The sequence below is a fragment of the Zonotrichia leucophrys genome, chromosome 1 (genome assembly GCF_028769735.1).
Source record: "Zonotrichia leucophrys gambelii isolate GWCS_2022_RI chromosome 1, RI_Zleu_2.0, whole genome shotgun sequence".
Taxonomy (NCBI): domain Eukaryota; kingdom Metazoa; phylum Chordata; class Aves; order Passeriformes; family Passerellidae; genus Zonotrichia; species Zonotrichia leucophrys.
The window spans coordinates 94,369,476-94,496,103 of record NC_088169.1 but is presented as its reverse complement, the minus strand read 5'-3'; the positions used below and the strand labels follow the sequence as shown (position 1 = coordinate 94,496,103).

Genomic DNA, 126,628 nt, shown 5'->3' with positions numbered 1-126,628 from the left:
TGGCAATGTTTACGAGGAAGTGCAGTTGAGTTGGAATAGCTGTTTAGGGAAAAATTGTTGGAGAAGACGTGATGCTTTATGTTTCATAGTTATTTGTTTCACAAAAATTTGTTTCACATAGTTATTTGTTTCACACAAACTCTAGTTCTTGGGATTTAATGTTTGTTTGCAGCAAAACAGGTGCACTCCTGAAACGCATTTTCATCTTTGTTTTTTTCCGAATCACATTCTCTAAGACTTCTCTGTGATGTCAGCTGAAGTGCAGTTGGTGGGGAGTTTCTGCAGATGCACACTCCTCATGCCAGCTCCGGAGTGGTAGAGACATGCCCTGTGTTATTGTGGGAAGTCACTATAAGGTGTTCTTCCAGGACAGAGTGAGAAAAAGGTCCAAATATATATTTCCTAATTGAAGTAAAAGGAGTCAAAAGGTGGAGAGGTATCCTTACCCCGTGCTGTGTTGCTCACTGAAGAAAAGGAAGCAGAAACAATGGTCCTTTATTTAGAAGGTATCAGAAATTTGTGCCTTAGACTCAAAATCTCCTCTTTTGCCATTCCTGTGTGTTTGGGCCAGTGCTCCTGGCCCACTGCAGATCCCAATCACTACATATGTGTCAGACATAGAATCTCCTGTTAAGACTCACTCACCTTTAGAGATAAAACATCAGTTCCACAGTGAATTACTTGCAAAAATCTAAGAAAAACATTTATACACTTGAGACATTCATTTTTCCAGCTGGTTGTTCCTAGGAAGTCATGATATCACATAGTGAGTCTCAGCTCTGTGCTTTCAGTTTAGAGCACAGGGTTTACTGAGAATTTTAGATTCAAGAACAACGTTTTCTGCAGCAGAGATTCCAAGTGATGGTTGGCCCCATAAATTAACTCTGGGACTGCTCCAGCATACGTCCCTGCCTCAAATAGCTGAAGTGCATGGATATTGTACATTATACTGGAATTTAATTGTAACTCCTAAAGATGATACTTAGTTTTCAAACACCATGACCTGGCTTCTCAGATTCCCCAGAAGGCTTTCTGCATAGTTCTGATTCAGTGTGTGTTCATCTACAACCAGTTCAAGCACAGCTCCTTTGCAGGATTATGGCTGCATCCATTAAAGGCTAGAGAATTCATCAAAATGAGCTGAAAGTCTAAGGAAGGACAGTGAAATGGGATCCTTGGGGACTGACCTGCATCTAAATGTTTTGGGAACTGTAGGTTAGCAAAGCAAATGTTTTCTTATCCTTGGTTAGGGCCATTATGATCCTGCCAACAGTGTAGCAGTAAATACTGCTGATGAAAGTGTGTTCTTTCAGCAGTCCAGCTTGGTTAGATTTACGTTCAGAACAAGGGATGGATCTTTCACCATTTTGATCTATGCATTTAAGCTCCTGGATGCCGCCTACCTTTTTTTTTTTTTTATGACTGGTGGACTGCTGCACAGAGAAATAGTCTAGCAAGTTGGTGGAGGAAACATAGTGGAAAAGGGGTTTTGTTCAGGAAATATATTGTCTGTTCTTGGCAGGAAAACAAAACCCCTCTTTCTGCTGTGTTGGACTGTCTAATTTCCTTTTAATTATTTGATCTGTTCATTCTTTCTAGGTAAATTTGACAGTAGCTGCAAGAAGAATGTCAATGTATTGTGTAGTCAAAAGCCTTGGAAGGACCCATACATCTCTCATCTTTTCTAAAGTCTCTTACTCTTAGTGGGGCTTTACTGTTGGCATTAGCCAGTTTTAGGGAAAATGCTGCAGCAAAACTGTAGTCATATGTGACATTAATTTATGTGCTCAAAGCTTTGGTGTGTTGGTTTGGATTTTTTTTTGCTCACTCAGCTGAGACAGAAGACTTACTAAATATTGAATTCCCAATGAAGCTTTTTATCACACAGTCCTGTCCAGATGACAGCTGAAGTAATGGAAAATTCTCTTTAATATCACAAAAGATTCTGCTCTGATTCTCACTGTCTTTTCTGTTATTCTGTTGGTTGTGCTAATGGTCACATTGTAAAAGGTTTGACATGTAAGTATTTATTTTGTGTCAATAAGAAATCATTTTACCTGCAACAGTCCCATATTGTTATGGAAATGGAAGGGTCACTGATCATTTCGCTTGTAGGCAGCTGCCTTGGTGTCACAATTATTTTATATAAAACCAAATGCCAACCTCCTGCACAGGTAAAGTAAACAGTTTAACACCTGGGAAGATGTTCTGCCACTGTTGTAAATTGCTGTCAGAGAACACCATGACTGAAGATGAGATTATCCACTGCGGGAGTGGGCTCGTGCTGCCTGTGGACATAAAATTAAGCACTGAGCTTAACGTCTGTTGTGCTGTCGTGCTCTCAGCATTCCAGCATGGCTGTGAGACAGGAGCAGAGCAAATCTGTGCCACACCAGAAAGCTCAATCAGTTCCAGATGTGCTGCATTTGCTGTATGTGCAAGATGAAATGTCAAGACAAGAGTGGCAGAACAAAAATCCTTAAAAGTTATTAAATGTTTGGAAGTAACAGCATGCTTGTAAAGCTTGGCTTATAAAGCCTGTGATAGCATGGTCTTAGCCTCACTCATAGAGCTGACAGGAGCAGTCACACAGCTGAGTGTGATGGTGGCATAAGGTAAGCCATCTGCTTGCTCAGTACAATAATGTAAAGACAGTGTGAGTCTAATTTGAGGGGTTACTGGATTAACCCTCACAGGTGCGAAATAATAGCTTATGGCAGAGCAAGGTAGTACCACATCTCTCTTGTGTCCTGAACCATTCTGAAACCAGATGCTCACAGCTCAGATGGGGACACAGGGCATGGAGAAGATGCTGCATGGACAGTGTCACTTGTCCCACGTGCTGTTGTATCTATGACTCTGCGATTCCTCCAATTTCGGTTTGGCGTGACTTTATTATCATCCATCAATGTAAAATGATGTTCACATGCTGATAAAATCAATGCAACTTTGTTAAAACACTGGATGTATGTTCTCTACTATCTTTGGTGAAAAGTTCTTTCCTGATGTCCCAGGATATATAGAAAGAAATCGTTAAGGCAGATAAGAAGAAACTTACCAAAACAAGGCTACGATCTGGCATTATCCAGAGTTTCTGGTGTAGGTGGTTTCTGGCTTCATTCACCCTGTTTACCTTCATGCTTCATCCCCTAAGCCACATCTTTCTCTGAGTAAAGTAAAACCTGTATGTTGAATGTTGTGAGACTGACTTTTTATTGTGACTGGAAACAGTTTGTCAAATATATTTGAAGAGTCTCTTTGTTTGCTGAATGAATAACAAATATTTCAATAAGTGCCTCTTGAGAATTTAAGCCAATAAATAAATATGAGTGGGTTGGGGTTTGCTCTGCCCACACTCCTTCATGGCCTGCCTGGCAGATGTTCCTACAGCAAGAATGGGAAAAAGAAATTTTCTCCTTAGGGTTGAAGGCCAAATGTAAACTGCACGTGGCGGTGCAGCATCCATTATTTTTAGACAGTCCTCCTTTACTTTCTCTTATATCTGGTATATCTGTTTGCACACCTCCAAAGCTGAAATGGTGTGAATATTCAGGGGGTAGAAGCCCTGGATGTGAGTGACTAAACCCATTTCTGTCTCAGAGCTGCTGTCTTTGCTATGCATGAACATTGGCACACAAGGACGAAGGGCCTTGCTGCTTGGGAGAGGATTTCTGCTGTCACCATTGAGACAACTGATCCAAACTGTGACACTCCTACCATAAGTTTACCAACATGAACCCACCTAGAAGGAAGCTGTGAAGTGGAGGAATTTACTGTGTACACTGCGTGAGTGCTGCAGGCTCTGTAGTGTCAGTGTGACCTGTTAGGAAAGTATCATTTTGGTGTTTAATAACCATTGCTAGAATGGCCCAAGGATGTGCTGGGATTCTGAAGATCTCAAATATCGTATGGGGAAAAGCTGAAAGAGTTGAGCTTGTTCAGCCTTGAGAAGAGATGTCTGAGAGGGGGTCTCATCCATGTCTGTAACTATCTGCAGGGAGGCTGTCAGGGGGATGGAGCCAGGCATCCAGTCACACCGTTCTTGGTGGTGCCCAGCACTGGGATGAGAAGCAATGGACAGAAACTGATGCACAGGAAGCTCCACCTGAACACAAGAAAGAACTTCTTTACTGTTCAGGTGCACAGAACAGATTGCCCAGAGGTGTTGTAGAGTCCCTCTCACAGAGGTATTCCAGAACTGTCTGGACACAGTCCCTTGCCATGTGCTCTGGGATGAACCTGCTTCAGCAGGGAAACTGGAGGAGCTGACCTACTCTGATCCCTGCCCACCTGACCCATTCTGTGATTTTGGAAATTAGGGTAAACTAGGATGTGTTGCTGATTTGTATGTGAGTTGTTCTGGCTCCCCTGAAGAATAAATGTGCTTTTTTGGGAGACTTATATCTAATGGGCTTAATTTCTACAAAGATATTGTTAAAATAAACTTTAGAGTTCCAAAATATCTGTGTAGCTTAGCAACAAAATTGAAGTGGTGAGCTTTGCTGCTGTTTTAATCCACTTTGCTTACCAGCAGGAGTAGATGCTCCACTTTTTTTCTTCTTCAAGCCAACCAAGTTCTGACCCAAAGGGCTTCACTCTACTTTCTGCTTTCCTTTGAGGAGTTGGATTAGCTTGAGTGTAAATGTTGTCTTTATGGCTTATGAGGGTGTATCAGTAGCTGACAAGTGGTTTATCAAGGGAGATCTCTGGGTGGCCTAAGAAGATTTAATGGGTGCTGCCAGATTTTGGGGAGAATGCTTTGCCTCTCTCCAGTTAAAAAAAAAAATGTAGTTGCAGATGAGAATTTAGTAAATAGAAAAGATTGAATATTCCCTATTTGTTTTATTGAATGTATTGCTACAGCTTCATAGAAAACAGCAAAATGTGCATCATAAAGGCTATTTTGGTGTATTGTTTTTAATCTGATTTGAGCCTTTGTTTTCTGCCTTGCAGTTTTCTGTTCTTTTACTTCTTTCTCTGGAAAAAGAGTTTTGCTCTTTGGTTAAGCAAAGAAAACCTAAAAAACATGTTTTACTTTTTATTTCTCTTTTGCTTTTGAGCAGGATGCTTAACTTAGAGCAGGATGCTTTGCCTCAGTTTCCTCACTATAAATGAGGCATAGGAGATTTCATTACACATATATTGGGAGATTAAACTAATATTTACCAAGCATTTTCAGCCTTCTAATCCAAGATGCCCTTGCTTGGCACTGAGGTATAGTATTTCTTCCTGTAATGCTCTTTTGGTGATACTTATGGTGTAAGTAAACAGTGAAAAGTGCCAAAGGGCAGACAGTTCAGTATAGGCTAGTAAATAACGCATTTAGTGAAAGTATCCGAGTTGTGTGCTTCGCAGAAATCTATAAGCTGTTGATTTCTGCCTTGATACTCTTTGTTGTGCGGAAAAATACTTGAAAATGTTTTAATCTTTGTCTCCTCCTTGCAGTGTGAACGTAAGGGCCTCTCCAAGTATCTAATATCTAAAGAAAGGTAATTCTACTAAAGGGACAGGAGACAATAATTACTGAATTTCCTGAATAGTAAACAGTTTGGGGTTGCATTTGGGGGTTTTTTAGGGAGCTGGTCCTTCCATTCTTTCCCCTCTCACTGCTGGTGAGTCTCTCGAGGATGTCACACCCCTGCCTGCTCGCCGCTCCCCACCTCGAAACTTAGCTGCCAGTGGAGAGAACTGGGAAGGTGCCGCAGGAGTGAGGCGGCGCTGGGGGAGCGTTTCGGGCTCCGTGTGCGGGATGGAGCCGGAGCTTCCCCGGCGTTTCGGGCTCCGTGTGCGGGATGGAGCCGGAGCTTTCCCGGCGCGGGGGGAGCCGCGGTGTTCGTGCGGGCGGGCCCGCAGTGCGCGGCCGCGGGCGCCAGGGGGCAGCGGCGGGCCGGGGGGCGCTGCGGCCGGGGCATCCAACCCAGCTCCCCGGCCCGGCCCGCTGTCCTGCGCTTCCCCATCCAGGCCGGTGTCCTGCCTTCCCCATCCCGGCCCGCTGTCCTGCGCTCCCCAGCCTCTCACAGCGCCCTGGGGTTCCCGGGCCCCTCACAGCGCCCTGCTTCCTCACGTCACGGGACCGGGAACTGCTTTTGCCTGTGTCCCGCTGCCCTGACTAGGACAAGGGAGCGGGCTCGGAGCTCCGCGGGTTCAAGGAGACTTTCAAGCTAGTCCTCCCGAGAAGGGAACCCGGCTCAGCCCGTATTGCAGGGTGGGTGCCGGAGCATCGCCGCGACGCTGCGCGGCTCTGACAGGGGCTGGGCTGTGTCTCTTTGAAAGACTCTGCGCACTCTCCGCATCCTCCCAAAGGTTAAAAGCGAGCAGGAGGCTCGTCAAAGGGCCTTTCTGAGCCCCTTAGCCTCTTCCCCCTCCCTCTGGAGCGGTGCTTGCTTACCGCACGGAATGCAGCCTCAGCCCTGAAGGCTATCCTGACATTGTATCCCGGAGGGCTCTTTCCTCAAACAGATTTTAGAGCAGAAGCAGGGGCAGTCCCTGCTCCGCTTTCGGGGTAGTGAAGCCCTGCAGGGAAAAGGAGGCTGACTCTGTCCGTGCGTTTGCCGGCGATAATTCCCCAGCGCTTTCCCTCAGGCAAGCCGTAAACTGGGGATTATTTCAGTGGCCGAGTGGTTTAAAAGGATACGTGAGGGGACTGTGCAGGGACGATCAGATCTGCTCATCGGGTGTTATTTACTAAGCGCTCCCCGCTTCCCTTAACGTGGAAAATACGAGGGCTGGCCCGAGCCATCACCTCCATAACGTGGGGAAAGAGGGAGAAGCGTGCTATCGATGCCCGGGGAAACTTTCATGATTTTGTTTTTGAGAGTCGGCAATAGGAACGACAGGGCAAAATACACCTGATGATGCTAACTGGAGAGAGGACAGAACGAGGGCACCGGCAGATAAAAACGTCTGCCCGCCGTCTTTTGTTGCAGTACGAATTCCCCACACACGACCTTTTCCTCTTTCTTTCCTTTGTTCGTTGCCCGCTACCTCTGCTGGGGCTACTTCCGAAATAAAAGCGGAGGCGTGGGGTTGGGAAAGCCATGTCTGATCCAAGCCCAGCCTCGAGCCTCTCTCAGGCTTGCAGTGCGGAGTTAAAGCTCACATTGGCCCTGCATCGCCTCGCCTCCGCAGGCTCCAAAACCCGGCGAGGCAGGAGAGTGATGGACGATAGGGGCGAGTCCGGAGCCCCTCGCATGTGCTGTGCCCCGTGGGCTCCCAGCCCGTAGGTGGGCAGAGTTACACGGCTCTGTTCCATCCGCGGGTTACGGGGAGGGCTCAAAGCAAGGCAGTGATTGTTAGGGGCAAGGCGAGCGTGGTCGGCTGAGGCAGGGAATAAGTCTGTGAGTTCCCGAGCACCCCGTCATGTATTATTGCCCACAGTTTGAGCACTTTGGGATTAGCTGAAGGCAAAACTCCAGGTTCAAGTGGAAATGCCCCCGGGCAAGCGGAGGAAGCAACAGTGGCAGGCTGCAGTGCTCGCTCTTGTCGAGCATCTCCGCGGGGAAAATTGCAGCAATTTCCATATAACGAAAACCGAGTTAGGAGGGGACAGATAATTGAAACATTTAGTGAGTGAGTTGGCGCATTTCGAGAAACGAAGCCTTGCGCGTCCGGCACCGCTCCGTGAAGGGTGCAGCGTTGGCTGCCGTGGATAAATCCCGCTGCTCATGTTCATTCTTGTCTCGGCAAAGCCTGGCGAATCCCGCCGATCCCCTAGCGTTTTCGTCGTGTGCTGAAGCCCGAGGCAGTGCCGGGGGCGGGCAGCGCATCACTCCTGCGTCTCGGAGCCCCCATGGTGCTCACCCCGAGCGGAGAGTCTCCGCTCCCATCTTCTCCCGAGGTCCAAGGGATCAGCCCCGCCGAGTATCTTTCAACCTCTTTTATTCCAGGCGACTGAGGCTCACACATCACCGATTTTCCTAGTGCCTCGCAAACTCTTACCTGGCCTTATTGTATCCCAAATAAATTTTCTAAACGAGCATTTGCCTCCCAAATACGGATGTAATCTTCACTGGCTTTCTTGTTAATGACTTCCATTGAATGCATGCGGCAAAGCTCTTTATCTTATAGTGCAATGCAGAATGAAGCTTTCTACACATATGGTTTAGTTTTTTTCCCCCCTGATTCTTGCGACCTGGGCAGCTTTCAGCCGGGAAAGGCGCACTTACACATATTTGACTCCTTGCACATTCTAATACACTGAAACGGTACGGGATGGTTTGGGGGATATGTTTGGGCAGAGAGATTGAACTAAGTCTAGGCAAATGCACTGTTAAAGCCGATTCCGAATAAGTCTATCCTTAAGACAGAGCTAAAAATGCCCTGGACATTTTTATTGCTGTTGCTGAAAATAGGCTAAACACGGAGTGATCAATTGCTATGGCAAACGGATCAGGAGTAAGAGTTGAGATCACTTGTGGCGGGGGGGGGAATATATATATATAAAGGGGAAAAAGATCTAGAATGAAGGTAGGTGTAGAGCCTTTATAGGGGAGGATGCGTGCAGAGCCGGGGGTGCTGTGAGTGTGGGTCTGGTGTGCAGCGCGTACCCTGCCGGGGTGAAGGCAGAGGGCAGGCGAGGGGGAAATTGTCTGGCAGCCTGCCCGGAGCCACCCCCAGGTGCGGCCTCCCCGGAGCCCTGGTGGAGCCGGCGGCTCCCCGCCTGGGGAGGCGTTTTTGGGAACCCCGCGGCCGACGCAAATTGGCGCCGCCGGGTCCCTGCAACCTTCCCCTCTTTCCCGGCCCCTGGAAAGCAGCCGGGCTGCCTGCGTTCCCCGTGCCGCTCCCGAAACTTATCCCAGCTTGGAGCCTGCACCCAGGGGCTCGCCTGCCTCTCACGCCGCCTGTGTCGCTGTGTCTGTGTATGTGCGTGTGTGGGAGCGTCCTCTGTGTGTGTGTGTGGAAGCGCTGGGCTGCCGTGTCCGTGCCTGCTTTCTGTTTGAAGGCATCTAGAAGTGTTGTCTCTGGTGTCCACAGGACCCGCTGGCAAGGCAGAGGGGGTGAGTATGAGCCCCTGGTTGTGACCCCTCTTTCTGCTGTGTCTGAGATGCCAGGCCGTCCAGTCTGGAGTGTGGTCTTCTTTATCTTCATCTGAGAAAGAGCAGTTTAGTCCGCGTTCTCCTTATTCCTCTGGATTTGACAAGGAAGTGTAGGTGCAGTTTTGTTTCGATCAAAGCAATGCCTGCAAAAACTGATGTGTACTTCCATCCAAACTCTCAGAACTGTGCGCCCCTTCCCAGGCTGAACTGAAACTCCTTTTCTAACTAGCAAAATCTGTTCGTGTCCCTGCTTGACAGTCTGTCCAGCTATCTGTCTGTCTATCTTCCTTTAGGGTTGACCTTTCTGGGAGAGGCAGCTCAGGTCGGATTGTCAGGTATGTGTCCAGTCCTGTCCAGTTTGATTGGCATGAGTTTGCCCTCAACCCATCCTCTCCCCCGAATTCGTTCTTTTTTGAGTAATTGGACAGGGAAAGTCTCATCACCCTTCTGAGCACCTAGGGTCACCAAACAAAACCCCAATCACAGTACTCAAAATTTTCAGAGGGTTTCTCTGAAGAAAATATACTGGTACTGATATACACGAACACACCCGTAAAAATCTTTCGAGCTGCGCCAGCGTATAAATGAGGTGTCAACTCCGATTATGTGAAAAGAGATAACACTGATCTCCTAGGCATATTTGAAATAGGTTACCAGTTTATTGTTGGTTGGTTTGTTGTTTGGGATCTTTTTCTCCTGAAATAAACATGAACTGATTTCTGAAATCGTTTTCCCCCGTGGGTTTCCCCCTATTCTGTGATGTATCTGCCATTGTAAACGGGAGATGAGCAATTTCTAAATCTGGGATCAGGGTTAGAGGACCAGAAGAGTTAATGCCGCCAGCCTAGTTCTGTTTGCAGACACACATGTTTTGGGATATGGCGATACACTGACGAAAAGGTGCTCTCCGAAAGGACGAGCCTCTCGGCGTTTAGCCGGGAAATCGTGTAGGACGGGAACTGCAGCTGCGGAGATCGGGATCCCAACCCCGAAAAGTTTGTTCTGTAGCTCTTTACAGTGATTATTTCTAGGAAGACTGAAGAGGTCAAGCTTTTATTTCAGCTCCGCACGGGTTTATTGCCGCAAGCCGCAAGGGACGGTGCTGTAAAGCTCCCCGGAGCCGGTGACACACCGGATTTTCACATTTTGTGTGGTGCCGCCGAGGTGTCTTCTCTCCAGCGAGGTTTTGGGGCTTGTGCGCCGTGACGGTCTCTCGGGAAGAGGGAAATGTTTGCTAGATTTTTTTCCAATGCCGACGTTAAAACGAAAAGGCGGCCTTTGAAGCGTCTCTTTTAAGCCGCGCCGTGCAGACCTAGAAACCAATTCGCCGGGGATCAGTCGTGAAACCTAAAGAGGGAATGGGGAGCCTGCAAACCTTTGCAGCCGCAAAAAGAATTAATCGCATAACACCGGCTAGACGGCGTCCGCCCGAGCCGTGAGTTTAAAAATCAAAAGAGGGAGTAAAAACCCGATGCGAAAACCAGAGAAGATGCACCTACAATAAAAGAGGGTCCGTAAAGCCTACCCTGCACAGGCCGGGCCGCATGCCCGGTGTCGGGGCGGAGGGGGAAGGTGTGACCCCAAGGTGTCACAACTGTCGGCGGGGCCGCGGCCGGGGTGCCCCGGGCAGGGGAGGCGGCGGGCGAGGCCGCGGCCGCCAAGCGGAGCCGGTACTCGCTCAGCTCCACGGCGGGAGCAGCAGGCACTGCGAGGGGAGGGATCGCCTGCAGACCTGCAGCCAAAGGCCCAGAGCCCCTGCCCCGGCCGTGCTCTGCTTTTTGCCTTCTGCCGACCCAGCTCGGCCTTTTTTTCCTGGTGGACTGGGGACGCCTGGCTTCTCTCGCTTTTCCGAGCAGATGGCAAAGAGCTGAGATTTCTCTTCTGCGGCTCTCTGGGTGACTCCTTCTCCCGCTTTGCTGTCTTATGCTTGTCCATTAACTTTAAAAACTTGGCGAAGGTTTCTGTTCCCGGGGCTCCAGATACATCTCCTGACACGCAAGAGTCGCAGTCGGCTTTTTCCCTTTCGCAGGAAACCGCCCTGCCAAAGGGGGTTTCTTCTCTGCTCCAAGTTCAAAGGCATAGTCATGAAGTAGTTAAGGGGGCAAAAGGGACAAACGTGGGGAAGGCACCGGGTCAGGGGCGCAGGGTCGAAGCCATTAGAGCCTCCGCCTCTGCGGCCTTGCCCTTTGTGGCCTCAGCATTTCGCTGCGGGCACCGTCCCCACGCATAGGACAGAGGGGCTTGAGGGACATCGAGTGGAGAAGGAAAATGCCCTGGTGCTTCTCTTTGCAAACCCTAAAGAGCTGGCACTGAGGGCCACCGAGCACAAAAGAGTGACCCCGGCGGAGAGCAGGGCTTGAGGAGAGCGTGGTTTTCCCACCGAGCGGTCTCTCCTTTCTCCATTTCTCCTGCCTGCTTGGCATCCGCAATCACTGGGGTACCGGGGCAGGCATATCCTACTGATACACGGAATAACAATTTCTCTGCCGCTCCCCGTACCTGCTTCTCTCCGTCCACTACCTCCCCTGTCAGCCCGAGGGTGCCTGCTGGGGAAATCTTCCCTCGCCGCTGCCCTCCGCTCCTTCCCTGCGAGTTCTTGGGTTACACTCGGCTGCTGCGTTATTCGGGGCATGTGCTGCGTTGTTAGAAACCTCTATAAAAGAATAAAGACTTCGTGGCTGCCCGCGCCTGAAACTCGTTTACCTACACATTATAACACAGCCCGCAGAGGCCGTTTAGAAGCGACGGGATTTGGGCTTGTAGAAAGACGAGTCTCCCACTATTTCTATTTGATCGAGAGAATAAAGCCGTGTAAGGTGTTTCCTGTCTACTTGAGATTTTGTGCGGCACTTTAGGCAGGTTATTTCTTTGGAAAACAGCCATGGAGCCCATTGTCTTTATCTGATGCTTGAAAGATTGGGGAGGAGAGGAAGAAGAGAAATCATTGTTAAAAAACACTTTGAAGTTGTGCAACTGTTGCTGCTCCAATTTTTTTCTCCAGTTTCCAGATGCACCAGAAATCGTTACTTTGATCTCACAAAGCAGCAATTTATATTTTTTAATTTTTTAAAAAAATTGGTTGGGTAACTCAAAGCGTAATGGCAAACATGCCGGGGATGAGGTCATCGGGCCGCGCGGGGAGGCCCGGGGGGCGGGAGCGAGCGCCGGGAGCGCAGGAATGGGGCGGCGGGGAAGGACGCGGGGCTTCCTCTGCGGACGAGCCTGGAACATCTGCTCAGAGCCAATCTTACATCCCCGCTCGTTCCCAAGGGAGAAGTGTGCCAGTGCACAAGGGGCAGACTGAGCGTGCCGTGGGAGCCTCCCTTTAACGCGCTTGCCAGGGGCTGGCGGAGGGGCGCGATGCCGCAGAGAGAGGCGCGCACACGTCGAGTTGCAAGGCGCGCAGGAGCTATTAAAAACTGCGGCTGGAGCCGCGGTGAGGGCCAGGACACGGCTTGGCAAATGGTCCCGACCCAATTTCGTCAGAGCAGGAGGGAAATCACAGAACCATTTAATATACTGAGTTGGAAGGGACCCGCAAGGATCATCGAGGTGCAATTCCTGGCCCTGCACACGGCAGCCCCATGAATCACACCATGTGCCTGAGAACATTGTCCAAACGCATCTTGAACTCTGTCAGGCTTGGTGCTCTGGGTAGACCGTTCCAGTCAGTGCCCAACCACCCTCTCGGTGAATAACTTTTTCCAACCTAAACATACCCTCTCACAGCTTCAGGCCGTTCCCTCGGGTCTTGTCACTGGTCACCACAGAGAAGAGATCAGTGTCTGCCTCTCCGGCGTATGAGGGCCCTCTGCTTTCACTGGTGCATGGCCAACCCTCTTTGAGCGTTCCTCCAAAATTAGTCGCCCCATATAAAACCAGGAGCCTCGCGTCTGTTGCGACGCTTCCAGCTCAGGGATACGATGCCTAGGCTGGAGTCACCAAAGCCAGCCCGACCCGTTGCCTGAGCCCCCCGGGGCGGCTCTCTCCCGTCTGCTCCCTCCGTGCCCGGAGAAGCCTGGACTGGCATCCCTGTCCCGGGGTCACGGCCGCCGCCGGGCCGCGGTGATGGCGGGGACAGCGCTAAGATCGGCCGGACGGAAGGAAGCAGCATCATGACAGCTGCCTCCTCGGGCCTCCCCCGCCCCGACCGAGCCACCGCCACCTGCCTGATGGCTGGGCTCCCGGGAGACACCCGGGACCCGTGCGGAGGTCACGATTTATTTTGCTAAGGAAAATCAAGTGGGAGGAAGGATAAGAGGAGTGTGTTTGTGCGGTGGACCCGAGAGACGCCGACCCCATCACTCTTCCACTGAAAACGCAGGCCCATGTTGGATCAGCGGCGTTGACTGCTGGTGATTGTCTTGCTGGGCAATCCCTGCCGCCGCTGCCTGGCTTTTCCATTCCAAAGACACCGACCCGGATCAGACTGCTGACGCTACAGACTACGCAAAGTGTGAAGTGGCTCTCTCGGGAGCCCGTTGTACCCAGTGGAGGTGTTCGCAAAGCTCCTCGGGTGCCCGCGCTGGAGAGAGCTCGGCCCGGGCTCTGCTTCTGCCGTGCCCGGCGGGTTCCCGCTGGGATTGCGCGGGGGCTGCGCCCTCCTCTCCCAGCGCGGTGGGAACGGCTCCGCAGCAGCCGCTTCCCAGCGGGATTTCGCTGCCAAGCCGCCCGGACCCACGCGAGCCCCTGGCAGCAGAAGGCTGGCCCTGATCCCGCTGCTGCCAAGGGGCGAGACGGCTCCACCGCCGGGGGCTGGCGAGCGGGCCCAGGCAGCGAGTGGGACACGTCCCGCAGGGTGGCTCCCGGCACGGGCTGGCGTGTCACCGCCCCGCTGCCCCGCGAGCGGAGGCTCCGGTGCTGCCGCCGTGCCCGCTCCGCTGCGTGGTGAGCGCTGCTCGGTGCCTCCCCCGCTGCAGGGAGGGGCGCGGGGAGAGCTGCACACGCCAGCGGGAGGCGAGGTGCCCTGGGGGACAGGAGACCTGGCAGCTGGCGGCCAGGCACACGGCCGCCCCTCTGCAGCCTGCGGGCAGGGAAATAAATCTGCGGTCCCCAGGGTAGGGGGCAGCTCCGCACTGCTAGAAGTGTCCCTCCAGTGGGAAATGGGGCCGGAGTGACTCGAGGGTGAGGTGGTGGGATCTGTCGCAACTGTCCGAACCCTTTTTTTTTAAAAGGGAAGAAATGCGGGGGGGGGAGGAAGAAGAGACAGAAATGAGATGCTGACACTGAGGAGTCGCAGGGAGACATCAACAATCGGTGCCTATAGACCACATCAAAGCACTGCAGAGCAACAATAAAATGCCTTGAAATACTTCTTAATGCAATGTTTGCATTGGGCAAGTCCACAGATGACGCCGAATTTGCCATCACAAGAGAAAAAAAGCAGCAGATGAGGTTTAACCAACATTTCTCTGAAACCCGACTATAGAGGGAAAAGAGAAGGAGGGAGAGGGAGAGATTTTTATAATCCTGAAAGGCAAGAGGAGAAACCACATCAACGCAAAGTGAGTAAAATGCGGCAGGGCAGGATTACTAAGGCACAGGGGGATCTTAACAAATAGACCAATATACCACAAAACATCTGTAAAGAAGAAAACTTCCAGTCAGGATTGCTAGGGAGGCACATTTGACTCAGAGGCTATTGCTCGGCCCTGCTATTTTAGAGGAGGCCATACTCGTTCCCCCTGGCGCTCGCGTTCCCCTGGCGATATGGGGGCACACACAACCTGAGTTTTGTCCCGACAGCTGGAGAGCTTTTCTGGGCGGGACGCCTCTCGCACGGATGGTGAAGAAGGAAAACGGGGGCGAATGTGTGTGCTGGCAAGGGGAAAGCCTCCGTGTTCCGGTCAGTCTCTACCAAACAAGCAGTCACATTCAGATGAGCGCTTAATTGCTATTGTGCTTTTGTTTTCCAAAGGCAGGACTCCTATTCCCCGAGCGCGGCTGCAGTGTGGCGCAGGCTGGCTTTGTCTGGTTGTTGCGCGGCCGCTCTCGTCATGCTGGCCCCGCCTGATGCAGCCCAAGGCCGGGAGCACCTATTTAGCCTGCTGCCACCCACGCACGAGAGAATGGCTGGATGCAGGTTGCTGAACGCCCCTCTGCCCTGCAGCGAGGCTCTCCCTCGCTGACTGCTCATTCCCGAGGAGAGGAAGCCCCGACCTGTGTTGAACTGTCAGATCCCGCTCTCAGTTTGCCTCGTTGCCTTCTCCCTTGGGCTGTCCCCTCTGAATTTGGCTCTCCCACCTCACCCTCTGGTCGACCTTGCCAGGCGAGACCCGGCATTGTCTTTCCCTAAGCCGGAGCCCGTCGCGGCTGAGCTTCCCGTGCTGTTGTCGCACAGAACCTCCCCTTGCTGCGCCCACGCTGGGCAGCCTGGGGAAGTGCTGCCGGGGCTGCCCGCCCTAGCTCCGGCTGGCCGGGGCGCTCCGCTCTTCGCTTCCCTGCTGCGGAGATGCGCCCGCGGTCCGGCCCCTGCGGACAGCACTGGCTGCTGCCCACCGTCCGCCTCAAAACATTTTTCTGCGGGAGCCTGAGGGGCGGCATTGCGGCCCTCGGGCTCCTCCTCCGAGGGTGCCACAGGCCGCTCCCTGACCCGGGGCCACTCCGTGCCCGCAGCGGCGGGGCCCGAGCCCAGCGCGGGGAGAGAGGCCTTGAGGCGGGGGAAGCTCCGCACACGCTGCCGGGCTCGCTGCTGCCTGGTCCTGCCTCCCCAGGGGATGGAGAGAGAAGATAATTTCACTTATAGAATCATGATAGAACGTGACCCCGACAGGAATGCGGCCGGCACCGAGACGGGAGCGGGGGATATCTGCAGGTTTCTGCGGCTTTGCGGGGAATTAGCGGGATGAGCCGTGGGGAGCCGAGAAAGCTGCGCTGAGGGAGGGATAAAGGTTCAGCTGGATCAGGGGGTATCCCACGGTGTAATCGCTCGTCGCCCTCCGTTCGATTGCAAGGTTTCTGTCTTCCAGGCAGGAGAAATCCCTCCGAGGTGTGGACCACAGATAACGCTGACAAAAAAAAGGGACCACAGATACCAGGAGAAGTTCCTCCCGCCTGCCCAAAATTTCGTCCTGAGAGAGCCCAGTCCCCGCCAGCTTTCTGGTTACTAGAAACTAATAAAAACAGTATTAGAAGCTAATAAAATCTCGTTTAATAATAAATCTGGGTGAATTCCGGGCGCCGAGCAAGAGCGGGAGATGTTTGAGATGCAGAAAGAGGACACCGGTCTGGGCCCAGTGGTTCATGGCCACTTTCGAGAGGCTTGGAGCCGTGTCTGGCGTGCCTGCCTCACACAGCACTTGTGTTTCACGTGGGTCAAAATGAGCCGTGTTTGAAGTTCCCGGGTTGTGCCACGAACGTATCTCGTGAGGAGGCCGGGGACCGCTCTCCTGCTTCTGCAGTGGTGCCTAGCGCTGATAGCGCTGTTTTCCATAGAGGGAGGATTACATCCGGCGGCCACAGATCTTTTGAATACTCCCATTAAAGTCTGCTTCGTTTTAGGCTCGGCCCCAAACGGGATCGTTTACAGTATAACACATCATGTATGAGGTAGGGGAGCCCAGAAACATCTCTTGGTTCAAAGAGTCGTGCCTTGAAGAGGGAAAAAAATCCCCCTATATTTATTTTTTGACCGAGCACACATTGAAATGCTGTGCGCATTCCTGCTTTCCTCCCTGGAAAAGCGAGCTTAGGATCCCCTCTCGGTAACAAGGGGCCGGTTGTCCGCCTGCAGCGCCCCGTATGAGAACTATTGTACAAGCGCAAGACCCACAGCGTTTTCTGGGAACGCCATTTCTTCGGCGTGTATGGGGCTTGGGAACAAGAGCGGGACAAGGAACAGCGTGGCTGAGTCCTGCCCGGACCGGGGCAGGTTAAAGCTCCCTTGGCTTCTCCCTCTCCTCCTCCCCGGGGGCAGCTCAGGCTGGGACGCCTGCAAAGTACCGTAGGCCCCCTGTCTCCAGATCTCTCCACTGATGGCACTCAGTCCTTTGGGTTTGGGAGTCGAAGGTTGCATTTGGGCTGGAAAAATAATCCAACAAAAAAGGAAACAAATCCCAAAACGTCACCTCCCTCGAACCATCCCAAATTATAACAACAGCAATTAACTGCGAAGAAGCAGCTCTTCAACGTGCCTCTGTGTAAAAGCTGCTTGCTACCAACCCTAAACTGATTTCTGTTACTTTTCCGATGGAAAAGTAATCAGGCTCCCTGCAGAGAACAGTCACCTTTCAGACTAAAATTTTCCTGCCGAGACTCGCGCGTGGGCTGCCCCACGCCTGATCCCGGCCCGACTTTCCCGGTGCTCCTCTTGGGGTGATAAGGGAGGCGATAACATCCCGGTCTGGGGTCACAGGAGCGCCGAGCCACGGCAGAGCTGAGCCCCTCGGCCTCCGGGAGATGCTTGGCCTGCGACCTTCTCGGGACCAGCTCTTGTGCCCTGACTCTGACAGTGGATCTGGTTTAAGTTCTTGCCCTGGAGTTTGTGTAGATACAGCCTCGCTGTGTGTGTGTATGTGAGTGTATGTGCGTGCCGGCTTTTCCTCGCTCCTCCCGAGGTCTCCTAACACTCTAGAACTCGGAAATTCCTTCAGGATGGTTTATGCATTGGGGAAAACAAAACAAAACAAAACAAAACCCAAATCAGCCAACAAACAAACAACCCCACCCAGACCTATGAACCGCTTTGAAATCTCTCTGGGTCCCGTCTCGCCGGCTAACACCCCTCCAGAGTCCACCTGCAAGCAGGGCAGGGGCAGGAGGAAGGAGGCCCCGAGGAAACCTCAGCGACCCGGTGTGGATGAGGCCGGGGGGCGCAGGGGGGCAGCGGAGTCCCGGAGCCCAGCTGCGCCTTCTCCTCGGCACCAGCACCCTGTGGGAGCGCCTTCGGCTGGCTTTGCTGCCTCTCCTCGGGGCTGTGAATGTGTGAGTGTGCAAATGAGGCTGTCAGGAAGGTGATGTGGCGGGTGGCATGGCTGATGGGACACCTCTGTTCCGCATGGTGCCAAGCGGTGCACAGGTTATTTTTTGGGGGGCAGGGGAGTGGGTGTGGTGGTCAGCCCTGCTTTCTGGTGGTCTTGCCAGCCCCTGCCCTCCTTGGAGATGCCTCCTGCCTCTCGCCAGCCGAGAGCTGCAGCCACGAGGATTCACCTGTCAGCAGAGACCTCAGCACAGGGCAGCGAGAAAATCTGCACAAGAGGGAGGAAAAATAAATATCTTATAAAGAAGCGGGGCGGCAGGAGCCGCCGGGATTGGGTCCGGGGGCCCGTGGGTGTGAAGCCGGGCGGGCGCGCCCCCAGGCTGTGCCCGGCGGCTGCGGCGCGCACGGAGCGTGGAGAGGAGCAGCCGCCCGTGTGTGTCTGCGGGTCCCACGGCAGCAGCGAGAGCTGAAAGCGGCAGAAACTGCTGCCGACAAGCAGGCAAAGCGGGTCTGTAGTCTGCACATGAAGAGAGAGATCATCTAGTGCCCCGCTTATCGTTCCGGGCTGTTCTCAAGTTTGGCTTGGTAAATACGAAATGCATGGCTTTTAATCCTGCCTGTGTTGCCCCAAGTCAGTAGCTGAGAAGGCAGAAGGGTCTCTAGCCGGGACTTTGGTCTTTGTTTGCGAGGGGAACCTGCTCTGTGTGAATTATTCACCATAATTGCCTATTTCCAAGCAGCTCCGGGGGGAGGCTCCGAAACGCAGGCAGGTCTCACTGGTGCCTGGAGAAAAGTGACGCCCGGAGCCAGTGGAAGTTCAGGGACAATTTTAAGTTCCCGATTCTCCTCCCCACCGGGAACGCTGGGGCCGGTATGGGGCTGAATAGGGGGAGAGGCCCGGGGACAAGGGACTTTTTGTTGCCTTAAGCCCAGCAAACGTGCCGATGCGTCTCTGCTCTGCCTGGTCTCCTTCTGCCGCCCCGAAAACAGGAGAGACAAAAATAATATACGCGCCGAAACAAACAGGAGAGAAGTCCTGGTAAAATGGAGGGAAAAGTAGTGGCTGTTTTTTATAGTCCAAGTGTATAATCGGATTTTTTTTTCTGTCCTGATAGAAAGCAGATAAATTTAGGAAGGGAGAGCTAAGAGAATAATTACAGGGTGAAGGTAGTTAAATTTTATTTCGAGTCCCAAAGGCAAAACCTGACATTTTATTGCAAACATCTGGAAGGCTTAAGAGACTGGCATGGTGTTTGTTTAAACACTAATAGAGATTTTTATTCTGTAAAACACAAACAAAGCCCATTTAAAAACACTTGAGACTGTAAATATTTTGCGGTGGTTCAATTCTCAAAGCCTGAGAAAACCGGGGGAAGGGGAGGGGGAACGAATCGACAGCATAATAGGGGTATAATTATGAATTAGTTAATATACGCAACAATACCGTTTGTGCAGACCATAAAAATAAATTGCAGACGTATTTTTTTCCCCCAGTCACAGTAACTGACCCCGCGCAGCACGGGAACATCACCTCGCTCGTGTTTCCAAGCGGCGACTTGTGCTTGCTTTAAACTTGCCTCTTTCTAGAGAGCCAGCCTCGAAATCCCCGATCCGTTCAAAGATAATCGGCGCTGCGTTAAAGCCCAGCAAATCGCTCGCTCAAGTTATCAGACAGCCTGGTTTTCACGTTGTTTTCGATTGCTAACTTTTTAAAAAAGAGAAATAACAATAAATCCACGGGCTAGATCTGGGGAAGCCTTCGGAAAGGTTTTTCTTGCTGTGGAGAAGGGTCTGAAAGTGGCCCGGCCCCTGCAAACAGCACATCTGGACAGCACTCCCGCCCAGCAGCCGGCTCCCCCTATTTCTCTTTTTTCTCCCCAAATATTTCCATATATAAACAAATATTTTTCAGGCTCGCTCTGCGACAACTGGAAAGCAGAAGTGAATGATTTCTTTATAAACCCCGAGGCCTGGCCCTGCGACCCTTGCTCCTGCCACTTTATTCCAGGGAGCAGTTTCCTGGATTTAATGGGAGCTACCCCTGCGAGTAAGAGTCTGGAATAAAGACCAGGCAAAGGGGCGCATTCATCTCTGGCGGCCGGGGGTCGGAGTGGGATCTGAATCCAGATTAAGGCCAGGCCTCGGGCAGGCTCGAGGTGTGCGCCGCTCGCCGCGGGGAGAAGGGACCCCGGCCCCGGAGCCGCTGGGCTGAGGGGAGCCCCGGGCCCGGTGCGGGCGGCGCGGCCGCGTTCTGCTCGGCCCGATCGATCTCAGTGCGAAGGCTCGGCCGAGTTCCCATCCCCCGGCTCGGGGAGAGGAGGGAGTTTGCTCTGGGCGAGCTTTCCCAGCGCAGGGGGCAGCGAAGGCTGCGAGGGGGCAGCTCTCTGTGCCCCCCGCCCCCCTTATCCCTCCCCTTTCCCCCGGCACATCCAGCGGGGCCGCAGGGTCGCTGCGGGGGCTGCGCTCTCTCCCCGCTCGCACGGCGGAGCGGCGGCGCCTTTGTGTTTGCCGCGTTCGCAGCGCCCGGCGCGGACGGGCACAGGGAGGGCGAGCAGTGCTAAACCTCCCGGGGGCAGGGATAGGGCCAGGGAGGAGGGAGAGGAGCAGCCGTCGGGGCCGCGAATCCATCCCTCCATCCATCCATCCCCGCGGTGCCCGGAGCGGTGTCCGGGGCCGCGGGGAGCTGCTCTCCCTTTGCCCCTGGCAAAAGGCTCTGCTCCCTGGGGTTTGACAATTAGGGGCCCTATTGGCGTGGAAAGCGCTCCGTGTCTTCTGTCGGTGCTGCAGGGGCTGTGCTCGGGTGCGGAGTGCTTGGACAGCTCAGCTCGCAGACCTCGGGTGGCACAGGAGAGAGCCCCAAGGTAAGAGACCCAAGACGGGTCGGGGCTGCTTTAAACCGTCCACCCGTAAAACCACACTCGCTGCTCTGGAAAACGTATTTCTGAGTTCTTACATCAGTTCCCAAAATTCGCTTAAATCTCCCTGCCTTTCCAGCACCATTTCTTTTCACTAAACCGCTATAAATAATCCACTGTTTTCTTGGGCTCTTTTGCTAAAATCTCCCTCCAGCTTGTTTGAAAGCCTTCCTCGGTGCCTGCATCCCAGACAAGTGTTTCCGAGGCTTTCGGAAAGAGGGAAAAGAATTGTTTTGATGGGGTTTTGGGGGGGATTTTTTTTTTTTTTTGAGACATTCCTTCGCCTGGGAAAAGACACACAGCTGGGGGACCCGCTGGAAACACGTGTGCCCTCCTCCGAGTCCCCGCTCCCGCTGTCGCCTTCCTCCAAGCCCCTGCCTCGGTCGCTCCCTTCTTGTTGCTGCTCCCCGCGGGGCCGGGAGCGGGCAGAGCAGGGTGGGGAACACACGACATCCATGCCGTGTGGCAGCGCCGCTGTGCCCGTGGAGAGCGACCTGTCAGGGAGGTGCACTGGAGGGGAGGGGAAAGGAGCCACGGGGAGGGGGATGAGGGCTGCAGGGCGGGTGATAGAGACGTACAAAACCTGCTCCTCGGCCTAGATAACAGGGTTTAGCCGGGATTTCCGAAGAAATGGCTTATTTCCCGTTTTACATCTGAAATCCGTTTCCGTGCGTGGGAACCCCGGCGGGCTGCTGTCAGTCGGCGCTTTAGGCCGGGGAGAGCGGGCTGAAGGCTCCGCCGTACCGCGCCGAGGGGGCACCAGGGATTCACTCGGAGCAAAAGGAAGTGTCTTTTCCCCCTACGCTCCCACACATACTCCTTTCACTTGTTTGCAGCCCCGTAGAAAAAAATTCGTCTATGAAAAAACCTGTCCTAAGCAGCTCTGCACCTTCGGGGAGCAGCTAAGAAGCAACGGACAAAAATAATCCCTTCCTGAAAATTTGTGTGTCTCCTTGCCCGCTTTCCCACCGCGGCTCAGTCCAGGCTAATCCCTTCTGGTTTTATTTCCAGATTTATAAATCCCTTCATATTTTATTTTGAACTTGCGTCGAATTAACCCCCCGCGGCTTTCCCCGCTGTATTTTCCGTGTACAGTGTTTCGCTTGACTTCACCTATTTTTCGGGGGTCCCACCAGCTCATGAAAGCACTCGCTTCTGTCACCTTCTCAAAAGAGGCCCTTGCTGCTTTTCACTGCGCTCCCCCCAGCGCCACGCGTGACCGAGGGGCGTGGGAGCAGCTGCGGGCCCGCCTCAGCCGGGCGGATGTCAGGGCAGAGCGAACAAGAGAGCAGAAATAAAATGCTGAATATTATCCAGGCAAGCAGCCGGGATTTGTACCTAGCGGCTTTGTTTTCGCTGTAGCTAGAGTGACAAAAAGAAGCGGGGAAGGGAAAAAATATTTTTATCTAGATAAAAAATCCCTTCCCAAAGAGAAGGCGCTCCCCACGCCCGGGTGTGTCCTGGTCTCCCTGCCAGCCCACGCCGCCCGCTCGGCCCCGCCGCTCCACGGACACGCATCGTTTTGAAGTGAAATTTCAACCCCCTCGAGACGTTGCTTCTGCTTCTGCCAAACACCGATTCCGCCGGCAAGGGCAAGTAATACATGGCATAAACGAAGTTTTAGAAACACCCCGTCACCCGGCGCCGCTGGGCGGTAAAGCACCTCTGGGGTGCTTTGCGTGGGGATTAGCCCGCAGCGGCGTTTGGGCAGCCTGGGTGCGGCGCAGAGAAGTGCGGGAGTTGTTACCTCTCTGTGTTTAGAGTTATGGGTTTCCTACTGGCTCCCTGTTCTTCAAACAGTTAATTCTCCCGGCCGGTGTTCCAGGACTCAGATGGCCAAAATTCCTCTCCCTGAAGCCCGAGTCTCCCTCCCCTCCCTATTGGGTCGCAGCTTTTGGGTCTCTCCCGAGCTCTCCCTCCTATTGGCCGGGGACATTTTTTTTCCCTTTTTTTTTTTTTTTTTTTTTTTTTCCTGACAGGCGCACGCAGCCTGCCTGACTCTTGGAGAAAAAAAAAAAAATCCCAGAAGTTTGGATCAATCAGAGAGAGACAGAAGGAAAGGGGAGAAGAAAAAAAAAAAAAAAAAAAAAAAAGAAATCCAGCCTGCTGCAGCCCCTCTGAGCAAGTGCTGGGACCTGGGCTGAGCACACCCTCCTGGCTCTGCCTGCGGAGTATCTGCAGCCTCATGTAGTGCCTTCAGGAGACTGAGGGCTGGTTCTTCTGGGGGTGCAGCTGGGGAGGGGTGGGGGGGGAGACAGAGGCGAGAGGCTCTGCCTCTGGTCCCCGAGCTGTGCGCTCCCAGCCGCTGGTCGCTCCTGTGCCCAAGGGTCTGGGCTGGGGGATAAGATGAGTGAGAGGAGAAGATCGGCGGTGGCCCTCAGCTCCCGAGCTCACGCTTTCTCGGTAGAAGCCTTGATCGGGACAAATAAAAAGAGGAAACTGCGAGACTGGGAGGACAAGGGGCTGGATTTGTCCATGGAAAGCCTCAGCCCCAATGGCCAGCTGGGGGACAATGAAGACCCGACTCAGTGCCTGGACCTCAACCCTGGTTAGTGCGACTCCTTTCTCTTCGGGATCCCCCTCCTGCCCCGCTCCCTCCCAGCTTCTAGCCCTGATTCCTGTCGGGAGCTGCCCGCCGGGCAGCGCGTCCCGGAAAACATTCGAGACTGGGAGTGCAGAAAAAAATAAGCGGGAATTTTGCGGAGATTTCTTTTTTTTTTTTTTTTCTGTTGTTGTTTTTGTGGGGTTTTTTGTTGTTTGCTTGTTTGTTTTTTTCCTTTCAGTTTACGGGAACTTTCTCTTACTCGCTGTGTCTCTTCCCCCCCACATAGCTCCGTGATCTCCCGCGAGGGACGGCGCGTCCCCTCTGCTTCCTTTTTAACCCTCTCTCCTTCCACTCCCTCCGTGCCTGCCGATCGCGATACTCCTTCCTGGGGATCTCGGGACACGCGTTTCGTTTTGCCCCAATTTCCCGAGCCCCGAGTTGGAGTTGCCGGGTGGGCCGGGGGCAAAGGAGCGGGGTGCGAGTTGCACCCCTCTCCTCGTTTCCGAGTCACCGCCGCGTACTCCCCGCGGAAACAGTGACTCCCTAAGCGGAGGTTTCGGTGTAGGAGGAGGATGTGGGCATCCGGGATCAGCGCTGCTCCGGGGCGAGGGTCGCCGGCTCTTCGGAGTGATGGAGACCCTCTGTGTGCTCCCGCAACTCGGGATCCTACTCCCGGGACCGGACCCGCTGTGTGCTCCCGCAGCTCGGGGTCCTTCTCCGGGACAGGACCCGCTGGGTTCCGGCCGGCGCGGCCTCGCTCCGCTCCCGGCACGGAGGGCACAAGCCGCGGCGGAAGCGCGGGGGGACATGGAGGGGTCCCTTCCCTCTCCGGAGGGAAACGCTCCGGGCAGGGAAAAGGAACTCGGCGGGTAAGGGGCACTGAGAGCAGTCCAGCCCCGCTTCCCAGCCTGGCTCCTCCCGGAGCCGCGCACGGAGCAGCGCCGGGCCCGCGGCCCCAGGGCCGGCGGAACGGGGTTAGGGGACAGCGAGCACAACACTTCCCTCTTGGTGTCCGTCTTTGGACTTTAAACTCTCGTTTGTTTGTTTTTGTTTGAAAGGAATCCAGTAGCTCGCAGCTCTCATTTGGCTCAAGCCAAACCCTCGGTCTGCTCCTGTCCCCCCGGCCGCTCCTCTCCGGCCTAAAGCAAGGGCTCCGCAAACGCAGCCGGGGATCCGCGGATCCCGGGGGTGAAATCGCGCCGGGCCTCGCTCCCCGAGCTGTCCCCGCGCCCTTCTCGCTGTCCCCAGTCCCCGTTCCCCAGGGCCTTAACAAGGGACGGAGGGAGCGGCCCCGCTCTCACAGCTATAGTGTGGCGAGAAAGACAATTTTAGGTGATTTCTCTTTGCTTTTAGTGGTCAGATGGGGCAAAAAGGTCAAGCGATTTCTTTGCGCAGCCCTAAGAAAAAGGGCAGAAATATCCTCCTCTCCTGCCAAGTCCATTCCGCTGCATTTGGAGCACCTTTTAAATTTCGTTTTTATTTATTTTGCGTGATGTCCCCTGAGCTATCAATTAGCATAAGCTGCCCAAAACTAAGAGTAAAAAAACCCAAACCAACAAAGCAAAAACAAAAGGAGGCGAAAAAAAGAGAAAGAATTTTAGACCGAGGTATCAAAAACATTTGCTGTAAAAAAATATTTTTTAAAGTGTTTTTGAAGGGAGCTAAAGACCATGAAGACCTCGCCCCTCTACGCCCTCAAGGAGCCGCATTTCAATTTGCTTTTAACAGCAGCAGCCTTTCTCGGTGCGGGTCCTAAGGAGAAGTAGGTAATTGCTGCCAGGGTCGTCTCTCTCAGCGGAGGGACGGGCATAAAGGAGAGGGGACAGCAGCGATCAACCAGTCAAAAAATAGGCTACGGCTTCAGAGGCTTCCCCGTTCAAAGGAATAATTACGTGATCGTAGACAAAAAAAGGCTTTCTAATAACAGAGAGTATCTGTGCATAAGTATTTTTTTCTTTTTTCCCCCCTTTTTTAACCGTTTTTCTTTTTTTAGAACAGTTTTTCATAATTTTTTAGCCTCAATGGGTTATGTTTTTATACAGTCTCAAAGTTTAATTTGCTTATTTCTCAGTGAATTCGAATTGGAAAATTGGAAAACTCTCCATGCGCCAGATTGGAGAGCGGGAGAGAATGGCTGCTGGTGCCTGAAACCTCAGAAAGTAAACGTGATGTTTTTCATAAAGCAAAGGAAATCAAGAACAGTTTGAGAAATCATTTTTAGGAGGTTGATAGACTTTAAATAAAGTCCGCGACTGTAATTTGCACAGTCACTTCATTAAACCTAATTCCTCCGCGGTGTACTTTTGCTGCTGGGTGAAAATTGATTAGCGGCTCTATAATGACCACCAAATTCCATCTTTACAAGACCTAATTAAGAACAAACTTTACACCTAACGTATTTTAAACTTGCCAAATCTCCAGCGATGTAGAAAAAAAAATTGGAAAAGGGAATTTTTATAGCGTCCCAAAAGTTCAGCGCTCAAAGCCGCTGCCCCCGAGCAGGGACGGGCTGTTCCCTCTGCTGCGGTGCTGCTGGGACGGCGGTGCTTGCGGGGAGGCCGCAAGTCGTACAGGGGCTCTGGGAAATTATGTCCTGATTTTCGTGGGATTACCTAAATCGGTCTAACCCCATTTATCCATCTTTTCGCCTAAATTGCCTCCATTTCAGCGCGGGAGGGTCTGAAAACTATTCAGTGTGGGGAGCTAAACGCGGCCACAAATAGAGTAAGGCTTTGCTCTCCTTCTCCTAGATCTTTTTCGTGCTAAGGGCGGGTATGAGGATTTCTCTCCCGAACGCGGGACACGTCCCCTGGCAGGGGTGAGGGGGAGGCGGCGGAGCGGCCCCGCTCCAGCCCCCGAGTGGGTGCGGGTCTGCGCTGGACGTGCACAAACCGCAGTGCCTGGCAGGCAGCGCTGCTCGTTTCCCCGTGTTGGCGGAATCCCTGACCCCTGACGGGCCATCTTACAGCGTACCCAAACTCTTCGGTGACGATATTGGCGAGACCGAGTCTCCCGAGAGAACTGCCCTCCCTCCCGGGCCGCATCCTCCCGGGAGAAGCGAGGTGGCAGCCTGGGAGGTGCCGGGTCGGGCTGTGGCGTGGGCAGAGGTGAGGAAAGCAAGCCGATAGATCCCCCAGGTTTGTAAGGAACATCACCCGAGCATCCGAGTTATTTATTTATGTCTCAGCCACGAATTTTGCCGCCAGAGTTAATGTGCTTTTTTTTACGAGAGTCATTTAAAAGAGGGATAAACCTGGATTTTAATCATGTGCGGGTTCAACCACGAAGTTGTGAAAAGGAATTCGGGATTACAGAGGCTCTCACCTTCTCTTTCCCACTCGGGAAAAGAGGGAGCTCCGGGCAGGGGCAGGCGGAGCTCTCCGGGGGCTCCGGGAAGCCTTTCCCTCTGCTCCGCCGCCGCTCCCGCATCCTCCGCCGGCGCTCGGCTCTGGCCGCCGACAGGCCAAAGGAGGAGGAGGAGGAGGAGGAGGGTGGCGGGACGCCCCTCCGTCCCCTTGGCAGGTTCGGTTTCAGAGGGCAGCAAAACAATGGGCTCGGATGTCTTGTGGGTATTTATAGATTTAACCTGAGCAGCGGAAAGGTCACAGGGGCCCCAGGCGTTGCCTCCCTTGATGAATATATTGTTTACCGTCCTTTAGGGCCGTGGCATTCGTCCGCCCGTCCCTTCGCCACCCCAAGGGCGCAGGGACAGACCGAGGCAGAGCCGAGCGCGCTCCTTTCCTTGTCGAAAGTTTAAGACTTTTAAAATTTTTTTTTGGAGAGCGTGGGTGGGAACATGTTTCCGTGGATGCGTTTGCCTTCACAAGAATACGGCTGCTCCTTCGGGCGGTCAGGTCTCTTCACGGCGACACGAGCACAGGCGCTTCAGAGGCAGAACAAAACGGTGCGGCGGCTAAACAGATCGACTTTTTCGGCTTTGGGACCGTCCTTTTCCTCGCGAAGAAACACACAGGCCATTTTGTAAACGAATTTTTTCTGCCAGTGCAGTCTGTGTATCACACGTCCATCCCACCGGTATTTTTGGTTGCATATATTGAAAGTGCACCTACCGGTTTAAAAACTCCAAAATCACCCAAAAACAAACAAACAACCCCCAAACAACAAATTAAACAAATGAAAGCAAGGTATTTTTGAGAGTTTAGTTATTCGTTCCTTGTGTTTATCTGAATCTACACTGGCGAACTACTGCGAGCCTCTGCAAAGACAGAAAAACACGGCGCACATTTTAAGACCCACAATGTGTTTATTACGTGTGCTTATCGGTAAGATTAAGATCCGGGAGTTTGACAAAGCCTTCAGTGGCTGACAAGAGTAAAACCGTCAGCTCTTTTAGAGCGGTGTGTTGCTTTCCTGTGTCTCCCGGGAGGTTGCATCCACGTCCATCCCAATGCCGCTCCGCCGCGGGGCTCCTGCTCCTCCTTGCCCGCGGGCAAACCCTCTCCGCCTGCGGGAGTGCGGGAGCCACACAGCCCGCCCACCCTCCGGAGAGGTAAAGAGATTTTAAGAGCAGTAGAAAATGCCATTGACCCTTCTACTTCCTTTTTAATTTTTTTTTTTTAAATACCCTCGCTTCTGAATGCTTATATTGATGAAGTGCGTTCCTCGAGCAGTGGCTGTTAAACCCGTGAAGAAGGAGTGCCTTAGTTCGGTTTCTCACTTCAGCTTTTGTTTGACTGCTCGGTGGATGGGGTTAAGATTCCAAGAGCGGGCAGAGCAATTTTTCTCGTTTCTTTCCCTAGGTAGAGCGCATTGCCATTCATCGTCCCTTGCATGTTCCTTGAGGCTCGTAGACGAGCAATGCTCTGGGGCAACGAGTTGTAAGACAAGAGAGTGTCAGCTTTGCCTTACCTTGGCACTGGGCGTTATTGATGAGAAGCCTTTCTAACGAATTTGGGTGTGACTAGGATTGTATGAATTCATTCCACCTGTTGGATCATCAGTTTGCCTCTTTAAGACGGATACAGAGCTCAGCTCCGTTGTTCCCTTGTGTACGCGATGGAAGGAAATGCAAAAATCTGCCCCTCCTAATACCTCTGTTCCCCATACCCCAGCATCAGAGCTAATACTCTCATCTTCCCCAGAGGAGACAATTGCAGGAGGCAGATGGAGTTGTCCAGATGAGAGCCAGGAGAGCTGAGCCCTGTGGGGACTCGGGAAAAGGTTGTCTTAGTCGAGTTCATACACCTCTGACCTTGGAGCCTGAGGAAACAGAGAGTGAGAAGGATTTGTTCCTGTGGTAATATGTGCCTTACTGAACTGAGGAACTCCTGCTGCTGGGTCTGTGAAACTCCTCCTGCAGAGAGGCGAATTACTCGCACTGTACTAAGAGGGCAGGTAATAGAATAATAGAGGCAAACCTTAAAGAGCAGCAGAGCGCTGGGAAAAGGGTGGTGTGTCAAGCAATTTCTCCCTTTCTTTTATATGTATTTTAAAGCTGCAGCATTTTTTACACAGGTTTATCCCATCTGCTGGTAACGGGAAAACTGCTGTTTCAAAAGATGTTTCTTGTCTTCTACAAGAACTTTGGGAGAATCCAAAAAGCTTCTGTTACAAGCAAAAGTCAAGTAATTCCTTACGAACCATCAATCACTTCTCCCTCCTCCCATTTGGGACCGAGCACTTGATATCAAATATCAGCCCAGCTAGCCTCTCCTCAGGCAGAAGTGTCCTGCTTTATCCGTATCTGTCTTTAAGGAAAACTGATGCTTTTCTCAGATGGAAAAGCTGAAAGATGCCTTCCAAGAGCACTGCGTTCAGGAAAGAGCATTTCCATTGTTTTACAGCACAGTCGGTGCCATTTGAGTCACTTCTATTCACACAGATAGCTGTTCCTTTTGTAATCCGTTGGATTCCTGATTCAATCTTTGCTTGCAGTCTTAGGTCTTCAAAGACCAACATTTCTTTTTTTTCAGAGTTTCTTTTTTCTGCCTTCTGGTCTAGATTAATAAGGTTAAAATAGTTTAAATAATGCACTAAAACCAGTCTGAGAGTACTGAAAAAAAATATCCCTGAATATATTGAGACACGATCAAATGGCATTTACATTGTCCTTTTTTGTAAAATAAGTAAAATCCATTCAGGTGTGATTTAAATCACCCCAAGTGTCCATATTGAAATCTATCGTTTACCCTGGTGATGCAAAATCAAATTCAGTGAAAGAAACTTTAATTTTCTAAACTTGACAATGTTCCAGAGATCAAAAGAGTTTCCCAGAGAGGCTGGAACATGCTAATGCCCATTGATGGAGTTTTGGGATTTTGTGCTAATTCTTAGCTCTCTGATATAATCTTAAACAGTGCAATTAGTGGGCAGTAATGGGATGGGACCTTCTGTTAAATTCCTGGCAGAAAAGGCATCGTGGGTATACAGACATGTGGGCAGTGTCTGTCAGCCTGGGAGCTGTGTGGCTCCTTTGGGAAGAGCAGCCATGGGCACATGGGTGCAGGGAAAATGCAGACAAGTGGGGTCTTCCCAGTTCTCCAGTTCCTGATCCTGATCCAGAGCAGCTCTGCATAGCAGGACCTTGAAAAATTTTGCTTCCATAGCCTTTTACTCGAACTACAGTTTCCTCAGATAGAGGGTACAGTGCAGCAATGCTGAGCCTTTTTTTCCAGAGGGAAAAACCCCCAAAGGTGCAGCTTTCTGCTGCTTATTTCCAGTATTGTTGAAAATAGGATATGATTGCAACTTTTACACCTGTGAAACATCTGCTGTCTCAAAATACAACCCCCTTGCATTTCCTGTGTTAAAAGCTGTAGTGTTCTCTGGTGAGACGTGCTAGGGAGAGATAACATCGTGCTATGGCAAAATTAAATTGAAATATCTTTGAAAGCACATTGAGAATTTTTGAAACCGAGAAGAAATGTGTGCCAATTGAAATTCTAGTAGCAATTTGCATCCTGGGGGCATCTTTTAATTGCATATTCTTCAAGGTCAGAAAACAATGAATGAGTAAATCAATCCCACAAGTGATAAAAGCACTTGTTACAGTAATATTTGCAATAATATTTCCATATACCCTTTGCCTAATTGAGCTATTGATCTGAGAGTGTTGTGAAGATGGTGAGAGGATGGTCTGAGTCAGACCCCTGTGGCTCTCCACTGTTGGCTGAGTGTGTGTGCAAGTGCAGCTGTCAGAGGGGAGGGATCACCTCACCAGTGGCTTGGGGCAGCACACGCTGATTCGCAGCAACGGAGGAAGTCTGAGGAGGATTTTCATTTTGGAGAAAAAAAAAAAAGTGAAGATGGTGAGGATTCACTTAGATTTACTTTAGTAACATCTTTTAAAAATTTTGTTTTATGGAGAATCAGGAAAACTTAGGGTTTGGCCAATCTTTAAGTATTTATTTTTGTATCATCAAACTACCTAATGATTTTAAGTTGTCCAACCATTTTAGAAATAGATCCCAAGTCTCCTTGTTTTGATTAATTAAAAAGTAGTTTTAAAATAGGTCACAGAATGAATTAACAAATAAAGAATAAGGCATTTTTATTTATATAATACTCAAACCAAGCATTTGGACACTCAAAACTGCTTCCCATTTTTTCTTTTTCTAGAAGCCAAAGGTCTTTGGCAAATTCTGCAGGATTAAATGAAATTTTAATTTCTTCTAAGCTGGATTTTATTGGTTGATTACATATATAAAATTAAAAAAGGAGTTCAGTGGCATGACAGAACTCAGTGCCTGTCATAGTGGATGGCTTCACTTCACTGCCACTGCACCTGTTCATTCTTCTCAAAGCTTTTGCTTTTTGGGAAAGAAATCTTCCAGTATTGTTAAATGGACATTTCCAACTATGTCTACATGTGTAGCTCTTGGAAAGGAGCTTGGGAAGAAATTATTGCAAACCACCTTTGAAAGAATCAATTTAGAGTTTCTAAAGAGTCCTTAACCAACTGGTTAAAAGCTGACACAAATCATATTAATAATCAGCACATTCATATGAATGCAGCCACAGCAAAAATTGTTTTAAAATCAGTGGGCCAGGGCACACAGAATAGTTATGAATGACTTACAGTTCTTTGACTTCACTCAGGGGCTGGATACACTCTTGGCTAACACTGACATTTTTCCATGACCAATGAATTAACAAACCCGAGCTTCAGCTTTTAGGAGCTTCAGGAAATAGACAACTCCCTGATCAGAAATCTCCCCCCAAACCAAGGAGAAAATTTAAGACGTTGAAGTGTCTTTGCTTTTAATAAGAGTGAAGAACTGTGCATCACAGACTTCTTAAGAAACTACTCTAGTAACAGCAATATCCCTAAGTAAGATATTGGAAGTGCTGCTTTCTTATGATGCCAGCATCAGTGTGGATGCCTATGCAGAGAAAATACGAGAGCATGTTGCAACATTTAGAAATGTAGGTTGCATATGATGTGTAGGTTAGGGAGGCTTTAAAAATAGGTTCTTCTTGATTTGCCCCTGAAATGCCTGTAGATCAGTTCTGTAAGGCTGAGTTTAGTGAGGAAGAAGGAAGCTTGGGACTAGATGGAGATTTACAGATAGAATTTTTATTTTTCGCCTAATCGCCACACTGGATTTTCCTCAATTCTGCTCTAAGGATTCTATTGAAAGGTCAATTATTAAATGCTCATAGGTGCTATTGTAAACACATTTAATGACTTTTACAAGAATCACTTTCTTTGCTGAAGAAATTATCCCGGTTCTGCCCTGTCAGCGCCCTCTTTCAGCTTTACACTTTGAGCAGAAAAAATGCAAATGAATTTTAATTGTGCTTTAGGCAGCCTGTCTCACCAGGGTGAAAAAACAGTGGAAGCAGACCTTATACCCTCTCAGACTTAATGGAAACATTCCCACCGGCTTTCTTAAAAGCGAACTTCAGCCTTCAGGTTGTGCTGGACTCTGCTGCTGCCTTAATTTGTAATTAAATGCCATGCAGGAATTGGGACTGGTAATACTAAATCTTTGGTTGATGCATCCTAGCATGAAGGCTGTGTGGAAGCAGTGCTAAAGGAGGGCCTGATTCTTTGACATGCCAAGTATCTGCACTTCATAGGATTATATGGTGCTGATTTTCAAGGGTGCAACTTCTGTGACCTTATTTTCAGTGGTGTTAAGAATGTGTAATTGCCATGGAGATCTTAAACCTCTCCCTTGATTTCTGCTCTGAGACACCCTAAACAGGCTGTGATCGCAGAAAGTAGGCTACTCCTCAGTGCAACAGCTGGGATTGAAATAATCTGGGGGGGATTCCTTTTTCTTCTTCTTCAATACCATGTCAGTCTATAGGAGTTTAATAGTTATGACAGTGAGGTTAATACCTGGGTGATCATTTTATGCTATAGCTGGATCATGTTTGCTCTTCAGATTTAGTGCAAATGCCTGATAGCATGAAAACAATCAGGTTGGATCTGCTGCAGGTTTCTGGATTGTGACTGTCTTTGCAATTTCTAAGTACTCCTGCCATTTATTTGTGTAATACAAGAATACAGTGCTCCATACATGGCAACAAGGCTGTTATTTTTACACTGAAGAGTTATTTTTTTGCTTCATAAAGCTTAATCTTTTTATGCCAGAAGATTGTAGCAAGCTATGAAAATACAGAATTCAGTCCATGGCTGTGGATGCTTAATGGTTTTTATTTTGCTCTGGAATTTAAAAGATAAATAGAAGATTTATTATCGTAGGATTTAGGGGTTTCCTGTGCCAAGCTCTTTGGAGCAAATAAAAAAAAAAGTTTTCATTTACCATCAAACAAGCCTAGCAAAGCCTCTATGTGCCTAGTGGCAAGGCAGTCACATTATTCACTCCAGGGCTTGGAGTGTTACCACATAAACTGCAACATCACAGTGCTGCTACGCAGGTCCTGCAAACGCTGCCTCATTAGAGACTCCCTGGATTATTCTGTACAGTGCAATTCTGTGTGCTCCACCACTCAGGAAATTGTGCCTGAGCTGGGGAAAGGGAGGGCAGCTGTGGAAGTGCCTAGCAATGTACTGTTACAGAAATGGACAATAATTAATAGCTTTTGTGAAAATATAGCCATAAAATGCAACTTCAGGACAAAAATGAAAAATAAACCACCTCAGTCTGCTTCTCAGAATGAAAGATTCAATAGTGAATTGGCTGGTTATTAAGGGCATTTGCTCAAGTTACGTTAAGGTGCTGAGCATCATTCATCCAGGGTAATGCTGGAATAATTGATGTAGAAGAAAATGAAAAGAGGTTGGATTGAGTACATACAGGGCACATAATAAAGTAGTCCAGTGTGGTCAGACTACCACAGAAATGCAGTTCAGCCCCAAAGGGGGATTGAAAATGTTTGGGGCATTTTTTGTCTCTGTTCTGTTGCAGTGCCAGATGCCCTGCTCCTGGTTGTGCTCTCAGACACCTGGAGCTCTGCAATGTCCAGTGGCTTCTGTAGGTGCTGGCTTGTCCTTGGGCTGAGAAACGACAGAAAAACACCAAATCAAGAATCATAGCGCTGTAGCTTGGCTGGATGAGGGCTGGGTGTCCTGAATCCTTCTGAGGGGCTTCTTGACTGGGACAAGGGAATGCACCAGGGGATGAAGAGAGCCACTGTTGTGTTCATGTTGAGTCATGGGTGTACATTATCCTCCTAGGAATGAAATGATGCTAAAATCGGGAAGAGATGAGTTAACAGCGGCAAAGGAGTAGAAAACCAGAAAACTGATAGAAAACAGAGAGGGATCTCTGTTGGGAAGGAAGAGGAGCATGAGGTGGGAAAGGGAGAGGTTCAGGGCTTCATTTCCTACCCACCAGCTGCTCTCAGCATGAGGAGAAATTAGAAACTATTTTCAGGCTTTCTCCCTGCATCTGGGTACCTTCCTGTGTTGTTTTTATTTTTTTTCCCCCAGAATAATGAATAGCATGGTTCCTATAGATGAAATACAGTATTCATAATGGTTTCTGAAGACAGCTTAGGACATTATATGAGTAAATGTAATAATTTGCTGTACTTCAGCTATGTAAGAGAGGGGAAATGGAAGACCTCTCAGTTAAGTAGAAGGTGTCATGAAAAAGAGCAGGATTTCTTCCCATGATCTTTGTTCCTCCATGGTTTAATGCAAAACATTAGGAATTTCAGGAAAAATTAAAAATAATCTCCTAGAGGAAGTAATTTCTCTTAGAGTCAGCTTCACAGGAGTTTTAGAATAATATTTAAAATCTTGTTTGCAACTTTTGCTACTTTATTCAGGTCTTTGTCCTTTTTATAATCAATAGATGTTACACATGGGGTTCAGTCTATTTTATTGTGCAGTTGCATTGGCTGAATATTATGGATTTCCATAGAATATAAACATATTCTATTTCAGTGCTTGATAGTATTAATATTTAAATTATCAACATACAGAAGTTTTTTATGTGCCAGCGAGAGTATGTTAAACATTATCGCAGTGAGTGTAGTTATTTATTCCATAGGTACACCTAGAGGCAATTTCTAATTGCTAATTAAATTACACATAGCACATTTCTGATTTTTAAGGTCATAATTAAACTAAATTTATAATAATCAAGTACTTCAGATAATTTAGTCTTCCCCCTCTATGCCAAATTTGAACTTGTTATATTGTTTATTTGTGTGTTTTTCCTTGGAGCATTGCTGGAAGGAGGAGGGACCAGCTTTTCTGCACAGCAACAGAAGTTTTTTGAAATGCCAATCTGGCTAGGACCCCTGAACTTAAATGAAGAATTATGTATAGCAGCAAAGGTTTCTTATTGCAATTATTTGCAGTTGAATGAGAATATGTGTTTGTGAACTGACCCTCAATCATTTCATTTGTGAATATTCAAAGAATTACTGAGCATTCATGAGGACGCTTGACAGTCATGAATTAAAATATAAATAATTGTGTCTCAGACAGTTGCTATTTGCTGCACCATTTACAATTATGTTTGCTGTGTAGACAAATGGGAAGAAAAAACTTATTATTATGGTCATCTAATGAAGTGTATAATATTTGTTCTGCATTTTTTCCCTGAAAAATAAGCATTTATTTTTCAGTCTTTTCCCCACCCATTTCTGCTTCCTTTTTTTTCTTTATTCCACATTCACAGTTGTATTATTTTTGACCTGTCTGAGTTGTGACTTCTCTCCCGTGAGTCAAGGTGTGTGCCCAGCTCTGTCCCCAAAGCAGGAGGAGATTCAGGGGTTCCGCTTGGCTCTCTGCACGTACCTGGGCTGGTGGCTCCTGGGGACAGCCCAGGGCTGCCCTTTGCTCACATTTCACAGCACAGCAGAGCACCAGGTCCCATCCAGGGCCTCAGCACACTGCAGTGTACAAAGAGCAATATTCTGAAGGTGTTGCTGGTCAGTCACCCCCCTTTCATGAGACAACATTCACACCAGCTCTTCACACTGTGGTTGGCTGAGTTTATTCCCGTGTACACACTAAATGTGATCTTCATTGCGTGTGCCAGAATTGCCCCTTCAGCACAGCAGGCCAAACGGTCCTAACCCTTCCCTGATATCTCTGTCATAAGGGGACTTCAACCAGGATTTGTCATTATTTTACTTGTGGTCTGAGTTTGATATAATTTAATAATAAATTCCAAAGAATGGGCAATGATATTTGAGAAGGAAATCAGATCTCAGTACAGGTAAAACCCTAAATGAAGAATGAAGAAATAATAAAAATAGAGTTTTGTGAAATAGAACAGAGGTTGTGAAGTTTTTTGGTTTATTTTTTCAGTACACAATGAATTTCAGTCGAGATATCCATTTATGAAGGGATATTTTGTGAGAAAAAACCCCAGAAATTCCTGAACTATGTTTCTTCTTTGTCTAAGATACTGTGGAAAAGCCCCTTTACTCTTATATGTCTTAACAACAAACAGGGGAATAGAAAGCAGTAATTTCTCCTTTGTGAGGGCAGAGGAATCTGAAGATTGAGGCTTAGTTTGCAGAGTTTGTAGAGCAATTAAGCATATCAGGATTCCCAGTTCAAATTGTTGGCTCAAAATGCATCCTGATTTAATAAGGAAAGAACAGGAATAAGTCAGTGATTGAGTTCCTTGAAAAAGGGATTTGCCAAACTGGAGATCTGACATTTTCCTTTTCTTCAATTACATTTTGACTACCCTGAGACACATAAAAAAGGTTGTTTTTTTATGAGGACATGACTTTCAAAAGTTATTATAAAATGTTTGTATGTTTTTCTTCAGAAGAGTCTTTAGATGCTTATTTGGGGCCAAATTCAGCAAGCAACTAAGAACTCTAGCCCATCCATTTTCTGCATTTAAACAAAAGCATAACAACGACTTATACTTTAATATAATAACTTATACTTTAATATTCCCCATTTTTGGTGAATGTAGTTCTCCCTCTCATATTTTGCTTTTGTTCTAGGATTTTTTTTAAGAACTGAGGATTTTTTTTTCAGTGAAGACATTCCTGTTACTCTTACCAACTCAGAAAAAATGACTGCTTAATAGTGGACAGAGTTTGAATCCCATTTTACTTGCAATATACTTTCTCCACATCATGTGCATGTACAAGTCTCTCCCTCTCTAGACAGACCTATAATATGTACACGTATATATTATATATAAATTAAAGTATTGTTTTATATATATATATATATAATATATTTCATGTAATACCTGTATTTTTTGTATGGCTTTTGTATAAGAATGTAGTATAATCTTTTTTCTAGGGACATTAAAACACTGCATTTAAACATTTGATATATCTTAGGTATTTTAGAAATATAATTTTTCTCCATTCCCATTTTGGACTTACTTTTTTTTATGGTAACAAGTGCTAGATACCAGTGTTACATTTGATGGCTAAAAAGAAGAGAATTTGCAAGAGAGGTTTAATGTATTTGGTAGTGAAAACTACTTTCATTTTACAATGGAATTTTCAAGCATGTTTTTGTATAGAGCAGGCAGCAAAAAAAGGCCTTGCTTTTTAATGGGAGAAGGATTGTTTTGTGCATAGATTTGTCCAGTTAAATTTGCAGCAAGTAGGTGATGTTCAGGACTTGAAGGTAGAACTGCCTGCTGTCTTGGGCGAGAATCACTCAACAAGAGCATTCCCCCTTTTCCAGCAGATATATTTGTGGCAGCATGGGTTTCCCTCCAGGCAAAAGTGGATGTGAAATCTTTTTTTAAGGAGCAATTCAAAAAATTCACAGTGTTAAACAGAAGTGCAAAAAACTCCCTTAATGAAAGACAGATTGCAAGCGTTTGCCTAAGATTATCACTCTGCTAAACTGAAGCAGAGCAGCTGAAATTCCTGCATCATTTACATCCCATGAGCAAGGCAAGAGCAAAAGCTGGAGGAAAATATTTGATAAAGTGCGAGCAAACAGCTGTGAAGAAGAAAAAGCTGCACTTTCAGTCACTGAATCTCTTGGCAAATGAAAACATTAGCTCAGTCAATGCCAAATGAAGCAAGCCCTGGGCTGTGCCAGGCCATAAGTCCTTAAAGGGACACTCTCTCCTTGGATTTAAACAAAAAGAGATCAGTTCTGATGCCTTCCAGCTTCTCCTCCTTTTAAATACTCTGTCTATGCACTTACAAGTGTATGAGAGTTTAATTTCTGTCCATGGGATCATTCCCTATCTTGTGTTTGCAAAGGTGGTTTCTGTTAGCCGGTTTCCTCCTTGCTATCTGAGGCCCTGATCCTGCCAAAATGTATTCATGTCCCTCATTGCAGTGGGTCTCCCATCCAAATCCCTCCCAGCAGGAAAGGTGAGCTCACACTTATGTGTTTGTAGGAGCAGTGCCTAATTGTAGGGGAAATGGAAACTGCACAGAGTTTTGTCTGTGGCACAAAATAAGCAATAGAGACTATGGAGTGAAGTATATTTCTTTAATACTTCAATTATAGATGTGCTAGATGTGATGTGTAACTTTAGTAAGGGACAGTCCCTTTGGAGAAGAATGTAATATTTCACCTTATAAGTATATAGTTTTAAGCAGAAATATATATATTAAAATGGCATATATTGAAATTATTTCAGTTGTGAGGTGAGGAATCAGGTTCTTTATTTTCATCCTATATTTTCATTTCAATGTGAAACTGTTAAGTCCTTTTGTTGCTTGTCATGGAACTCCAGCGGGACTTTGATTTTATTTCCCTCATGCATGATCTTGTTTTGCACATTTAGCAGTTCTGATGCTGGAATTTTAGGTAAGTCCATTCAGAAATTGCAGCACTTATTAAATTACCTTGTATGGTGTCAACAGAAGACAGAATGTTGAACAAAATTAAATTGTGACCCCTTATATGGCCTTATTCAGAAAAATAGTCTCACTGAAGTCCCTGGGAGCTGCAAAATGCTTCAGATGCAATTCAGGCATTTACTTGAACTTAAGAGCCTAAACTGCACTTGAAAATGCATGGGAGGGGAGGGAAAGTGTGCTTAAATTATTTACATGCCTTCAGAAGTATATCAAGTTTTAAACTATAGTAATGACATGCATGAGCATAATTGAAAAATGTAGCCTATCCACAACAGGCTACCTTACCTAGTGCTAGAGGTGGCTGAGATGGACTGCAAAGCTGCTGTCCTCTTACAGAGCTTGGTAAAAAATCACTGCACAAACATCTGTTAGACACAACATGGAGAGTGGGAATGATAGAACACTGAGCTGTTAGGTGGGAAATTATCTTACTTTCTTTTTTTTGGCTAACAACCAGTGGTAAAATTTGGGCAAAGGTGTTTTGCTGTTACTCAGTTTTTGGACTTCAGTTGCAGGAAAGTTATGTAGAAGAGAGGTGATTTTTATTTCTTGTTCTGACCTCTTGCATGCTGGTGCAGCTATTTTACTGAAAGCTGTTTACAGAGCACAGGCAAGAAGGCATTATTTAGATTTTGTAAAATGAAATGTGAACAAGCACATATCAGCACTTCAGGAAGATTTCATAAGCATTTTCCACCCCAAAACCCTGGTTTTACTCTTCCCCTGGGCCCTGAACTCTTGAAGACTTCTAAAGGGGATTTCTGTGAAAGAAACAAGCCTCTTGCTTGTTTCAAGCAAAAAGCAGCTGGACAAATGATTTGCATCATATTCTGATGCCACCAGAAATGTTAGTTCTTCCTGCCCTTCCTCAATGACTCTATCTGTTGTTCACCAACATTTTCAGCTCCCATACATTTCCCTGAACATCTCACAGCATCCCAGGTGCAGGCAAATGTTTTCTCCATCTGGATCCTGTCTGAGGATGTTCTCCTGGGCTCAGCACACAGAGCAAGTAGTCAAGAGAGCCTCTTCAGTGAAGGTGCTAATTTGTTTTTGATTTTCACAAAATGTGTAATACTGTAATTAATTTCACACTGCTATCCTTCTGTCAAAGCTGTTAGAACCTGACCAGTGAGTCAGTTTGGACCAGTGGGCGAGAACATTAAGGAGAAAAAGAAAATTTCCTCAACTGATGGCCTTCTGTGGGCTAAATTCCTAAGAAATACAGCTAAAATATTTGTTATGTAGACAGGCAATCTGTCTGCTTATTTTACAACCCAATGTTCAAAAGAGCTGCTTTAGGCTAGACTTATTTTATGTGCTTATGAATAGATGGTGAAAAAATAATTTTCCACAATTTCACACATTTTTTGTCATTTGTATAGCTTCATTATTCAACTTTCAGATCTGAGTGCCACTTTAGGAAACAAACCCAACTGCATAGAGTTTATGCACATGCTGTAAAGAGGTGCTGATTCTCTGTGCCCCTTTGTTCCTAACATAAGTCTTTTAAACAACATTTCCTCTCCTTTCTCAGAATACATAAAAGGAGGTAGCTAACAAAAATCAGTATATCACCATTAGCAAACAAATTATTACCTGAAGGTGTAAACAGAACATTAAACTTCAAAACTGCTGGTTTAGAGACTGCAGATTCACACAATCCATAGGGTGCTTTGTAGTGTTTGGCAACTTGGTTTAAAGGAATTTGCACTTCATTTTTCTGGATGGGGATTTGAGTTGCTGCACATTCAACTCATGTACTGAAACATTACTTTAATTCTGACTATGGAAAACTATCCAGGAGCATTTCATTGCTGTGCCTCAGCTACTGTCCCATTTCTTGGGCTCTTTTAGAAGCGCTGACAACTCAGAATGAAATGTTACCCCTTATTTGGTAAATGGTAACATTTTAAAATGATAGTTAATACACAATTAACCTTTCATATTTTTTTCAGTGGTTTGACATAAATAGTTACACTCTCTGAGTAAAGATTTGCCTGTTAGGGAACCCAGATTAAGAGCCCATTTACCACATAAGAATAATTAAAACCCCATATTAAGAGCTCAGTATAGTTGGTTGGCTCTTGTGTGGAACACTGGATATGAATTTCATCAGAATATTTATAGATACAGCATTCCTCCTTTGTATCACCATCTGGTCACCACCTCTGACTCTCTAGCTGAGCTTCAGAGTCTGTACCAATGTCAGCGGAAGCTTTAAAATCTGCCATTAAAATAGAAACAACAGCAGAGATCTGCTATTAAAATAATAGCAACAACATCCCTCTGTGGGATGCTGGGGAACACACAACTATGGACAGGCCTGATCCTGCATTCCTTTTCTGCCCTGGGAGCTCTTTTGGGGGGTGAAAATAAGAAAAGAAAGAATGCACAGGCTGAGCCCGTTTGTGTGCAGATAGATGGAAATGTGGAACTACTTTCTCCCATTGTCCTTCGAGCTGAACACTGGGGAGAGACTGGAACAATGCATGGAAATGCCATGGAGGGAATGTAAAGAGATGCTCAGCAGATGAATTCAATATAAACAGAGCTAAAACCACTGATAAAGTTAATTTATACATTTTCCAAATGACTCCCCATGTAATTGTGACTTGGCCAGCTTCTATCCATATTACAGCTAATGGCAGCTGGATTACAATTAATAGGAGCAGTGCTTATACTGGATTGTAATGGAACCAAACTTAGGGGTCATGTATAAAACACTCTGAAAACACACACAAGTAGAGCTGTGAGCAGCAAAATGATATGTAAAAATGAAAGTAGTGAATAAATGTTAGCTTTGCAGTCTGGCAAATTTTTAGTTGATTGTAAGGGAAAACCACTGAGCAGTGTAATCTGGTTTGGTCCATTAGTTGTTCTTTTATTTCAAAGAGCCTAAGTGGCCATGGTATGGTTGAGACATATTCCTTCTAATGAATTCACATCATGTTCATCAGCACAACTTCTCGGCACATTTTCATGTGCTATACTAGCAGAACTTCAGACACAATGTAATTCCTGACAAGAAAATATCATGTGGTGGCTAGAATGAAGGAAAAAGGTGATCACAGTGAGCAGTAGTATCTCTTGAGAGGCTTTACTTTTCATATTTTGATGGTGCTTTAATGAAAAAAGTAGTCTGAGATGCAACAAAATGAGCTTTTTCTAAGAGAGAGAAATGAAGGGCTTTAAAAATTACCTTTTTCAACAGAAGAATAATTTAGGACTAATGAAGTGCCTTTGGATGATTTCTTATCCAGAAAAAAGTATGTGACTACCCTTTGCATTGGATGTTAACAGTGTAAAATCAGTGGGCTGTTTTAGGTGCTTGGAGTGCGACAGGACAAAGTGCATTTCTGGTGCAACAAAACCTGTGAAGTCTCATCCTTCACTAAATAAAATTACAGTAGTTAGTCTAAATATAGAAAGAGGTTTGCTGATTTTGATGCAATAACCTGCTGAAGAGCTAGGCAGAAAAAATAATTCTGTGTTTTGAGGTGCAATCACAGGGAAGTGTATCGCTCACTGGAGGAAGCATGAGGAACACAGTCTGGAGGACTGAGACTGTTATTAAGTGTCAGCAGCATGTAATGAAGAGACTGAGCTGAATATATTAGTGAAAATGGATAACTCATCAGCAACATTGCTAAAAGTAAAGCATTCAATCTCTAAAATACTCAAGGTCTTGGTCAGCTATTGCAAGGCACACTATAGACTTGCAGTTTCATGGTGCAGGAAAAATACACACAGAATCAATTAACGAAGACTAATGCAAAATGGCAGCACAATAAACAATCAATTAATGTTTCAACAATGCTGAAGTATAGTGGGAATACAATCTTTGTACACAAATTGATTTCCTCTTATACTGTGTAGGATTTTTTGTCTTGCTTCCCTTGTGCATTCAGAGTTGGTTAAGTGAACATCAGATGAAGGTGTGAACTGCCTGTGTCTGCTGTCAGGGGGAAATGCTGCTGCATTTTGTTTTAATCTAAACTGTGTGAGTCTGCCAGCAAGACTGTGTGGAAATGAACACGAGACCAAAACAGGAGGGCAAAATAAGAGATCTCCATGAGATAAGGGAACCCAATTTATTATTTTTAATGACAGGCATATGGAAGAGACGAGTATACCACAGTAGTAACAAGAAACAGCCTGCCATTTAATAAAGGGAGAAGATAGCATTTATTTTTATGGCAGGTCAAGAGCCCAATCCACAAAACAGATGAAGTTTTGCTTTCATGAGCTCAGCAGGCCCAACCCATTCCATGCAAGCCATGACTGCAGTTGGACTGGCCTTTGAAGTTAGTTGTATCTGCCTTTGCAGTATCAGGCACATGAAGCCCTGGAACGTTACAGGAAAAAAACCTTTAAAAATTACTGTAAAGGGGAAGTAGCATAAAGGAGGGAAAAGTCAAAATCCACATTCTTGTGGGTATAAATCAGTTCCAGTGGCCTGAGTGAATTTTCCCTTTTTGATACTATGTGAGGCTGACCCAGCAAGACAGAAGTATGAGTACAGTAGCCAATTGGGCAGAACTCCAGTGAGATAAGCATTGTCTGTGTAATCTGAGATAAATTCCTTTTACTTTTTTCAATAAAGGTAAGAACTGCACAGTGCAAACCATAGAGAGGTCAGACTGGTCTGCACCTTTTCTGTGTGCCAGTCAGTAACCTACAAGTGCTTGAGGCACAGGCTCAGGGCTTGAATTTGATCTCACACATCTATAGCCTTTTGCTTCCTTGGTCTGTTGAGATATTGTAGGATTTCTCCTGGTCACTCTGGGTGTTGCAGAGAAGCAAACTGGGATGAAAAGGGTAGAGAAAATCTGCATAGAGATACCTTTTCTGCCAGGGATGTATCTGCCTGAGCAGGAAGAAATAACAGTTTATCTGGGTACATCAACCCTGCTCCTTCTTGCTTATTTCTGGCTGCTTTCAGCTACTTTCTGTTCAGTTGATTTTTCACTATCTCTTCTCCAAGTATCCAGCTTCTCCCTTTTGTTTCAGAATCTTGTTTCTTTGCTTTTCTCTAGAAAACTCACCATGCTCATTCTCTTAGACTATCTTGTCTACAGGAACATTACTGCTGATAATTCTCCCCAGATGTTGTCTGGCACATGATCGTGAGGCCAGGCCCTTGCTAAGCTATTTACCTTCCATTAAATAAATAAAAAAAACCCAAACCAAAATGAAAAACGATTTTCTGTTTAGACAACTAGAAAGCCCCAGTCCAAACAAAGCTGGAACATGCAGAAAGTACAAAACAAGATATTCAAGATTCACAAGAGCACTAACATGATACATTTCACTTAATGGAAGTATTCTAGCAAGTAACAAATGTAAAGAAAAGTAGTATGTGAATAGTGTATGTGCAATACATAAATAATCAATATTACTGATAAAAAATATAATGAATAAGAATTTGGGCTTGGTCCCTGCTGAATTCTCTCTCTTGTTCCCTATGCTGAGGTGTCTATTTATCCTTAGAATTACATGTGTTTTAGAAACTATTCCATTTTTCCTTGAGTTCATCCACATCACTTGCTCCAAAGTGCAAAAAGGTGAGATGAGAGCTTGCATATGATTATTGCTGATTGCTATTGCTGATAGAAGAGAGGACTTCTTGATTTATTATTACAAATTTTTAGTGTTTGATATCCACCTACAAAAGGTTAATCTAAATGGATGACAGCTGTCATAATGCAAGGAGAAATATTAATTGGATTGAGTGAAGAATTCTTTATTTTTAACCCAAATGGTAAAGAGAGAAAGATGAAGGGAAAGGAGTATTTTCCTACATACTCAGGGAAGGGCAAGTAAAGAAGTGGCTTTAATTTTAATTTTTTTCCTTTCTTAATCCCTTTCTATGCAGTACTCATCTCAGAAATTTTCTCCCACCATTCTCATTCTGTATTAGTCTACAAATATGGCTTTGTCCTCAAGTATAAAGCATCCTTCAGCTGAGTTTCTTATTTCAGCTGAGCTCTGTAACAATGTGCTACCCTTTCAGCCCTGTAAAATTTCCCATTGTGGGAGGCCTTAGTAGTATGGAACTGTTTGTTTTTGGCTCTGTCTATTGCCAGATGAAATTAATGACAACAGCTTTTCAAGTCTTTAAAGTGCTGTCTGGTACACACACAAGTATGTGGTGAAATGGGAAAAGAATGTGAGAGAGTATGTTCTTTTTCACAATTTCTTTTTAGCCCATCTGAGAAATCTCTGTTCTTACTTAATTTCTTAAAGTTGCTGAGGACTTGAGATATGCAGGTATTTAATTGAATCTTTAATCCACTGTAGTTTCTGTTTTTTTTTTTTTTTTTTTTTTTTTAATTTGAAAACACAGAAATCTAACACCTTCCTTTTCTCTTATCTGACAATTTTCAGTGTGGAAGATGAGCAGTATTAGGCATCCTGTGCTCAGTGCTTCCCAGAGAGTTATTGCATGTCCTGCCTCTGATCTGCCCCTCACTTGCTCAATTTTGAGAATTCTCCCTAATTTCTCATGGCCAAAATGAACAGCTGTCAGCTGTCAGCAGGGCCTCATCAACTGTCTTCCCCTTGAAGACATTCAATCCAACAATCCACAAACAGATGAGCTGTAGGACCTTTACAGGGCAGTCCTTGACATTTCTTCAAAATCATATTGTTTCTGCCATGACTATAAAGTTCTGTTGCTTAGTTATCTCTGCATCCAGAGATAAGAAGTCCAACCCACACAATTTTCAAGCTTTGAAATTTCCTGGGTTTTAATATTTTACTTATTTTATCTCTCAAAGAGAAAATACTGTTTTATTGAGCATGATCTTGATAAATGAGTCTAAGGACACTGTATTTGGTCATAAACCCATCTGTTCCTGCTGCCTTATTTGCATTCAGACTTTCTATGACAGTACTCACTTCCTCCTTTGAAGTGTGTTATCCAAGAATTCTCAGTGCATACATAAATATGTATATGTGCATGTATTTATTTTTATTTTTATTTTGTGGTTCTGTGGGAAAGAAGCCCCTAAAGGAGTTTAAAAGTTGTTGGCTTTTGGAGAGTTGAGCAATATATAAAACCTTTTGGTCTCACATCACCCAACATCTCTTCTCAGCATGTTACCATATGTCCTTTGCTGTCTCTTTTGAAGAAACTGCCATATTATCTGCTTTCAAAAGCCTGCCCACCATCTTTCCCTTACATAATACTTTGGTTTTTGCATTTTTGAGTTGGTTCTGTTTAACGGACTTGCAGGAAATCCAGTTCTCCAACCCCTGTGGGTTTATGCATATTTTAACAAAACCTTCAAGTAACTTTCTGTTTATCTCGGACTGAAAGGGATTCACCAGGACTTTTCTTCATTGATTCTTGATTTTTTTAACATGGAAAGCTTTACCAGTACCTTTGCCATTTACCCGCATCTTTCAAGCACCCTGCAGAGGTTTCTTATCCTGGTGAGTTTACTGAGCTTTTTTTAAGAAAACTCTGGTAGGAGACACATCCTGAATTTGCCTGAATTTGCATCATGTGATTGACAACAGTAAGAGCATCCCCCAAGTTAAGACCTTACCACCTCTTGAACATTACCAGCATCTAACCAGATGACTACCTTTAAAATACCTACTGACCTACAAATCCTGATCACTTTCCTCTACCAAGGGCTGGATTCATGAACTGACTACAATTTTCTCTTCTGTCCTAAACTTCATGGAAAATTCTTAAAAAAAGGGGAAGTGATATGAAAGAAGCTTGTTCCTGTGTGGAACAGTATGGAGTATGTACTCTTTCAAGTTACCATTTTAGAAGTCTTTGATCAGAATATATCTGCCATCTTCAAACACCAAGCTTTTAGGATGAAAAGGAGGTATTTGACTAATAAAACTGCCACCCCTTCTCCTGGTAGCCTGACAAGCAGTATGGTGTATATTCTCAAATTGCAGCTCAAGAAGCTTTCATTGTTGGTCTGCAAAAGAGCTTCTTGTAATTGCAAGATGTGTTATGAATTTAAAAAAATAATCAATTGCTTATAAAATGCATTGACCTAAGCTGGTCAATCTTTTAACAGTTAAAGACATAATTTGAATTGGTTCTCCTGTTCTGTTGACTTTCCAGCTGTTGCTTTTCCAACAGTAAAACTTGCAAGATTTTATTTTAGTCCTTTTAGCTGATACTTTCATAGGCAGTTCAGTGCTGCCTGTTGCAATAGCCAGTATCCCCTTTTATTAATAGAGAAGATGATAAAATTTCAGATAACTTTTCAGGCTTCATGATACCCTCACTTTATTCTCTTGCTCTGTGCTCTGTGCTATACCACTACCCTAACATTCAGTAACTTTAGCCATTCTGAATTCCTCCTGTCTTAAATAACTTACTGCCAGCCTTCTGGGTCTCCAAGGACTGCTGTGTCCTGTGTCCTTTGAAGCACAAATGCAACTTCAAGTGACCAGAAATTGCATTATAGAAGGTACTGATCATTAAAGTGGGAGCATTTGCATCAGAGGGATGCTGGGAGAGCAGGGAAGGGAGGACATCGTTATCTTAAAAATTCTGCAGGCCTGGCCAGGGGGGTTAATTACTATCATCCCTTAGAGCCTACACAAAAAGCAGCTGTTTGCCTGCCAATCTGCGTGAGTCACTCAAATCAAAAGAGGGATAAGGTTTAAAGCACTGCCTGGACCCGAGCGGCGAGGTTCAAGATGGTTCTGTTCAAGACGGTGCCGTGCATGTCGTGCACCCACTGCCAAGACAATGGTGTCCACCAGGAGTTTTATTTCTTACATATGGAGGGAGCCTCACCAGCCAGGGTAACTTGGCAGCACAGAAGTCTTTGGGTGTCCCCAGAGCTTTTGCTCTCTTTGAAAGTCAAGGCAAGGAAGGCACCCTGCCTCGCTGGAGAGATTTCTGCTGCCCAGACGGGGGAAGTGCTGCTTGTTATTAAGCCTCTTGAAGCTGGGAGCAGTTGTGAAAGCATGTTTGAAAGCAGGATATGCTCTACAATGATATCCAGGGCTCATAAGAGATTTTAAAGGGCTTTAAAGAGGAAATCAGACCTGATCAAGAGGGCTTGAAGATGGTAATTTAACAGGGGAACTCTGTATAGTCTGAGGGTGTTGCTTTCCTGTGTATTGATTTTTCTGTGATTCTGAATTGAAAAAATGCATTAGGATATTGAAACCAGAACTTCTGGAGTAAGTTTGGTTGAAATCATGAAGTGGGAGAATGTGGCAAATCTGCCCCCACAAAGCCCAGTGTAAGCTTTTCCTTAAAAAGTCACATCAAAGCCATAAACATTGCAAGATGTAAAGCATGCCAAATGTGCAAACAGAAATACCTCTCCCTGTTCTTTCCTTTTGAGCCTACAGAGGAGTGCGCAGGATAGGCCACAACAGTTAACAATCCAGGATGGAAAAGGAAATAGCAAAGAAACCGAATTCAGAACCTAATGCAAACATTAGATTACTCTCACAGGCTTTGCTGCAGATTTACTGTCACATCCATCTATTGGAGAGCTGTTTAGTGTGGAAGTGGGTGCAGATGGTACTGCTGATAATACCTCTCCTGTCAACAGAGATCCTCTGGATTCCTGCCACTGGCAGGGAAAGTGAAAGGGAATGATGGAATTCGGCATTATGGAATTTGGCCCATCTGCCCCATCTGCACTGGAGAAAAAGGAAGTTGCTTTATGCTTTACCTTTCTTTTTTTTTTTTTTTTGTTTTTTTTTTTTAGCTTTACTTCTGATTCAAATTTTCAAATTGCTTCTGCTTTTGAAGCTCAGAAGAGCTGAGTAGGGCAACTAACTGATCTCTCCTGTGATCTCTGCATCCTCTTTGCAGTGAAGCTTAGCGAGTGCTTTTGGCTTTCTAGCTTTGATAACATTTTTTTCCCAATAGTGACTTTTTTTTAATGAATACAAATATTTGTACTTTGACACCGTAGATCAACTTTTCCACTAGCAGTAGGGATGTGCTGTAAACCACAAGAAGCATAGATTGACTATCCTTCTGCTGGATAGCCATCCTAGGCCATCCTAGTGGCCTTTATAGGATTTACTTCATGTTACACTGATTAGCTATAGTGTTTTACAGTTTTCTACCAATGAATAACATTAGCAGCTTGTATTTTGTTTTACAGTGTAAAGGGTATTCACTGTTTTTGTATTTGCTGTCATATGATAGGGAAAAAACATATACTGAGCCTCTATTTATTTATTTAAATACTAAGAGGGTCACACAGAAAAGGGGTGGTGAAACTCCCTTGAAGTCATCATCAGAATCATCATTATCCAAAGACAAAGCTTTTTCCTTTTGAATGCATTAGTACAAAAGCCTTGAAGTTGAATCAACACAAGGACTAAAAGAGTTATTTCTTAGTGAGATCACCTGAGATGCCTGTAGATTTATATATCCTGGTGGCGTAAGGAATAGTCTTTGGCATAACAACATTTTTGCTTACTTTGTTGAAAATCCATGGAGACCTGTTAACCTTCTAGTTGTGATAAGGAGCAGCAGTTTAGATATATGGAGTTTAAGGACCAGAGACTCTTAGATTGCCTCATTACCTTTCCATCTACCAGAGATTGCAGTATCTTATTCAGTCAACTTATTGTTTGGCTAAAGAATATCTTCTAGAAAAGCACATAGGCTTCCTCTGAAAGATTCAGAAGTGGAATTCAGCACCACCTGCAGCAGGAGATATCCTGCTGCTAGGAACATGTGTCTTCTTTCCCTCAGAAAGGAGCTTCAGCTTCCTGTATTGGTTCTTGTCAAGCCTTCCTCCAGGAAATGAAAGAATTGTCTTATATTTCATGGTTTTACTGTAAGCATATTCCTGCATTGTAATAAACTCACCCTGTCTTCCTTTATGAATATGAAGCAGGTAGTGCTCCTTGCATCACCCTTTGAAACATATTTTTCTCAAAATCAGAAGTAATTTTGCTGTTTCTTTTCTCTATCCCATTGAACTTTTAACCATCCTTTAAAAATATATGCACAGGACCATACATAGCAGTCCAGTAGTAGTATCTCTTCCTTAAAAGCTTTGAAAACCTAGATTTAAACTACCTCAAGTCCCACTCAGTACTCCCCAGTTTAAACACAGTCACGTGTTTTTTCCAAAGCATTACACTGGAAGTTCCCATGGTGTTCTTGTCACTGTGACACCTTATCCCTTTTTAGGCACACTGCTGTTCAAAACACAAGCCTCAGTTTGTTGGTTTGGCTCCCAGTCATTGTTCCTAAATACACAACTTTGCATTTGCCTGCTTTAGCATGCCCTGTTTAACAAGATTTATGTTCCATTGAAATATACGGTATGGCTTTATTTATATCTTTATTCTTTGGCTTTTTTATGAATGGGATCCCTTCCCAACTTCTGCATTTTTCTTGCCCAGAAGAAATACCAAGACTTGTCAGCAGAGCTCCTCTGCTCATCCCATCCACTTAGCACTGACACTGTTCTAGCTCTTCAGTGTTCCCCTGCATTTCCAGCAAGCATTCAAGACCATCACAGCAGGTCAGAGATCTCTTCAGCCAAGTCTCAGAATTGTTATGCACAAGTGGCCTTGGCCTGCCAAGTTGAATGTGCTTACTCCTAGGGGGCTGATTTGAATTTATGTAGCTTCCTCCTCTGTTACTAATAAATATAAAAGTTCTTCAGCTTTCTTACATGTTGCTGTCTTACTTCTGAGACCTAGACATGAGTAATTGTTAATTTTGTATTTATATTAATGTATCTGAATGCATTGATCTTAATAATTCAGCATTCTTAGTTTTATAGGCTACAAGCAAATATTTATTGCTGGTTTCTGATGAAGAGTGTTACGCCTGTAAATCCCTGATACTTTTAGCACTTACTAATGTAGACTTTCTTGCTGGTTTTGGCTTGCCTTATTCAGATAATTTAAAACTCGGTCAAAATTGTCTCCTTTGCCTGTTGCTTCCTGCTTATTTTTTGTTCCTATGGACCCTTACTCCAAAATTGTGTTGGGACACTGAAATGGATTGTTTCGAAATACAAATACCCGCGGATTATTAATCAGCATTAAGGTCAGGCTTGAGAACACAATTTGACCCTTAAACTGTTGACCACAAAAAGTGCTAATCTTCTGCCCCCACCAAGCAAACTATTTTTATGGAAGCGATTATGTGGATGGAAGCGCTCCCACCTGCTCTCAGGAAGCCTTGGTGCGTGCTGATAGTTTGCTGTAACATTAGAATTGCAGCTGCTTCGGGCCTGGGCGTTCTCAGCCCTGTGTCATTCATGCAGACACAGGGCTTGCACTCTCTGCTCCTGTGACCTGGCTTGGTGGCTACCAGGCCACTGCTGTTGTGTTTCAGGGTGCTGCCTCCATCTTCAGTCTCTGGAGGAGATCCCGATGTTTGCTCAGTTCACAGAACAAAACATCATTTCCGTATGTTTGAATTCTTCCTCAGCCTGCTCTTCCCACCCACAACTGGGAATCAGGGTACTGCTACAATTGCATACACTTAAACTTTTGTGGGAGGGGATAACTTTAATTCCTTAGGTCAGTGTGAAAAGAAAATAACAGGGGAAAGAAAGAAATAGGGGGAACATTCACAACCAACAACCACCTGAGGGATGCATGTTAATTTCTGCTCAATACCCCTCAAAAAAAAAAAAATTGGTCATCCTAAATAATTTTTGACAAACAAGGCTCCAGAGGCTGGGAGACTGAAAAATTACGACTACTCAGTGTAGAGAGAAAACATAAATACCAACAAATGAATAGGTGACTGAAGGTGAATTTTTGTTTGTAGCAACACAAATCCAGGGAGACAAATTTAAGTGCAATATGCCTGGTGCATGTAGCAGAGATCATTAGTGAAGTGAGGGTTTCCAGGTATATCTGCTGTAAAAAGATCAATACTTGCATAATACCCAGAATAGAATTACGGTTCAAAATGTTGGCATGTGACTGTGTGAAATATCACAAATTGTGCAAGTAGTATCATACCAAAAATCATATATCCCATCATATAAATAAATAGGTAGCACCATTATTTCTAATCCTAAAACAGAAATCTCCTTCTTTTCCTGCAGGCTGGTAGGTTAGAATAAGAACTGGACATTTTGCAGAGAGATATTTCCATTCCACTCAGATTTGGCACAAATTAACACCAACTCATGTTCATTTAAGTTTTCTCTAGGCTTGTGCCATGAACTCACTGCTTTGGTGGGCAGAATCCAGCCCTACAATTCCTGTACTGTGGCATGGGAAGGCACTTCGGAAGGTGCAGCAGCATTTCCATTTTTCTAGGAGAAAGCAAGAACAGGAGAAGGAGAAAATGTGTGGTACCAGAGCTGCTCTTGCATTCTTTGGTTTGAGCTGGATATGTGTCAGGGCATATGGATATACATACATTTGCATCTGCACAGAACAGTGAAATATAGGGAAACAAGTGGATTTTCTGAGCTTTTCTCCTGAAAAAGCATTATCTAATTTACATGAAAATCCTGGGTATCTATTTTTTAGAAATTAAGTAAATGAAATCAGGTCAGCATCATCTCAATTCTCAGTAGGGATTTCCTCTTGAGTACCTTTTAGCATTTTAGAAAATCCACTTTAAATTACCAGCTTTGTTGGTTTAGTATAGTTTTCCTGAATATCTTTGTGTAGATAGTGCCTTGAAGAATTCCTGTAAAGGTAGCAATTTTAAAGCAGCATGGATATTTTTTCATCTTTGTTAAGATTGTCTCAAAAAGTAAGATTGCTCAGGGTGAAGTGAAATAATTTACCCTTTACCTAGATTGAAGAGATCATAGTAAGGTTTAGTGCTGGCTTGCTCAGTGTCATTGCTTAAATAATTATTTCTAATAGAATCTTTCTAAAGCCAAAGAAAAAGTTCTTCAAACAGACAACACCCAGGCAAGCTTCTGGTGATAAAAGAGGGGCTAATACAAGCAAGATGGGAATCTACTCTGCATGGAGCTGGAGGGAGAAGGTTAAATGAGACATTCTGCAGAGTGCGCTTGGCAATTAACTGTCCTGATAAAGGAGGCATGAAAACCACTGTACAGAAGTTTTCACAATGAAAAAAATGGTCATCAGGGAAAGAAAAATGATGTAATCATAAAAATAGTGGAAACTTGGAGGGTGGGGAGATTGAAGAGCAAAACTGCTTCTGCATAAGGGAAACATGAGGAAGGCATAGTTCAGGTCACAGTGACTTTGTAGAAATGAATTACTGAGCAAACCCAAACCTGAACTGGAAACATTTTCTGTACTAACTATAGCAGTGGATTCTGATGGCTCTAAATTGGAAGTCAGTTCTAGCTAATATGTTGCTAATTTTTTCCTCATCTGTTAAAATGTTTTTCATTTTCTGGTGTGCTGAAAATATCTCTGAATAGGACCTTACAAATATATGAACTTCTACCACAAACTGTGCAGGCGGTGGTACAAAGAATGTTGGAGAAAATTGCTTTTGGCCTGCGGGACACAGAAGACAATGAGAAGTTTCTTTAAAAAAACCCAAACCAATCTAGTTTGCATTTGGTTGTGGAGCAGAGCATAGGACCTGGTTATGGGAATCATCCCACACAGAAACCCAGCCAGCATCTCATGTTAACAGATTTGCATTGTGCAGCGAAAGATGAGCCCACATTTTCTGAGGCTTTGGTGGAGGACAAGAAGTGTTAAATGAATGGACTATCACATACTGCTCTACAAAGGGAGGACAGCTTCACTCCTTCAGCCTTCCAAGACAAAGTAAAACACTGGAATCCTTCTGTCCTCTAGAAGAGGCAAAAAATCAAAGGAGAGCCTGCCTACTGCATTAGAGCTAGGGAAAACACTGTGGCGCTGGAAAAAATAGGAAACCAGGAATTAGTAGCCAGGCTATGCAGTATGTTGCCCACATAGATTTTCAGAACACAACATGTTTTGCAGTGTTCACGGAAGACCTATAACTGGCATTTAATGGGAGCAAAAGCTATCTGGAATAACTACTGTATAGTGACTAAATATGCAGCTAAACCCAGACTTCAGTTCCTGGTCTGAGCAGCCAGGTCAAGCAGTAGGGCTGGGAGGAGTGGAGGGAAGAAAACCCTGGGAACCCCTTTGAACCTTCTCCACACAGGCTCCACAGTCTCTTTTGCTCCACACAGCATCTGAGCAGGCCCTGTGAGCAGCAATGTCTCTGTTTACTCTCCTTGCCACCTCCATCTGCATTTCCACAGGGCCCTGCGCAGTTCTGGGTCTTCTGCCTGTGGCTCCTTTGCACTGAGCAAGGCCAGTGACGATACTGGGTGGGGATCTTTGGCCACCAGTAATGAAACGTGACATTTACAATTCACCAAGTCCCTTTGCAGTCAAATTTCTCTTTCTGAAAAAATCTCATAGCATTGCTCCTTTTCTCTCATTTTCCACTCTGATTTGCTCTTTCTGTTTGGTAAATACCTCAAGCAGTGTTTTGTCAGCCTGGCTAACAGTTGCTTTCTCTGTCTTCTGTGTGCCCAAGGACTTAATCCAACACTTTGTCTTTTGCTGGTTTTCATCCAGGTGTTCTCCAGTGTTTTATGAAAGTTGAACTCCCCACCTTATATGCTCTAGCCCCCATAGTCGTGAAGCTTCTCTTTAGAGGTTGAAAATCTGAAAATAAGGGGAAAAAAACCCTCTTCAAAACGAACTTCCTCAATGAATAAATCAAGGGATACGTTTTTCAGATCTGCCTGTGGTATTTTTGGAGGAAAACCTGAAATGCCTCTGCATGTGTATTTGCTTTGCATGGTATTTTTTAGAAGTCAGAGTGTTTGCCCTAAAAAATGCAATCTCAACTGCTGTACAGGCAGAACATTGGTTAGATGTGAAATCCTATTTTATGTCTGACTGCCTTTGGATGCAGTCAGATGAACTGCAATTACAAATAATTGTATGGCCAGCACACTCTGCAGTGCTCAGAATCCAGACCTCAGTGTTTGCCTCCGAAATTCTCTCATTTCACAAAAAAAAAAAAAAAAGAAAAAAGAAAAAAAAAGAAAAATAAAATAATAGGTGAAGGTACTGTTATGAACTGCTTGCTGTAAGCTGCACCGTGTTTCTGTTCTGTCCTGGAGTCCTTAAGTGCAGCTTCCAATGACACTGCTCCAGCTGCAGGAATCTGCTCAGTGAAAGAGGAGGAGGAGAAGGAGAATGGCTGCTGGCCATTTTTGTTTTCTAACGTGCATGGATTGAAGAAAGAAGAATCCCTCATGGGATTTGATTTAGATGGTTTTGGCAGCTGTAAATTACTCACAGCATGCTGCAGAGTTTGTGCTACGAGATATTTTCAGTTCCGTTGAAATCTCATGCTAAAAAAAACCAGCCTCACAAAACTCGAACAAAAATAAGGCAGCAGGACAGAAGATTGCTGCAGATGACTTTCAGCTGGCTCATGCCTGCCTGCTCCATAGGAGGAGTTTTAAGGAGCTGGATTCAGCACTCAGGGAATCTTGAAAAAACAACCCTGAATGACACTGAAATGTTGTTTTTCACCCTTAATGGCAAAGAAAGGGCTTTTTTAAGACTTTGGATTACATTAGGTTATACTTACTCTCTGTCTTAAGATTATGTTGCACAGGTTTTTAGAGGAATTGAATTAGTACTTTCTAAAACATTGTTTTCTTCTGTGGTTGTGTCCTGACATTTAAGAGTGAATCTTGGTCAGAGAGCAAAACTGCTACTTATAAAATCCACCTCCACAAATAAACAAACAAATAAACAAAAACCTGTGCTAAAATTAAAAATCTCTTGTAATCTTTGGAGCACTGTGTGCAAATACCTCTTGCTGCTCTTAGAGGCAAGTGAGATTACTTTCCATTCAGAAAGGTGTTGCTGAAATGGAAAGAATAATGTCTTTTTCAGTGGAAGGGAACATCTTGGAACTACTCAGCTTAGGTTTCACATCCCAGGCCAGTTTGCAAGGTTAGACTTCTCCCAAAAACATTTGAGAAATTGAATGGATTTGACCTAGAGATGATGGAAGAGTGGGCAACACAAGGTGTCCTTGCTGACCCTTCAGTTTTTCGGAGCAGTTGTGCTTTGTCTGGACATCTCACACTGTAACAGGTGTGGGGTTGTATCCCAATATGTGTGGGGTTGTACAGCCTTCCCACACCATGTGGGGCCTGCAGCAGGGCACCTGCAGAACTGAGCTGTGAAAGGGAACAAGAGCTGCTCACCTTTCCTCCCATCATCTGGATTATTCCACCATCTGTTCTTCCAGATGCCCCGTATCTACGTTATTTTTCTGTTCCCTGCAACACTGCACATAGTAGAGGGGAAAATATTTCAGTAAGTGGGAATATGCAAGACATTTCAGAAAATGATATATGGACATTTTAATATTGACATTTTTGCAAATGTCAGTTTTTGGAAATGTGTAAAAAGGATTCTAATCAAAATGAAACAGAGAATTAGACATAGTTTCAGATACGAAACAATATTAATACCTGTTGGATACACTTCTATTTTCACAAAATAGCATATTCTAAAGAAAAACTGTTTCATTAGCAGGTTTTGACGAGTTTCATAGTTTTATTTTTCCATCATTTTCTCAGGTAGAGTAGAACAACAAAGAGTCAAAAAAATGCTGGTATCTTGTGTTACTCAATTAGCGCTTATGAATGTCCAGGCCCCTTGCTATCCTCCTCTTGGTGGGTCCTTAGGTGCAGATACAAATACAGACATACCCACACACGCAATCCTGAGGCTAAAGCCAGTCTGCTTTGGGTTTTCCTTAATAACCAGAGCTTGGTCCATGTGCTCTCACGTCCACCTTCCTCTCTGTGCCCTCCCAGGCAGATGGAGGGGCACTGAGGAGGAATGCTGCTGGCCCTTGCAGTGTTCTTCCCCAGGCTGAGCAAAAAGCCAAAGAAGAATTTGTATGTCAGGTAATCATCCCACGATTTCCCCCTGGGGCCAGAGCAGGACTTCTGAGGTTACTTTGGGGTTATGGTGGCTGTGCAGGGTGAGCAGGGTCATTGTGGTCCTCAAGTCCATGGCTCAGCACTGTGCTGCAGGTGCATGGATTCATTAAGATCATTTTAGCATTTGGGATCTTTCAGTCACAATCTGTGTTTTACAAAGGCTCCTAAATATCTCTGCCGCTGAGAGCCCCCATATGGTGCAAGAAGAAGGCATTTTTGAAGGGGTCATGGTTGCCCTGTATCCTGGTAAAACACCATGATTATAAGCTTCTCCTCAAGAAACTGATGTTACAGGACCATGGGACCCAGCCAAGCCTTCTGCTGGCAGCCACTCAGCCTCCTTTGATCAAGAGGCATTGGTGGATGAGGAAATGGGAAAAAACCCACGGATATAAACACAGTAAATTCTGTTGTTAATACTCATTTTATGCAAGGCATCTGGACCTGCCCTCTCTCTACTACCAGGGGAATTTTGAAGGTTGTGCAAAATGTTTTCTCCTGTTCCTCTGCTGGATTAACAGCTGCAAAAACTGGACCAGCTCAGCAGTTTTAATCCCTGGGCTCCTGTATGTACTTTCTGATTTCAGAGGCCTCTGTTGGTAGAGAAGAGAGAATTCATACCTCAGTCTGGGGCCAAATGATATAATAGTGGCTATGGGATGTCATCTGTTGTCTTGCACGTGATCTTTGCATGTTTTCCCAATCGATCCATAATTGCTTCTATCTGAGCTCCCACAGGGTGCTGTGGAAAGTCCTGACCTTGTCTGTCTGTGAGTCCATTCCAAGGTCCTCGGCAAGAGCACTCTAATTTGAGATGGAGGTGCAGGAGTGTTCTCTTTAGTGTATTACACTGCAGAGTTTGTTCTCCTTCATTTTGCTGTCTGAGCTATATCTGTCCAGAAAAAGAGCTCAATAGAGAACAATTAAAAGTCTCTAGTATCGATGGAAACAAGGAAAAATGCCATTGAAGTAGATAATGTAACTGTTGTGATTGAGGTCAGAGCTGGGATTCATTTGTACTGAATTAAAAGCACACAGAAAAATACAGTAGTGGGCTAAGATTCAGTATTAGAGGAGTGTCCCAAATTTCCTCTGTAATCCAGTATAAGTGGCTTTGTGCCCACCTGCACGTGGTTGTCTTTTTCATGCAATGTGGGCACCTCACAGAGGAATAAAAGTTATACCTGGGGAGCACTGGTGAGGTGTTCAAACTCTTTCTTATGTCAGAATAATTTCTGAATTTCATCTTGACTTGCATTTTCCATAATCTCTTTCCTCCTTATGTTTTTCTTGCAAGTTTTTATGCCTTTCTAATGTCCTTTTAACGTCTTTATGTTTATTTTGTGTTTTTACTTGCACTATGCTTTTTTAAAGCTGTGCTCCATATTTACTGCGTTTCAATCTCCTAATATTTTCTCCCACTGATTTCTTTAGCTTTTCCCTTTTCTCCTTCTCCCGTGCTTTCTCCTCCTTCTCACTGCTGTAATTTACAGAGTTTCTACCTGTTTCCTCTGAGGACATTTGAAATCAGGATGGTCTGAAGAGTTTCACGGGTGGATATGAGTCAACAGAACTTTTAGGGAAACTTACAGTCAAAGCCTTAATTTTAGTAAATAAAAAGTATTCCCTGTGACTGTAGAGGTGGCTCCTGAGTGTTTGCATTAGCTACCAAGCCACATAGGAAATTCTTGAGAATGTTTTCGGTGATTTAATTTCTCGGTTACTAAGCCTGTAAGACACTGAATTATTTTGAGTATGCGTGGGCAGATTTTATTTTTGGTTTATTTTTCCACTATTCCTTTATTTCATTAAGTCTTTGGCCTATTGTTTTTATTTTCTTTTCCTCTTTTATAAATTGTTTCTCTCCCCATAACCTCACCACATCATCTCTTTCCATCTCTGTGTCCTTCCAGGTCGTTTTCATCTTGCTTCTTGTACTCTTTTTCTCCTTGCATTGTTCTTGCTCTTATTGTCTCTAACAGATTTTATGTGCTTCTGCTGAGAGCAGAAAGCACTATGCCTCTAAAGGAACAGGTTTTTGTGATATTAAAAATTAAAACTTGGAGTGTTTGGCTTAGGAGGTCAGAAGATTACCTTTCCTGGGCCAGTAACAGAATTGAACCCGAAATTCACCTGTGTTTCTCCTATAATGTCCTCTGCTGGAAGCCCTGACTCTGGGAGCAGAGAAAGGAAACTCCCTGAGGTGCCTTTTCTTTGCTAAGCACTCAGGTAGAGTGCAGCCTTCGAGAGCAACAGTGACTGCCACTTGCCATTGCCCATGGCAAGGAAAAATGGAGGGCTGTGAAGGGACACAGGCTGGGAGAAAGGATTTGCTGAGCAGCTCCTCTTGTCTGCAGTTGCCAGTCCCCAGACACTGTTGGTGAGCCCAGCTTGTGGTGAGGGTTTTGTGTCTGAGCAGGAGGGTAGCCTGCCCAGTGGTGCCTGCTAACACATTGCTGGGGCTTTGAGACAGCAACCATGGATTAATCATGGCCTCTGGGAAGGAAGGGCTCAGGTCTGAGCGATTGTCATGAGTGTGATCCAGCTTGGTCCTCCCCAGGATGCTTTTAGCACAGCTGAGCACAGGCACAGGGAAATATTCCTGGCAGGAGGCTGAGGACATTGTATGTGAGTAGATCTGTCTGTCTTTGCTCTTGCACATGTGTAACCCTTATGTAAATCCCCATCAAAAACAACCTCGGTCTAAAATAAGTAAGAAATTGCTTGAGATCATTGAAGAAGCTGGAATAGGATAGTTTTCTGTCAGAAATACTGCATAAAATGGCTTTAAATTGTATGTGTAAAACAAAGCATTTATTGAGACATTGGAATCTGTACTAAACCAGCCTGTGCTCCCATAGAGGTTTTTGCTTTCTGATTTGTACTGTCAAGGCAATCATGCTGCCTTATGAAGTTTAAAAGCTCTGCATTCTTAGACTGTGCTGGCCTGTGTGAATGATTTGTATGAACTGTAATACACTTTTTACTCTAAAGCTGTACATTTCTGGCAGATTCTTTTAAGTGCTTCTCAAACCTTTGAAATAAAAAGCTGAGGAGCAAATAAATGGGAGGAAATCACATGCAGTAAATCACCAGGAGCGCATAGACAGGACTGAAAGAAACAAGTGTGAAATATCAATGATTCTGTAAGAGATACAATAAAATCAGAGAAAACAGTCAGGTCAGGTGCTAAGCAGCATGAAGGCTGCTTTGCTCTGCTACAGCAGCTCAGTATAGCAGTTGGGCAAACATTTTATAGCTGGAAGTACAGACACTCCAGTTCCTCAAGCTGGGTGCTGAGCCCCTCTCATTCTGAGGGTGGAAGAGCAGCACACAGTCCTTACTTACACTGACAGTCAGAGCTCATTTAGTGGGTCAGTGTGAGGGGGTGGGACAGAGGCAGTTCTCACTGGATGTGGAGTTTTGCAGTCAGAGCTCCTGTTTAGTTCTCTGCCAGCTCCCAAAGCTGCTCTGCCCAGTCCTGCTTACAGCAATAGTGGGGGAACCCCAAGTTTATCCTTGCAAATGTTCACAAATGTAACTGTTTAATGAAATTGTTTAATTATCTTCTTGTCTAATAGCCATTAGTACTGTGTGTGACATACTTAAAGGGGAAAAATTATTGTGCAGAAGTAATTGTGGCCAGAGAAGAGAGGAGTGAGAATATGTGAGAGAAATCATTATGCAGACACCAGGGTTGGTGAAGAATGGGAAGAGGTGTTACAGGTGCCAGAGCTGAGATTCAGAGGTACACAGGGGAGCAGAGACCCACTTATAGTACATGGAGAACCCCATGTCAGGGCAAGTGGAAACCTGGAAGAAGGCTGTGACCCTGCAGGAAGTTCTGGCAGGACCCATGGACCCATGGAGAGTGAAACTTATGCTGGAGCTGATTTACTGGCAGGACTTGTGACCCTGCAGGGGACCCATGCAGGAGCAGTCTGTTCCTGAAAGCCTCTGGAAAGGGACGCATGCTGCAGCAGTTCCTGAAGAACTGCAGCCTGTGGGAAGGACTCATGTTGGAGAAGTTTGTGGGGAACTGTCTTCCATGGGAGGGAGCCCATGTTAGAGCAGGGAAAGGGCTTCATCCCCAAGGAGGAGATAGAAACAACATGTGATGAAGTGACCATAACTCCCATTCCCATCTCCCTGTGCCTCTGTGTGGCGGAGAACTCTTGCTGTTGAATGAGGGGTTATGTGCAGGGTAGCAGCACAGCAGCGATGATGCAGTAAAACCAGCTGGTTGCAGGAGGCATGCACTGGTGCTTTTACCCTGTGCTGCATGCAGGGGAGATCTGTGGCCTTTCCTGGGATGAGGGAAGCTCTTTGTCACAGCCTTTGCAGGAGGAGGGGGCTGCTGTGGCTCAGGTTTCAGTGCAGGGGACAGCACGTGCCTCCTGGTTGTGCTGCGGCATGGGGCACCCCCTGCCACCTGTCCCTCCAGAGAGGAGGGACAAGCACGGCCTCTTGCTGCTTGGAACACAAGGGACCCGAGAAGAACAAGGTCTGGGGGAATGTGGTGAAGGCAGTGGGACACTTAGGTTATCCCAGCAATATCCAGCCCAGGACACTTGCCCTGTGCTCTGAGGGCTTCTCTGCACAAGAAGTTCTTACTGAATATTTTTTTGATTGGCAATCGGTGTAGGAATTCTTTATTCAAGAAAAATCACAAAGTTGTGCTTGCTGAGTAACCCTATAAGCTGACATGGAGATGCCTTCCTGGATTTAGAAATGCCACAGCTATTACACAAAGCATGTCCCATGGATGAGACCTTCCCAGTTCCTCCCACTCAGTACACAGAGGAATTGGTTATTCTCTAGCTGTGTCTTTCTTTCAAGAAAAGCACACTTGTTAGAGTAAAATTCACAACTTAGCTGTTTTTCTGTGAAATATTCAATATAATGAACTTGTGAGGGTCTTGTCCTGGTTGCAGAGAAAGACACGGAGAGGGAAGGGGATGTAATAGATGCAATGTCAGATTTGCTTTGCTGCCTTCTGGGGAAAACCCATTGCTCCTATTTTCAAGTGAGGCCAACAAATTTCATTAGTTTACCTTTCTGTAAATATCCTGACTTCTTTTAGCAGCAGAAAGGTAACTGTGGCTGCAAAAGTGGCATTTTGCAAAGATGTCTTGAAATTCAGCCAGGGAAATAGCCATTCAATTTCAGCCAGCCACTTCTATTTTCTTTTACTTTATTTGGTTTTCTTTTCCTTTTTTTAAAATCTCTATTCCTCAGTGGAACTTGCCTGCAACTGCTCTGTGCAAATGTGTGAAAGCATTTTAGTACTAGCCTCTTTACCCCTAAAGACCATAAAATTTATGTAAAAACCAGATTCTCAGGAGCCAAAAACAGAATGCCAGTCAGGATTCTGGGTGCTTTATGCAACAAAGAGTGTTTTGTTGAAGCAACCCCACATTTCCCTATTGCATTAGTGTTTTCCTCCATCACTAAATGGATGTGGGCATGAAAAGTGCTGAGATGGGTTAAGAGGTCCCTCCCTAGCTGCTGCACACAGGAGGAAATGAGGTGACCAGCTCGAGCAGATCAGCCCTGCAGCCAGCAGTACAAAGCCAGACTGACATGAGCTGTGGAACGGGAGGGAAGGGATGGTGTGGCATCCAGGACATTAGCCTCCCTCCCTCCCATTCCTTCTGCTGGGGTTTTTGTGAGAAGGTGTAATGCCCCCTGGACTGTCCTTTCTTTACAGCTTTTGCTGCCAGGAAGACAATTCCACCCAATAAACCGTCCTAATTCCCAGCCTCTTCCTTCTCCTTTGTTACCCTGTACATTTGTTGTACTTCTTTTCTTCTGTTTTAGCCTTGTCCTTTCCCTCCCTCTCTGCCTTCCATGCTGCATCTTTCTGCAGAGCAGCCCAGCTGCATCTCAGACCCTGCTGGTCTCCAGGCTGCAAGGGGTGGGTCAGGGATTCACTTTGAAGCATCTCTGTGGGGCTTCCAAACTGCACTGGGAGAGGAAATTGCTGCCTCCTCCCGCAGCCACATGGTCAAACTCAGCAGCATCAGACACAAGCCCAGGCTGCTTTTCACATCAAATTTTACCACACAAGAAGGTGACAGAAGTATGATTGAAGGGAAGGTGGGGAGAGGGGGAGGAAAGTATGCTCTTCTGAGACGATCTTTTTCTTCTCCTCTTTCTCCTCACAAGAACTGATGGATCCCTTACTAGCTCAGTGCTTCTCTTCAACCACTTCATGCTGCAGAATGGGAAGGGCTGAAAGGAAGTTTTGAGCCACAGATGGCAGCATTTCAGCAATAAGGAGGGCACGGGAGAATGCACAAGAGCATGAGAGATAATAAATTGTGATGAAATGATATGTTTAGAAACCAAATAAGGAATGTGCTATCTCTCTGCTTGCGCAATTACGCCCCATTCCCAATGAAACCCCAATGACAAACTAAACTCTGCTTTTCCTCTGTGTTGTTCTTGAAGTCAGCAGTAAATAAGATAAGTCTGCAGCAGCATCTGGGAAGGGTGTGAAGAATGATCTTTATGTCAGAAAAGTCACACACTTTTCTATTAAGACCTTTTGTGAGGAATATGCTAAATGGCAACAAATACTGATAGGACTGACAGGCACTGAATTCTTGGTCTGATGGTGTCTATGGAGGTCTTTCAATCTCTGGCCTTTAGTTTCAGTGAATTTGACTTTCCATTCTGTGCATTTTCTGCAGTAGCACATGTTCCATTTACTCTGTGCCACAGTTGTTTGTGATAGAAACCCCTAAGTGACAGAGGAGTGTCTCAGTGTGCAAGCTCTAAAGCTGGATGGCAGAGTGAGGTTGAACAGGGCTTTTTGGGAGACATCTGGAGGCTGCAAATTTGATGTGCTATCTGTTGATGTTATTTTAAACTCATATCATGAAGGCTAAAGTAGAAGTAAATGGTGATGTAAATTCTCATTTTCTACTTCAAAAATATGTGGAATATTTGCATTTTTAGTTGTAGTGGAGATTGAAAATGTTGAGAATTTTGTAGATTTCCTTTCCACATGAAAATGTTAATCCTTGTTTTCTAAATGTAGTAATTCATTAGTATCCTTTGTATTTCTTCTTCTCATTTGCAGTAAGATACAGTGAGCCATTTTTTCCACTGCCAAAAGACGAACTTTTTAGAGAAAAGATGGTTGGAAAGAACCCTCAGCAAGCTCAAAATATGCATATAATTTTCCAAGTGTAGTACATGCATTTAAAGGTTTTAAAAGAATGGGTTATGAAATAGTTTAGTTCTGCATGGTTGAAAATGTGTGGGTATTCATACACAGAAAATTACTGGCCCTGTTTTTGACATCCCTAAAGGGTGCTATCTGAGGTCACAGAAACCAGCTGCTTTCTGAGGACACCACTGCTGCTTTGACATCACTCATGGGGGAATCAGGCAAACCTGAGGCTTTTGTGACTTCAGTACTTCCAGACCATGCGCTTCCCAAAGGACATCACAGTGGGGCATCCTATTGTTTCTAAAGTGCTGAATTGAGAGTCAGGCAGGCATGAGCATTCTGAATTAAAGTATTTTTCATAAAATACCAAACTATCAGAAGGTTTTGCCAACATTCTCCTTGAATATATCTTTTATATTAGATGTGGATGAGAGAAACAAAGACAAACAGACTGGAAATTTCCAACATTCAGAAATGCTGAATTATGCAATCATCAGTTTTAGTCTTAAGCAGTGGGATGTTTTTAATTTAATAGCTATCTGGAGATGATTCTCCACTTCCTTTTATCAGTTTTATTCTGGCACAGCCTCTAACCAGAAAGTGGAAAAGTAGCCTCACAGTAGGTAAGGCACGTAGACACAGGTATCACTAAGAAATAGAAAAGTGTACATGTAAAGTTATTGTGTGCAACACCTGTGAAGTGTTTATGTCAGAGCCATTCATGCCCTCTTTTCAGAAGGACTAAATAAGTGCTTTTAGAGTAAGTGTAAGTGATCGGCTGTGTTTCCCTGTGTGTGCCTGTAAATGCCACATTAAAAGCCCATACTTCTTCTAGCAAAGTGAAAAAGTTACACACCTCTTCAGTTGTACAGATGAAGTGTTTGTGAGTTCTGTAAAGATGAATGAAGCCCGTGGAGTTTTTGCAGTGAGTTTGCGATTACCAGATGTGGGAATATGTGTGTGAACGCACGCTGGTGCATCTGTTGTTTGGATAATAGGATATACACGTGTGGGACAACTGTGCAGTGGAGGTGTTATGGCACTTGGGACCAGGGCTTCAGCAGGCATAAATCAGGGTGGCTCAGTGGAAGGAACAAAGTCCAGCAGCGAGCGCTTCCTGGAAGCAGCGTGTGTGATGGCATGTGGGGACTTGGACGTGTGGGATTGCGGTCGGCAGAGTGTGTCGGGATGTGACCGGGGGAGCTTCAGCTGAAGACAGTTGCTAAAAGGAAAGAGAAAAAGCCAAGCCACAAATGCACATCTAAGGAGCACGAATGTTAAGGGAAAAGGAGAGAATGCATTCACTGAGGCTGAACCCTCAGGCTAAGTCACCAGTTTTGTGCTGCTTTTCCTCTGTGGAAGTACATGGGAGCTGTGGGATTTTAGAAGTATTCTGAGGGGAAATTCAATTTAGGCCTTGGCATGTGTATGTGATATTTCAGATTTCAAATTAAATTGTGTTTATATGACACAGTTGCTTTTCATAGCACAGGCTTGATTGAAGTTCCTAATGCATCTTTTCCACGTCCATGCACCATACTGTTGTAATACAGCCCCGTAACCTATTCAGTCACTTGTGGTTCTGTCCCCCATGAACTCATACCAAATCCATCCCCCATGTTGTCACTTTTAAAAAATATTTTTTTTTTATTCCTAGCTTGATCTTGAAATGCTAGAAGCTAATAAAACCAGAACTGTGCTCAGGTTCTTCTGGAGAATCTTTTCTCTCAAGCCTACCTGCACGGCTCCATCATCAGAAAATTGTCTGATTTGGATGAAGACAGTTGTATGTGAAGGAAAAAAAGGAAGAATATGTTTATCATTTGTGAAAATTCTCCAGAATCATTGCTTAGGAAAACATCTGGTCACTCTGCAGAGATGATCAAAACAGCAAACAGAACATTAGATTGCAAAACTTCCCAATGGAAAGTACCATTGAAAATACTGTAATTTCTGCTGTGTGAGCCATGGGCAGATCACTGATTTAAACCCCAAATACATTTTTAGGAACTCAATCCTATGCATGTATTTATGTGTCTTTGTGTTTGTGTGTGCACTCATGTATGTAATAAAAATAGGACAGATTGAGCAAGCGAGCAATTGCAGTGTTTAGAGTCAAGGAGAAGCTTTGTTATGAATGAAATCTGAAAGGATTTGGATTACAGTCAAGAAGTTTAGATAGAGGGCAATCTAAATTGTACAAGGGCAGATAGTCTTCCAAAGTCTGGCTCAGAAAAGGGATGTGGGAGGTCTGACAGACAGCTTGGCTAATGTAGCATGTAGATGAAAAAAATGCACTTTAATGATTTGTTGAACTATTACAAACCCAAACAACAGTTCAACAGGACTAGCCTGATAATTACTGTTTTCCCAAAAGAAAATTGTGGATTGTGAATGAAATGAACAACTCAAACTTGAAACTTCAGCCTAATGGAGCTGCATTTTTCTTGTGAAACCATTCCCATAGAAATTTCCTAATGATTTCCTTTTGAAACAGTCTCATTTAGAAAGGAAATACATAGAGTGGCATATATCTTGTTACAGCACTGAAGAAAATGGACAGTCATACTATAAAGGCAAATAAAAAGTACTCTTTCTCTTCTTGTGTGCACAGTTACATGGTGGGACTCACTGCTGTGTGAAAGCAGTGCCAAGAGTTCAAAAGGACTAATGGAAATATAGGATCCTTCTTATTGTTAAGATACCATCTAGCTCCCTGATACTACTGTCATGATAAAAACATGGAAACATATATAATGTCTCTTTTCCCGTGGCTCGTAGGCCACCAAGTATCAGCTTGCAAATATTTAAAATGTTAAACTTCTTCTGTTTGAGCTGTGTTTATGCCTACAAAAAACTTTAGTATCATCTGGACTTCAGAGTCATTTTATATTTCCCAGAGATTTCACATTGATCTCAGGGAGAATGGATACCTCTGCAGCCTTAATCTTGTGTCATGTTTTCCTTTTTTTATGAAGGATTTTTCTTTTCCTCTCTGGCAGAGAGTAGTTCTAGCCGCAGAATCCAGAAACAGACTGTCCCAGAGTTGGTGCCCCTTTCCACAGGGAAGGGCCTGCCACAGAGCTGGGATCTAGTTTCAAACTCCTGCACAATTTGTGGTTATTTAGAGCCAACATTTTGGTTTGAGTTGCTTTCTAAATATTTGTTGTATGGTTTTATTTATAAGAATAATGACTCTGTGTTTACAGGCTACAGCATATAATGTATCTAATGCCCGGTCTCTTATTTTTTTTAGCTTGCTCTAACTTTCAAGTGCATTTCCACTCTTTAATTTTACACAAACTCTTGGACATTGGCCAGACAAATTCTTTGTAGTCTGTACAGTTCAGGATCTTGGCCAGATTAAAGTTGTCATCAATTTCACCTCCCTCTTCTTTTAATAACATCCCACTTTTCTCTCCTGTACCTCTCATGTTTTTAAAGGTAGCCATTCTCTGCATTCTTTTGTACTTTCTTCAATATTATACTCTTTTATTTTTTCTTCTGATTTAACTGAATCTTACTTTTCCGGAAGCTCATTTTAAATTCCTGTATTATTTTAAATATGGTCTTTATAATTGTTCACTACTCAGCAGTGTTTTTGTGAGGCTTTACTGGTCCTAAGCCCAATCTGAGTGACAGCTGCAGAGAGTCTCCTCAGGGAATTTTAGGAATCTCTCGGTTTCTTCTACACTGGAATTTCAAATTGCTTTTTCCTCAAAACTAGTCAGACATACTGAAGGCCCAAGCCATTCTTGCTTTCCAGAAGACAATAATACAATACCAAACCCTGAGTCCAACTACTGCTACTTCAGAGGATTTTGTTCTCCTGAAATATAATTGCCAGAAGCCTCTGCTGGGAAAAATTATGCTTATAAAATTCTTCTAAACAGACAAGATACCACCATCCACAGATGGGAGAGTTTATAGAACAGGTTTCTGGTTGACATCTATTTGATGAGATAATTTTAGTTGTGATAGATCATCTAAAGCATGGATTGATGACTCGCAGGCAGTTTTACTCTAAGAATACAATGGGATTTGGTATGAAGTCTACAAAGAAAGCCTACACTGTGGTACTACTCAGAACAATCTCGGTCACCTAGCTTATGCCTCTGTAATGAGAATTTGTACTTGCCAAGGATGAGTTCAGAGCCCAGCAGTCAGCATCTCCACCTTCAGCTGGTGCATTTCAAAACTGGAGCTGGTGTCTTGGATGTCTGGTCCTAAACTGAATGTTGGCATAGAGTACAAGTTCTGTTTTTCTCAGCATTCTTTGAAATATCACAATAGATTGTGAGATAAAAACCCACTTTAAAGTTTAACTGTGGCTTATATTCTTTCTTCTCGCTGGAGCAAAAGTTAACTATTAAGGGCAAGCCCCCAGGGCTGAGTATACTAGTAAACTCCAGCTGCTTTGTACTTCTTTGCCAATACTGAGAAGTCATAAACCCAATTTAACTTTCTGGTTAAACCAGGCTTACAGCTGTTTTGCATTGCTGGAGGGGAGCAGAGCAGCTGGAGTATACCCCTGAATCAGGGTGATTTTTTCTTTGCTGAGTTTTGTGTGTCTTTTTTCAGTCTTACATAGAATAAGACAAGGCAGAGGCAGTCAGCTCTTGGCAGTGCACAGTCAAATTGATGCAAGACTTGCATTTAGAGCCAAAGCCACTGTGGGTTTTTCGGTGTCTTTCTGTTTGCTTTTATATTCTCCTACTAGCTGTGTTTGCCATGGGGATATAGATGTGTGATAACTATACTGGCCTTAAACCCAGTTTGGGTAAGTGCAGCATTTTTGGAGTGGGCTTTGCATGTTTTGTCAGCTCAAGTCATCTTAATAAGACACCTTATAGCACTATATATCAGGAGGATGAAGAAGGTTTTGAGGTTTGAGTGCCAGAGGAATTCTCCACTTCAGAACCAGCCTGTCTCTATTGGTGCCACTTGTGACAGTCAGGTCATTCCACTTGTCCATGCCACATTTCTCCATCTCTACATCTTCCAGTTTTGTCTTTTTGAGTCTTGCTGATATGAATGCCATTTTGTGGTTTCATGGCCTTAGGCTAGAAATGAATTGCTTGAATGCTTCTTTTGGCTGCCTGAGATTGCACTGCAGCATGAGTATAGATGAAGCTCTTGGTTTGGACAGGTTTGTGCTGTCTCCAGATCAGCAAATCCTGATGTTGGTTGCAACTTGCAGTCACGAATGCAATAATAATAAGTATTACTGAGGGATACATGAGATAAAATTTAGAAGGTATCTTTGACCAAAAAAAAAATTCTGTGACTCTATTATCAGTAATAAAAAGGTTTTAAATTCTAGCTGTATGTAGTCAACAATCGGCTAATGTTGGAAGAAGGGATGATTAATGTAGTAGGGCCCTGTGAGTGAATGGAAAAGTTCAGGGGGATAAGATAATCTATAAGAACACCTGCAGAACTATCTTTGTGTTATTTGTTGTGTGCAGTGTGTCCATATGGTTACAATCACCAAGTGTTTAGAAACCTTTGCCTACAGCGAGAGCAATTGCCGGATCAGCTGTGCAAAATACACCGTGCTAATTTGAACAGCTCTCTTCAACTCCAGGCTGCTTCACCTCTGCTGCTCCTGCTGCCCTTGCCACAGCCAGACCTCTTGTGTGTTTTTGACATTACTGTGGTCTTTGGTTTAACTTCTCCCCAAATGTTTATTATCAGGGAAAACAGTTGTGTACCTGAAGTTGTTGCACCAGCAGCCACCACCGCACGGCCAGATAATTTTCCACTCTTACAGACTGTTTGGACTTACTGAGTTTCTGTTCTTTCACTTTTATGGGGCTGTGACATTTTGTTTCTAAATTCCAGTAATGTCACACTGCTTTATGCATGGTTCTTAGGCTGCTGATCTTATGGGGTGGCAGTAGCCAGTTTGAAAATCATAAATCTAAAAAGAACCATGAGATCTGTCTGCAACCAGCAGCAAAGGCAAGGTGTCCACTTTGCTAATTTCAGCTGAGTTCATAGGAAAAAAATTTAAAAAACCCCCAAAAAAAGTTCCCCAGATTTTCTTTGTCAATACATGTTCCAGATTTTGTACCTTCTTTGTAATCAGCAGGTCCTAATGACCAGCAAATCAACTGCAGGGGAGAGGGAAAGACCACCTGTTGCACTAAATATTCACAAACCCTGCAAATAAAAATAAACAGTAAAAGACCAAACCCCTAACAGCTTGTAACAGCTGCCACATTCCACCCAAGAGAAATCTTTATGCTAATGGAATCTGACAGGATCTACATTAGATATCTACACATACGGAAGAAAAAAACCTAAAAAAAATAAGAAGGAAAATCATGAGAGAAAGAGAATAAATCTGTTGGGTTCCTCTGAGTAGGTGATGTTTTATGTATGTAAGTCTTTTGTCATTGTTCTCACTCCTGTAGTTTACATTTTTGATAGTTTGAAGTAAAACATTTGTTGAATGCATGAGCTGCATGATGTGGCCAAGAACTAAACTGAGCTCTATTTTTTTATTGCTTAAGTAAGAGGAGCAGTATCCCTGCTGTGCTCCAGCTGCACCAAAAAATTCTGCTGAAGATTCATCTATGAAGATGCATAGAAAATAGTCTTTTAATATCTCACATACCAGTTTGTGTCTTGTACCAAATTGATGAAAACCCAGAAAATTTACACGAGGAATACTGGCCAGCTGAGTCATAGAAACAGGTCAGGCAGGAGCACCTTGCTGATTTGTGTGGGACAGCTCTGATCCCAGGACAGTGGTGCTGGAATCTGGTTGAGATTATTCTCTATCATCTTGGGGCACTCAGTGCAGATGCTGACCTCAGAGTCACCATGCTTGTCAGAATGATGTTTTCCTTCCTCTCTGCCAACAAGAAGCCTGGAGATTTGTGGATCAGAAAAAAATATAAGTTGAGGATTTCCAGGGTCATACAGAGATAGTAGAATTGTGAAAGTGATTAAGAAAGAAAAAAATCTGAGCTACTTTAATTTTGTTCTATAAGCTAAGAAATGGCCTGGAAGCTTTGAAAGTGACCCTCTGATCTGGTTGGACTCGAGGGTTGCAAAAAGTGCTGAGAAATTTCCTGTCCTCCAATTCAGCTGAACTGCAGTCAGCAGCTGGATGCACGGTCAGCGTGGCAAGAAGGGATGGTTGGAAGCCATCCAACGGGGCAATGGAAAAGGAAACTCTTTTTGCACAGTGACAGTGAAAGAGAGTTATGGCCTTCAGGCCTTAGAGACTTTTTTTGCACATTGAACCCAGGGATCTTTTCCATGAAATTTATGGTATTTTCCCATTTGATAGTTTAGACCTCCTTGAAATGCAGTTATTGCAATCACCTATCTGGCTTTGACAGATCAGTGCAGGTCCCATGGTCAAAAACACTTGGTCAGTCTGTTCGTCCAGGAAGTTCCTGAAACAAGGGATAGTTTTTTAGCATTTCCTCTGTATTATCTGTAAGGAAAAATCTATTAGTCTGTCAGAGTTAAGCACTGGCATTTCCCTGTGGTCACCATGTCTGTCTCCACAAAGACTAAAATGTTTGTGTTTTCTTCTGGCTACACATCACTCCATAGAACAGCACAAATAATTGGTGGGAACATCAGGAAAAAAGAACATAAGGAATGAGCAAGAGTGGAAGTGGGTAGTTTGAGAAAAGATTTGAAAGAATGGGGAAATGAAGGAGGCAGATTGGTACTAACTGTGCAGTCAGCAGTAGCTTTGGAGATGTCCACCTCCATAGCTATGGTGCAGCAGGAAGGGCCTTGCTTCAATCAGACAGGTGAGAGGAATGACCTCATGAAGAAAAACAAATACAATCAGAAAGTGCAAGTTTATGGGTTCCTGTAAAAGCAATAAGGCACATTTTGACTGACACAGTCCCAACTGAAAGTCCAGTGAAATACTGTAGGTTTAGAAACCTCAGTTGCATTTACTCCCACTTTTGTTAGTGGCCAGTGATGGATGAGCTGGTTGTGAAGCATTATTTCTCAAGAACTGTTACCTAGCAAGAGAAAATAATAAAATTACTTTAATTGTGGCTTGTTTAACTTATGCCTAAAGTGGCACAAATTAAAGATTTGTGAGGATTGAAAGAGACCTTCAAAATCATCTGCAACAGTCAAACTAGCACCACCATAATCACTCCTGAACCATATCCCTGAGTGCCACATCCAGACACAGTAGGATTGCACCTAACATAGTGCAGGAGAGTCAGCATTCCTGGGGCAGCATTCTGAGAAGGTCTCCCTGCCCTGAAAGGAAGCTAGGTCATGGGGGATCTGCATTTCCCTCTCATGGCACCTTGAGTTCAGAACGTGGGCTTTTGTATAAGGCACCTCTTAAAGGAGAGACAAATACTCTTATCTTGTCACTTTGGAGCTAGAAGAAACCACAAGTATCTTATCTTCCTCAGAAATCCTTCTGTTTGTCCTTCAGTCATACACAATATGTAGTACCAACCCCAGGCTGCATCTCTGGGTGCTCACAGTTTCGTAAATCATACTGGGGCTTCAGGAGATAATGCCTGCTTTCCCTCTCCTCACACTGATGTAAAGTAGAAGTAATTTCTCTGAGTTTAGCAAAGTTGCACCTCACTGAAGCTGGTGTGTGAAGAAATCAAGTGTCACTGGGGTTGAATTTCATATGTCAGATGCACTTAACCTCCCCTGAATCCCTGGGTCTGGACTAAGTGTCTCCAACTGGATGACAACATTCAGGAGAGCTTAGCTCAGGAAAGGCTGAAGAAAACACAAAACAGATCTCAGTGCCTATTGAGTCTGAACTAAGAGCAACAACACTAGTGACTCCATTTCCAAAATTAGAAGAAGGAGAGGTAGTTACTGTTCTGTTCACTAATTTGGGGGTGATAATAGTTCATAACTCAGGGCACAAAGTAGTATCCCTGGGGGAAAAAAAGTTCTATTCTGCTTTGTGTGGTACCACATATTTGGGTAGATACTGGCTTGTCAGTAATTAGTGAACTCTTTTTGCAATTTTTGATTTTTGCCAGCTTGGAAGATTATGGCTCTTCTTTGACTTCCATGATTAAAGACCTCTCTAGAAATGTGTAAAGTCACTTGGGACAATATCAGTATAAATCAGTGAGAGGAAGCTTAAACCCCTGATACTTAATTTTTTGCAGCATGCTATTCCATTTAATTCCCAGGGATTCCCAAAGCTCCAGCCACATGTCCAGTTTGAAAGGCTGTCCAGGAAATGCTGGAATGAAGTGGGGAAAGCACCCAGCCAAGTGCCATCTGTTGGCCATTTACCATACTGCCTCGGAGGACAGTTTCTGAGTTCCTGAGCCAAGCCCAGATAATGTGGTCTCAACCCTTCTCTTCAGACTCAGACCCACAGTTTAGTACCTCATTTCAGAAGGAGGGCTCCATTTTTTCCTAGATCCAGTCCCTTCAGACTCCCAGTGTAGTTTATCTTTAAGTTGGATATGAAAAAGAATTTCTTTACAGAGAATGTGGTTAGACATTGGAATGGGCTGCCCAGGGAAGTGAAGGAGTCACTGTCCCTGTTAAAGGAAAGACTGGATGTGGCACTTAGTGCCATGGTCTGGTTGACATGGTGGTGTTCAATCATAGATTAGACTTGAAGATCTCAGAGGTCTTTTCCGGTGTAATTGATTCTGTATTCTGTGATCTCAGAGAAGGTGTAAGACTTCTGGTTAATGGTTTAGGACATGAGCACGTATACAAACAAATCTTACTGTGATTTGTAAAGTATCCTCTCTCATTTTGTTGAAGTAAAAAATTGATTAACCATTCCTAGGGAGACCTAAGCATAGTGACCCCTTCTCATGTTTACTTCTCCAACAATTTGAGGTTGAATAATTTGAGCTAGATGAAGAAGATTTGCTCCCGTGTAACTGGGGTGGTGAAGCAGGGAGCAAATGTCTCAGCCCCTCTGTACTGTCAGGTTGATCATCTGTCCTGTGGCCACAGAACCCCAAGAGATTATCCCATATTGTCTGGAATCACCTTGTGTGTAGGATATTAGTTTTGGATGTAGGACTGGTCTCCATGTAACAATTCTCTATGCATAAGTTTGTGCTACTTTGGAGGGATGGACCTATTATTGCTTCAGCCTAACTTGGAAGTCCATGGGAGACAAAGAACTCCCTTTTCAAAATGGATTTGGAGCAATAAATACTGAACCTTTCTCTCCTGCAGAACTTCTACATTGTACTGGCAGATTGCCTAAATAATTGACAAAGCTTACTGAAAACGCCCCTTGAACAAAATGTCCAACAAAGTGACATCACCTAGGGCTCTCATAAAAGAGAAATGCTTCCTGATGACCCTTGGGGCTGGAAGTTTCTCATAAGCTATCAGTCAAACAGTTTATGCCCATACCACAGCAAAATGGATTTTCCAGAAATGTTTCCATGTGGCAGGAGGTGAGGACTGTAGTTCTGTGAGTGGTATTTTCACTGCCTCCTTCCTCTTAACCATAGCCTCCTCTTGACCTGTGCTGATGTACAGGCTGCTCCAGGAGACATCTCTCAGAATCATTGTAAACTTCAGAGTCAGCCTCCAATACCTCAGGGTTGTTAAAGAGTTTCTGGCATTTTCTTGGTATGGAAGGAATTTTACATGCCATGATTTAATCACATTTTTAGCACAGTTTGTTACTTTTTGTCTCCTTAGGTTTCCTTTCCAGACAGAGATAACTCTTTCTTCATGTGCAGAGAACACATATAAATAGTTGTCTTGTTCATTCACTGGGATGCTTTTACTGATTTAAGCAATGAGGACACACTAAAATATTGCTTCTCTGTGTTCTGTGAAACTCACAGAACTCTTCCTGAGCCATTTGATGGAGTGTTTCATGTAATTTTATTATTTTCCTAAATATCATCTATACATAATACTAGCACAAATCTATTAGAAATAAGGCTGGAAATATAAGCACATTGCTTTGCAGAATGTATTGTGAATTATTTTGATGCAATTTGGGTGTGCAACACTGCTATTTGCAAAATTTCATCTTAGCCCTCTGTATGAAAATGAGGACTAAACATATACAGCATATCTACCTAATAAATACATTAAATATTTTTGCAAAGAAATGGTCACCTGACTCAACATGCCAGCCTGGACTTTTAAACTAGTTGAACCTCACTTGTTTGTTTGTTTATTTTTTGGGAAAATCTTCTTCTTCTCCCCCATATAGGTGGTACATGGGATCTTTTCTGCAGTTTGCTTCAGTTGTTTCCTTGGTAGCATATTCCAGATGTTTACTATCACCTTTTTTGTCCTTTAGTAGCCTAGAGCATTTTTCTCACCAGATGATTCATCGGTATCTTTCCAGGAAATATCATTGGTCAAAAAAATTTTATAGGAGCAAATAAAACACATTTCCAAAATAGTGCTGCCAAATAGAAAAACGTTCATTGTTTTTGATGATGAAGATATTAAATAAAATAAAAAACTGTGTTGTTTAAAAATAACCAACTCTTTAATAGTACTGCAGGAGAATATTAAGTGAAATGTAGTTTTCCAGTAAGCCCACCTTATCTTAGCTTGAAAGGATAGGTTGAATTACATTTTTTTTTCATTTCTGTTTCTCATCTATGTTTTGCACTCCCGCCATTGCTTGCTACTATTTATATTTTATGTTAAGGGTCTTTTTTTTCAGATGTTTCTAAAATTTTGCAAAAGCAGCCAGATATCATGTTGGAAACCCAAAGCCCCAAATCAGGCTATAAATCACAAAACACCATACATATACATGCCATATAAAAGGCCACTGTACTATTCTTTAGCACCCCCTGTGTTGATTTTCTTTCTCTTACCCCTCACAGCGGGTAGAACTGAAGGGTCTTACCTGGCTTCTTTACTTTGCAGACTCAGAACAGAGCACTGGGTCAGACACAGAGGTGCTGGCAGAAAGGACATCCTGCTCATTTGGCTCCCACTCTGACGTTACATCTGGTGGCTCAGGCCCTCAGCCTCCTCCACCTTCATCCATGGAAGAGATCCAGGTAGAGTTGCAGTGTGCAGATCTCTGGAAAAGATTTCATGACATTGGGACAGAGATGATCATCACGAAAGCAGGCAGGTAAGACATCTCTGGATTTCTGTCTAGTTAAAAAAGAAATCATAACCAAACAAACCAATTTTTATTTAACTGGTTTTTAATAAAGAAACTTTTTTATTCCTTCTTATAATCCAAAGGGATAAACATGCATAAAAAAATTAAATGGCTCTCTGAGTTTCTCAGCTGTGTTTCCCAGTAGATTTCTTAAGACAAGTGAAGTTGTTTCATATGACTGATGGAATAAGTGGCTCCAAAGGAGAAGTGGCAGCTGCAGAAAACCATTGAGGATAGTTGTTCCTTTGAGCAAATAAATCAGGAAACAATCACTGTACTGTTGTCTGTACTGAGTTTAAGATGAGCTATAAATTTGGATGTGAGTCATTTGAGTCTCCTTTCAAATTTCCATAGCACTTCATGAACTTATTGATTTAATCTCAAATATAGTGAAATTCAAACTCACCTTTGCACCAAACGAATGCCTTCCTGCCACTCTAAATAGATGCAGTGTTAAAGACTTTCTGTATAAAAAATGTGCAACCCTAATGTTTTCCGTTGCTATTGCAGTGATACCATGACGGCTGAGGTTAGAAAGAGCCACCAATTAGCCAGATTTTTTAAAAAGGAAAACCTCACCATGACAGGTTAGCCAAGGGAAAGATCTTCACTGCTGACCCCCATTTAACAATGGCTAGGAGTCTGTTTGCCAAAACACAACCTAGAGGTAGTTGTACATTTCTAGATGTCCCAAACTCGGAATTTTAGGCACGTTTGCATGAGCAGGCCGTTACCTACCTTCACCTAATGAGGTTTAAATTCGGATTGAAGCGGAGAAGGCGAACGTCAGCACCACGGACAGAGCCCGCCACGGCCCGCAAACGCCGGGAGCGACCCGGGAGCTGTCCCGCTTGTGCCGCCGAGATGCAGCAGGGAAATTTTACCCAAGTTTTGGGGAAAACCCACGGTGCTCTATTGTTTACAGCGTTGTTTCATGTCTGAGCGCTCAATTTTTTTCCAGAACAGCTCGACTTGTTGTTTTACATTCTTGTGAAGTGAGTGCTATTGCTCTCTAGCCCCAGAAAGTCCAGATAATCCAAGGAAAATTACACTGGACAAATAACCCAGATGATCCCTGAAAAAGATTATCAGAGCCAGATTAGCTCCCAGTTTTAGATTTCAGTGGCAAAGGAAGCATTTTTCACCAGTACAGAGTGGGCTGCTGGTTTTGACCTGTTTTAAACAGAAGAGGCAAAGTAACAGGAATGATATCACCTGCTATTGTGCAACACCTCCTCTCTGCAGATGTTAAAGCAGACACAGAGACAATCATCATTATCCTCTTTTCATCGATGGTGACATTGAGACCTGAACAGATTAAGGGATCTGTCCAGCATCATTAAATATGGCACTGGAAGAGCCATCTTCCTTCTTTCTGGATTAATTGTCCTGGTGCCTGGACCATGCTGTTTTCAGAAACTTAAAATAAAGCATTATTGCCTGATAGATTAACTATAATGAATTCTCTGACGATACATGGAGTAGATAGACCTAAAAGCAGCATAAATATGTCTTTGCCCACCAGTTTGAATGAAAATGGCTGAAATTTAATGGTATGAAGAGGATCTTGGCAGCTCACACATTTCTGAACAAAGTAGCTGATTTTTCTGACATCTTACAAGCTCCACTGTGGATAATTTTCTCACTTACAGAAGATCATGTATCACAATAGAGTCATAACTTCCCATGCAAATCATATATTCATTTTAATCCTAAATAATATCCTTTCTACTTGAAAGGAGATGCTTGTGATTACTTGAGTCCTGATGGCCAACTGTCACATTACTGCCCACAGTAAATCTATGTAAATACTAAATAGATGTGTTTTTTCTACTCGATGATGTTCTTCTCCAGAAGAGATGTTAACAATATTGGAATGCTGCTGATTTTTTTCTTTTTCTGTTGACTACATTTGTAGGTTAATCATTGCAAACCACAATGAAGAGCGGGTCAGTTTCTTTAGGTAATACACCTGTTCATTGAGGATGATATTTACTGGTGTGATAGAATTTGCATATTAAATGGTTAAACAGTTCAACAGGTTAAAGAGTTTTCTCTCTGAGAAGATGTGTCTGTGATGGGTGAGATCTGGATCTAGCAGTCCTGTTTCTCCATATGGGAGGCATGATACATGATGTATCCCAGAGATTAGATTTTATTATTTCTGGCATAAATAGCAGAACTGGTGTTATTTCCTGAAGATTTCCTACTACTTATTCAAATTGTTAGAAACACACAGAGTAATTTGCATCTGCTTCCTCCCCCACAGAAGATTTTACTCCTGTTGCTTTCTCTTTGGAAACCCTGAGTCCCATAAGGCCTTCTTGTTTTGAAAGCCATTATAATTACAGACTCAGTCGCCTATAACTACAGCTGCTCCTTAATTTTCTGTGACTTGTAAAGCACTGCCTGGTTCCTGCCTGTCCCCACAAGGTCTGTCTGCCCTTGCTGTGTAATGCTAATTTCTAACCTACGTTCTCATTTGAAACATAGTTATGGGGCTATATCCTGCCCTGCATTTTTTGACTTTCAGACTCCTACTCTCATTCACTTCCAATTCTGCTCTGTTGTTTTTCTTTTCTTGATGCTGTATTTATGATGTATTTTTTTTGTCTGTTTCCATAAACCTACTCCAGTCCTCTTATAACTCTTCCTTTTTCCTTTCCATCAAAGCATTTTTATGTAGATTTTAATCAGATGCTTATAAAAAGACACCTTTGTTCCTTGTGTAAAAGATGCAAATGGCTGTCAGCTGCAGTCATTCAAATATGCAGTTACCTTTATCTCCTTTTTTGCTTGAAAGCCAACCTTGGACTCTGTACAAAATAAAATAAGTTCATCTTAAGCCCCAGGTCATACTGATTTGAACAACTAGTCCTAAAATAACTTTTAACTCTTTTTCTCTTCTCTCCTTTACTAACAGTGATCATAGTGGTAGCGTCAGTGGACAAATTTGAAACCTTTCCCACATCCCTACAGTCCCTATTTAATGTCTGTGGTCACCTGAGCTGCAGGGGTAACTGTTTGGTAACAGATGCATAGGAGTGCTGCCCAAAGTGGGGGGAAATTCCTGGGGGAATACCTGCAGGGAGTGCTTGGAGTCCTCCCCTGGGAGGGAACAGCTGCCTACTGTTTATGGAGGTGCTTTTATGAGTGCTGCCATGCAGCCCAGCACATCCCAGAGGTCTTGTTCTGGGAACACAGGTTCTACCTGTCACAGAGCTGGGACCTCACCTCAGCAATGTGGGGGAGTGAGCTCATCTGCCATATCACAGTTATCATATCTGTGCTCAAATGGAATGCTCAAACCAAAATGCTGATGGCCAGGATTGGTAGTGAGACTGGAAAAAGCCATCGTGAGTGAAAGAGGTGACCTTGTCCTCTCCTGACTTCTCTGTGCCTCCTGACAGGTTAAGTGGTACTTTGCCTGCAGTCTCTTTGCTTTCCTGAAATAATGAGTCTGAGTTCTTAATAGAATGTACTCAGGGCTGTTTGCATTACCAGGTGTTATTTTTCCTTTCCAGTGGAAAGAAAGGTGGGTCCCAAAGAGCTCCTCAGTTAGAGAGAGCAGAAGAGATTTTGTAATCAAGCTCTGTTGATGCTGAAGGGGGCTGTGGAGAGGACTTCTCATAGCAAGCTACCAAACTGATTTTTAGAGTTGCTGGCTCTGTGGGCCAGATAACCTTGGTCCAGGCTCCAGAAGAACGTCCCCTTTGGGAGCTACTGAGAAGATCTTCTGGTCTCCTTCTCCTTCATAAACAATAAATCCATTTGCTACCAAGCCCTGCCCTCAGCTTTTCCTCTGAAAACACACATCTCTATGATCCCATGCTGCAGAGGGAAACAGAAGGGCATTCCTCCATTGCCTTTCCTTTCCTTGCCTTGCCTTCCTTTCCTTTCCTTCATTCCTTACACATTTGTTTCTCTAAAGAAATCTACATTGGCATCAATCTTAAATGCAAGAAAATATGAGATATGAAATAACAAGGATACCTTCAGGTTTCCCTGTAAACTCACACACATTGTAAACACTGTGCATACTTAATCTGCAGACCTAAATCAGATTATTTTGCAGAGTTTCTCAACTAGATTATTTGTATGCCTGGGAAATGACTATTCTGTCTATTTCTTTTGCTGCAGTTGAAGAGCACATCCCTTCATTTTAGGGTTTGCATTTAATAGATGTCACCCTTATACAAATCTACTCTTATCTAAATTCCTAACTTAAGGGTAAGAAACTGAAGCTTTATTCTATTGGGAAAAAACCCCAGATTGGGGATATATCTGTGATCCTCCTCCTATAACCAGTTTTCACAAAGTAAAATTAAACTGTATTTTAAAACAAAATTTCAAATACCACCACCAAAAAATATACTGCTAGCTGCCACAACCCAACTAATTTTTTTTTTTGTTGAAAGTTCCCAAACATGGTTCTTAATATGAGTGCACTCCTGTGCTGGCAAATACTTTTAAACTAAGTTCTAGAGCTATTTTTCTACCATCAGTTCTCTTCACGTTTGATGTTCATAAACTCCAATCTCATTATGGAGAAAACCAGAAATTGAGTACACTGAGGCACATTGTTGTTGCTAAAATGTTTTTGAAACACTTCTAAGTAGTCCTAAAGCAGTTGTAATAAATTATTTCATACCATGTCGTATTTCTCCTACAAGAGTACTGTGTGTAAGTTCACAATCTTAAGTTTTGGAGGACTGTTTTCCTGCTGAGTGGTAAAACTAACATATAAATAACTTGATCATCCCAAACTGCTGCTGATATAAAACCTCCTCCTAAAATATATCAGATGTCATCACATGTTCCCTATGAAAACAGACAGCCCTCGTGTCTGTAGCTGTTGACTGAAGCTGATACCTTTCTAGATGAAAGATTCTTGACTGTTTATTAATCCAGCCATATCCAAATGGCCTGAATTCCTTCCAAACCTTTGAGACTCTTGTTTTTTATAAGGCTGGTGCCTCCGGGCAACCAAGAGCCAGCCAAGAGGAAATGCAGAGAACAGGGACTTTATCAGGATTATACACAAGCACATCCCTAAGCCTCCACTGTTAGCCTCTGCCTTTTCCATTTCCCTCTTTCCACAAAGCACTGCTGCTGTAGACCTGCTGTGACAGTTCCAGGCCACATCTTTATAGCAAAGAACCCTAAGTTACTTTTATACCCACAGAAAAAGAAAAACAGCAATAATTTACAAAACTTGAAAAATACGCTTAAACCTTAGAGAAAGTAGTGGGATCAGCTGAGCTCTCTCCGATCATTTTAGAGATTAACCTCTAAGCCTGCTGAATGCTCTGTGGTAAGCTTTTACAAGGCATTTCATAAGCAAACAACCCCACAGGCTATACTGCAACTTTACACAGGGCTGCAGATTTGGAGAGAACTTTTTGGGACACACAGCTCATTCAAAGCACAGTGTGCAGACTTAAACCCAAAGAGACTCTGATTTAATCCTGGGTTTCTCATCAACCCTCTGAAACACGACCTACCTCTTTAGCTGCTCCCAAGCCACCTCTCTCTAATTAAAGAGAGCTGGACTGTAAAATGCCACATCCTGTACCCATTTGGCTTGGCAGATTTAATGAGCCATTGTGGCAGAAACAAGGTAATGCCCTCAAGCCACTCAAGACTAATCCATTATTCCTTCCCCACCTCCCCCCAGTCATTCTACTAGCAAACTAACACCATCAGTTGCACAAATTGCTCTCTCCTTGAAGGGTTTCTGCAGACGATTTTTCTGACAGTTTTACATCTCCCATAACTCGGGTAAGCTGTGCTGTGGCAGCTGGGGGCAGTGCTCCCCCACCCCCCAGGATAAATGCCCTTTTCCTAAGCAGATGCAGTTACTAATAGGTCAGCTCTTATCTTCTCAGGGTGGCCTGAAATGAAAGAGCTGTGGGTAAGGCAAAGGCTGAGCATCCTCCTCCTTCCCACACTCTTCTGCATGGGGCTCTATGAGGCTTGCCAGGGAAAGAATGAAATAGATGATCCTCATGATCACATCCCTGTCATGCAAAGATTGAGAGACATGCCTGGAGATGTTGTCACAAACTTTCCTGTTTTCTTCCTCCTCCAGGCTGTATTCACTAGCAATACTTTGAGAAACAGAAATGTTGGAAGGAGAACTAAATCTTCTCTGACATTTCACTGTTTCTCATTAAATAGAAGAGAAAGTGCCATGATGGTTTGTAGGGATGACTTTTAGAAACATTTCTTGCACACTTTCCTACTATTTTGGCATTGTGATAGTAAATTACCCTTTAATTTCCTCCCTCCATCCACATACTTCCATCCCTCAAGGATATGTGTACTTATCAGAGAAGCAGAATATGATTTTGCATAATCATGCAGTACTTTTGGGGTTTCTCCTACCAAAGCTTGTATTTTCTAGGCAGAATTCATTTAATTGAGTAACACCTGTAGGACTTCAGCTTAAGTTTTTCTCAGATAAAGTCTGAAAAACCACTTAGATAGAGCTCAGGTCTGGGTTAACAGTCAGTGAAACAATGCAGGATTTCTTTCACTGCTCTGCTCTGATTTCAGTGTTGCTCAATTCCTCCTGCACCTCATTCAGTTTGGCTCCTCAGATTTTATGAAGGTGTAAAAATACCACATGAGTTAGAAATATAATATGGCATAAGTAATTCCCTCAGCATGCTCTTGGAGGGAGGTGTAGAATAGAAATTGGTCTACTGGCCACCATAAAATTTTTAAGAAGGAGAAATTATGCCATAGCCACACTAACACTAACATGCTTTAAGGTTAAAATTGTTCTGATCTGTTCTCTTCTGAAATAATTGCCTAGCTACAAACACTTCCACAACAGCGACTGTGTTTAGCAGAGCTTAACTTGTGCTCAGACAATAAGAAAAAGGCTGGGAATTGTTTCTTGTTGGTTTAGAGTTCCATACCTTGTCTATCAGGAGAAAATGCTTAAGATAGATCTGGATCATATGGCATAGAAAAGACAACATCTATTAAAAATATTGCACTACCAGGAGTTCAAGGAAGCCACGACATAATGCCAATGTTTCTGCTGAATGTGAAGTACTTTCCTAAAGAGCAGATTAATTTGAGGGATGTTTTTCTTAAATAACTGCAAACATGAGAGCCACAGGATCTTTCAGGATGATGCATTTGCTTCAAATGTTACCTCAATACTGTTAAACTCTTTACTGAAATGTGACATTCTCAAAAAAAGAGAACTAAAGTGATCCTGCATTTAATCGAATATGAGAGAAGAATTACAGGTGGATGGCCAGTGGGAAAAACACAAGGTACACTGCCCATCCTAGGAATGCCTTAGAGAGGATGATTTGTGTGAAGCGTAGCAGAATTGTCTGCTAGAAACTGGAAACAGAGTGCTTGATTGTGAGTATTTTATCATTACGTGCAGGTTGTTATCCTGTTACCCCTTTTTCTAAGTGGGAAAAACCTGAAGATTCAAAGCACTGCCAGCACAGTCTTTTCTACCCACACCAAGCCCAGAGGAGTCATGCCAAGGACTGGGCTGTGTAAGGAAGCACACTTCTGGTGCCAGAGAGCACAAGGAGCCTCTTCAGCTTCCTTATTCACCATTTTCTTCCTTATTTCTACTCTTATTTTCCTAGGAGAATGTTTCCAGCCATGAGGGTGAAAATTACAGGCTTGGATCCCCATCAGCAGTATTATATTGCCATGGACATTGTCCCTGTGGATAACAAGAGATACAGGTAAGCTTTTCAGGGGCAGAGGAAGGAATCTTGTACCAGCTTTACTGTCAATGACAGCCTAGGACAGACTTCTGCATTAAACACCATTGCAAACATGGGCTAGAGGAGACCCTACTGATTTACACCAACATAGCTGATTTGACCAGCATCTTGGTACACAAACTCAGAGTTTTAATACATTCTCTTGCACTTTTGGAGTGAAATCTTTCTCTTTTCAAGTAGCAGATTTAATTGAGGAGACCTCTGCCATGCATTTCCTGATTGACACAATTAGCAATGACTGTCTGAGGGAACTGGAATTACCAATGGGGGTTATCTCCAGGGGCTGAGTTATCTCCAGCCCCTAAATCTACTTCTTCAAGAAAGGAATGGGCAAGGAGCAGCTTGGAACTAAGCCAGGCCCTTCAGGTCTGGCCTGAACTGGATTGGGTGATTTCTGTTTCAAAAGTGCTCACTGTCCAGCACAGCGGCCTCAGTGAGTATTGGTCCCTGACCTACAGTTTGGAGTCACTGAGAAACTACCCACTGCTGTGCTAAAGACAGGAAGAGGAGATTTCTCTGATATTAATGGGCTTCTGATCTTAAAAAATACTCTGGAAAACTCATGATCCTCTGCATCCCAGAAAACTCTCCAGACTGACGTGATTTATGTATTCTTATTAAAAGACCCCTGAGAGCAAGTCTTTTCTCCAAACAGTCTTGATTGAACCACATTTCAAGGATTCAGAATTGAACCTCTGCTTCAGATGCTAAATACTACATTTTTGTTCCCAAATTGTACAGAGTTTTTCCTCAGGAAAAATGCTTTTCCTGGGAAGAAGAAAGATAGTGTTTGATACTCAGCTGGATGTTTTCCTCTTTCTAAGAGTGTGGTTCTAGCAACACTGAGATTTAAAATACATTTATTTTCTTACCCTGCTTGGCTTGTGCAGCCACATAGAGCAAATTAACAGGAAAGGAAAAGACTCCTCTTTTTTTTTTTTTCTTTTTTTCCCCCCCAATTTCTTGTGCCAATACAAGAAATTAGTCACTGTTTGTAGGTAAGGACTGGAACAGCTTAGCAGAACTGAGTAGAGACCCAAGAAGGGGCAGCCCAGGGCAGAGCTCAGAGGTGACAGTAGAACTGTTTGTGAAATACCTTTGAGGGAAGCAGCTGCAGATCAGGAGAAAAAAAGTGTCTAGGCAAAGCTGTGGTAGAGAAATTTATGGCATATATAGGATGGCTAGAACAGGAACACAAATTTTTTTTTTTCTAATCTCAATGTATGTAATGCTATACGGAATTCCCTTTTTTGCAACATTTCAAACCAGAAATTCTGTTTTATCAATTGTTTTACTGGTATCTATTGGATATTGTCCATTCTGGGTGAAGCCACACGTGTCTTCCAAAGTCTGGTATGAGATACAATGCAGATTTCCAGAAATTTCAGGGTATTTATTAATATTTTCAGAGAGGACTTTGTTTACCATATTTTCCAGCCTCCTACTCTGGCTCAGAGAGGGTTAAGGAGTTGAGAAGGCACATGTGGCAGAGTTTTACAGGGAAAATAACTGCAAGGTGGTTTTAATAAGGAATCAAGTCTGAACAAGTGGCTCAGGGGTAATCTGGCTTTCATTTAGAAGGTAGGAGGTTGCAATAAAGCACATTCTCCCCTGACTGCAAATGAGAGCTTGGGGTGCATGAGGGTGGCAGGGGAGGGGGAGCCCTGGACGTGTTCATGCAGTGAGTGAGTAAAAACCTCCCTTAGCCACCCACCCTTCCTCTTTCAGGTATGTGTACCACAGCTCCAAGTGGATGGTGGCTGGCAATGCTGACTCCCCAGTGCCCCCCAGGGTTTACATCCACCCTGACTCCCTGGCTTCTGGAGACACCTGGATGAGGCAGGTGGTCAGTTTTGACAAGCTCAAGCTGACCAACAACGAGCTTGATGATCAAGGCCATGTAAGTTAGAAGTTAATCCTGGTGCCTGCTGTCCTAGCCTTGCTCCTCTCAGACTTGAAAGGGTGCTGCTGCTGCTTTGATGCTCCTGTGTCCTGTTGGGCACACGTGTCTGTGGTTGCTTCCAGATTTATGGAGGTTTTTTTTTGCTATTTCAGTGCTTTTCTTCAAAATGTTGCCTGACCCTATAAAGCAGCACTTTTCTCTTTGTTCAGAGTACAGACTTTGTCTCATACATGCTTGTAAGAAAAGGATCATTTTCTCCATATTAACTCTTACTCCATCCCTGCTCTCTTGTACATCTGGATGTTGTGTAAAATATTTTTTGGGGAAGAAAAAGTCCTTTTCCTTTTGTTTTCTTTTCAGATAATCTTACATTCAATGCATAAGTATCAGCCTCGTGTTCATGTCATCCGCAAGGATTTCAGCAGTGATCTTTCTCCTACAAAGCCAGTTCCTTCAGGAGATGGGGTGAAAACCTTCAACTTCCCTGAGACTGTTTTCACCACAGTGACAGCCTACCAAAACCAACAGGTAAATCCTTCATGCTCCTTTTATGTTGTGCCTCCACAAAAATAATCAGAGTGCTCTTTGTGACTGAGACGCTAACTTCTCTGAGAAGCATGGAAAAGTTACACTTTACAAAAAAAAGAAAAGAAAATGCTTGCTTGCTCTGGGGTATTGTGTAGACATGAAGTATCTAGCTAGGAAACCACCTTGAAGATAAGACGGATATAGTTTTATTGTAAAATCAGTAACTAAGAGCAACTGTAAAGAGACGTGTTGTGTTCAAATTTCCTTGTTACTGCATGGTACAAAACTAGAGTATCCTGTCCTCAATATAATTTTAAGGCAGTAAAACTATAACTCCAGATCAGTTCTCTTAAAGACAAAGCAGTTGGGTTTTTTATAGCAGTGAAGGAAAAAGTTTTGAAAAGGCCCAATCTCATCAGTTTGTTGAAAAAATAAGCCTTTGAATGCATATATTGCATATAAACTGAAATTCTCATGCATGCATGTCTTTTGCGATAGGGGTCAGGTAAGGGGTCAAGTTAATGCGCCCGAAATTTAGGAAAGTAAACTTCCACTTCTGCAAGGAGATGGTCATTAGGATCTCCTGGGAGCCTGCCCTTAGGAACAGGGCATGGAGCAGAGTAGAGGTGGCAGATCTCTAAGGGAGTATTCCATACAGGCCAACAACCAGGAGCCAGAAATCAGACAAGGAAGTCAAGAGAGCAGCATGGCTGAGTAGGGACCTGCTGGGAAAACCAGATGGAAAGAAACAAATGCACAGGCAGTAGAAACCAAGACAGGTACCCCGTATAGGGACTGGGTGAGGAAAGCCATGGCAAAGCTGGAACTAGACAAGGTAAGGGATGCAAAGCATAACAAGAAGGGATTCTACAGTTAAGTTAACCAGGAAAGGAAGGTTAAAGAAGGTGTACCTCCCCCTCATAACCAATGCTAGAAAACTGGTAGCAACTGATGGGAAGTCTGAGGTACTTAACACCTTTTTTTGCCTTTGTCTTCAAATGAGTGAGTCCTCTCTTTTTGTACATCTTGAGCAGATGGACAGCAGGATGGAGACTGGGTAAGCAAAATGCTTCCCACTGTAAGTAAGGATCATAAAAGAAGGCTTTGGAGTGACATAATTGCAGTCTTCCAGTACCAGAAGGGAGCCTACAAGAAAGATGGAGAGACTTTTTACAAGGGCATGTAGTGACAGTTTAAGAGGAATGGTTTCAAAGTGGAAGAAAGTAGGTTTAGTTTAGATATTACAAAGTAATTATTTACAGTAATGATGGTGAGGCACTGGCACAGGTTGCCCAGAGAAGCTGTGGGTGCCCCATCCCTGGAAGTGTTCAAGGCCAGGTTGGATGGGACCTTGAGCAACCTGGTCTAGAGGAAGGTGTCCCTGCCCATGGCACATGGGTTTGAACAAGATGATCTTTATGGTCCCTTCCAACCCAAAGCATTCTGTGATTTTATGATAATTTGTGTTTGATTTGGGTCTTGCATAGTTCTCAGTGATGAGACTTAGTATTGACTTTAGATACCATAAGGAAAAGATGTCACCACAGCAGGACTCTTTCTCTAGGGACCTTGACTTTGTTAGTGATCTACACTTTTCTTAAACTAGATTTCAGTCCTCTGGAACTGAAGGACAGACCCCTATTAAATCAGTTTAAGGCAGATTGTAATATTTAACCAATTTGTAACAACTGTGAATTCTTACAATTTAGTGAAATGTTACAGAGTTTTTTATTTTGCAATGTATAAGAGAGCACAGGTGCAGACAGTGCTCCCATGACTGATTCTTTTTCTTCCCATGACTCCCAGATTTTTTTTCCAATCTGGTCCCCTTGAGTTGACTTAAATCAGGATCCAAAATGCATCAAAAACATTGCAACACACTGGTGGGTTTGCTATCATTGCAGCATGGGAAACTTCCTGGCTCCTTGTCCAAATGCAGAAACTCCATAAATCTTGACTGTAGATCAGACAAAGAAGGAGGATAGGGAAAGGAGAAGAAATTACAGGAATTAAGCCTGTCATTCTTCCTTAATGACAGGAATTATAAGACATAATTACACAGGGAGGGAGGTGCTAAAGGAGGAATCCCTGTCAGGGATTGGCACCATAAGCTGCCTCACCATAAAGAAATGCTGACATTTCTGTCTCTCTGAATTCCAAATGTTTGGGAATTTTGTTCAAAAAGATCTGGGGGACACAACCACATTTTTATAATACCAGTGAGGAGATTCTGGTGGGCTGGAGAAACATTTTCATTAAAACCAAATCTAAATCCCCTGAATCTGCCTGCATGCCCTCCAGTGGCTGCAGAGTGTTGCCTTACTGGGGGAAGCGTCTCTGGAAACAATTGTAAAATGTTAGCAAATCCACCACAGGGATTCCCTCTGCTGTAATTCCATCCTCCACAGAACATATCTGTCTCTGTACACACAAGTCCCAGGACAGCTGCAAAGTCAGGCTAGCGGAAATTAAGTTCACAAATTAAGCTTCTGCAAAAATAGGAGCTGCATTCCAGATCTGAGGTTAATATCCAGAGTAAGGGCTTGGTCTGACAGAAGCAAAACACCTGCAAATCCCCTTCAGATCAGACTGCATTAAACTAGTCCCTTTTGAGCAGTTTCAGTGAAACCACCTCAAATTTGGTAGGATCTGGAGATCTCACTCTTCTTTCATTCCAAACATAGAATCTCTAGGACAAGCTGAGGCTGGCAGAGGGAAGCTCTTGTGCTACACTGGGTTGCAGAATAGCCAGCAGGGAGTATAATACCACCGGCTGCAAGGTCAAAATCCCACTGTTATAGCCCATATTTACCAACGTGAAATTCATGCTTAAAATTAAAACGCAAATGAAGATTCCCCCAAAGCACTCAGTCTGGCTGCTACCTCCTTTATTCAGAGGAGGAAAAAAAAATTACAGACCAGAAAACTCTGGAGGGCTGCCTAAATGGTGACCAGAGCCACAGTAACTTGTGGGTGTGACTGGGTGACCACCCAACATCTTTGGGGGCTGTAGCCTGTGCTTTTCTCTTCAGCATTGTCTGAAGGTCCATGAGTTGCCTCCAGGTGCTGGATATCTAGAGTCTTGAGGCTGAGATAACTCAGATAGCAGCCAAACTTCAGCAGTGTGCCTGCTTCCCAAACCACGTGGCCATTGATAAATAACAGCTCCTGGGGCTTTGAAGCTGGTGTACTTCTACTCCAGGAACAATTTCTCAGCCCCAGCACTGTGCCAGGTTTCCTAATGCTACCATGACTTCTGTCTCTGGTGACATGTTTTGGTAAGCAGATTATCTGTTCATGGACAATGGAAGGGCACATTTGACAGAGGTCTGGGGAAATAAGTGTGAAAGATCATTTTAGAGGTGGCTTGGGCAAGAATGGAAATCATCCTCATTTTTCATTTGTTGAAAGAAAAAAATATGAAGATATCAATTAATTCTCTTTTTCTTCCTTTTAGATCACCAGATTAAAAATTGACAGAAACCCCTTTGCCAAAGGTTTCAGAGATTCTGGGAGAAACAGGTAACAGAAGCTTGTTTGTGTTTCCTCACTGATCTCTTCCCTCCTTTCCCTGATGGGTTCACAGGGCAAATGTCTATGGTTGAGAAAGGCAAGTTTTTCCTTTTAAAACAAAAAACAGAGATAGAAAGATAGGGGATTGCAGATTGTAAAACAGACAAATAGGTTACAGCTTTACACTGTGTAAATAATTATTCTTTATTACATGTAGGGTTGTCTGAAGGACATTTTAAAATTTTAATTTTCACAGGAAATGCCAAAACTTGGAGAGCAAATGCTTGCTTTTTGTTAGAAGAAAAAATTAGTTTTTCATAGGTGTGCAGGATAAAAGTGCAAAAATGTTCTAGTTTCAAATAATTTCAGTTTTTATTCAGCAGTGTCCAATGGTTTCACTTTGACTGTGTTGCTTAATTTTGTCTTTCCCATAATGATTTATATGGGAAGATTAGGTAGAATGCCTTAAATATTATTTAGAAGAAATTATATTTTAACAGCACAGTAGTTAAAATGGAACTTTAATCAATCCCCCCATTGTATTACTAAAAGACATTACAGAGTTCTCAAAAAAAGGTAAGTAATCAAAAAAATCAAAAAAAGTTTCAACTTTTTCTGCCATTCATGAATCATGCAGCAAAATGTGCAGCAGATCTAAATATCTCAGATCTAAATGAGGTAGGTATCCTTTACATCAGTGTAACAAAGGCTTTACACCTTAATTATACAATTAGACATATATGACTACATTACAAGAAGCCTAGGGTTGTAAAGCAAAGCTCTGAGTGTGCAGCCCAGGGTAAAAGCTGTGTGCATAGCCCTCATTTGCTGTCCCCATGGGTGCTGTAACTCAATTTTACTTGCATGCTCCTGTTGTGTGTGTTTACCAGGACTGCTGTCTCCTTCATAAGGAGTTTGGTGAGGTCAGTGCTCATGAATGGGCAACTGCCCTGTGTTTTCCACCACTCACTTCAGTGCTACGCTCTCCATCATCCCAAAAAAGGCATTCAAAGGACCTGAGCTCAGCTCCTCTGCTCTCATCTTACTGAATTTATGCATGAAGATGTTGCCACTGTCATTTAATACCCACTGTGATCACCAGTTCTCCTTGAGGCATATGTGGCTTTTATTCTGCTTCCCTCTCCTTGTGGGGAAAGCAAAGTGTGTCCTGGGTATGGGATCTTCCTGGTGTGCACAGATCCAGCTGCACTGGGGGCTGGGTTTGGGAGAGGGATTGATGCAGTTCCAGGTACATGGTGGGCTGTATTAATGTGGAAGGCATTAATAAGGTCCTAGCTCAGTGAATTTGGACAGTTTCCTGAAAAGGTTGGGAATTGCTGATCTCTGTAGCTCATTGATTTAAGAAAGGGCAGGAAATTGCTACACGGCTGCAGCTGTGGGGAGGGCTCAGTAAGGCTCTCTGCTGATGTAAAGAGGAATTAAAATCTTTAAGGTATTATACATCAAAGGGAGCAGCCTGAGGCTTTAGGGAGAAAAAAACAGGCAAAGGTATTTGCAAGCATATATAGCAGTCAGGCGCCTGCCTCACAAGCAGGGGTCTGGCTGCAGTTGCACTGCTGTTGTCAGCTAGGGGAGGACACAAATGCTCAGCTGCTTCCTTCCCAGAGCACACATACACAGATATTCCCATAGGAGAGAGGAAAGCATTGAAGTCCAAGCTGTGTGTGGAAAGGACTTTCCAAATGGGACTCTCCTTAACTGTGCTGGATGGCTTTTCCCTCCCTTGTGAATCTGTAATCTCATTAGGATCACTGGTCAAAAACCAATTGTGATACTCTGCAACTTCCCACGTCCTTCCCACAGCTTCAGTCAACTGCAGTGCCTCAAACTGTGGCTGGAGAAGGTCCTGCTGAAAATGAAAATTTCTCCTTTGCAAAAGAAATAGGGTAATTTGAAGAAGGGCTATTTGTGAATCAGGCAAGTGAGTAGTACATGTTCAAGTGGTTTTATGTATAAAGTCTTAAGAGAAAAAATAAAGCCATGGCAGCAGCAAGAGACAGAGACACAGAATTCTGAGGCAACTCCAGGACATCCTATTCCAGAGACATTGGATACTGAGTCAGAGCCATGGTTAGAGTTTGCCAGGAGACGATGGAGGAAAGAACTCCCAGGGAAAAAGCAGTGCATGGTGGAAGAAAAGGAACTCTTAAGCCACTTCTTTCCTAGCATATTTCCTTTCTGCTTTATGTTGAGGCTCTTTCATTAAATGGAGATGGATATTTTTCCTCCAGTTATTTATTGCTATTGTTTCATTGCTGTCTCCTGCTGCAGAAATTGTGGAGGTGACTGTTGTTTTTAAAACTAGCTTTCATTTTGGATCTTTTGCTTCCATCAGCTTGCAGCCTGCCCCTTTATTTCCTGTGATCTCCCTTCATCAGTGCAAGCGGCTGCTAAAACCCTGCTGCTCTGGGGATGCCCCATCATGGTGTCACTGACTGTATCCATATGGGGGAGCAGACTTTTCTGAAATCCTTTCTTGGATCTCTGTCACTTATTTTCATGAGTGTCTCTCTCCAGTCCTTACTGCCTCAGCCTTTGAGCTGGGAGAAGGAACACTGAGGTGTTTCAGAGGGAAGGATGAAAACAGCTCAGCAGCTTGCTAATGTAAGCAGTCTTTGAGCACTCAAACCATGTTAAGCAATGGGGCTCAGGAATCTAACCATGAGCCTTGTTGGACGGCAGAGGTAGCCTGTGATTGAAGGTCAGTCCTAGTTCATGTTTATTAGAGATTCTCTCTATCTGAGTTTTGGGCTTTCCTCACTTTTTGCAAAAGTACATAAAGTCTCTGTAAAAATGCAACAAGAGAAGTTCCCGATGTTGAAAGAGAAGTTTCCTGGTGGTGAAAGGATACCCACATAATGTATGAATAAGGCAGGTTATTACTTGGTTGCTTTCCTGGACTCCAAGAGATTGAGAAACCTGTTTTTGACATATGGAGCTCAGCTAGCCAAATGTTTGGGTAGTGAGGGTGCAGGTTTAATGCCACAGAGGTTATTTTTAGAGACTGGGTAAAGTTCATCTGACAGTGGGATGCTTGCAGCAGCTCCTTATCCAGGAGGAAGCCAGAAGGGAAAACAGTCAGGAAATTCAACAGGGTGATGGAAGAAAAAGACCCTAGGCTGAAGGAAAAGCCAGAACTTTCCTTTCAGATGTGGGCAGCTGAGGTGAATAAAAGTTGTTTGTTTGGAAATACTCTTTGAGCTTTGTCTAGGATAAGAGAGCCAGGAGGACACTTGGACCCAATAGTTTGGCTTCCCCAGCAAACAATGAAATGATGGCCTGAATCATGTATGCAGTGGGAATGGCAAGATCAGCCATATGGGATGGATTATGGAGGTGCACAGATAGCTCGTTTCATTTTTCAGACAATGGAACTGTTTCATTTATTGCCTATTATTAAAACTTTATAGCACTAAAAATAAAAGAATGAATGAAAAAGAGAGAGCAAATTTTGGATACCTTTTAAAGCACTGACCTTATTAAAAAAATTGCTGGCGGTGAGACCTCTTATGATAGTTTTTTTTTTACTTCCTTCATAAAGATGGTGTGAGAGGGAAGGGTTTATGGCCTGATAGATATTTTGAAGTTAATTTTTCAGTGCAGTTCCTTGGAAGAGAAAGTAGATGCCAAATGGATAATGTTCAGCACACTTGGTATCAGCAACCCTCAGCAAAGGCCCTCCAAATTTCCTGACATTTCAGAAACCCTGAAAACAATTATTTTTTGTCAACATTTATTATTGTCCCAAAATATCTCTTCATTGGCCAGGTGGGGATCCTTTTCCTTGTTAGGGGGTGGAACACACATACAGAATGGCACTCCAGTATTTCTGCTGACTGTGGGAGCACACCAATGTCATGAACTGCTACAGGAGAGGCAGTTATTAGAGTTGACAGGGATTAAACTTCATGATTCCCATCTCATCCCCTCAACATTTTCCTTCAAAAATAGGAATTCATTGCAGACAGAAAAAAGGCTGGGGCTAGGGCTGTAAAATCAATACACAAAGGTTGTGTGCCTTCTCACTAAGAGCTGTTTTTAGCATGAATTAATGTTTTTTCCTCTGCAATACTCCATTCATAGTGTGGTAGGTGCCTAGGCGGTTAGCACATGAAGCTGCTGTTTCATGGCTCTTGTCTGATGCCTGAAAGAATGTGAAAATTCAGTAAGGATGTCTTCTGCTTAGAAGCTGTTTTAAAAACACCCACAACATTTTTTTTCTGCATGAAGAAAAAGAGCCCCAAAACCCAGAAACCAAAGATAAAAAAAAAAAAAAAAAAGAAACCCACAAACTAATGGGAAAAAAGGCTGGTCTAAGTATATAGAGGCTTGAATTTGTGCGTAGGAGAAGTGGACATAAGTTTGATCTCTGTCACCCACATGCTCAGAGAGGATATTTTTTTACACATGTTCAACATATGCAAACTTGTGGGGAGTAAAGGACTCACATTTGGGGCAGGAAGAGCCAGCTGTGGAGTTTGACATTCATTCTTCAGGTACCTGTGACACCACGCTGCCCTCAGCTTTGCAGGGCAAGGCCACACTGCTGTTGCCAGCAGTCACAGTGTGGAAGGGGAAAGGTGGCAGGAGCTGTGTTCACAGCAAGGGGGATGTTGTAGAACTGCTCCCCTGGAGCAGGAGGAGGTAGGTCCCTGTTGGTGTTGGCATCTTTCCTTCCTCTGACATGCAGGGCAGGAATAGAGCAGCTTTACAAGCTGCTCTGACACTCTCAGTGCTGCCATTTACCCCCTATCAGCTCACAGACACAGTCAAGTCCAACCCTTGAAAGCAATGTATTATTACCAATTTACTGTTTTATTTCTTCTTTTTATTATGTCCTGGCTATTCTCTTTTTTTCCTTTTCTTTTAGAAGCAGAAATTATAAGGTGCCTTTGAGAATTGTATTGATATAGGGGAAAGTGTTAGATGGAGAGCTAGAAACCTTGAATCGTGAGTCAATTGATGAGCTGATAATGATGTAGGGAGAGGCAAGGGTAATAGATTTAATCTACTTTTAGTGCCTCCATGAGCCACCTCCTGTTAGGGACTGGATTTCACTGAAGTGAGTTGTGAGACCAGAGCTAGAGTGCAGTGCTGGTGCAAAGGGGGGTTGTGTACCTGGGGACCTAAGGACTGAGCCAGCCAGTGTGTCACTGCTCTCAGTAAGCTGGCCTCCCTGCTTCCCCACACGATCCTGCGGCAGACACAGAGCAGCTGGAGTAGCACAGCTGGAACTTGCAGTCTGCATTTCTGATACATTACGTGGTTCTAATCATCAAGGCAGGTCCTTTCAACAGCAGGTCTGGCTGCACTGCAACTTGCTCAGGGCATTTTATGCCCCCTGGATATACAGTACCAGACAGTCTTCCCTCAGAGTTTGGGCTGGGGATCATTTCTTGAGGCTGAAAAAACGGTACTGTTCTCTTCCTGGCTGTGTGTGTTGAGAAGCAGATGGAGTCTGAACATGTGTGACTTTCACACACAGGGAGCAGAGGAAATCCTGGGGGTGGTAGTGGTAGTCAAAGGGCAGCTCCTGCACACAGAGCACAGCTTAGCTGATGGGCTCAAATTCTGCCCTGCCTTGTTGCATCTGAGCTCCATGAGCTGGCAGAGGCCACTGTATTAACCAAATAGTTTTGTTGTAATGTGCTCAGCGCTAGTGTGAGACTGCTATGCAGAGATGTCTTCTGTTTCTACTTCTAACAGCTTAGCAGCTAATAAACACCATGCAACAACCTCTCTTCTAAACCTCCTCTTAAAATACAGAGTTTGGTTTGCCAACTCCAGTGTATTTAAAGCATCCAGGCTTCCGGGGAGACTTTGGAAAGTTAACTGAGTGAGTGGAGGCATGTGCAGAAAGACATTTTCAGAAGGAAAAGGCAGCTCCAGTGTCAGCTCAACATCTGATGGGCAGCTCTGGGGATGTTGTGCCTTTTGCATTGAAAGGGGATATGTTATCGCATTTGATGAAGAATCTCTCCTGGTATTCAGTCAGTGCAAGGGCTGTAACCTACTGTGGGAAAACAGGCTGGGGAAGGTGAGGAATGGGGAACAGAGCGGTGTGCAGCTTCCACTGAGGAGAGTTTTTCCTTGGAAGAAACTCCAGTGGGTTTGATAACACACCTCTGTCCTCACTGAGCCTGTGGCACTAAGAGACTTCCATCAGAGCTAGGAGTTTGTGGTGACAACAAGAAAAAATCTGAGACCCCAGCCTTTCAAGAAGAAAAATTCTCAATCAGTTTTTGGCTTCTTCTCTTTGATAAGTGTTTTTGATGAGTTAGAGACCCAAAGCAGCTACATCACTGACCTTTTAGAAATATCATCTTATGCATTTCTAGTTGAAGTTCAAAACCAAGAAGATTGCCTTTTTGATGGCTTCTCATAGCACTTTGGAACAGTGTCCAGAACTATGAGGTGGCAGGGAAAGGCAATTCACAAAATCTCTCTGATGACATAGTCTGAATCCCAGGCCTTCTTTATTTGCATGACGGCTTACATCCAAAATTGTGGAGGGCCACTTAATGATAAATTGAGTATGCCTTAAGGAGCTGACAGTCGTGTGTCCTCTGGAAAGCAGACAGAAGGCTTGAGATTCTTGCTAGAAAGGAAAAAGGCATTTAGAGACCGCTAGGAACTTCAGAAATCCTGGGCTGGGGAAATTTCATTTTACTGTCGTGGTCAGCACCTGTGCGGGAAGACTGACTTGAGGAATTCACAGATGCCAAGGTGACCTTTCAGTGGCCGCTGGCAGCCTGCCAAGCAAGGTCAGAGCCTTCTTTCTTCAGCTTCTGTATCCCCAGCTGGTTGAAGTTCTTATTCACTCCTTCTTTTCTTTTCTTTGCACAGGACGGGGCTGGAGGCCATCATGGAGACCTACGCCTTTTGGAGGCCCCCCGTGCGCACTCTCACCTTTGAAGATTTCACTACCATGCAGAAGCAGCAAGGTGAGTGAACAAAGAGATGGCAAGAAAGAGATTGCTCTTTCTCCTGCAGGAGAAGAGGACATAAAAGCAACAATGCACTTTGCTGTGTGTGCAGTGACTGGAATGGGGATGTCACACACATTGTTGAGCTCTTGGCTGAAGTGAGAGGACACAGAGCAGAGAGGGGGATGGAAACAGTGGACAGGCCATGTCTTATGAGATATGATGGAATACCTTGGGTTCCCTGGTTTCCCTAGAGCTAGAGTCCTAAGAGCTCGAAGGAGGAGCAGGAAGGATTGTAGGGTTGGGCAAACCAGCCCAAGTACACAGCATGAGTTAAATGTGAAGAGAGCGTAGAAAGATTGAGGAAATGCTCAGCTGTGTCAGACACTGTTGTTCATTTACAGTTTACATTTGCCATTTGTATGCAAACACAAGGGGAAGTACTGGGGTGGGGGTTGGATTTTCCCCCTGGAAGTTTTAGGAGACCAAGAATATGTCTCCCTTTGGGGTCATGCTACCGTGATTTCAAAACACAGTGGCCTTGCTGGAGACACTTTCTGCTAGTAAGAATCTGGGAGGAATTATTGGATAGGCCAAGTGTTCATGCTGTGTCTTTTCATAGCTTCTGCCCTTTACATATCTCATTAGTTAAGTAGGGCTTTCATCTCTAGTTTCAGGCCATGTTGCTATTTTGCTTTTTGCAGAGGTAGGTCTTTCCCATTCACTTTAGTGCAGCTATTTCAAGTTAAAAACAGTGATCCCTGAGAAAGAGTTATCAAGGCAGCAGCCTGATACTTTTTTTTTTATTACAATGTACATGCAAGAAAAGAGACAATTCAAAATGGTGTTCAAATGTGTAGCAGATCTTCAGCCTCTCACATTCAAGCTTGACATCACCCCCAAAACTTCCCTCCAGACCTTGAATCCACCTAGGGATGGATGGTGTGTTCTCCTCGAGATGAAGGGAAGCAGCGATGGCTGTTGGGGTTGTCCATCACCGAGGCAGAATCAGAAGAGTGTTAGGCTGAGGAATCTCTTCTTGCTTGTTGACTGTCCCCCATGCCACTTCCACATGCAACACCCCAGGGCCCAGGTCACCTGCTAAATAATTTTTCTGATGGCACAGCAGAGAAGTAGGACAGAGCACACTCCAGCCAGCTCTGTTAGACTCCCAGTGCATGGTCTTCACCTGACCACCCAACTCCTCTTGAATAGCACACCATGGGGCAGGAGGGACTTTGCACAAGCTCAGGGGCTTGTGTCGAGGAGCACTTGTGGTGGGGCACGTGGTCAGAGATGGGTTAAAGCAAGGGTTTAGAAATGTTTTCATCACCCACCTAAATAGAAACATAACAGTCTCTCCTCCTGGTCACAGTCACTGAAGCAGCCTCTCTCCAATGTCTCACCCCCTATCTGGGCTTGCCTGCCTCCCTCCCCTCAGTTATCAGATAACATCCTAGTGCCAGGTCCAGCTACTGCTTACGTGGTAAGGTAATATTAGGAAAGGAAAATATTTAATGTATTTTTAGCTTGTTATAATATAGTTTGGCAGCTGAAAAGCCAGAAAGCAAGCCAGTACCCTGTAACCAGCAGGCCCTGTGCACCACCACCACTGCACCAGAGACAATAAAGCCTAGGGCAGCCCTTAACTGAAGCTGTGTTCACAGGTTGATCTCAAAACCAAATAACTCATTACAAAAGGGTTTTTGAGCTCTGCATTTAGCCATATGAATTAATAAATCAGAAATATTCCAATCCTCACAGTGCTCGTCTCTCTGGTAACTGCTGTAACAAGCTGACCCCTGGTCTCAAAAATAGGTGCAAAGCTAAGGTACAAACATGCTCTATTTTAATTTCTGGCTGCTGGGACAGCCCCCTAAGGCAAGGACAAACATGCTGGTATGGAGTCCTTGGAATTGCTGACAGAAAGAGCAAAAACTGCTGAGGTGGCTTTAAGCCATATGTGATTCCTCCCTCCAAATGTAAGACAACCAGGATATATCATGCTCACACCTCTTCGTCTCCTTGTTTTCAATCACACGAGCTGGGTGACAGGTGAGTAAATCACTGCTGTTTAGGAGCTGACATCAGCATAAGCCATTGAACCTCTGATCCTCTGAGACTTTACATTGATGTGACTTGCCCCAGCATTTCCTCCTGTGCCTCATCTGGAGCTTCAGTGCTCTGAGCTGCATGGTGTCATCTCATACCCTTATACATTTATGAATTAGAAACTTTAGGGTTTTTTTTTTATAAACTGATATTTTAATTCCAGATCCCGCTGGTTTCATCAAAGCTGGGTGGATATCTGACATTTCTGAATAAACATTTGAGGAAATGCAAGCTTTCCTTTTATCCCCTGAAATGTTTGTTGGGAAATTGCATGGGGGTTACGGGAAAGTTTTGAGAGTAGAGGTGTGCACTGCAGCTAAAGAGGAGTGAGTTCTCACTGCAGAGAGACAAGATGAGGGCAGCAAGAGTGGCCACATGCCTAGGACTGATGAGGAGCAAGCCATGGTTATCCAGCCTGTGAGGAGAGAGAGAATAGATAAAAGTACTAAAATAAGATGCTGTCTGTGGTGATAGGAAAAAATACAGTACGTTCTAGTTACATGAATTTTAAGGATGTGCTGTAACAGTTTCCCTGTAGGAACTGTGGAATCCAGTTTTGATTTTCCACAGACAGATCCATCCTACTGTAATAGGAAAAATTACACTCTCTGGGGCAAAAATTTGGGGCATCATCCACATAAAAATGGTGTCTTCCTTGCTTTCAAGCTAAATTCTTCTGTGCTACCTGAATTATCCAAGATAGTTTTGCCTAACAAATCAACTGAATTATTTGGCCAGGTTAGAGATTTGACTGATAAAAATAACTGTATAAATGTGATGTTTTTTTGGAGAGCATTTAATTTACTGCCACATGTGCCAGTTTCAAAAAGCTAGTGTGTATTCTGAAATGAGGAGCTTACTGATCTCTAAGCTGAGGATCACTACAAATATGCCCTCCTGTAAGGACAAACCCAGTATTACTCTGCAGAGTCTGGTTCCAGCACTAACTTATCCAGAGCTAAATGAATTAGTGCAGTTCCTAAGAGGTACAAATCCCAAAAATGCTGCAAAATGGTCGGTAGTGATGGGGACAGAGGTAGCAAGGGGAATAGAGATTGCTTGGTAAGTTGCAAGCATGCAAACATGCGTCATTCAAAAGACTTCAAGTTTTCTGCTCTAACTGTTTATCCCTTTTTGTGGGATGTTAAAAAGCTATGGACAAATTTCCCCTCATCCACCTTCTTCATACATTTAATTGTTTCACAGGTTTTTATCTCCCCCTTCTGTGCCTCTCAAAGTGAATAGAACCAATTGTTTAATTTATCTTTTAGTGGGAACTTTTCCAGATTCTTAATAGTTTCTTTAAATACAAGTCTGCACAGAGTATTCCAGACACATCTATGCGATACAATTTTCTAAAGATACTACAATTTTTTCCACATTATCCTTTCTGCCATTTGACCTACATCCTAGTGCTTTGCTCATTTGTTTGGCCCAAGCTTATGCGGAGCAAGGGACGCACCAAAATCGATACTTGGTGTGCTGGATGCAGCTGTTTCATGCAGGGATTGAATAACTTTCTAATCTGCACAATGATGGGTTTCAGCTGCCAGGCAAACTGGAGGGTTTGATGTTGCCCCCAGTTGCAGATGCCTGGTGCAGCTGAATCCCGTGGTCCATGAGCTTTAGTTGCACGTGTTGCATTGAAGGGCAGCACATCAGCAAGTCCTGGCAGGTCTGTGACCTGAGTGGTCACCATGTTGTCCTACCAAGGGAAAGAACATGCTGCTACTCTTAGTGAAATCCCCTGGCTTGAGAACAAAACCTCTCTTTTGGAGTGCGTACTCCCAAAGTATCCGCAGCTTCGCAAGAGTGAGCACCATGCTGGACACAATCACAGCAGAGCTGCAGCCAGCTTTGAAGGAAAAAAGTCTCCCCTGAGAAAAACCTTTGCACGAAATGCTCCAAAAATGGCAATCCAGGAGCAGCTGACCTTCTGGGGAATGGTATCACCCACACTGCAGTCTACTTACTGCTGGTGAGAAAGGGGGCTTGGTGTTATTGAATGCACATGGCAGTGAGACATGCAGAAAGCCAAGAATCTATTAAACCCTTTAATTGGAATATATTTTCAAAATTTAGATTGAACCTCATCCAGATTCTCATTATTAAAAATTTGTGGCTCAGTTTCTTGATTTTACAAGGGAACATAAAAAAGGAAAAGAAAGAGGGAGAGAAAAAAGAAAATCAGAGTTCCAGTAACTCTGCATTATGTCACTGAGAGTAAAAAGAGATGTTGCTGGCTCACTATCCAGTTTCCCACAGGATATTGTGATGAGCAGATTACTATCAGTGACTCTAAGTTTTGTGAGGACATAGAGACTAAAAAGGCAATATTAGAAGAGTGATGAGTATCTAATACTTCCTACAAAAGCCAATGACTTATCAAGAAATGAAATCAAAGGTACCCTGGCATCTGGTAGGAAGAAGATCATCCTAAGCAGAACTTCAGGACCAATGTGACAGTCACATGATGTGATCTATCACTAGGCTTGCAGCACATAAAAATTCACTTTGTCATTGAATTATTGTTTTGATGCATGAATAACAAATTCACAAGAGTCAGACATCTTAAAATTGACTGGGCAGCTCTCAGGGCAGCTTTCCTTCCAAATGGGCTCTTTTCTTGAATAAGTGCTTTTGCCAGGGATCCAACAAAGGGTAGATGCAATAGATTCAACCCCTTCTGCATCAGCTTGAGCATCTGCATTGATCTTGGACTGGAGGTAGAGAGTAGAGGGCACACCTCCTAAAGGGTCTGCAAAATTGGCATTAGTGGCTCTTGAGATCAGCGTTGGCAATCATCTACAAGGGTGTTGTCAGGAAAAAGGGCTGTGTTCCTTGCTGGTGAGACAGCTGGTGCTATCTCTAAAGCAGCATGCATGTACAAACTGATTGAGTACAGGTCCCACTGTCCCCTTCTGAGAGGGGAATATCTTAACCCTGCAGTCTTGTGCCAACAAGGATACTCACAAAAGGCGCCCTCTCCTTGGTGTGGAAGAGATTCAAAGATCTCATTTAGTGCTGGAAAGGAGCAATGTTTTCCTGTAGTAATGATGTTTCCAGACAGACCCTAAGTCTGCATGGGCTATCAGCAGATGTGAGACAGATACCCTGAGCTGAGTTGTTGCTGCTTTTCCAGCTTCTCTGTCTGTAAACATTGCCCTTTCTGGACAGGCATCACCTCTCTCTTGCCAAAGCTTGTCTGTACTGCCTGTAACTTATTCAGTATAATACTCTTCCCCATAGGGGTGGTGCTCAGAGAGCTGCCCTGATTGCACCCATATGAAAACAAAATCCTGAATACACAAATGTGTACTGGTGTCAAGACTGAGCCCTCCAGAACTTCATCTGAAGGCATCACAGGGGCCTGGAGAAAGAAAGAAGTGTTTAGCAGTTAAGATCCTTTTGGCTTTATCTGAGATCCTAGACCCCAAAAATAGCATCTCCCAAAGGAGTGGAGCTCTTATGCCAAGGGAGGTTGAACCACCTACAAATTCATCTGATTGGCCCCTTGCCTCCCAAAGGCAGCCTTCAGTTCTGTCAGCAACGCCACCAGGATAATCTGGGTTCTGCTTCCCTTTCAAAATCAATTGTAAACAGTCTAGGCTATTGGCAGAGGTCAGATAGCTGGGTGTGGACTCAATTATCTGCTTGATTCTTTTGACCTTGAAGAGGAGATTGGAAACAGAGCATTTGTTGCCAGAGTTATTGGGATCAAGCGCTGGTTTCTGCTACATACTTCCAATGGCTTGTAGATTGCCTCATTCAAACAAAGCACCAGGGAAAACACTGTTCCAGCTTCTTCTAGGTTGAGCTGCAGAGAGTTTTCCTTTCGAGAAGGGACATTTTTGGTGCTTCACTGGAAGCCCCAAAAAATGCCCTCCCAGATGTGACACAGGAAGCTGGAAGTCAAAGTCTGTGCCATTTCCCGATGACCTGAAAGGAACCTGAAGTGCTCTGTTACTCCAGAAAATTGTTTGCCTTGAGTTTCAGTGGCTGAAGCCTAGCTCTCTGTTATCTGGTGAATGGTGATCAGATTTTACATGAATGACTAGAGGTGGGCAATGATACTTTGAAGATTTGAATGGTTTCCTAAGAGTAGCACATAATTTTCTTATTAATAAAAAATTAAATGTTCCTTGAACTCAACACAGTATTTCCATGTTTATCCTCACCTGTCTTGGTGCTCTGGATATGGATGGGAATGAAAATCACATCTCCTGAATCATACTCTTTGTCGACATTAGAAAAGGAGGTTGGTTTTTACCATTAGATCTTGAAAATATTTCTTCTTGGAAGATGACTGAGGCAAGTTAGAAATAAAACTTTCTGACTGCTCAGGCTGCCTAGAAGAAATTTCTAAGATGTAAGGGGAAGTAAAGTATTATTCTGAATTGTTCTAGATCTACCATTAATTCCAATGATTCTTGTAATTTGAGGCAAAATTATTTAAAAAGTCCTTCTCTATAATTTGCTAACCTTAACCAAAATTTCCTTTGGTTCCTCACTTTTGTGCCATACAGTACATACTTTCCCCCTTAAATCTATTGCTGTAATTATCTTCCTTTTTTATGTGCTCTGTGAGCTGTATCCCAAAGAACTACAAAGCACTCTTTATGTTTCCTCTACAACCCAGCAACTTGGCACGCAATAGGATTTGAGTCTCATTTGGGCCTTTTAAAGATTTTACCAGCGGATTCATAATTTGATAATTGGCCAAGGGCTCTAGAGAGAAAAAAGGCAGCTACACTCTGTGAAGACAGAAATGGCTCCCATTCCCATGAAAGTGGGAAGTTTTCATTCCTAAAAATAGGGAAGGAGTGAAGAAAGAGTCCAGAATGTCACAGACCAGGTGGCCCTGCTCTTTCTTGGTGAGAAGACAAGGAACAGGCATCAAAGACATTTAGTTTTCCAAGGTGGTGGTGAGGGAACTCACAGGGGTAATAATGGTGATGAAGAATCTTTCAGTCCTTCTGGAGGTTTTAGGTTTGAATTTTGGAGAGCTATGATTGGGAGCAGAGACCTTGGGCTGCCAGTTATACTTGCAAGGAAAAAGTTGCCATGATAGGTAAGAGCAGGAGTGACACCTGATATTGTGGCATTTAGATGTCTGAAGGCGTCAAGCAGGTCTGAGGCATGTGCTGCTTGAAGCAGAAATGGATCCAGGTTTGTGCTACGCCTGGCTCCAAAAGGACATGAGATCAGATAGTTACAGTGGCACACTCTGGCCTCATAATCTATCTGTCAGACTGCCTGGCAATCTGCACAAACCCTCCCTCCTGACCTCATTACTCCCTCAGATTGCCATCCTTGGGCAATTAAAAAAAAATAAAATTATTCTTCTACTAAAGATGAAGTGACTCAGAGGGTGGAGAGTAAATTTCATATGCCACACTTAGTGTGCCTGTGTGTGGAAGCACACAGAATGATAGTAGGATTTACCTTTTTGTGCAAATTTGTTTTCCTGCATACATGCCATTACATTTATTTACTGTTGTGTCTGAGGATAGGACACTGCAAAACACTGGTCAGAGTTGCTCTTTCCTGTTCTTTAGAAAGACCCTGTATATATGTATCCAAGACTGTAGAGTCCTCACTAAAAACCAGATCTTTCAGAAGCGACTTGGAGTACATCTGCAGGGGCAGGCTCCTCTGTGCTCCTTGCTGGCCAGACACATGCCAGCTCCCGGCCAGCTCCATTTGGAAAGCTGGAGAGTTGCATTAGCATGGCTCTGTGCCCAAGTGAACAGAAACTACCTCTCAGGAGGGCTCATTTGCCCAAGTTAAGTGCCAGGAGGAGAGCTGTGAGCCAGGTGAATGACTAGTGGCCACAGTCCCCTTTTTCTGCACCCTCAGGTGCTTGGACACAGGCCTTTCATATGATGAAGATGCCAACATCTTGGGCAAGTGTCAGAAGAGGGTCTGTGGCTCCTCCAGGTGAGGTTGTGGACCTATCAATCCAAGCATCAGGTCCTGTTAACATATGGAGGTGGAAGGAGATGGCTGGCTGAGGCTGTGGGCTGGACAGTGTCCTGTGGGCTCTGCACAGCCTGCAGGCCATGGGCTGACCATGCTGACCCTGTGGTTCATGTCTGGCCACAAGTTAAACCAGATTGTAGGCGGGAGTGGGCTAAGCTCTTGCAGTCAAAGAATAACTTTGTGCTGCCTGACCCATCAAAACATAAAATCTTATTGTAAACCACCTTGTGCTCCCATCCTTGTCAGAAAGTAAAGCACAAACTCTGAGGACATGCAGCCACATCTGTTTGCAATGTGACAGTGAATACCAGGTCACCCCTGCGTGAGACCAGCCATGCTGAGAGCTGCAGGCTGTGACCAAGTTGCCCAAACTTCTCTAAATCTCGTCTGTCTGGTGAGACTCTGCCATTGCACAGGGTATGGCATTCCTGTCCAGGTATGTTGTGCTGATGGCAGCTCTGCACCGAGCAAGGACTTCAGGGACCAAGAGGTTTGTATGGAGGCACTGCAGGTGATGGTAGCATCCAATGCCTGGAAACATTAGCAAGGAAAATATGCTGCAGTGGAGGCCAAAGTTTGATTTATGTGTACCTTTCAGATAAAGGAGGTTGGGATAAGTTGAGGGTCGAGTGAATAATATGGTGTCATTCGTAAGAGAGATCCCAGAAAATTTTCCATGCACAATTGCTTCAGACTCCCTTGGCACTGATGCTCTCCCCACTATCTTGCTGTTGCCAGAAAGCTCCTTTGGCAAATGCTGGCTGCTGGCAGATGCTTTTTCCATCTACACTGCAGTGTTAGAAGTTCTCTACGTGACCTGCCTTCTGTGGAAGACGTCTCTGTAGCATTTCAGATGCCCTGGCATGCTGAATGTTTCCGGAATATTCCAACCCCTCATTTTAAGGCACATCATACGTTATGGACTGTGTATGCTTGGGCTGCAGTTTGCCCTGAAATTGTCCTTAACACAAGCTCCGTCTAGGTAAAAGCAAAAGCAAGGGTTTATTTGGGACATACAGGAAGACAGCACCATTACTGTGGTGTAGATGGACACATGTGACAGGAAGGAAATGCCAGTCAGAAGCTATTTGAGATGATATTTTAATGGCACCTCTTGTTGATATCCAAAGGAAAAGCTGTAATTTCTTCCCTAAGCCTTGTGGGCATGTACCTGACACTGGTGCAGACAGCATTTATATTTGGTGTCATAAGAGTGACAAGAAGAGGAAGGTTTGCCTTTACATCCCATCCTTTCCACATGGTCTTCCTGTCTTCCACCATGATTTCATTCTTCTTTTTCCCTACTTCTCGGTCCCAGTTCACAAATTTTGACTTCTCTTGCACTTGGTCATTCTCCAGTTCCCCTCATTGAAAATGCTTCTGTCCTTTTGATAAGGTCAATTTAGTTATCACTTGTATGCCCAGAGATGACAGCATTGCTTGGCTAAACCCTGGACAGAATAGCAGGACACTGTGAGGACAGACACTTTCCCCTGCCGTGTGGGGCAGGGTTCACGTACAAAGGAGGGGCCTTTGAAATTCTGAACCTTCTATGTTATACAAACGTGGCTCAGTAACGGCACATATGTGGAACCAATGCCTGCAGAGCCAAAAAATGATCTTGTAGGGACTGCTCAAAATAGTAATTAATCACTCTGGAGTAATGGTAAGTGTGGAGGTGAGAGATACTGTGACATTGCTGGTAAATACTTTTGGTGTTGGCAACTATTTCCAGGGGAAATGGTGGGTAGAGGAAAGGAACAGAGGGCAACTATTGAGGGATTCATTTTATTCTTGCTTAAATGTGGTTTCAGTTGACTTAAACCAGACCTAACATAGTTTTGTGTATCAGTTTAACTAGATTGGTTTCTATCCATGCCTTCCATTGAAATGACACACACATCTGTTTTTCCAAGACTGTGGTATGGTGTGGATATATTTACTGGGCTTGCTGCCATCTCTAGGGGTATTTGGCTGACTTTGTAACAACTACAGACCAAGTTATAACTTCACAAAAGCCCAGGTTGTGTATGGCCCACACTTGGGGCTGCCAGCAAAGGTGGAGAAGAAATGTCCCTCAGAGCAGAGTGGAGCTGGTCTGAAGAGAATGACCTGAGCCAGGCCTGGCTTTGTAATATTTCCTGTTCCACTTAAAGGTGTAAAGATTACTCTGCAAATGATCAGGAACTTCTTGCTTCTGCATTACGCTCTGTTGCAGCCAAAGTGTGGCATGTTCTGTGCTTGTGGTTGGCACTGGTAACGAAGCATTCTTGAAAGAGACTTGTCAGGTTTGGTACTTGCTCACATTGATGGATCTCTTACCTCCTCATCATTTTGAAGTTACAGAGAAAAAGAAAAATCTTTTTTACTCTGTTTCCTAACTGTTGTGTTGTTGCTTCAGGGTTTTCCTGTTTGCCTGCAAATAGGGATTATTCAAAGCAGAATCACTCAATCCTTCTTTGGAGGTGATGCCCAAACGTGCAATGTGGAGGTGACTGAAATGTGCAATTCTCAGTTTTGGAACCATTAAGAAACCCTTGAAACTGCTAACAAGCAAAACTTACTCTGTGTAGCCAAAGCCTCAGTTAATCTGTGAACATGTTAAAAACTCAAGGCTTCAAATATTAATACTAGAATTAATAAAAAAAAATGAAGAAAACATAAAGCTTTAAAGTTTCAAAACAAGGCTGGCAAAGTTAAGAACTTGCTTGTTACAAAATTCTTGTAAGCAAACAGATTTGGAAAATTCAGGAATAGGTAGGAATTCACAGTCTGAACCTGTGCTTTGTAACACTGGTTGTTCAGTTTGGTAAGGGAACTCACAATTGGCTGTTTACAGTGGTAATTAATGACATCTCTCCCGGGTAACTGGTGTGTGCACTTTTCTCCTACTGAGTTGATAAAGTTTAGCTCTGGGGCAAAGGAAGACTGAAATTAAAACATTGTATTTAATAATTTATTCTATATATTTTATTTCAAACAGATCATTAAGTACTCATACATGCACACATATGCATTTTCACTTATTCTCCAGACACTGTAAGCAAGGGAGTCACTTTCTGCAGTTTGTTAATGAAATAAATGGTGTAAAGAGTCAAAATCAGGATTACTGTGGGTTAAATACACCTCACTTTGTGCTGTATTTTTTTTTTGTGATTGTTTGATCTCTATATTTTGGTCTTAGATAACTAGAAGATTGTACATGGATTCAGCTGTCTGCCTGTTCTCCCTGTTAGAGGTTGTGCTATTTACTGCAGGGCTAACAAAAAACTCGGTAGTCTGAGTTGTCTGTAGTTGTATTCAATCTCACCTTTTTCAGAAATTTCAACTAAAACAGGCTGGAGTGGAACTACTTGTGTAAAAGCCAACCTTCCCTTCTGCTGATCCTACTGCAGTATTGACAACCTGTGAAAGAGAGACAGGGACAAAGGCTGAAGGAGGTGCCATCTTTACTTACCACAGCCAAAATAACCCAAGGTTGTCTGACAGAGACATTAAATGAACCAGGAAAGTGTAGCCTTTAAAATAAATGCTAAATTAGAAACTTACACAACAAGCCTTTGAACTCTGGAGCTAAAATGCATACACAAGTTTGAGCATTTCTGTATTGTCAAGATGTGAAAGCAGAGTCCATGGTGCCATTTGAAAATTCAGTTTCTGTCATTTACTTTAATGGAGACTTGATGCGATGCTTCTCTTTTATGCTTTGGAATGAATGACAAAAGGAGTCTGTGGCTCAGCAATAATTGGTAAGCATTCCTCCCCATGGCTGGTAATGGGAATGACTGCTCTGACTTGGCAACACAGAAATTTGCCTTTTTGTTAGTGTTGCCTGGGTCAACAGCAATCACTTCAGGCTGTGCTTACCCAGTGCTGTTTTTCTTCTTTTTTTTGAATCTGAGTTAAAAAAAATAAAATTAAAATAATCACAAATATTATTACTGTCTCAAGGTTTTCATTCCCCATTCTATTTCACTCTAGATATGTCAGAAAGAGACAGATATAATCTCACTTTCATTCTTGTCCGGTTATCTCGGCTGTTTGAGGGGCCTGGAAAGGCCCGAGGTGGCCTTGGGGCAGCCTGCGTATCGAAGGACGAGAAGAGGCTTCAGCTCTTCTTTCGGTTTTTATGTTTATTAATTGTTTATCTAAAAGATGTTCTTTCAGCCGAACAGAGATCTGCTCAGCAGTCAGCCATGAGCACACTGTCTGCCCTCCGGGGCAGCCACCTATCTTTATACCCATTGTTACGTGTACAATATTTATCATTTTTCCCCAATACCATTTATTCTTATAACTCGGTGCACTCTCAGTAATAACCAATCCAAAAATGCCACCGTGGCCAAAGAAAATGGAGGAGAAGAGGAAGAAGAAGAAGGACAGGACATACCCCAATTCCTCCATCTTACTCCTCTAAACCCCCCTGTACATAAATCCTAAACCCTGTGTCTCACCCTCTAATTAGCTAATCCCTTCACCATTCACCCGGTGAAGCCCTCATCCTTGTCGTCTCCTGTGTAAGACCAAAGTCCAGCCACCAGACACTTCTGGCAACATTCCAGGACTCCCGAGACCCCCAAGGTGGTCTCGGTGGCTCAGCACCTCAGGACTGAGATCTTGAGATCCGACACATTCTCACCATCATATACTGACACAGAACACATCTTTCTGGTGCATCTCTTAACACCTGGCATCACTTATTCTCTTTTCATCAAGCAACACTGCATTAAATTCTTCCTTTTTTTTTTTCTTTTTTTTTTCTTTAGCAGACCTAAATTGGTCTCAAAATCCTGCTGGATTTTTTCCATGTAAGATGATTCAAATGATTCAAGAAAAAGAAAAAGTTGTCCCTTATTTTTGATCCTCAGTGTGCAATCTCTGCTTTGGTGAAATTTCACCTGCCGATTCAAACACTGTCTTTTCAATTCCCTTTGCCTCTCATCTGTAATTTTCTACCTTGTTGGAAATGCTGCTTCCCAGTTCCTCTGGGTCTGTTTATTCCCTGGTCAAATTTTTTCACCAGTGCTTCTTTGGTCCTTTTACAAGAGTCTTCTTTTTACAAGAGTCTTCACTTCACTAATGCAGAAAGGGAATCTCTTACAAAGAGAATAATCAAATGAAAATAAAAGTTTTCACATCAGAAAACTGAATTCTTATAAGCACAGAACTGATTTTCCTGGTTGTTCAAGGAAGCTTCCTCCAATTCAGAATGTTGCCTATAAATAATCACTTAAGCTCAAAATTGTGCCATCATCTTTTTCATAACTCTTAGTTTCAGTTTGCTACCATTCTTGGTAGTATTACACAGTATTATTTTCCCAGGTCAGAACATGTGAGCATCCCTGCTGTGCAGAATGGCCAATTCCATCATTCATAGCATAAATATTGTATAACACGCTGATACTACTGACATGCATATATATCAATATTTTGTGAACATCAGTGGTACAACATATGGAATCCCTTTTAAATTTTACGCACATGATTGAAAATCCTGACACGTCCTCTTTCTGCACTCTGTGGAGCAGGATATAGCTTGAAACTGTGTCCCTTCATTTTAGTGTTACTTCTGGCTTGAATCAGTGCTGCTGCACCGTGAGCCAGCTGACAAAAATGCTGAATAGTGCAAAGTCCAACACGCTCTCAGTCACTTCCCGCCACAAGCCCCTGAGCAGATGATAAAGCGTGTTTGCAGTGGGACCAAACAGTTCGTGACTGGGGATCTTCCTGAAGACCAGGAGAGAGGAGAAATTACCAAATTGCCTTTTTTTTTTTCTTTCCCGCCTAAATATAACTAGATAAATATGCCTGGAAATCGCAGATCTCTTGACTGATGGAACCATCTTTCCCTGCAGCTTTTCCCAATGCCTTGGGTTACTCTGTGGCAGGCTTGCTTCCCTCTCCCATTTTAAAAGGGAATAAAATGTCTGTTGAAATATGAAGTTGTAACAAAAAAGCAGAAGGAAAGACCAAGGGATGCTATTAATAAAGCAAGGGCCCTTGCCAAGAAAGGCTGAGTTTTCCAGTGGCCATTTTACCACCTTTGCCTCTTTATTGAACTAAGCTGTTTTTCAATGAGGCCGTCTCCTTTTGCAGGTGTGGTTCAGGTGCTGAACATCCTCCCATGTGTTTTGTTTTGCAGGAGGCAGCACAGGAACGTCCCCGACCACCTCCAGCACAGGGACCCCATCACCATCCGCTTCTTCTCACCTTCTCTCTCCATCCTGCTCTCCTCCAGCCTTCCATCTGGCCCCCAACACTTTCAATGTTGGCTGCCGGGAGAGTCAGCTTTGCAACCTCAACCTGTCTGATTATCCTCCCTGCGCCAGAAGCAACATGGCAGCACTGCAGAGCTACCCAGGGCTGAGCGACGGGGGCTACAACCGGCTGCAGAGCAGCAGCGCTTCAGCCTCGCAGCCCTCCGAAACCTTCATGCCTCAGAGGACTCCCTCCTTGATCTCAGGAATGCCGGCTCCTTCCTCCCTGCCCAGCAACAGCAAGATGGAGGCCTACAGCGGCCAGCTGGGATCTTTCCCCAGCTCCCAGTTTCAGTATGTCATGCAAGCAGGCAACCCTGCCTCCACCTCCTCCTCCTCACACATGTTTGGTGGCGGCCACATGCAGCAGAGCTCCTACAATGCCTTCTCCCTGCACAATCCCTACAACCTCTATGGATACAATTTCCCTGCTTCCCCCAGGCTGGCGGCAAGCCCAGAGAAACTCACCACCTCCCAAAGCACTTTACTCTGCTCTTCCCCCTCCAGTGGGGCCTTTGGAGAGAGGCAATACCTTTCCACGGGGATGGATCACGGGATGCACATGATCAGCCCTCCCTCCAGCAACCAGCAGACAGCGGCGGCCTGTGACAACAGGCAGTACGGAGCGGTGCAGGGCTCCTCCTCACAGATGTCTGTGCACATGGTCTAACAAGCCTTGCCTCTCCTCGGCATCGAAGGCAGCCAGACCTTCATCCTTTCCAGGGGGGAACCCATCCCAGTACTCTTTTGCCTTCGAACTTATAGTGGAACTAGTATTGTAACGATAAACAAGAACATAAGCCATCTAGGTGTGTGCCCCAAAACCTTCTGGAGAGCCTTGACTGACAGCCATCGCCGCTTGTTGTAGCCCAGGGCCTCCAGACTGGCATGGAGCATCTGCTTTTCCCGGACATTGCAGAGAAGAGGGCATGACTTTAACGAGGAGCTGGAGAGAAGCAGCTGAATTTACTGTTTTATGCATTAACTTTAGGCAGTGTGGGCTTTCAGCGTGGAGGGATCCATTCCCTGTGCTGTCTCCTCCAAGTGTTGAAGAACGGCAGTCTCCCAGGGCTTCATCCTCTGAAGCTGCACTGCCCAAAGGTCTAAAGACCTCCCTTTTCCCAGACAATTCCTCACTGCCAGAGTGGCTCAGGCCATTACTGAAACCAGCAAGGCCTGTGGGTCTTCCTTCCACTGTAGCACAGGAATGGCGCGGAGGAGCTGCAGATCCTTCTGAAGAGGTTTCTCATTCTCACCATGGCTCTGCCCAACCGGCTGTTCCTTTATGGAGGTCGAGCTCACCAGCACCCAGCCTGCAGATGGAGGTGGGAGAGAGAGGAGAGAAAAGTTTTAGCTCACAAGTGAGCCTCAGACAGAAGCGGGGATGGAACTTTGGAAAGGTGAATGGGGGGAGGGGTCTCGGCTCCTGTTGGCTTGACTGGAAGTTACGCAGCGAAACGGAATGGATGGCAGCCTTTGTGAGGAATGGGTGTCTCCCACAGCACTCATCCCACTGGGAAGAAACTGTCCAGACTGAGCTCATGGGGAAGAGTGATGAGAAAAGAGAGCTCTGCAGGAGTGCAGCTGACCTTGCATGCGAGAGTTGCCGTAGAAAACCATTAGCATTTCAGAAACAGTGAGGTTGAGTATTTGCCAACCTTCCACCTGCCACATGGTCTCTGTTTAACCAAATAGATCATTGCCTTTTAACATCTTTATTTTCTGGTTTTTTCCTTGTTCTTTTTTTTCCCTTTTTTTTCTCTTCAAATCCTTTAAAAATAAGAAAACAATTGTAGCTTGGTGCAAGCTATGCATTTAAGTTGTGTGAAAATGCAAATACCAAGTAACAGAATACAGATATTATTGAGAGTTGTTGTGAGGTGTTGTAGATAAATGTATTTATATGCCTAGTGGGGTATTCAATATTATGAATATAAAAGAGGGCAATAAAAATGGTATGTAAAATATGTATGAAGAAAAAGCTGTATAAAGATTTGCCCTATGCACGGAACTCTGTTTCTAAGTGCCAAGCACAGAAAGCGCTAAATAAATCTTTGCAATTGTTCCTTCTGTGTTCTTCTCTGTCTGTGAGGCTTCCTCAGTGGTTTTCTAGAGACAGACATTTTAAAAATACTGCCACATGTGTTTGCACAACAGAAAGGATGAAGACATGGTGCCAGATTGTGAAGTCCAGGCAATATTGCAATAAAAATAAAAATTCTGTCTTCTCAAGAAATTTTAAAAATTGAGTCCTTGGAGTTTGTAAGTTGTCTTTTTCACAGGAAGTGTCTCTTAAAAACAGCTTGAGTTGTTATCTTGATTATTGAAGAAGCTCTTCAGAACAATTTTTTATAGTTAGTATAGTCAATGATACTTAAAAACAGCAATATAATTTATTTATAATATAAAAATCATTTAAAAATGCAATTTGGGGGTATGTGTCAGTTTTTTATTTGCACTATAATTCTAGTATGAGATTGAGACATTAATGCTGAAAGCTGTGGGAGGCTGAAGCCCCTTTAAACCTGGCTGTAAGTTATGGCTGCAGAGTTTACAGCTTTCCTTGTGTCAATAAACTTCTTTTCCTCTGAATTGAAAAAGCACCAGAAAGGTAGAAAGACCTTTAAAGATCAATTCTGCAAGCATTTCTTTATTTTTGTTTTTACAAGGGAAGATAAATATACCAATGCCATTCCCAGCTCTGTGCTATTCTGTCTGACTATATTCTGACTTTTACTGTGTCTGGCCTTGGATGCTGCTGAAAAGAGTAGGGGGGATTATGGGTGGGGACAATCTGTCCTTCACCTTGTTGGCTTTTGTTTACCCCTAATAATGAATTATTGGTTTAATCTTGACCAAGGAGTTTTAGAGCCTTTCTAAAATCCTTTTGGAATCTTTTAAAAATGCTCTTCAATCTGTGCTTTGATGTTTGCTTTTGGGTTAAATTTCTTTTTATGGCAGCAATTTCTACAGGTTAATAGTATATTGCGTGAACCAGTATTTTCTTCTGCTGGCTCTTTGTATTAGATTGCTCTTTCTTATTTAATCAATTTAAGTCTTTGTGAGTCAGTCTGTATTTCAGCTAGAAGAAGAGACTCAACCAAATCAAAATCATTGTCTGCATCAAAATACATGTGTCTAATTTGGATTAAGAAAAAAAAAAACCCACAAAAAAACCCCAAAACAGAATAAAAAAAGATCACTGGAAACAATAGCTCGAAAAAGCAAAATACTTATGCAGGTCACAACTTCAATATTAGTGTGAAGAACTGGTATCTAAATTTCCACACATTTTTTGTAGGAATCCATGGGTAAGAGTTTTGGAATGGTCACCCAGACTCTTCAGCAGTGTGATCCTTTATGTTACTGAGTACCTTTTTTTCCCTGATCCAACCATATTCTTCAGAAAATCTTACTGCATTAGTACAAGTTGAAATTCCTTTTGGTATGAAGCATATTGACCCCAGGGTGAGCATTCATGGACCTTATTTATAGACATATTTATTTAATTCTAATGAGGCACATAAATAAAATGAGAGAGCTTAGGTAGCTAGATAGTAGTTATTCCTTAGAGTTTTGTTGCTGCAGGGTCAGAATAGTCAGCATCAAAACTGAAAAAATAAGAAAAAAATATGAGAGGCTTCCCTGTTCCAAGATGTGAAGTTGTGAGTACACAAATAGTACTTGGTGTGAAATCTGCATTGACAGTTTATAAGGATTAAAAACAAGGTAATAGTGAAATGGGTAAAAAATATTACACTTTTTCCTTGGCAGTCACTGTGCAAAGTGAAACCAGAGCAGTGTTTGGGAGGCAGTATCAGAAAAAATTGGATGAATTTGTTTAAATTATTTATATAGTGCTTGTTTAGGTGCACAAGGGTAACACTCCCCTGAGCAGATAACCTGCTTAAGGCCTTGACACCACCCTAGAAAGATGATGTGAGCGTTGTATTTGAGGTAGACCCAGGTGTGACAGCCGTCTTCTGTACAGCAGCGGCTCCTCTCTCCCTGTCACCCATGTATGGTCACAGGGCCCTGAGCCACTTCCCACTTCTTGCTGGGGCTTCCCAGAGAGAGGTGATAGCAGGGGAGAATGGGCGAGATGCACTGGGATCAGTGTGAGATCACCCAGGCCCAGCTGGGCTGGTGGGCAGCCCGGGTTGCAGAGCCCCCAGCAGCCACCCCCGGCAGGCTCCCTTTCCTTGGGTGACTGCCCTGAACACAGGGCTTGGGAGCCCTCCTGGCATGGTCCCCTCTGATCCAGGAGCCCTTTGATGGCTCATTTGGACAGCATGTGTGTGTGGGTGGCAGAGGCAGCAGTGCTGTGGTTCCTGTTCCCTTCCTTCCTTCCTTACTTTGCCACGAACATTTGAATGCTTTGGCCAGCTTTAAGCAGCTTTGGGATGGAAGCTCTCACATGTTTCTTTAGAAGAGACAGTGCAGGAGGGCAGGGACCTTATTAATTTTCCCAGTGCAGGGAAGGCCACCGTGTAACATCTCATTCAGAGAAGCCACAAAAGGAACAGGTGTCCTGCATGCAAGCCCCCAACCACAAGTTTCCTCTGGCATATGGATGTTATTAAAAACCAGAGGATCCACCCAGAGCTGCAGAAGCCAGGGGGTCTCAACTCCACCTCTCCTGGGCTGGCCCATTGGGCCTTAGCCCATGCAGGCCTCTGGTTTCCAGTCCAGGAGAAAAGAAGGCTCTGTATTTCCCAGTTTGATGCTGCAAATTTAAAAGGTCAAATACCATGTACCTCTCTGAAGAAGTATCCCTTTGAAAAAGCTGAATCCAAATCACAGAAGGAGTAATGGAAATCTCAATGATAGGACAGCCCTTATCTTACAACACAGGCTGTTCCAAGTGCAAACCTGACAACTTGTTACAGAAATGAAAAGAATGGCACAAAAATAATCAGGGTGGGTTTGCAAGCTCCACAGAATTTATTTAGCTTCATTCCTTAGCACACTGACAGGCACAGGACATAAGTATTACCACAGTCAGTGCAGCTCAGCAATGCCAGGACACTGCAAACCAGTGCAACATAGTGTTCCCAGAGGAAATGTAAGCACTATGTGCTAAAGCAAAATGTTCAGGGCACAAACATAAATGTAAATTAAGTTGTACAGGCTGTGACATTCTCTGAAGAATGTGAGAGGCTGGAAGCATTGCATTCTGTGTGTGTGTGTGTGTGTGTGTGAGGGGTAAGGGCAGGTTGGGTCTTGCCCTGGAGAGGGGATGCCCTGCCCTGCCCACCCTATTCCTAGAGCCTGAATTCCAGCCTGGCAGTGGCTGCTAATCCCTGGCACACCAGAGGCAATCCATTAATCTCTGGAGTCCCTAGTCCAGCTCTAAAAATGACCAGAAGTCCCATATGAAGGAAGGGCCCAGGAAAGCCAAAGGATATTTAACTTAGGACATGCAGCAAGGACGTGTCTTGACTCTTGACCCTACATCCTCTTGTAACTTCCATCAGCTGAACACTGCAGGACCAGGAGTGGTGGCCATATTTGTCCTTTTCTATGTTTTTTTTGTCTTTCTTTCTTCTTCTAATTTCCTCTTAGGGGAATTTTGAGTAACTTAAAATTGAATGGGCTTAGAGCTTGCTGAATTGAATTGGCCAAGTTAATGCTTTGGGAAGTGTTTTCTATTTTTGGGGGCCTTACAAGACACTACAGCAAAAATTGCAGAAGATGATCTGCTACAGCGCCTCATTTATTGCATACTAGTTGAAGCTTTACTGATGTGGGTGAGGGCTGACAGATAGCATCTGCCATTAAAAAGTCTTCAGATTATTTTTTCCCCCAACTGGAAAAGATGCATTGACCTAGAGCACCCATCCCATGTGAGATCAGCTCTAGCAGATTAGTTTTGCTGGATGCTGCTTGTTGGGCATCATTCTAAATGAAACAACAACATGAAAATTCGTCCAAGGGCTGGGCAGAGGAATGCCTGAGCATGCCCATTGCATGCCACAGATGTAGTAGAAATGCAGCTATAAAAGCAATGACAGGACTTCATGAGGAGGGTGCTGGTGTGGCCAAGGGACAGTCTGCTATAAATAAGCCAGTTCCTGTCCAGGGAACATCTGACTCCTTCAGTATTTTTTCTTCTATAGAGAGGCAGACTGCAGGAGCAAACTTTTTGGCCAAGTCTGTAGCCCAGCATATTGAATCCACACATGAGACCATTTCTGAGAGCTTCTCTGTGTGTCAGCTGGGAGGGGCCTCTGTAGCTTCATGCTGACCCACAAAACTTCTGCTGAAAAAGTGGCTCTCTCAGTTTTCTCACTGCTTCTTATAGTTTGTGTGTAATTGCTATCTAGGAAACTGCATAGAATACAACTAAAATCCATATAACTCCTTCCAAGGGTTACTTCTCCCTATCAGTCACAGTCGCTTATCACCCCAGAGGTGTGACATGGCCACAAATTACAGGAGCAGTGTACAGCTCTTCAAATATCAGCTCCTTTCTGCTATAAAGCTCTCCAACAGTTCTAGCCTGTCTGCACAGAAAAAGGCTGGAAAAGAGCACTTCCCATGGACACTGCACACGGTTGTGTTCTGACAGCACGTTGGTGAGCGTGGCTTCTGTGCTGGACAGTGGTCAGCACCAGCTGATTTTGGGAGGAGTGATAGACCTCCACAGTGGGGAGAGTTGTGCAATAGCCCATCTCTGGAGCACTGGGCTCGCTTCTTTTCTGACTCAGTGTGGAACTCATTGCATGCTGTGGGAGAGAAGGATTAAGAGCATGTAATTTTACACTGGTTGATGTTCCTACAGATGCTGTTCTTATTCCAGTAATGTTCTGAATTTGTTGAGCATTTTGGAAGCTCTGACATTGGATAGAGTGTCTTCTGTGGACTAACCTCAGATGCTTCCAGAAGCAGTGCTAGGCTCTGTTTAGCTGGGTCTGCCCTTAAGAATCCAGCACTGTGCACAGCTCAGAGCACTGCCAGCACAGACCCTTGCCCTTCTTACGATGATGGAGAGGGTGCTGCTGCTTCAGCCAAGAAGCTGGTTCAGCTGTTAATAAACATGGAGCTGTACTCACATAGCTATTGTCAGTGAAGGAGCCTGTGGCTGGGACTTCTCCCTCCAGACTACACTGATGGCAGCCCTGGGGACATTCTGCAGCACTCACAGTCTTCCCAGAGTTTTCACTACAAGAATCAGGGGTGCTCAGTGACTTGCAGGGAGGTTGACATGGTCTTGGGTTCTTTTCCTACTTGAGCTGGTTTACAACATTTCCCTTAATGTGCAGTCAGGTAATTGCAGGTGAATACAGTTGCATTAGGTTGGTGGAACCAACCCAGGAACAGGCACAAAGGAAAACTGCAGTCGCTGGGCTATATTAAAGAGGTGATGTGGTTTAGTGATTGCAGACATGATGTAATCACCTGCATCTGTCTCTCTCAGTAAAGCTGGAACAAGTTGCAGTACAATTAACCCTGCATAAAATGGATTTATCCTGCCAGCCATCCAAGCCAGGGCCAGCACTGTTGTCTCTGGTTTATATTATGTTGCCATGCAAAAATGTGTATACAGAAATAACAAAGATTCGTTAGGAGGCAGCATGAATGCAGAGGGGTGTGGAAAAGCATTAGAGGAACAAGAGAGCAAGGGTGCAAAGAGTGGCCTGTAATTTCTGATAGCCAGGGATATGATCAACGGCAGTGAAACTGGTAAGCTCTGAGGAATGTGTGGCTTTCACCCAAATCACAGCACAGGTGGCTCACCAGCAGAAACCCTGCAAGCAGCAATGGGAGAGTGGCAGTGAGACTGCAGTGCAGTGCTGTGGCATTTCTCTCACTGTAACCCCAAGAAGAAGTCTAGATTTGCTAGCAAGCTACCCAAATTGGGGAAGGAGAAGACAAGTGCAGCAATGTCACCCAAGATTTACAGTGGATAATTAACAAAAATTCAAAGGTTAAAGTTCAATACCTGTGACTCCTGAAGTATATACAAGACCTGCCCAAATGCCAGTACATTATCACCTGTGAAAAGAAAGCCAGAAGATGAAGAAGTTTTAATGACAATCACTCTAGAATACTCGGAGACATAAATTTTGGAGCTTGTGGGTTCCATGTGTGAGTTGGCAGTATAATTTTTTTTAAATAAATAAAAATCTCTTCCACTTTTATACAATATTGTACTTTTTTGCATGAGTTCCTACAGCTGTAGTATTATCCATAAAATACTCCAACTCCTAGCTCTGTAAACATTACAAAGTCAAGTTTTATAGGAGACCAAAGGAAACCAACACAAAAATTTGGTGAACTGAGGAAAGAAAAAAACCCCCAAAGATTATGTAAAAGAAGCTTGGTCTTACATGAAGAAACCTGTATTTAAAAAAGAGAAATATAAAGTTTATGCATCCAAACCAAGAGATAATTGGCTATGATCACAGAGCAAAAGGAACAGCATAATCTGAAAAGATATTCTGTGAGTAGCTCAGTTACTTTTAGATAATGAATAATAAGCTGCTTTCCTTCTTGGATGGATCCAAGGAGCTTGAGATGCTCTAGCTTCTGACCACACAGATAAAAGTCATATCAACAGAAAAATGAACCTTTGAAAGGAAACACATTCCCTTCTTCAATGTGAAATGTGTTGTATTATATTTGTTTTTTATGCTGTACACACAATTTCAGGCACTGTTTATCACAACAAATCATTAGACACAACTGAAAGCACAACAAACTGGTTACATTTCCTATACACCAACATAAATGGTTTTAGGCAAAGCCTAATTGTTCTTTCCTTATTTAGGGTGACAAAACCACCATGAAATGTTAGGAGTCATCTACTGAGATGACGTCTGTCCCTGTGACTTGGAAAGATTTTTCCATCACTGCCATGATCTGGGAAGGAAACAATCTGATCCAAAGAACTTGTGGAGATAAAAATCTGTTTTGTAATCATTCTTGATTTATCATGCTTCCTTTCTGTCAAAAAATATGAAGACCCTGACTCCTGTTGCAGGTCTACTTATGCAAAAATCCAAACTGGGGAACTAAATAATTCTGGAACCTGTGTTTCCCACCCCAAAGAACATGGTGGGGAGGTCCTGTAATGCCATAAGACAAATGTAGGGCTGGAAATATCTGCCTAACATGACCATAGATCAAGCTGTCCAGTCAGGTTTATAAATAGCACAAAAAAGAGGCAGAAAGATGGAGCAAGGCTTAGCTGTCATATGGCCTTAGTTCTCTGGCTTCTCCTTTCTAATATCCAGGCCATATTCACCCTATGAGTGCCATGATACCTGATGGGAAGGGATCCTTTGATGTTCATCTCTTTCAGGTCTGAGCTGGTAGACTATTCCATGTTCATTGTATTGGCACCAGTGAGATATTGGTAAGAAATGCAGTCACAGCCTCATGCAAATCCATGTGACCCACGTTCAGGGCAGCCCCTGACACTCTGTTTCAGCAGTGATTTACTTTTCATACCATGCAAGGTGTGAAGAGAAGACAGAACAATAAAAGGAAAAGGAAATGCGAGGGGAACATTAAATAGAATATCTTTTCAAGTTGAATTTAGCTGTGTGGAACAGAGTTGCAGCTGTAAACCTTGGGGATGTCTATGGGGTCGGTCAGTCCTGGGTGGGCTGTGGACCTGAGTGGACTGAATGCCCTTTGCTAATGCCCAACACTTCTACAGCAGAAGGAGTTACAGCATCCATGGGTTGCCCTTACAAGGCAAGCAGGCATGCTCAATTTCAATTGAACTTGAATCCAAGCCTAAAAAATTCTCTGTGTTCGTCCATCCATAATATCTATGTTATTTTCTCCCTTCATCTGTTGCCACAATTGTGCCACTGGGGGGTTCCTTGAACTCAGTTCTGCTCTACTTTTACCCATGTTTCCCAGAATGCTGGCAGCTGCAATATAATGAGATTATTTATGATTTCTAAATATCATCTTCTGATGTATCTCCCAGGCCAGCAAAGCAGCAACCCAGCAAATCCCACTGAGCCAGAGCTGCCTGTAGCAATCCCAAATGTCCAGCCATCCATTTCCATTTCCTGGTTTCACTGGTTTCTCATTGCACTTTTTCAGATTTCCTTATGGACCTTTTTTAAAATTATTTTCACAGTAATAATGGAAAGAAAAATGTTATTGGCTGCCAGTGTTCAATCCCGTAGTCATTGCAGACAGAGCCTTTTCCCCAGGAATATTTTGGTGGTGTACAGAGTAAAAAGGAAGCTCTGTCCTCAACAATGTCCTGAGACATGGACAAGGTGTCCTTGACCCTGCTGCTCCTGAGAGAGTCTGCAGTGACATGAGTGGATGTGCTCCCAAAGGTGTCAGGTCTCAGCAGCTGGAATTTCTTCTATTCCTGCATTTCCTTCACCCACCTGGGGCTTTGCCTTTTCACACATAGACATACTTTAGAGTGAACACATTTCTAACTCAGCAAGTAGAAACTCATCTCCTTCAGTGTAAGAATAAGTTGTTCATTTTTCAGCAAATTTGTTGGGCATTTATGCCTAAATACAGACTTGCATATAACAACAAAAGAAAATCTTAAAATTTGTATTAAATTCCATTTTATGTTGATAAGCTTTTAAACATTTTTTTTCTCTGTATAGTCAGGGGGAAAACCCTGTAACCTTCTTTTTGTGACAGTGCTTCAAAACTTATCTTCAGCTTTCCATGGCCAAAGCAATTAGAGAATAACTGTGAAATCCCTGTAGCTCCCTTGCTGGTCAAAGCATTTTATCCCCATTTTTCAGTGAGTAAACCAAAAAGAGGACTTGCCCTTGGCCATGTGTGCCAGTCTCTGCTGCATTATTGCAAAATTGTTATCACTGGCAGAAGCATTGACAAGGTCCCCATCTTTGCCAACTTGGCACTGAATTAATGTAATGTAGCTCAATTTATACTTTAATATTAAAGTCAGATGGAGGGAAGAGCATGCTGTGTGATGGCTGACACCACCAAGCACAGGTGTCAAGTCTGAGCTGTATTTTTCCCATCACTGTTGCAACACAACCCAGACACGCAGGCTTAGTGGGACCAAGCTTAGTATTTTATCACCGACCCATGGCAAGTGATGGTGGAAGAATTTCCAGCTGAGGCTGCAATGCACAGGCAGGAAAACTTCATCATTGTGTGCTGCTCCAGAGCAGTCCTGCTGCTGGCCAGCAGAAATCTCCTGGATGCAGCTCCTGGCTCCTTACGAGACTGTGGAGCTGAGAAGTGCACCCTGGAAACACAACACTTGTGCTGGTGGTGCTCTGCAGTTTGGTTTGATTCTCCCTCTGTGTGTGGGTAAACACAGCCCTGTGCCAGCAGCCCCGTGTAGGTGCACAGGGAAAAAGAGGCAGTTGCTCAAACAATATGGAATGGAGGGCTGGGAAAAGGCACGTTGAAAATGTAAAGGACATTTATGTTAAAGGAAGGTGTGAGAACTGCAGGAAGAGCCAAATTACAAAAAAAAAAGTGAGTACTTCTAGCAGCCAAATTAAACAAGACACAATGGGGGCCAACTTTGCCTCCCAGGCATTTCACAAGCCCACACCCCAGAGTTCAGGGGGTGCTGGGGGGAGAACCATGTGTCCCTCTAGGTCTTATTTAACTTGGCCACGTGTGAGGAACTTTAACTCTTTTGTGACTTGCTGATTTCTACAGCACTTCATTATTTCCCTTTTTTTCTTCTTTATTTCTGGGTACTTTTTATTGGATAAATTTTAGATCCTTCAGAAAACAAATAATTTCTTTTGGTTTAAAAAATAATCATTGGAGGCAAAGCATAAAGTCATTTCAGCCATAGTATCTTGGAAGAAAATAGATACAGTATTTTGGAAAGAATTTGAAATGAAAACACAAAGTCTGATGGGATTTAAATGTAGAAAACCAAAAATTGAGTCTTGCCTCCTCTTTTCCCTTCCCCTATCCATGAGGTCACCATTTCTCATCTAACAGACTGTGGCATCTTGCCGGGATCCTGAGGCAGCCACCAGAAAAAATATTCTTGCTCCTGTAAGTACAACACAGGATCAAACTAGCCAAGTGAAAATAATCAGAATGCCTTATTTGAAGCTACAAAGAGAGAAACCTCACAAAACTAACAAGGAAAAGACATCCAGAAAAGGCAGGAGAAAAAACTCTTTTGTGCCTCAAAAATTGGTTGCCAAAGCGTTTGAGATTAGGTGAAAATGTGTGAAGTAGTGGATGTGCACTGAAATTCAGCATTGCAAACAGCTCGATTGTAAAGGAATTGGAAGTGTCCACGTGTGCAGGGGGCACACAAAGAATGAGCGTGCATGTCCCTGAGACGTGGCAGACCTCAGTCCAACCCGTTTAATTCTGCTTGGAAGCACTTCCCTGTGGCAGGCTGGCTCTCTGAAGAGCAGGGGTTGGTGCTGCTGACATGTCAGCTCTGCTGCTTCTGGGTCAAGTGACTTTTCTCACAGCATCACTCATTCTGTCTGTGCTCAGACCTGAGGCTCCTTCACTCAGCCCTGGCACAGCATGAGCAGGAGCAGAGCTTTGCATCCCTGTAACTCTCAGCCCACATGAAGAAGAAGTGATCACTCTCTGACACTCTACTGGCCTCATTCAGGTACAGGTATTTATCTTTTTTAATAAACTGTGATGCCTTTGGTGGTATTTGCCTTTTTTAATAAACTGTTATGCCTTTGGTGGTAAACCAAGAGCATGAGGGGTGCAGGGACTGTGAATGTTCTTCTCCCCTTGCAGATTTCTCTACAGCAAGACCCTGCAAACTCAAAGAACCTCCTGGCAATATTGATGGCTCCTACTTGGTCTTCCACAGCTCAGAACTGTAGAATATCTCAACTTGGAAGGACCCATAGAGATCATCAATTCCAACACCCTGCTCCTCTCAGGAACACATGAAAGTAACAATATTACTGAGAGCATCATCCAGATGCTCTAGAGGCTTGGCACTGTGATCACTTCCCTGGGGAGCCTCTTCTAGTGACTGAGCACCAGTGAAGAACATTTTCCTGACATGCAACCTGAATTTCACCCAATGCTGCTTTATTCCATTCCAATAAAAGTAGAGTGGTGAACCAATATGTCAACAGTCATGGCTCACATTAAAACTTCTCCATAAAAGCAGCAATCTGCTGGTCCCTGGTGCTTATTTCAGATTCCAAAAACTGTCCAACTACACCTATCATAGAATCATAGAGTGGTTTGAGTTGGAAGGGACCTTTAAAAGTCATCTAGTCTTACTCTCTGTAATAAGCAGGGATGTCTTCAACTAGACCGGGGTGCTCAGAAACCTGTCAGACCCGACCCTGAATATTTCCAGGTATAGGGCATCTGCCACTTCTCTGGGCAACCTCTCCTAGTGTTTCACCACCCTCACTTTAAAGAACCCAAACAACAGGTCTGCCATATATACCCTCATTTAGTTTAAAACCATTGCACCTTTTCATATTGCAACAGACCCTACTAAAATGTCTGTCCCTGCCATTCTTGTGGGCCGCCTTTAGGTGCTGGAAGGCTGCTATAGGGTCTCCAAAGAGCCTTCTCTTCTCTAGGATCAACAGCTCCACTCTCTCAATCTTTCCTTCCAGGAGAGTTGTTCCATGCCTCTGAAAACACAACTCAGCTTCTGGAAAAACAGAGGCAAAGTGAATGCTTTAACTCTTACCAAAGTCAGGTACAGTTATTTTCAGTGTTATTTTCAGTGTTTTCTGAGTTATTTTGTTGTTACTTAAATCCAGTATGGACTTGAGTTGAAGAACCAGTTCAAAAATGTGTCGTCATGACAATTCTCCAATGTAAGAAAGAAGGAGAACTTACTACAAAGAAAATATTTTGCCCATTAGAGAGACAGATTAGTTGAATTTTCGATCTGAATTCTCCCAAGGAAAACTGACAGCATGAAGGGCATGAAGTCAGTTTGGCTAGATGGGATAGTCCTCTGGAACAGGGGAAATGTGCTCATCAAGAGCATTCCTAGTATTCTACCCATACTATTAGGGATGTCCTGTGCCAAGGGCAGCAGCCAGCCTCAAGCATGTGAGATGCCCCAGGGCACGAGGCAGCAGGGAGAGGCACAGCTCCTGCCTGGACACTGCAGAGCTCTGTCTGAGCACCACGCTCACTGTGCTGCTCAGGACAGGACAAGCTCCAGCTGTACCTGGCAAGGCTTCCAGCCTACCCCAGAGTTAATCACATCATTCAGAATAATGTTGGGGGAGACTCCTCTGAATTTTTCCTGTCCAGTCTGAAAGCCTCCACCAACCATGTTCTTCTCAGCTCCTTGGGAGAAGACAGTGTTCACTGCTGTGCAATGCCATGCAGCACCTTCGCTTGAAGCTGTCCCTGTACATCCCCTGGACTGCACACTAGGACTTTCACACAGGTCTGCAGCTCTCCAGTGTCCCTGAAAGAAAAATTATTTATTCTTCTCATCCTCTGTTTCTCCTCGTGTCCTGGATCAGGTGGAGCTCCTCAGGCTTGCAGTGATAGTTATTCTCCTTACACCACTTGTGGGAATGCAGGGATGAGCACAGAGTGCCTGGCTCTGACACTGACAGATCTCATACTGCTCCCAGGGAGTTGCTCAAATGCTACAAAGATGAACCATATGGGCAGCCCCAGCACTTGAGGCCATTAATAGGAATTTTTAAGCAACTGTGATTGATGAGGCAGCTCTTACAAGTCTGAGATCAATGAAAATGCAACTTGATCTTTTGAACCCAACTCCTTAATTTTTTTGTTCCTTTTTCTGCAGAGAATCCCATAAAACCATTTCTGTGCAGACAAAAGCTGTCTGGGACACTTCATGTGGATTTGTCATGCATTTTCCTTTTTCTTCCCCCTCCACCCTTTTTGCAGTTTCATATGCTTTTGAGTTTGTTTTTGAGTCTTTCTCCAAGATTTGTACAGCTCAAGATTCGCTTTTTCTATAATTGTAAATGGACATTGTCGTGAGGGTGGTTTGTGAGACTCATTATTTTTTCTTCTCTTTTCAGTTTAGATAATTTACTCATTATTATCTGAACACCAGGGAGAAAATACTGGTAAGGATAAAGAAAAGCAAAAGTCATTGAGGAGAGAGGAAAGGCTGAGGAAAGGCTGCAACCTTCAGGAGAAAGCAGGGAGCCCAAGCAAAGAACAAGAGAGAGGACCATGTCTAATGTGTCCTGAATTATCCAATATTGATGTTTTTCCCTCAGGATCTGCTGAGGGAATCAACAATACTAAAACAGCTCCATCTTCCAACATATGCTACAGACTCTTGACCAACAGAGAGTTGTCCCCAGTAACTTTGGATTGAGACAGTCCTTGGCCAAGATGTCAATGACATGGGTGAGTTTGATGGAGCTTAGAGAAGCATGATGCAAGAAGAGAATGGTCCAGAATGAGGATGTGAATGGCAAAGAGCTGCAGAGGAGATGAAGGGTGCACATCATTGAGGAAAATTGTGAGAAAGGTTGAGGGAAGAGCCTTGGAGGGGTTGGGGCTGCTTCCCTGCTCTTGGTCACCACTATCAAGGAGCAAGCCCACCACCAACTCAGAAAAAGAGTCACAGAGGGCATTGATGGGATTGGGAGCACCCAGTTCTTCATCAGCTTTCAAAAGCACGAGAAAAATTGAAGATGTTCCCAGAGCCCAGCAACACAGCTTGGCTTTGGTGACAGCTGGTCACCAAAATAACCTGTGAGCTTATCCTATGTGACCAAAATTCCCATACACTCTGTCTGTCTTTTGCTAGGGAAAGAATCAAAACTTTCCTTTGACAACACCTGGGATTCCTCCTTACATTATCAGGTTTCCAAAACGAATCCCTGCAGGCAGAGGGATGGGTG

General features: G+C 44.2%; 1 protein-coding gene across 1 annotated transcript; it reads left to right on the top strand.

The window, feature by feature from the left end:
• The first annotated feature begins 23,213 nt into the window (after positions 1–23,213).
• TBX15 (T-box transcription factor 15) lies at positions 23,214–112,280 on the top strand. Its single transcript, XM_064722991.1, has 8 exons — positions 23,214–23,415; positions 75,568–75,781; positions 83,440–83,541; positions 85,312–85,483; positions 85,847–86,014; positions 89,472–89,536; positions 96,395–96,492; positions 110,711–112,280. The coding sequence occupies exons 1-8, from the start codon at positions 23,214–23,216 to the stop codon at positions 111,493–111,495; spliced, it is 1,806 nt and encodes a 601-aa protein (XP_064579061.1). The 3' UTR covers positions 111,496–112,280.
• The last annotated feature ends 14,348 nt before the right edge of the window (positions 112,281–126,628 follow it).

What these genes read in the sequence shown, in the direction of transcription:
- TBX15 (XM_064722991.1), top strand. Translation starts at nt 23,214, where the DNA reads ATGAGTGAGAGGAGAAGATCGGCGGTGGCCCTCAGCTCCCGAGCTCAC. An exon ending in AGCTTGATGATCAAGGCCAT is followed by an intron (nt 85,484 to 85,846) that starts GTAAGTTAGAAG and finishes TTTTCTTTTCAG; the next exon opens with ATAATCTTACATTCAATGCA. An exon ending in AGAGATTCTGGGAGAAACAG is followed by an intron (nt 89,537 to 96,394) that starts GTAACAGAAGCT and finishes TTCTTTGCACAG; the next exon opens with GACGGGGCTGGAGGCCATCA.